Source organism: Nomascus leucogenys, chromosome 3, assembly GCF_006542625.1.
Source record: "Nomascus leucogenys isolate Asia chromosome 3, Asia_NLE_v1, whole genome shotgun sequence".
NCBI lineage: Eukaryota > Metazoa > Chordata > Mammalia > Primates > Hylobatidae > Nomascus > Nomascus leucogenys.
This window is the reverse complement of record NC_044383.1, coordinates 32856564-32998671: the sequence shown is the minus strand read 5'-3', so window position 1 is coordinate 32998671 and position 142108 is coordinate 32856564. Positions and strand designations below refer to the sequence as shown.

Genomic DNA, 142108 nt, shown 5'->3' with positions numbered 1-142108 from the left:
ATCAAAAGCTAAGGCTTATTGAGTACTAACTATATGACAGGACCTGAGCTACAAGCCTGCATATGTGATTACACTTCAACCTTGCAGCAACCCTTTAAAGTAAATTTTGCCACTACTCTCATTTACAGATGATGACCCTGAGGCTTGGAGCCATTAAGTCATTTGCCAAAGGTCACAAAACCATAAGCTGTGGAGCTGGGTTTTGAATCTAGGCAGGCAGGCACTAGAGCCTAAGTTGTTTTTTTTTTTTTTTTTTGAGACGGAGTCTCACCTTGTCGCCCAGGCTGGAGTGGAATGGCCAGATAATTTTTGTATTTTTTAGTAGAGATGGGGTTTATATGTTGGCCAGGCTGGTCTCGAACTCCTGATCTCAGGTAATCCACCCACCTCAGTCTCCCAAAGTGCTGAGCCACCGCACCTGGCCGAGCCTGAGCTTTTTTTTTTTTTTTTTTTCCCAAGATGGAGTCTTGCTCTTTCACCCAGGCTGCAGTACAGTGGCTCGATCTGGGCTCACTGCAACCTCCACCTCCTAGGTTCAAGCAATTCTCCTGCCTCAGCCTCCAGTAGCTGGGACTACAGGCGCCCACCACCACACCCAGCTAATTTTTGTACTTTTAGTAGAGATGAGGTTTCACTGTGTTGGCCAGGCTCGAACTCCTGGCCTTGCAATCTGCCCGCCTCAGCTTCCCAAAGTGCTGGGATTACAGGCGTGAGCCACTGTGTCTGGCCAAGCCTGAGCTTTTTAAAAAGTATTGAGCACTTTCTAGGAAACTGGCACTGCTTTAAGTTCTTTTACAGGTTTCAATTCATGGAATTCTTACAACTGCCATAGCAGGTGCATCCCACGAGACTTGTGCCATATGACTTTGCATAAGAGGTGGAGTCTATTTCCCATCCCTTTGAATCTGGGCTGGCCATGTGATTTTTTGACCAACAGAATTCAACAGAAGTGACACTTTCTGGGCTTAGGCCTTAAGAGAGTTCACAGCTTCCATAGTCACCTCCTTGGAGGCCAGCTACCATGTAAGAAATCTGAACTCTTCAGCTGGAGAAGCCAGTGGAGACAGAAAGGCCCTGCAGGGTGAGAGGTGGCATAAAGGAGTGCCAAGATTTTCCAGCCAGCAGCCACTGCCAGGCATGTCAGTGGGGCCATCTTGGATGTTCCAATCCCAGCTGAGTTTCCACATGAATGCAGCTGTGGGAGGGAACTCAGCCAGCACCACAAAGAGCAGAAGAAATGCCCAGCTGAGCCCAGCCAACCCCCAGACTCATGAAACATTTAAAAAATCAGTTTTAGCTACTGAAATCTGGGGTGCTATGTCATACAACAATCAATAATCAAAACAAATTAGGTGAATCCTATTAGTTTCATATTTTACAAATAAGACAACTAAGGCATAAAGGGGTTGAGATCCTAGGATTAAGCCTGGGTAAGTTATGACCCACCATGATGAGCGCTAGGATCCTAGGATTAGGCCTAGGTAAGTTATTTAACCTCTTTATGTCCTCGTGAATGGGTGAGTTAGTGAATGAGTGACAAAGCCAACGCCTGCACTGAGACATTCTGGCTCCAGAGACCACATGAATAACTACTAGGGTGCGATAGGCTGAAAAATAGCCACTCAAAGATGTCCTTATCCTAGGCTGGGCGCGGTGGCTCATGCCTGTAATCCCAGCACCTTGGGGGGCCGAGGTGGGCGGATCACCTGAGGTCGGGAGTTCGAGACCAGCCTGACCAACATGGAGAAACCCTGTCTCTGCTAAAAATACAAAATTAGCCAGGCATGGTGGCACATGCCTGTAATTCCAGCTACTAGGGAGGCTGAGGCAGGAGAATCACTTGAACCTGGGAGGTGGAGGTTGCGGTGAGCCGAGATCACGCCATTGCACTCCAGCCTGGGCAACAAGAGCGAAACTCCCTCTCAAAAAAAAAAAAAAAAAAAAAAACAGTCCTTATCCTAATCCTAATGCCCAGAACCTGTGAATATTTACCTCACATGATAAAAGAGACTACCGGCCGGGTGCAGTGGCTCACTCCTATAATCCCAGCACTTTGGGCAGCCAAGGCAGGCAGATCACTTGAGGTCAAGTGTTCGAGACCAGCCTGGCCACTATGGTGAAACCATGTCTCTACTAAAAATACAAAAAAAAAAAAAAAAAAGCCGGGCATGGTGGCACACATCTGTAATTCTAGCTACTTGTGTGGCTGAGGGACGAGAATCACTTGAACCCAGGAGGTGGAGGTTGCAGTGAGCCACTGCACTCCAGCCTGGGCAACAGAGTGAAACTCCTTCTGAAAGAAAGAAAAGGAAAGAAAGAAAGAAAGAAAGAGAGAAAGGAAGGAAGGAAGGAAGGAAGGAAGGAAGGAAAGGAAGGAAGGAAAGGAAAGGAAAGGAAAGGAAAGGAAAGGAAGAAAGGAAGGAAAGGAAAGGAAAGGAAAGGAAAGGAAAGGAAAGGAAAGGAAAGGAAAGGAAAAGAAAGCGAGACATGATAAAAGGGATTTTCCAGATGTAACTATGTTAATAATTTTGAGATCATCCTGGATTATCAGAGTGTGCACAATGTAACCACAGGGGAGGCAACAAAGTCGAAGTCAAAGAAAAAGGTGATGTGATTCAGGACCACAAGCCAAGAAATGAGGACGACCTTTAGAAGCTGAAAAAGACAAGTACACAGATTCTCCCCTCCAGCCTGCAGAAGGAACAGGCCCTGTTAACATCCTGACTTTAGCCCAATGAGACTAACTTTGTAGTCTGACCTCCAGAACTGTAAGATAACAAATTTTGTTGTTTTAAGCCACTGCGTTTGTGGTCAATTGTCACTGCAGCAACAGAAAACTAATACATTGGGCCTCTGCTATTTAAAGAGAGCTGGATCCTTCCCTCGGGCTCTGGCCAGGCCAGTCTCCTTATTGCCTCCTGTCACATTTGGTGCCCCAGCCCTTCTCTGGCTCTTAAAAATCTCTATTGTCTCCATCTGTTAATTCATTCCTACCCACCTCTTCCAGTAAGTCTTCTCTGAACATCCTAGATCACACTGCTCTGTCCTGTCTCTAAAAGCACTAGATGTTTTGCACCTTGTTACTCAGTACTTAGTAATATCAAGCTAATGTGCTGGCAGGCAGCCCAGTGACTTTCTTATGAGTGTGACTCATTGAATCCAAGGACATCAAGCCAGAGAGTCTAGCCCTTTGTTTTATGGATGATGAAACTGAGTCCCAGGGAAGAAAAGAAAGCTACATATCCAAGGTCACATAGCCAGGGCTCAAAGACAGACCTTCTGACTTCAAATTCATAAACACATTCCTTTGGCAATTACTTATTGAGCCCTCGCTAAGCTAGCTGCTGGGGAATCACTGACAATCGTGAGCAGATGAGGTTCCTGCTCTCTTGAAAGTCTCTGATAAATGAGAGAGGGAAACACTATGCAGTAATCACACAGATATATAATGACCCACCATTATAAGTGTCAGTAAAGCAGGCTGTGGGAGTGCAAAATATAGGGAACTCTTTCAAGCAGGAAAATCAGAGAAGTCTTCTCTAAGTAGATGATCGTTGACCTGAGATGTGAATAATGGTGGGCATAGTTAACTAGGTCTCTCGAGGGGTAGCAGGGAGAAGAAGAGAGTTTTTGGCAAAAGAAATGATGCATGCAAAGCCCCTGGGGCAGGAGGGAGCAGAACAAGGAGGAAAGAGGCAGCCAGGATGCCTGGAAGTCAGAGTAACAGGGAGAAAGTTAGGGGCCAAAGGCTATAGAAGTTGACACGGGTCAGACCACAAGGGCTGGGGAGGCCGTGGTGAAGTTTTGATCTTAGTTCCAATGGCAATGGAAAGCCCTAAGAGAGTTTTAAGCAGGGCGATGACATGATCATATTTGAATTTTATAGCATTTCCACGAACACCCCCTCTACCCTCTGCCAGGGCCTTCTCTTATCTCTATAAGCATGTTAGAGATCGTTATTACAGGGAGTTTTATGCCACTCTCTATTCCACTCCATCCCTAGCCTTGTACAAAGCAGATGCTCCATAAATATGTGTTGATTAACGTCTCAGCAGCATGTGACACTGTTGATGGCCCCTCCTCTTGAAGAGCTCTCTCTTCTGTTTCTGCGCTGCTGCACACTCCAACTTCCCTCCATCCTCCGATCACCCTGCCCCACTCCCACCCCATACTTAAGCAGTTCTCCCAGTTTCACCTTTACAATCTTTCTACTTTGTCCACACTCTCCCCCGGGTCATCCTGTTGCCTCCAACAGTACTGATCTCTTCCTTCTGGGCAGAACTTCCACGAAGGGTGGGACCTTGTCTGTCTTGTTGCATCTGCAGAGCCTGGCACAATACCTGGCACCCAATAAATTATTAATATTTGATGAGAAGATGCTGTATGGTTCCGTGTATATGAAGCTCAAGCACAGGCCAAACTAATTTATGGCAATCGATAGTGGTCAGAATAGTGGTCACCCATGGGGAACCATGGCTGGGAAGGAGCACAGGGAACTTGGCTGAGGGAGGCTGGAAATCTTGATCTAAGGGTGTTGGGGAGAGCTCATTGAGCTGTACACTCAGATTGGTGTTCTTTCCTGTCTGTGTGGCCTATCTCAATAACTACGTAGAAAAGAATGCAATATCACCACTCTGCTGAGAGGCAATTCTCATTTCTTTTCCTTTTTTTTTTTTTTTGAGACAGAGTCTTTCTCTGTCATCAAGCTGGAGTGCAGCGGCACGATCTTGCCTCACTGCAACCTCTGCCTCCCAGGTTCAAGCAATTCTCCTGCCTCAACCTCCCAGGTAGCTGGGACTACAGGCGCATGCCACAATGCCTGGCTAATTTTTGTATTTTTAGTAGAGACAGGGTTTCACCGTGTTGGCCAGGATGGTCTCAATCTCTCGACCTTGTGACCTGCCTGCCTCAGCCTCCCATAGCGCTGGGATTACAGGCGTGAGCCACCACACCCGTTTGCAATTCCCATTTCTAACTGCTCTATGTTTCCACCTTGAAACCCACCTCATTATCTTTCCAGACTCCCAAACTAACACTTCTAGTTCCCAATTATTCAGTTTCCAAACCTCAGGGCCATCTTGTCCCCATGCCACCCCTTCTGACATCCCTCCCCACCCAGCTTTCCAAGACGTGTAATACAAGTGGTCTTATGGTTACATAGAATTTTAAGATGACCCCATGACTTTCACCTCCTGGTGTTGCTCCCTGATTATGTTACATAGCAAAAGGGAGATAATCTGGGTGGGTCTAGTCTAATCACAGGAGCCCTTTCAGAGCAGAATGTTTTCTCTGGCTGCTGACAGAGGCAACTGGAGGTATTCAAATCACAAAAATAATGCACTGTTGCTGGCTTGGAAGACAGAGGGGCCATATGCAGGCACCAGAGAGTGGTTTTTAGGAGAATGACTCCCACCTGACAGCCAGCAAGGAAACAGGGACCTGAGTCCTATTACAGCAAAGAACTGAGTTCTGCCAACAAGAATGACAGTGGAAGCAGATTCTTTCCCCAGAGCCTCACAGAAGAGCTCAGACAGGCTGACACCTTGATTTTAGCCTTGTGAGACTAAGAGAGAAATCAGTTATGCCTGCCAAGACTTTCAACCTATAGAACTAAGATTTAAAAAAAAAAATAGGTATTGTTTTAAGCCACAAAGTTTGTGGTAGATTTTTACAGCAGCAATAGATAATACACACCTTCAATCCTATCTATAGATAACTAATACACATCTTCAATCCTATCTATTTACAATGGCCTCCACATCCATCTCTTCCTCCCCATTCCTTTGGTCTCACCGTGACCCAGACTCCCTGATCTCACTTCTGCCCAAACCCGTCCATCTTGCTCACTGCCACCAGATTAATTTTCCAAAGTCACAACCCTGCTCACATCCTTTTTCTGCTGAAAAGCTCCCGTGACAGTGTAGCTTGGTGGTTATACTCTGCAACCAGAATGCAGGGTGTAAATCCCAGGTCCACCTCTTAGTGGTGGGTGACCCAGATCAAGTTGCTTAATCCACCCACCAAATGAGAGTAATAGTACCATCCTCATAGGGTAGCCACAAGTATTAAATGAGATAAGCATGCAAAAAATAGTCGTGCATGGTCCAGCAAAGGTAGACACTCTACTCTATGAATGAGGTTGTCAGAATATCACTATCAATGGCTCCAGGTATCTAACTGGTGATTAAACTCTTCAGCTGGGACTTACAGCAATGCCCCGCTATATCTCTTCAGCCTTTTCTCCCACTCCTTTTCTGCTAATCCCATTCTTTTCCTTCCATCTTCATCACCACTACCCTCATTCACATTATCACCCTCCATTCCCAGGGGTCTCCCCACTGATTTACGTTATCTCCACTCTCTGCTGCCAGCAGGGACTGCTCAAAACACAAGCCCGATCATGTCCCTCTGGACTTAAACTCCTCCATGGTCCCCACTGCTCTCATGCCAAAATTCTTACAACCTATGAGGACTTCGACTGCCCAGTCTGCCAATGCCTCTGGACCCTTTCCCTTCGCCCTCTGACCTCATCCCTCTTACTCACCAGGCTTCCTCTGCAACTGGGCCATCCACTTTGCTGTTCCCTCTTCCTGAAACACGCTTACCTTTCTTCTTTGCTTGGTTGACACCTATTTGTCCTTCCAATCTTGGTTTAATGCCCTGAGGACTTCCTCTAGGAATGCTTTCTTCACCTCACTAACTAGGCCACACTCTGCGCGAGGCTCTCAGAAGGCCCAAGCCGCTCCTGTCAACATTTCACAGGAGCGATTTATACTTCTCTGTAAACGTCTCCAATTGTCATAAGGTCCACAAAGCTTCTGTTATGATCACCATAACACGAAACAGCCCCCGGGGCAGAGCACAGTGCCTGGCCAGAATCTGTGCTCAGTAGATGCTTGTGAAAAGAACGAGTGGGTGAAATTAACAAGAGGACTCTGCTGCTGCTAAACTGGACGGCTTTGCCCACTGATGCTTTGTCATCTCCACACTTTTCCTCGCTCATGTCCTCCAGTGATGTGGTCTTTCTAGCCAACTCTATTCTTCTGTAAATCCAACCCATCCCTGCAGTCTCTGCTAAGTAATCTTGACCAAATATTTCAGCCTACGGTGGCTCCTACCTCTACCTCTCCCCCTGCCCCACCAAAATCATCTAGAGTCCATATTATTTCTTTCTGATTGTGAAAATAATGCATGGGTTCTGTAGAAATTTTAGACAACACAGCTAATGCAGATGATATAAAAGAAAAAATAGAACATTTCAGATACTACTATCTAGAGATCATTGCTGCTTTTATTATAGAGTAAGTCCACCTATTTTTCTATATATAATCATGGAAATTATTTTTAAACCTCACAATGAATCAGTGAGGTTCGTATTGTTCTCTCCATTTTACAAACAAAAAAGAGGTTCAGATAAATTCAGTAATTTTCTCAAGGTCACAGAACAAGTAAAGAACACAGGAGTAGTAAAGAACAGAACCAAGACTGGGACACAAGCCTCCAGCCTCCCTAGCTCAGAGCCCCTTGCTGTCTCCACTATGCCCACCATCACCCTGGCCCCTCTGCCCTCTCCATCTCCTCTTACTCCTCTTATGTCGCTGCTCTTTCTCCCTTCAAACCCAAGCCAAAACTCCCTCTTACACATTCTCTTCAACCCAGCCATTTGACTTCAAGGATAGTCACTATAGCAACAGTAGAAGATTGGTAACAACTTAAATGCACATCGGTACTGGTTAAATAAGTGACAGGACATCCTCACAGTGGAATACTACACTGCTGGTAAAAAAGAAAAAGGGAGATTTTAATAATCTCTAAAATAATTTTTTAAATTAAACAAAAATATGCAGAACACTGTCTGCAGTTTGCTATCATTTGTGAATGTAGAGAATATTTCTTTCTTTTTTTTTCTTTCTTTCTTTTTTTTTTTTTTTGATACAGGGTCTGGCTCTGTCACCCAGGCTGGAGTGCAGTGGCACAATCACTGCAACCTCCACCTCCTGGGCTTAAGCTATTCTCCCACCTCAGTCTTCCAAGTAGCTGGGAGTACAGACACTGGCCACCATGCCCAGCTAATTTTGTATTTTTTTGTAGAAACGAGGTTTCACATGACCTCCCAAAGTGCTGGGATTACAGGGGTGAGCCACTGCATCTGGTCCAATGTGGAGAATATTCCTACAAAGATACACACACACAGCTGGGCACAGTGCCTCACACCTCTAACCCCAGCACTTAGGGAGGCTGAGGCGGGTGGATCACCTGAGGTCAGGAGTTCGAGACCATCTTCGCCAACATAGTGAAACCCCATCTCTACTAAAAATGCAAAAGAAGAATTATCCAGGCATGGTGGAGGGCGCCTGTAATCCCAGCGACTCCGGAGGTTGAGGCAGGAAAATCACTTGAACCTGGGAGGCAGAGGTTGCAGTGAGCCAAGGTGGCACCATTGCACTCCAGCCTGGACAACAAGGGTGAAACTCATCTCAAAAAAAAAAAAAAAAGATACATACACACATACATAAATTATACCAGCAGTTGCTTCTGAGAAGGAAAATTAATGGACTGAAGGTGAAGAGTGAGAGGGGACTTAATTTCACTCAATTATAATGTTTAAATTCTTTCTGCCAGGTGTGGTGGCTCACGCCTGTAATCCCAGCACTTTGGGAGGCTGAGGCAGGCGGATCATGAGGTCAGGAGATCGAGACCATCCTGGCTAACACGGTGAAACCCCGTCTCTACTAAAAATACAAAAAAATTAGCCGGGCATGGTGGCGGGCGCCTGTAGTCCCAGCTACTCGGGAGACTGAGGCAGGAGAATGGCATCAACCCGGGAGGTGGAGCTTGCAGTGAGCTGAGATCATGCCACTGGACTCTAGCCTGAGCAACAGAGCTAGACTCCATCTCAAAAAAAAAATAAATAAATAAAAAATAAAAATTCTTTCTTACCAGATACATTTAACAAGTAAAAACAAAAACAGACCAGGCGTGGTGGCTCACACCTGTAATCCCAGCACTTTGGGAGGCCAAGGCGGGCAGATCACCTGAGGTGAAGAGTTCGAGACCAGCCTTACCAACATGGAGAAATCCCGTCTCTACTAAAAATACAAAATTAGCTGGGCGTGGTGATGGGCACCTGTAATCCCAGCTACTGGGGAGGCTGAGGCAGGAGAATCCCTTGAACCTGGGAGGCGGAGGTTGTGGTGAGCTGAGATTGCGCCATTGCACTCCAGCCTGGGCAACAAGAGCGAAATTCCATCTTAAAAAAAAAAAAGGTCCATACTTTATCTGATTATCTCACTGAGGCCATCTTCACTCCATGTATGTGAATGTGTGTGTGTGTTTGTGTGTGCGCGCACACGTGCGTACCTACTGGTACATAAGTGTGCACTGCTTCCCTCTCCTGCTTCCCCAAATGAGGCTCACATATTTACCATGGTCAGAGACTGAAGACCTTGCCTCCTCCATCAGGTTAGTATGATTCTGCAGTAACTTTTAGGCTAAGGACTTTCTTTCTAGTCCTTGCTGTGCCATTCACTAGTTGTATAACCTTGGATGAGTTATTTGACCTCCCTCAGGATAGATTCTGTCTTCTCCATCAGGCTGGTGAAGAGTTCTCCATCAGCTCCTATCACAGTCCTATCGCCCAGGCAGGAATGACTTGCTCAATGTCTGTCCTCCCAGTTAGACTACAAGCTTCGTGAGGACAGACATCATTTGTGTTCATTGCAGTTCCTGGCACGTGGTGCAGGCTCAGTAAATGTTTGCTCTGAGAATAGATGGGTCACAGCTCCCCTGGGTCCAGACTGTCTCCCCGAGGTCCTGCATCCTGGTAGGCATTTGGAGCCTATCCTTGGCCACTCAGAAAAAGAGGTGTCACTGGGGAATAGGCTCCTCCATTCCTGTTCTTTCCCCAAAGTCCCTCAGCCCGGCTGGGGCATCAGAGCCTGAGACTGTCCTTGTCATTCCATCCACAGCCTCCAAAGCGAGCTCCTGTGGGTTCTAGGCCAGTCTAGGCTTCTCTCACAGGGCAAGACACCACCCAGGCCAAGACCAGGCCCCAGATCCATTTCCCCACCCCCAGTCCAGCCTGAGAACACAGTGGCCCAGACCAGCCTGGCAGGCCTGGCCCATCAATCGTGCTCCCAGGGGTACAAGCCAATTTCTCTTGCTTTCCCGAGCCATCTCCCTGGCGGAGCCTGGGGGAGCCTTCAATCGCATTAATCCCAGCCTGGCGGCAGTGACGAAGACGGATTTCTCCACCAAACGATCCATTTGTATCTCTCGTGCACTCACTTGGTTTTTTCTGTGTGGATGTTCAAAATATCATGAAAAAGGCGTTAGTTGGGTAGCTGTGGCGCAGCGAAATAATAGAGTGATCCAACAATGCGCTCCTGACCTTGCAGGACAGCTAATCCATCCGCACATCTATCTTAATTATTCCCAGTTACAAAAAAGAAACTCCACCATCCATTCATTCCAGGCTGGCAATTCCATTTTCCACCCCCACTCACGTCCCATCCTTTCTCCACCATTCCCCTAGCCAGATAGGCCCATTCACCACTGCCACAACAGGCTCTCCCCACACCAGCCCAATCCAGCCAGGCCTGAGCCCACCTCAGTGCAGCCCAGCCCCCAGCCCACCCGCTGCTCCTTAAGATCTAAAGAGATGCACCCAGCTCCCCTTCCCGGAACACCAACTGATGTCCATTGGAGAAAGGCCATCTACATACAGGCTTAAGCCTCAGCAGGGACACACACAATACACACACACTGATAGTATCATACAGGCAGCCAGAGACTAAAAATCTCAGCCAGATCTTAACATTCAGGCCTCCTCTCACACAGACATCCAGACAGGCCCATTTCCATCCTCACCCCAAACCACACCATTTTAACTCTCCTGCTGCCCTGGCACTGACACTGGGACAGATGCCAAGATGGGCATTTTGACTGAGGGCAGACTCCATGGGGGATGTCTTGCTCCGTCTGTCTTCCAGCCCCAAAGCCAAAGACCCCACCCGCTGTCTCCTCTCAGGCCTACTCCTTAACACACCCTGGGCAAGCCAGCACTGGAGGGGAAAGGTGGAAATGTGAGAGAGAAAGAGACCAAAAGAGGAGGAGGAGTGAGGAGAAAGTTTGAGCAGAGATCCTGCAAGGGGGAGAAAAAAGGAGAAGGAAGGGGAGGACGGGGTAGAGTTTGGCAGTGGCGAGAGTGCCAAGAAGGCCACTGAGCCAGTACGTGAAAGAGCCTGCTTGTGTAACACAGTTCCAGCTGTGTCAGATTCACTTTGGGGATGCCTGTGCCAGTCTCTAAAGCCCCTTCTAATTCTATGCTTTAATGTATGACTTCCAGACCCCTCATTCTTATTATTTTAATGCTATCAGCAAAACTAGGCATGTAATTGTCTTGGCTCTGTGCTTGGCCATGATGGCTCCTGGGAACCCTGGCCCCCAGTTCCCAGGCCCTCCTCCACCAACCCTTCCCTCCCTCTTTTCTTACCCTTCACTTCAGCCTCAGTCAACAAGTACACAAGCCCCCAACTCATGCTGGTTTGGCTTATTAATATAATTTTTTTTTTGAGGTGGAGTCTCACTCTTGCTGCCCAGGCTAGAGTGCAATGGTGCCATCCCAGCTCACCACAAACTCTGCCTCCCGGGTTCAAGCAATTCTCTTGCCTCAGCCTCCCGAGTAGCTGGGATTACAGGCATGTGCCACCATGCCCTGCTAACTTTGTATTTTTTAGTAGAGATGGGCTTTCTCCATGTTGGTCAGGCTGGTGTTGAACTCCTGACCTCAGGTGATCTGCCCGCCTCGGCCTCCCAAAGGGCTGGGATTACAGGTGTGAGCCACCTCACCCAGCCAATACAATTTTTTTTACCTTTACCATAATGTGAAAATGATACACATTCAGTAGAAATCATATTTTGAGTACCCATAATACCTTTTTGTTTTTCACTTTGAGTACAATATTCAGTGAATTACATGAGATATTAAGCACTTTATTATAAAATAGGCTTTGTGTTGGATGGCTTTGCCCTTACACTGTAAGCTAATGTAAGTGTTCTGAACGCATTTAAGGCAAGCTAGGTTAAAGTAAGTTTCATACACTAGGCTGGGTGTATTAAAGGCATTTTCAACTTAGGATATTTCCAATTTGTGATTGGTTTATCCGATGTAACACCATTATAGTCAAGGAGCATCTTTATGTAGTTAGACTTCTTTAGCCCTTGGTGCTGTGAGGGAAAAAGAAGGAGATTCCGTCTTGGGGCTCCTGAACCGGAACTGACTGAGGAAAGGATATGGAGTGTCTAGGCACTGGCGACGGAGTGCTGGCCCAGACTGGCTAGATTACTGGGGTTGGGGGAGGAGGAGGCTTCCCGGAGGAAGCTGGTGGGCTCCCTCCCTTCCCAGAAGCAGCAGGCAGCCTAAGCTGGGCCTGGGGGGCGGTGTGCAGGGGAAGGGCCATTTGTCCCGAGACAATGGCAGAGAAGGGGTCTCCAAGTGGCTGTTGAGAGCCAATTTGTAGTGGTGATGGCCGAGGTTGCTCTAAAGGCTGGGAACAGCTGGAGCTCCGGGTGACTGATGGGTGGGCCCAGGAGAGGGGCCATTGGTCTGGCAGACACAAAGGCCCCGATGGTGCGCGGGTGGGGCCCGTCAAAATCATTAAGTGCGGAAGATGGGAGCCGGCAGACTTCAGATGGGACCAGTGGGTTGGGGGAAGAGGTCAGGAGCCTGCCCCTCCCTCCCTGCAGCCCCTCCTCCACCCCATCCCTGCTCTGGAAACTTGGCCACTCACACCCCGATTATCATCTGATTTGCATAAACACCCCCACCCTAGCCTTCCAGGTCCCTCGGTTCTCTCCGTGGGAGTTCAGGCTCCAGTCCTATTTGAGCAGCTCTGGCTTTGGGGGCCGACCGAGGCGAGATGCCTCCCCGTGCCTCTTGAGGGGATTTACCCACCCTCAGGCACTCCATTCTCCAGTCGGTGACCCCATCCACTTCTCAAGGAACAGGGCATTCTCATTTCAGGACCACGGACTTCCCCCTCCCCAATTTCGAAGGGAAGAAACTGAGGCCCAGGGTACTGATTTCTCCTGTCTCTCGGCGCCTTCTCTGTGTGGGAAATGCTTCTCCCGCTTGCCCTTCCCTGGGGGTTGGGGGACAGTGACACCGGGAGAAACCCGCGCCCCGCGCCCCCATCCCCCAGGAGCCCCTCCCTCCGCGGCGCTCCCGGCAGGAGAGAGAAGCAGTGACCCGGCCAGGTGGTGATGATGCGGCCGGCCGCGCTGGTCACTCTTGGCCGCTCCCCGCGCGCAGCCCGACCCCCCTCGTATGGGTCACGGCGCCGGCAAAACTCCCTGACACAGAAACGCCGCGGGGCCTGCGCGTGTCGGGAACAATCCTGCGCCTGATGGGAAGCGACAGCTCCGCCCCGCCTCCCTCCGCTCCTGCCCTCCCGCGGCTCCTCCCGGGCGCAGCGTCCCGCGCGCCAGCTGCCAGCCCAGCCGGCCTGGGGCGCCCTAGACGCTGGTCCTGGCCCAACAAGTAGCCACCGACCCCTCCCGTATGGCCTAGGGCGGGAGGAGCTTCTGCCCGGCCGTTAGGGGTGACAAGGATGGGGTAAAAAGGGGCGCCGGGCAGGCGCAGGGCGGGGTTAAGGGGCAGCCCACAGTTGGCGCTACACGACTCCGCTTGTTTTCTCCCTGTTGACATAGAAATCAGACTGGAAAGAAAGCAACATGTAGAGGGGCTTCCCCGGGTGTGAGGTGACAGGTGGGTTTTCCTGTCTTTTTGCGGATCTGTGTCTCCTGGGCTTGTTTTGTCTTTTCGCGTCCATTTGTAATAAACACCCCCTCTCCCACCCCCATAAAAGCCAAGCTAGAGCAGAAGGGCTGTTTGAAGGAGCGCTGCCACCTCCCACCCGGACTCCACGCCCTGGAGCTGATCCAGCCCGCAGGGAGCAAGGCTAGAGCATGCAGGAAGGGTCCTGGGGGTCAGACCAGGCCAGGAGGTGACCCCTCTCCATCCCGGGACCCTGGCCCTCCTCCCATTTCACCTTGCAGAGGCTGCAGGGGTGTGGGGAGGAGTGTTGGCTGTAGGGGAAAGGCCCACATGTGCACAAGTAGCCCCTCTGCATTTCCTCACACATGGACACTCAGATACCCAGAGGCACACATCCACACACACTCACACGTATGTTCATGCCTGCCAGCATGTCCTTGTAGTGATGGCCACCAGCCCAAGAACACATGAACACTTGTGCCCTCCTGTACATGCACACACACACACCCCCTGTCTTCAAATCCCCAGACAAATACATAGCCCTCTAGTTCTCATCTTCCTCCAGCCCAGCCCCTTCAGACAGCAAGTGCCCCATTCATCTCAGATGCCCTCATTCATTCTACAGCTGGGTTTCTTCTCACCCCGACTCTTCCTCCTCCCAATATCTGCTCTCCTGTCCCTCTTCCCAGCCTCCTACTCCATTTCTTGGTCTTGAGATATAAGGGGAAATTTGCCTGCTCTACCAGCAGCCCTAGAGTTGGTATGAAAAAAGCAGAGCCTATTGGAGAAAATGAGGAGTCCCCCTACTCAGCCCCACCAAATAAGAGGCCTATGTGGGCTCCCTCTGGGTTCCAAGGCTTAAGGGGGCCAGGCAGGCCTCCCCTGCCTTCTGCCTAGGAACCCCTGGCCATGCCCAGCTCCAAAACAGAACTTCCTCCTCCTCTACTCCTACCCTACTCCTACCCATCCTTTGTGGCATAGCCTGGGGCCCAGCTTCTCCAGGCAACCCTCGGCCCCCCACTCCTATCTGTACCCCTCACTTGACTGACATTCCTTTTCTGCCTTCACCATTGATTCTCTCTTCATAGCTGTGAATCCTGTGTGCTCCTACAAAACAGGCAAGTCTCCTCTTCATCTTACATTCCCTACTCCTGTACATCAGCTGACTTCTTCGTGAATGAGTGGATCAGCTGAGGGATATTTATGACTTTGGCTTGTGTCTCGGCTGTTGAGGGTGACTGTGTGTGAGTGAAGAAGTGAGAGCAGGGGTAGCCACATGGGGTAAGTGCCACTGTGAAAGTCCTAACAACCCTTGCACGCTTCCTAACTGCCCTACAAGGGAAGTGTCCATTTGATAAAGAACGAAGGCTCAGAGAGGTCACATTATTTCCCCAAGGTCACGAAGCTTGCCAGACTAGCAGAACCTCAGGCTGAGGATGCTAACAGCTTCTGCCTCCCTCCTCATGGCCTGGTGCAGAGGTGGGGAGAGGCTACCTTCTGATAACCATGCTGCCCCTCCCCACCTCTCCAGAATGAGTGGACCTCTGATCTTCTCTCCAGAAAGGGCCCTAATGGATCTCCCCCTTTCCAACCCCTTTCTGTAGCCCTAATTCTCCTTTCTGCTCTCTCTGTTATATCATCTCTGCCCAAGATCACCATGGCCTCAATGTTCCTTTGGCCTTGAACACCTTGACAGGAAGCAGACCATGATCTTGGTTCTGCCATTGACTAGCTGGTGGTCTTGGGCAAATCACTAGTCACAACTCCTGTCTGGCCTCGATTTCCCCAAGTGTGTGTGGTGGAGTGGGGCTTGAGTAGGTGATGTCTGAGGTTCCCTCTAGCATCAGCATTCTGGACTCCAGTCCCTGGTGAGGGGAGTGCAAGAACAAACCAGCACTTCACCCGGTCCAGTCCACCCCTCCACCAGGCTCCCCAGAGGGGTTCAGGCTCAAAGAGGGCTGGGAAATGCTGTGAATTAATTACCATCAGACCTCCAGCCGCTGTTCATCTCTGTAAACAAACATTTTAATATGCAGTAATTAATTACATCTGCCACAGCGACCCTCCTCTTGCTCACCCTTCTTCAGCTTTTCTTCTGCTCACACTAGACCAATCTCCTCCTCCCCGTTGGAGCCTGAAAGCCAGGCAGAGCCCCCTCTGTCCATCGCCCCAGCCTTCTCCCCCCACCATCAGATGCAGGTGCTCGCATCTGCCATGCTGCTCTGCAGCTTTTTGTTCCTTTTTCTGTGTCTCTAATGCCCGTCTGTCTTTCTGACAGTCCTTTGTCTCCAGTTCTCCCTGCCTGGATTTCCCTCCCCAACAAAGTTCGATGCCAGGGACACATTCTGGGAGGAAGGGGCAAATGAGGAAGCCAGTGGATCTACCCAAGGTGCCTGAGCATGTGTTTCAACTCCTCAGTAGGCCAGGACCACGCTAATTTACAGGGATTATCCAAAGACCAGAACAGGCCCTGTTCCAGGACCCTCCTGCCACAACCACTGGGTGGCGAGCTCCTGGGAGTCCTTCTGACGCTGTTCCTTCTCCTACTCCACCCCCTGCCTCCACAGCAGCTCTGCGTGAAAAACGCAGAGGGGAAACAATTGCCCAGGTGAGCCCACCTGGCTATGCCACAATTACTTTTCGCCATAGCCGGAAATACCACTGTTGGATCCACCTTCTGCGCCCCAGCCCTCCCCAGCCTCCGTACCCAGGAGGCAGCCAGCTTAGCACAGTAGGCATGTGGGTGGCCCCCCAGCTCCTGGAATGGAGCGTACTCCGTTTCTGGGGAGGTTCCCCGCGTCCTGCCTGGAGTCTAGAAGGGAGCAGGGAAGTGACCAACACTAGATTAGAGGCGGGAACTCCGGATGAGAACGAGACGAGGGGGACAGGAGCCCAGGGCTGGCAGCTACAGGAAGGGAGGGAAGAGGTCCGCAGGCCCGACGGGTGCGGGCCAGCCTGGCCGCGCAGGGGGAGCCGGGAGATGGGTGCGCGGGGTGGGGCGGGCGCCGCCAGGCGTGGCGCAGGGAACAGAGCAGAATGAAATGCAGATGCAAAACGTGCTCATAAGAGTTTCCTCTCTCTCCCCATCTGCCAAAGCCGAGATTTTAATCTTTAATCCATGAGCAATCAGCGAGCAGCGGCGAATGGCACATTACAGATGTTTTACTGTCGCGGGCGCTCGCAGCTTCCGCGCTCCGCACAGGCGCGCCGGGCGCCCGCGCCCCGCCCGCCCCCTCTTCTCCCCCTCTGGTTCTTCTTCCTCTCCCCTCCCCAGGTCCCCGTTTAACACTATCCCCCTCACCTGCACGCTCCTGGCCCGCAGCGGAGGTGGGACTGGGAGCAGGGCCTGGGACTCCGCTGGTGGGGGTACACGCAGGGGCACTGGCGGGGGCGGGGGGCGACGGCACTCAGAATTGCGCTGAGGCAAATTCTCCGCCAGGTCCAGATTGGGGGGCGCGAGGACAGGAGCATTGAGTGCTCGGATAGCTGAGCCCTCCCACTCCCCATCCCCTTCCGGGACCCCACGTCTAGGGCCTCTGGCGGCTCCTGCGATTAGCGCTCCAGATGTTTGGCTGCGCTAGGGCTCCGCTTTCCAGATGTTGGGCACCTCTGTTCTCACGTTTGGGATCGCCATCCCTTCAGCATGATGAGGAAGGAGAGTCCTGTAGCTGTCAGATCTGGGAGTTGCTAGGAAAATCTAGTGGCATGGAGTCTTCTAGAGAAGCTGATAAAATCTCACTTCAGTTGGGAAGTTCAGCCCTCTGGAGTCCCTCCCACTTCTTGGGAGCTTGAATATTGGGAGGAAGGTGAGAAACCTAGGAATGTGACCCTGGAACTCATAGCAGGACCTGAGTCCAATATACTACCCCCTCTCCCAGCCCCTGTAGGATCCCTGAAAGCCCCAGAAATATATTCTTCCCCAGTTCAGCAATCCTTAGCAGTGATTCCAGTTTGCAAAAATACATTTGTGTGATTATTTAATGTCTGTCACCTCCACTAGTCCATAAGTTCCATGAGGTCAAGAACTGTATTTTCACTCATCATTGTGTTCCTTGGGTCTAGCACAGGGCCTAGCACATAGTAGATGCTCAATAAATATTTGTTGACTGAATGAAGGCATTTGTGAGGTCTACTGAAATCTTGGAACATGTTTTTCTGTGCTACTATCAATGAAGACAGGCTCTTCACCCCAGCACAAAAGCATGCGTACACCACTCCGTTATACCAACACTCCTCCCCAACTGCAGCCCTCTTTCTAGGCAACAGCCTCCTTCACGCCCCCACCCCACCACTGCCCCGCCCACCTCCACGGTGGATCTTTCCTATTAGGTAGAAGGAATCCCAGGGCAAGAGTGTGTCTGACACTAAACCAGGGCTCCTTTGGCCTGGGCCCCAGAAGCTAGGCCCCCTCTGACTTAACCTTCACCCCAACCCTTGGTCACCACTCCCTCCCCAGCTGACCTCTTCCCTTTGCATGGCCACAGAACCATCACCCTCTCTCATGCTCCCCTGACCTAGCGGTTCCAAACGTACCCCAATCCCAGCCCAGCCACAACCTGGTCCAAAAGCCCATTTCACTCACCAGGGACCATCCCATCACATGGGACTCCCTATTCCCCACCCCAAGTGGCTTAGGGCCTTCTGAGAAGAAAAAAAGGAGGGGAGGATGTAGAGACCGGAAATGTGGAGGATAAAGAGGTGGAAAAAAAGGAAAGCTAGACAGATGAAAAAAGGAGATCCACAACAGAGAGAGGCGTGGAGAAGCGCAGAGACAGAGACCAATGAAGTGGGGTCGGGTAGAAAGAGGCGGATATAAAGGCAGGCCAGAGAGAGTGAATGGCCGCGTCAGCCGCAAAGAGGCCCAGACAGATGGACGCAGGCAGGAAGACGGACAGTAGAGAGAGAAAGAGAGAGAGAGAAAGATAGAGAGAGAGAGAGAGAGAGAGAGAGAGAGAGAGAGAGCGCTTGCGCCCGCCCGAGGCTGAAGAGCTGGGTCAAGAAGAGATTCGGCTTCCGGGAGCAGGGGCGTCCGGGAGGGACTGCCCAGGGCGCCCCGCGGGCCGAAGCCCAACTCCGCCGCAGCCGCCGCCCGCGCCTTCTGTCGGAAGCCGCCCCGGGCCTAGGCCGCAGGGTCCACAGGCGGCCCTGACAGGCGGCGGCGGCGGTGAGGGAAGCCGGAGCGAGACGCAGGGGAGCCGCGTGTGTGTTTTTATTATTATTATTTCTGATTAAAGAGGAATTCATCTCGTATCTGCCTCCTGCCAGGGGCCGAGGCGCCGCCATTGGGGTTAACGGTGCGGAAGAATACAAAAAAATTTCATTGAGGAGGATTATAAAAGTTACTAGCTGGAACATTAACAGAAGAGTAACTTGTAAAAAATGCAATATTACAATATTCACAAGGACGGCAGAGCGTGGTAAAGCTATAAAATTCAACATTAAAATCTTCCACAGCCTAGATAACCTAGTTAACAAACATGGGATTGGAACTACTTTTCTGTGGAGGCTGAGGGATACGTGCCGGGGGCTGGTCACACCTCTTCCGCGGGAGGGGCGGGGTCGGCGGCCGCGGCCTAGCCCCGCCCCCCGCCCGTCTCGGCCTCCTCCCCGGGAAAATGGGCACAACCCGGTCGAGCGCTGGGGAATGCCTGAGGAAGCCTTCAGAACCTCAGACAGGGCTGCTTACTTGCGAGGTTATCTTTCATGGGAAGCGCTGATTAAAGCAGAGAGTTCAACGTGGATTTAGACCTGTCGAATAGGATATACATTTCTATAATTGCGGGATTTGTGTGTGACATCTATTAAAACTTGTGTGTGTACGTGTGCGTGTGCTGGATATGTGTATCCGAGGTCTCTGTATGTGTGTGCATAGTACTTGAGAACATAATGTATGGTTTGTAAAGGTGTATGTTAATAGGCTATGCGGGGCATGGTGTTTTGAAATGAAGGGTGTGTATTCATAATATGTACATATACCAAGCGAGTCTCTATGTGGGATATATGTGCATATGCACAGAATCTCTGTGTGGTTAAGATACGTGTCTAGATAGCATAGACATTTGCTGAATGTATGTGTGTGCGTGGTGTATTCATGTACAGGATATATATGCCATTTCAGGCATATTACATATCTTTTTGCAAGGTGTGTTTATAAAGAGGATATATGTTTGCTTCGTTCTGTGTGTATGTGTGAGTGTGCAAGGTGTATATATTAGAGGGCATTATGTGGTTGTGAACACAGGATGTTTAAATAGTATCAAAATATAATATGGTGGCACATGTTCTCAGGACTTCCTGAGGGCTGTGTCACAGGCCATAATAAAAAAGAAAAAGAAAGAAAAATAAATATATAATACGTTGGCTGTGTCCACAGAGTATGTATTTATGCATGGACTTGTGTGAGATAATATATATAAATGTGTATATGTGTGTGCAGGGCATGTGTATATGTGTACAGTGTGAGTGTATGTGAGCAGAGGGGATGTTTGTGGATATGTGTGTCCAGGTATTTTGTATATATTCATGTGTCTGTAGCACATATGTATTTGAGCAGAATATATCTATATGTGCAAGGCATGTGTATATATGTATAAAAAATACACAGACATTGTGTGAGTTGTCTGAGTATGTAGGGTGTCTGCAGGTGCAGAAACAGAGCATTTGTTTCTATCAGCTTCTGAATACTTGTGGTATGGTGGTTAAGCTCATAGACTTACTTGTAGCTTTGTCATGTGCTAAGCCTGAGACCTTGGGCAAACTACTTAACCTCTGGTTTCTTAGCTTCCCTGTTTGCAAGATGGGGATAGTAATAGTGCCTACTTCATAGAGTTATTGTTAGGATTAGATGAGTTAATGGTTACTGGTAAGCAGAATAATGGCTGCCCCCCCCAAATGTCCACATCCTAATCCCCAAAACCTATGAATATGCTATCTTCATGGCAAAGGGGATTTTGCAGCTGTGATTAATTTTTAAAATCTTGAGATGAGGAGATTATCCTGCATTATCCAGATGGGTCCAATGTCATCACAAAAATTCTTTATAAGGGAAACAAGAATATCCGAGTCAAAGGAGATGTGAGATTGAAAGCAGAGATTGGAATGATGTGGTCATGAGCCAAGGAATGTGGGTAGCTTCTAGACTATGGAAAAGGCAAAGTAACTGTTTCATGGTAGCCAGGTCTATTCAAATCTACCCCCAAATCCAAGGAAGTTGAGAGGACAAGGAGAGAGGCTAACAAATCCAGCTTCTTAGAACAAAACATTTAATAGGGACGTATGAACAGAAGCCATGTGTGTATCTCAGTCAGCAGTGAGAGGAGATGGTGGATCCCTGTGCCTTTATCCCCCAGACCCAGGGTTTATATGCCCATGAGGAAAGCATGATTCAGAAGGGATATATAGGACAACTGAAGTATGATAATATCAAGGTTGTTTGACATAAGGGGAGAATTTGTAGTAAGTACCTGCTTTTACACAAAGAACAATAGATAAACTGGAAATCTTAGCGGGCTTTCCAGAACTGGAGTTAATCAGAAGTCAACATGGCAGATTAGCATCCAAGAAGGAGTTGCTTTAGCCTGCACAAAAACAAATTCTCCACCTGAAGGAACAAAGCCCTGCCAACCCATTTTAGACTTCTGAACTCAAGAAAGGTATGATAACAACTGTGTTGTTTGAAGCCACTAAGTTTTTGGTAACTTATTACAGCAGCAATAGGAAACTAACACACTTGTCTACAGTGCTTAGAACAGTGTCAAGTACATAGCAAGTACCTTATAAGTGTGTGTTAAATAAATTTCTTAGAGGTAATGCTTGAGGCCTTAGGGAAGGCCTGGTTGGTCAGTCTGTTGCCAGATTTGCCATCCACATCTCAGACTGCCTCTGGCTGCCCCCAACCCTCCAAGATTCCAGATCCTGCCAGAGCCTGTGTTTTGTCAACCTAAGCATGAACACATGTAGTGGGTGGGGGAGGGGAATGTCCCCTCAATATCTGCCTGCTTGTCCTTCCTTACTCATGCTTTAGGGTTGGAGCTAGTACCAGGGATCTAGGCCTTTGGCTGAGGGGCTTGGGGGGCAGATTGAGAATCTTTGGGCCTTCATGTTCACTTGCTCTTTTACCAGGTTTGGCCTGAGGACAAAGTTGTTGTGATGGAAGGGAAACTTGTGTAGGAACTTGGTGCCTTGAGAGCCAGTGGTGTATACACATGTCCTCATGCACAGAAAGCTACACCAGACCTTGAGCCACACTGTGTCACAGTCTTAGCCATAGAACCCAAGCCACCAGTGGGATGAGTTCTTGCTCAAAGACCATGGTTCTTCCATTACCTCTTTGCTTCTGTTGCTGTCTCCCTCCATTTCCAGCTTAGGGCCCCTGCGTAAATGATCCCCCATGGTTCCTTCATTGGGACAGGGACTTGGAGGCATTGACATGAGAAAATGAAATGATTCAGTTAATTTTCAACACAACACGTACTTTTTTATTGTAGTTTTGCTCTTTTTATTTTTTTAATTGCCACATAATAGTTGTACATATTTGTGGTATAAATAGTGAGATATACATGCAATGTATGGCGAACAGATCAAGGTAATTAGTATATCTGTCATCTCAAATATATATCTTTTTTTGCATTGGAAGCATTCAATGTCCTCTCTTCTGGCTGCTTGAAAATATATATTATTGTGAATATGGTCATCCTGCAGTACTGTAGAGCACTAGAACTTATTCCTCTTATCTAGCTGGAATTTTGAATCCTTTAACAAATCCCTCCCTTCCAGCTTGTAGTAACCTCTGTTTTACTTTTTACTTCTATAAGATCAACTGTTTTTAGCTTCCACCTGTTAGGGAGAACACGCAATGTTTAACTTTTTGTTCCTGGCTTATTTTACTTAACATAATGTCCTCCAGTTCCATCCATGTTGCCAAGACACAATAGATTTTTATTTCTTACAAGTATGTGTGTGCATGTGTGTTTGTGTTTGTGTGTGATGTGATGTGATGTGTGAGTCACAGTTGCTTCATCCACAAAAGGGGAATACTAATCCTGTCCTTTCCTTACAGGGTGTTAAGATAATCAAAGGAGATTTTTCTCAGCCGGGGCACAGTGGCTCACGCCTGTAATCCCAGCACTTTGGGAGGCCGAGGCAGGTAGATCACCTGAGGTCAGGAGTTCAAGACCAGCCTGGCCAACATGGTGAAACCCCATCTCTACTAAAAATACAAAAAGTAGCCAGGCGTGGTGGTGGGCACCTGTAATCCCAGCTACTTGGGAGGATGAGGCAGGATAATCACTTGAACCCAGGAGGCAGAGGTTGCAGTGAGCCAAGATCGTGCCACTGCACTCCAGCCTGGATGACGAGAGTGGAAAAAAAAAAAGAGAGAGAGAGAGAGATTTTTCTCTACAAACATTTGGTATTGTTAATGCCTGGGGCCCTGGAGCCAAGAACTCTCATTTAACAACTCTGGTTGCTCTTGGACATGCCGCAGCACAAGGGTATAAGTAGGAAGGGAGGGTCACAAGGAATCTGAAGGAGCATTGCTGGGGCTTAGATATCCATTTCTCCTCACTACAGAAGAGGACACAGGAAGGCTGTCCCCCAAGGGCATCTGCTCCGGTGCTGCACATATGTGTTTGGGCAAATACATGTGTACATAGGTCCACACTAGAGAAATCAGTGTACACTCATAGCAGGCCCCAGAGAGGTGTGACAGGGCATTTTGGGCATGAGCTCACAATGGGATACAAAAAAAGGACGTAGAGTTCTCTCTGTGCATTGCAATGGTTAAAGGACCAAGGTAAGTTTGGAGTTATAATACCCAGGTAAGGCTCTCAGCTGTCAACTCTGGGCAGCCTCATTAACCTCTCTGCCTCAGCTTCCTCATCTGTAAAATGGGATAATAATGGTGTCTAACTCATAAGGTTCATAATGTGGCCTGAAATATTTATCTCAGTGCCTGGCAGGTAACAAGTTCTCTATAAATACTGTCGTTGATGGCAGTGATGCTGTTATCATCATGATTCCTCCCCTCTTCCAGGAAGAGGCAGTGTGGTGTTCTGGCCTGTGAGTTAGAGGGACCTGGGTTAAAATCGAAGCTTCACCACTAACCAGTTAGTTAACCAGTTGTATAAACTTGAGCAGCCACACTTTAATCCAAATGAGCTTCGGCTTCCTTGTCTGTATAATGGAGTCTTTAACACCTACTTCAAAGGGACAGCCTGTGAGGATCAGAGTTTATGCACATGTGGCTCAAAAGCCATAGCTGGCCTTTAGCCAGGTTTGCTCAGCCTGCACTGTAAATAGGTAAGTCATGCGGTTGGTGCAAAAGTTAAAACATACCAAAGGGGATACAGGGAAAAACAGTCTTCCTTCCACCTCTGCCTCATTCCTTAAGGCAATCACTTTCCAGAACTAGTCTATGCAGGTACATGTGTGTGTGTTCCCTTTTTCTGTCTAATGAATGGTACCTTACACATTGTTCCATGCATATATATATATATATATGGAAAGAACTCCAAGATAAATAAAGTTGATCTCATAGAGATAAACTTAATTTATCTTGAGCTATTTCCATATCTATATATGAAAAGTCACTTCACTCTTGGTTAAGGCTGCCCAGTATTCCCCTAAATAGATGTATTATAAGTCATTTAACCAGGCTCCTAGCTGTGAACATTTTGATTACTTCTAATTTGCAAATAAAGCTGCAATGACTATCCTTTCACATTTATCATTTGATCATCTGCCCAGTTAGGTTGTTTCTTTTAAAAAAAATTTAAGTACTTTCCAACGGATTGCAAATACAAATCAATATTTTTGGTTGCTCTTTAAAAGTCAGACAACTTGGCATCACTGACTGCCACTCCTGCATGGCAACAGTCTCCAGAGTTAAGGAACTGCATCCTTTAAAGAACCCTTTCCTTTCCAGTTGTTCTAGAACCCCCCTCCCTGTTGTCTTCCCAACTCCTCCTGCCCCTACAGGTGTCCGCATGCATGAGCCCTTGGTAAGACTTAGAACATACGCAAATAGTGCCTGGAATGAAATAAACACTCAGTTAATGCTATTATTACTCTTGCCTGAGAAATCACTAATCTAGAGTTTTGAAAATGAGCCTGTTTTAGGGACACAGATTTATGTGTCATGCATGTGTGGATGGGTTGCATTCTTAGAGTGTTTAGGAAACTGATGATCCAAACAAGAAGTGCCAGTACTCAGAGGCCCCATACGTGCACCTTCCACAGCTCTGGAAGGAAGAGGGAATTCTTTCACATATATCCTGTCTCATTTAACAAAGTGAAGACTAACCTGCCGGCTAGATCTGTGCTGGCCAATACAGTAGCCATTAGCCACAATTATATTACATAAATTAATTTAATACAATCAAAAATCAGTTCCCCAGTCACACTTGCTTCATTTTAAGTGCTCAATAGCCACATGTGGCTAGTGGCTACCATACTGAACAGTGAAGATACAGAGCACTTGCACCATCACAGAAAGTTCTATTGGACAACCTGCTGCAGACTGTAATCTTCATAGAGGTAGGGACTGGGTATCTCTTGTCCATCACTGTAATTCTCATGTCAGGCAAAGAGCTGGCACAGAGAAGGCACTCGGTAATGTTTTTTGAATTAATAACTGATGAATGAATGAATGAACCAACCAATACCTGCAGGAGACACAACTATAGGCTCCTCCACAGTAACCCACTGAGGTGGCCTTTTTGGGGAAACTGGGGGGATGAAGTCGAAGGGGACTTCAGTACAATATTGGAGACTGGCCGGGTACGGTGGCTCAAGCCTGTAATCCCAGCACTTTGGGAGGCTGAGGTGGGTGAATCACGAGGTCAGGAGTTTGAGACCAGCCTGGCCAATATGGTGAAACCCCATCTCTACTAAAAATTAGCCAGGTGTGATGGTGCGTGCCTGTAGTCCCAGCTACTCGGGATGCCGAGGCAGAAGAATCGCTTGAATCCGGGAGATGGAGGTTGCAGTGAGCTGAGATTGCACCATTGCACTCCAGCCTGGGTGACAGAGTGAGACTCGGCTCAAAAATATAAAAATAAAAAATACTGGAGACTGGATGCTCCCAGGCAAGCCAGCAGGGTCACCCCCAGGACTGAGGCTTAGAAAGGAAGCAGTCACTTATGGATGGTTGTTTGAGTCAGAAACCTCTGTTCTGAACATCCCCGTTGTCCCTTTTTGTGAGGTATTCCCTCTTTAGAGTCTGAATAAAAGCCCTTTCTGAAATGTCCTAGTGCCTGCAGGCCTGTCCTAGGGAAGCCTCATTGACCTCTGAAGGTCAGCGCAGAGCAAGGAGGGCTCTTCCAGGAGCTGGATGGGACAGCTGAGATCTTGCTGGTTCCAGGGAAACTCAAGCCACAAGTTGTTCCAGGAGCTGTGGTGCCTGGCATGTTCTCATCTGAAGGGTATGTGTGTGCTGAGAGAGAAAGAGAAATGCAGGAGAAATAAATAGAAAGAAATGGTGGTTGAGGGGAATGGGGTGGATAATCCAGATATGAGGACAGGAGAGGTCGGTTTGTAGATCTGCACACCTGTGTGTTGGGAATGTGTGTGTCTTCCTGCACCTATGTGTGTCTGTACATATTGGGGGGCTATGTGTGTGGTAGGGAACTGTGTACATATTGTGGGTTGTGTGCACTGTTGAGGGGGGCTGTGTGTCTGTGAGGAGGGCCACATGAGTATGATTAGGGAGCTGTGGGGTAACGTGTATCAAGGGCTGTGTGTGTTGGGGGCTGCATGTGTATTAGGGGTTGTGTGTGTGTGCATGTGTGGTGTGAGGTGACTGTGTATATGGGGAGCCTGTGTGGTGTGTTGAGGGCAGTGAGCTGTAGTGTGCGATGGGCACGTACACGTCTCTCCTGTGGCCCCACTTCATTTCCTTAGACTCTTGGACTGGGCCCAAAGTGACCCCTCCAATGATCCTGGGGAGCCGCACTTTGGAACACCTCCCCAGTCCATGAGGGGAGGCTCAAGCTGCTCTGTTCCAAATGGCCCCTCCGGTTTTTTGGTTCTGCCAGGGAAATAGAAGATGAGGCCGTGGGAAGACAGCAAAGACCCAGAGAGACAAGCAGAGCTGGAGACAAAGATAGGGAAGGAAGGGAGACCCAAACCTGGAGAGAGAGAGAGAAAAAACTGAGGGGGAAGGGGGAAGAAGCAAGAGTAGATCAAAGGCGAGGGAGAGATGAGAGGGAGAGAGAAAGAGTGCAGGAGAGAGATTGATGGGAAGTGGGGGGGTGGGGAAGAGCGGAGGGGGAAGCAGAGCCGGTGGATCAAAGGCCAGAGTGGAGGCCCGCGAGGTGGGGGGCGGGGTGGGGAGGAAGGGACAAGGGGAGGGGGCTAGATGGGGGAATTGCCGGGCGGGCGCTCGGGCGCTCCGAGCTGCGCGGCTCCCCGGGGAGACGGCAGACACTTTGCGGAGATGTTACCCCGGAGTTGGAGACGATGATAAATATGATAATTTGTATAAAATCTGAATGGGTCTTGTTTTCAGGGAGAATGCCTTGGATGATGAATGGGCCCGGCTCTCAGATAGATGGCTGATAAAAAGTGTATTGGATTGTTGAGAGCGATTTTAATTCTCATTCTGTACCTGCAGATGCCGCGGCCGCCGCGCCCGGCCTCCTCCTCCCTCCTGCCCACTGCGCGGGGCGGACGCCGGCCCGGCCGGCCTCGGCGGCTCAGGAGGCTTCTGAAATGACTCTAATTACAGAGTTATTAATTTTAAGAGGAGGGTGAGCGGGGGGTTTATGATTATTAATCGAGCGCCCGAGCTCGGCGGGCGGGGCGCGGCGGGCCGCGGGCTAGCGGCGCTCGGAGTGCGGAGGACGCGCGGGGCCCCGGGGCGGCACCAAGCCCGGCGGGCTCCGCGGCGGCGGCGACCAGGCTCGCTTCCCACTCGGGCTGCGGGCAGCAGGGTCCTTCTGCGCCCATCCGGCACTCCCCACCCCTGCCAGCCCCCGACCCGGCCGTCCAACGTCCCTCCCTGGCCCGCTCGCCTGCGCAGCCGAGCATCAGGCTCCGCGCCGGGTTAGGCGAGCAGGTCCACAGCCCCAGGCCCGCAGCTGTAGGCCGGTGAGGAACAGCTCTGCTAGAGAAAGCGCACCCCACCCCCACCCCCAGCTCCCAACTCCCACAGGTGTCGAGGATTGCCGTGAACCCCGAGCCTGGGACTGGCGCAAGTGCGGGCTGCTTGAAAGGCATGTGATCATGACAATGACGCTTATGAGGCCCTTACTGTGTGCCAGGAACTGTGCTGGGAGCTCTGAGGCTTTACATTCTCCATGCAGAAGGGATGAGGCTTCCCACTTCTCAGATGAGGAAACTAAGACTTAGAGAAGCAACTTGTCCTTGGGAAGGTATAAATGTACTTCAAGGGTACCCTGTCCCGCACCTCTCCCCCTCCCCCATACACACAACACTTTTCCTTGACTGGAAGAGCCAGGGAGGGGCGGCAAGACAGAAAGTGCTTCTCTCTGATTTACATGCATCCAGTCACCTCCACCCCCAGTGTCTGCTCTGAATGCCTTGGCCTATGGCCTGACACCCTGTCCGCCTTAGAGGGAGGGTTTTCAAAAGCTTGGACTGCAAGCTAGGAAGGCAGACCTCCAAAAGGAGTGCGTCAATGGTTTGGCTCCATGATACTAGTACTTTGAGAGTAGCATCTGCTGAGCTACGGGGACTATTTTAAAGAATTTAAAGGTCATCTCACGAGGCCATTCAGTCTTACTTGGTGAGGAAATGCTTACACTCCAGTAAAAAATGAGATCCTTCAAAAACAAGCCCTGGCCTCTCCTCCCTCAACACACATATTTTCATTCCTACTCATTCTGGTCTCCACAGAACTGAATCATTTCAGAACTTCAACTTCTATCTTTTGGCAAAGACAACTCCTGCCCAAGGAGAGAAAAGAAAGACCACTGCAGGCCTAGAGAAAGGAAGAACTGGCCAGGTGCAGTGGCTCACACCTCTACTCCCAGTACTTTGGAAGGCTGAGGTGGGCAGATCACTTGAGGTCAGGAGTTCGAGACCAGCCTGGCCAACATGGTGAAACCCCATCTCTACTAAAAATACAAAAATCAGCCAGGTGTGGTGGTGCAGGCCTGTAATCCCAGCTACTCCAGAGGCTGAGGCAGGAGAATCGCTTGAACCAGGGATGTGGAGGTTGCAGTGAGCTGAGATTGTGTCACTGCACTCTAGGCAACAAAGTGAGACTCTGTCTTAAAAAAAAAAAAAATAGGAAGGAGGAATTACAGGGCAGTTCTAGGATATGGGATGGGGGCAGCTCTGGCCACAGTGAGGTCAGTTCTGAGGCTGGCCACAGTGCCTGTTGTGTGGACACAGGAGCCTGTAGACAGGATGGGCTCATGGGCAGGGTCCTCTGTGCTCTGCAGTTCCCAGGGACCTTGGCCAGTCTCATGGAGGATCTGTATGGGACAACCCAGGTCAGGCCTGCATGTGGCCTATCAGGATCTGTCTAGGGAATTCTTGCTGTGGCTGGTGTTGAGGATCAGGGCCCACTTAGGCCTGATCAGAGGCAAGCCCAGCTGGGACAGGGCATGGAGAGGAGACCCCCATCGTGAGGCTGCAGGCCTGGAAGCTGGGAGGGCCTGAGGGCATCTTGGAGAGGGGCAAGGCCTGACTGGGAAAAATCAATCTCTCAACACAAAAAACACTTCTTGGGGTGGGGGCCCTAGAGCTTCCTGAAGGGCCCAGTGAGGGCTGGGAGGCCCTGCAGCCTCACAGTCTTGGCTAGTCTGCCTGGAACAGTCAGATCTGAGTTATCTGATTTAGAGGCCCTGGGCAGAGAAAATAGCAGAGTGTGGAGGGAGTGAAAGAGGACTGGCATGAGGATCTGGAAGGCAGGGGATGGGGGGCTCCTGTGTTTCACCAACTGATGTCCTTAAAGAGTCCTCTCAGCCACAGCCAGAATGGTTTCTTCCCCTCTGACTTCTCTCTGGGGACTAGGATTACCTAATACAGCATACGCTTAAAGAGTGTAGGTTAGGGAGGCAGTAGGTGGCAAAGATAGGATCTGAACCTAACCTTTGCCACCTACTCACTGTGTGATTGTGGGTAAGCTACTGAAGCTCTCTGTGTCTCAGTTTTCCAATCTGTAAAATGGGATTCATGACAGTAGGTGAGGGTTAAAGGAATTACTATATATAAAGCCCTCAGAACAATACCTGACATGTGGTCAGCCCTCAGACATGTTAGTTGTTTTGTTGTTATTATCATTAACCTTGCTTCAATAGAGTACAAGGCCTTTCTTCTTGTTGACAACTTTTCCAGAGTATCACTACATTACTGCTCTTTGTACCCCTGACACCCTGTACCTGTGCAAGAGACAAAGCTCAATCAATGCATGAAGAAGTCCAAGGCTTGGGTGGGGGTAGGGAATGAAATAACATGATGAAATGTGTTATTTAAGGCTGGGCGCGGTGGCTCACGCTTGTAATCCCAGCACTTTGGGAGGCCGAGGCGGGCGGATCACGAGGTCAGGAGATCGAGACCATGGTGAAACCCCATCTCTACTAAAGATACAAAAAATTAGCCGGGCGTGGTGGCGGGCGCCTGTAGTCCCAGCTACTCGGAGAGGCTGAGGCAGGAGAATGGTGTGAACCCGGGAGGCGGAGCTTGCAGTGAGCCGAGATTGCGCCACTGCACTCCAGCCTGGGTGACAGAGCGAGACTCTATCTCAAAAAAAAAAAAGAAAAAAGAAATATGTTATTTAAATGTGCCAGGAATATATAAACTTACTTAACCTGACCAACAATTCTATAAAGTAGAAATTCTTGTCCCCATTTTACAGATGTGAACACTTAGGCAGAGTGAGTTCAAGGGATTTGCCCAAGGTCACATAGCTGGTACATTTCAGATCTGAGAAAGGTGGAGTCCACCTCCAGACTGCTGACTCCATCTTCTACTCTTGGGTGCTGCTTTCTCAGATGTCTTGGGATTTGTGAGAAGTTATCATCTTCTCTAGTGTGCATTGTTCTATGAGACTGCCCAGTAAAGAGTGCATGAGGTTGGGAGAAAAACCATTTGTCAAGTGAGACAGGACGTGGGTTTCCACTTCACAACCACTACAGGTGAGGATTTGCAAGGGAAGAGAGTTGGAAGGTACAGGGGAGGAATCAGAATTGAGATGAAATTCACTCAGAAACCTAGGTTGACCTTAATTTAGCATCTCACCCTACAACACACATACACACACACAAAATCTGTGACCATCTTGTTTCTGCCTCTCTCATCTAATGCTTCTATATCCCTTAGACTTTTTTGAGGCCTCACATCTTCTTTTGCAGACCACTCAGTCTCTGATCCTCTCTCTACCTACAGCTCATTGTCCATAGAGTCCCCCCAGATCAGATCTTTTCATTCCTCTGTTGAGAAAATCTCCCAGGCAAGGCATAGTGGGTCACCCCTATAATCTCAGTGCTTTGGGAGGCCAAGGTGAGAGAATTGCTTGCCTCCAGGAGTTCAAAGCCAGCCTGGGCAACATAGCAAGACCTCATCTCTACAAAAAATAAAAAATTAGCCAGGTGTGGTGGCATGTACCTGTAGTACTAACTACCTGGGAGGCTGAGGTGGGAGGGTTGCTTGAGCCTAGAAGGTTGAGGATGCAAGGAGCTGTGATAGTGCCACAGCACTTGGCCTGGGTGACAAAGTGAGACCCTGTCTCAAAAACAAAAACAAAACAAAGCAAGCAAACAAACAAAAAATCTCTCAATTGCATCCATGACCTAAAGGAGAAAAGCAAATCCTTAGCAAAAGTTCTCCTTGCTCTAGGCCTTGCCAACCCCCCAGCCTTATTTCCCTTACTTCACCCATATATTGGCTTCACAGAATCCTTTTTGCTTCCCCAGCTAGGTAGGCTGTTGCCCCCTCCCCATGCTTTTATCTAGATGCTCCTTCTGCCTAGGAATATTTCACCTGCTTAGCTCCTACATTTAGTGGACATCTACTGATCTTGCAAAAACCCATTCCCTTTATGAAGTGTTCCCTTCATAAAGACACTCCCAATTGCCTTTCTCTGTATCCCAGTCACCTTTATCTTGACACTTTCCTAGAATTTATTGGTTGATAGCTCTCTCTTTCTCTTTGCAACCAGGTAATGTCTTCCTTGAAAACAAGGCCAGTGTGTGATTTACCTCTCTAGCCCCAGTGTCCCAATCCAGGTTTACTGACTGACTGGTGCCCTGATTCTTTGAGTTAGCCCAGCTCCGTCGCTGCCTTCCTACTTCCAAAGAATTCTGGTCTAGGCATCAGTTGCACTCTGTCTCCGTGCAGAGGTAAGAACTGACTGAGCTGCCAGTCTCCTTCCTGGAGATTTTTCTGTTTTATTTTGTTTGTTTTTCCACTCCTCTAGTCCAGCTCTGCAGCTGACCCACCAGCCAATGCCAGAGGAAGGGACAGGAGGAGAGAGGAGGAGCAGAGTGGGTTGGACCAGGTCGACCCAGAAGTCTCAAAAGGCTGGAAAATTTCAGGGCGTTTGTCATCCCAGGGCCGCCTAGTGGGCAGGGAAGTCTTCCACTCTGTGATCTCGGTCTCACTCATACGGGAGCCTCCAGCGGCCCTGCTGCGGTCTCAGTCTTCAGCCCGACGTCCTGGGGGCGCCAAAGCACAGGGGCTCAAAATGGTGAGGCCGAGGAACCGGGCGCTCCCACCTCTGTCTACCCAGAGACCTAGTCAAACCGAAGGGGGAAGCTCACTAGCATCCTTAAGCCCTCCTTTCCATCCGGTCTGCATTTCCACTTTTCATTGCAATCTGCTTCTCTTCTGCACCGTCCCCTCTCCTCCCCCACCCTTCTGCCATCCCTTTTCCTCCCCACCCCACTCCTGCCCCCGCTTCTTTCTCCTCTTCTTTCTTCCTCTCTACCCTCTGGCCTGAGGACACCAGTGCTGGAGCAGACCCTGGGAACGGGCAGAATCTGAGCCGCGTCTCTGGGTCGCAGTGGGAAGGCGGCTCAGGAAATGCGCCCTCCGCTGGCGCCGGGTCGCGGTTCTGGCTGCGTTACTTTTTCCTTGCATCTGTGGCCCGGCGAGACATCCTGGACACTAGATTTGCAAGAAGGGAGTTCTCCCAGGGCCGGCTGAAGAATGAGAAGTCCGAGCTGCGGGGACGTTGGGGGTCTGCGCTTAGCGGCCACAGCCTGCCCACCCCGGGTTCCCGCCTTCCCGCCTCCCCACCTCCCTTCGCGCCAGGGCTGAAAGTCCCAAGCGCCCCACGCGTGCCCAAGAACGAGCCGTGAACCTTTTATCTACCCGTCCCCTTCCCCGCCATGGACCCAGGATGACACCCCACACCCAGACACCACTCTTTCCAGGGGCAGATGCTCCGGCGCGCCCAGCGCCCTGAAGTTCAACTTGGAGTCCAGGTCCGCGCGGGACCCCGCCTAGCGCCCCAAGCGCACAGGCTGAGCGCCCCTTCCGGGCCTCCTGGATCTGCGGCCTCAGCGCGAGAGCCCTGGCCCCCTCCCCGCCGCGGGGCGCAGTCGGGAAAGCGCGCCCTGCAAGGGGGTTTTGTAGATAAACAAAAGCTTTTGCTCTTCTGGTTTTCTTTTATTTTCTTTATTCGCCTGTCCCTTCCTTCTTAATCTCCCTCTTCGCTCTTGTTTCTTTAACTTATTTCCCTTCCTCATTTTCCCTTTCTTTTCGTTCGCTTTTCCTTGTCACTCTCCTTCTGGTTCTCTTCTGTCTCTTTCTGTATCTCCCTCTTCCATTTTGGCCCCTTCTCTGCCTTTGGGTCCCTCTCTTTCTCTGGGTTTCCCTTTCCCGGGCCCCTCACTCTTCCTGGCCTAGGGTTGCGCCGTCTCCCTGCATCATTTTTCCTGGCTCCGCTGCCTCTTTCTCACTTTTTCGTTCTCCCAGCGGCCACCGTCTGGCGGGCTTGGGTCCGGCTCCCCCGCCGCCGCAGTGATTTATTCGCTTCACCCGGCGGAATCAGGTGCTGAACCGAGCCCCGGAACGAGGGAACAGATTTCTCCCAGGAAAGGTTTTGTGAACTAAACGATGCTAATTACGGGGTCGGGGATGCGCCGCCCGGGAAGGGGAGGCGAGCGGGGCCGGGCGCGGCCTGGGAGGGGAGAGACCGGGGCTGGCCGAGGCCCTCCCGGGGCGCCTCCCCTGCACCTCTCGCCCTGGCTTTCGCCTTTCCCTGGGAACTTTCCCGTCTGAGTTAACTATTAACCGCCGGCGAGAGGCAATTTTCTTCGGAATTTCAGCGATTTCCTTTTCGCGGTGGACTCAGATTAGCATGCAAACGGTGAGATGCTCGGCTTGAGTCTAGGCGCGGGCGAAGATGCCTCTGTCGCCTCAAACAGTGTCCTTCGCGACGGCGGAAAACTACAGCCCGCCCCCACTCCCGTGCCTGCTCAGGAAGCCGTGACCAAGCCAGTGCCCGCCGGTGCCCGGAGTGAAGGTGGAAAAAGCCTAGCGCTCCTGCTCGGGGGCGGGGTTGAGAGGGGGAGATTAACCCGGGCAAGCCAAGGGGACCTTAGACTTGCAGCCAGGGCCCGAGGAGCCCGCATGCAGGGACGCTCCCGAAGGCTTAGGCAAACCAGGGGAAATGCCCTCCCCCGCCTGCAGAATCCCCACGCCGTCTCTTACTTCCTCCCTCTTTGCCACTGCCGAGCTTACACGTGCACACACACACACCCCTCTCTGTCTGTGACCGCAACAAACTTTGTGAAACTTGAACCGCTGGGTGCAAACTTCACGCCCTTTTCTCCTTTCCTCTCTTGCCTGGGCCAGCAACTCCTGGAGCAGGGAGGGAAGAGGTTCTTGGCCTCCAGACCTGGGAGAGTTTCCGAAAGTCAGGTCCTCGCCTCGCTGTGACATTAGACCCTTGCCACCCATCAGACCGACGGACACTAAACACATTCCTTGCCGGAAGGCGCTAGTAGTCGCAGCGGCCAGGCTTGGCAGGGCCCCTGGTCGACCACCCCGCCACTGCCCTGGCGGGACTTTCCCAGGGCGTTGGTCTCCTGGTCCCTATTAAGTCGGGGCTGTCCTGGGCTTGGAGCCCAGGTTCAGGGCTGTCAGGCCCTTGCCAGCTGTCTGAGCTCTCTGCCTTTCTAGTTTATTTCCCCCCAGCTCTCGCCCTGGGTTAGCTCTCTCCCAGCCCTCCACTCTGTCTCCGTCTCTGACTCCATCTCTGGCAGGGCTGCCACTATCTCTCTGTTTCTCTCTGTCTCTCCCTGTCTCTCTGTCTCTGTCTCTCTTGTTTGTTTCAAGGCGCGGACACTGATTGCGCCTTATGAAGTTCTAACTGGTTTTGTGTCAGGAAGATCTTTCTCGCCGCTACCCAGCCTGGCGTGACGGATTAAACATCAACTAGTTAAATAAAAATTAATATCAACTGCCTCCTAACTTCTAATGTCATGTTGTTTATAACTAATGAACTGATTAGGGGATAAACACATCACGAAGACATTCGGCTCTCTTGCCTCGGCTCCGCTGCCGCCTGATACCCACTTCCCAGCATGGCCTGCGGGTTGCCAGGCCAGAAGGAGTTGGGGGAGGGGGTTGCTGGAGGCGGGACAGGCTGGAGGGCCTGAGAGCTCCCTGGGGCTTGCTCCTCTTCCTGCCTTGATCTCTTTCCTCCCTTTCTGTCTTGTCTTTCCTTCTCATTTCCTTCCTCTGTACATTTCCTCTTCTCAGTCTCTCTTGTTCCCTTCTTTCCTTATTTCTGTCTCCCTCTCTCCTTTTTTCCTCCTTTCCTCCCATCCATTCCTGTCCTCCTCCTCTGCCCTGTGCTTCTCTGCCTCTGTCTCTGGTAGTGTTTATCTCTCTCTGCCAGTCTGGGCCCTGAACCCTTCCCTCTCTGGTTCTCCTCTCTTCCTCCCTCTATCGGAGTTTGCCTCTCTCTTCCCCCTTCTTCCCCATCATTCGGATTCATTCCTCCCTAGCCAGTGCAAAGCATAATGATGACCAGTCCTTGTGACTAGGCCTCTGCCCTGCTACAAAGCGGGAGGCTGCAACCTCTCCCTCAGCACCTTGGTGGAGACTGATGCTCCTCCCTGCTCCCCAGCTATTTAGGGGAGAAGGGAAGGAACTAGAAGAAGTGAGGGTCCTGTTTTTTATTTCTCCTCTATTTGGTTTGGAACGGGAGTGAGGAAATAAAAAATGATTTTTTGAAAACTTTTGCTTTTCATCTTGTCCCAGAATAAATTAATACAGGCTCAAGTGCTAAATTTAATTTTCAGGAAAAGAAAAACTGCCCTGATACCTCTCCTTCAGGGGCTTCAGCCTTCTCATCAGCCAGCCCCAGCCTGACCTGAGCAGCCTCCTGCAGGGCCCTTTTCCCAAAGATACTTAAACCAAATCACAATTGTCATCACGACAACAATAAGGCAGAGAAGCCTTTAATCACAGACCCAGCCCCAGTGATTATTTTTTCTCCTAAGAAGCCACAACATTTAAACTTGGTTTGCCCTGGACCACAGGGTCTGACAAGACAATAACAACAGAAAAAGCTTTTAAAACCAATTTAGCACACGTGAAAATGTAATTCTAATGAAGAATCAATAGGCTGGCGGATCATTTTTCCTGGGACTCCTTGGAGATCCTGAGAGAGACTTTCAATCAATGGGGCGGGCAATGAGCAAGAGGGCCCAAGAGACAGTGCAGGACAGGGGTGAGGGCCAGGAGACAAAGAGAAGCTGAGCCTGAGGGAGGAGGCCAGAGGGAGGCTGAGGTACAGGGCTGGGCCCTTTGACTGACATCACTTTGCAGGCTTCCGGAGGAAGACTATCAGAGCCAGAGGTAAGAAGTCACCTTCCTCTTCATGGCCCCTCTGGTATGCAACAGGCGACTTTGCACAATAGCCTCAGCTCTCTTCCCCCGAGCCTAGGCCCTGGCCTTGGCACTGCCCCAACTCTGGGCCCTGTGTTCAGATAACTGTGACCAGCGGGCTCAGGAGCAGGCAGGGGACACTGAGTACGTGTGTTTCCAGTTCAAAACACCTGGTTCCCAGTAGGTGCTTCCCTGTGTATGTGTCTGGTACGCTGGGCCTCAGTTCAAGTCTCTGACAGAACAGAAGCAAAAGCACCGGAAGTATGTATGGTCATACTTCACATTTTACAAATCACTTGCGCACACACTATCTCATGAGAAACCTGCTAGTAGGGCAAGGATTATCATCACTATTTCAGAGAAAAGGCCACAAAAGGGCACAAAGAGCTGTGCAGTGAAGGTGAGACTCAGCAGGCCAAAACCCCTGTGTGTGAGTGGGTGTGGTTCTGAATAGGTGACAGCGAGAGGCTAATTACATGTGTGATGATCTCACATGTATGCAACGGAGGGACCACACGACGGTGTGAAATTTTTGTCACGATGGTGTGAGAATTTGTGTATGTAACTAGGGTCTCATGTATACATATTACTCTCCATCCCTGTCCTTGGAAATGCTACTCCGTGGATAACAAAGTGAAAAAAAAATTTTTTTTGCTTCTAAGTAGTTGTGTGCTTGGGTTGGAAAATCACTGTTTGATGAAAAAGAAAAAAAACACCACCATGGTCTGACATTTTAAATCACAAATATTAGTACGATGATAATTTGGCCATAATTTGCCTGAAAGGGTAAAAAAAATTATATTCCTATAGAAAGATATTTAAATTTTAAGTCACAGAACGATGACATAGGTTTTGCCTCTGGGCTCTTGTGCCCCTCCGGCTTCCTGTCCCTAGTTATACAACCTTTCTAGAGGAAGTTCAGCTGAAGTGGTGGGAGTCCCTTTCCAATTCCTGAGGGAAGCTGGCTCAGTGGGCCTGGTGAACCTGCTGCTTGGCTTGCCTTGGTGCCTTCCTGCCTGGGGCTTGGTGGGGTATGCTCAAGATGGGGCCAGCCCCAGCCTCTGCCTGCCCAAGGGGGTTTACCCAGCACTTTCCTTGATAGCCTCTCAGTTTTCCCCCGGGAGTGTGAGCCAGGCTGTGTGGAGTGGGAGGCCCAGGGTATGTGGGTAGGGGTATTAAGTGGAGCAAATGAAGAAGGGGAACCCTGGGGCAAGCAGGAGTGGGAGCTGTGTTGCTTAGAAGGTGTGTGTGTGTGTCAGAAGTAGGAGTACAAGAAGGTGCAGATGAGCAAAGGGGGTGTGAGAGTTTTGAGGGAGAGCTTGTGGCTAAGGTGTGAGTGGTGTAAATTCCAGGTTGGGAGGGAGTGATGTGGGGCAAAGCTAAAGTGGGCCTTTCATCAGGATTGGAAGTATCAGTGTGTTGGGAGAGGAGGGTGTGAGTCTGAGGGTGTAAGAGACTTGGGACCAGAATGCTATGGACGGGCATGGCTCAAGCGGGTGGCCCTGTGCGTGTGGCAGGAGCTTGGAAGGGGTGAGTTCCTCCTCCCTTTCCCCCTGGCCCTCGCCATCTCTTTAAAGGCAAGGAAGCCAGAACTTTTTTCTTTTATTCAGTTTAAAAATAAAAAAGCTCCTGGAGCAGGAGAACCTGTGAGGGATTTAGCGAGCACTTCCACCCTGAACATAGTGGGGACAGGGCCCTTCTGGAACCACTGTGAGGCCTGAGAAAGTTAGGGCACGTCTGTGGAGATCCTGGAAAGGGAGGCTGTGGAGCCTCACGTTCCAGAAAGTGGAATGAGGCGAGAGCTGAGAGTGGTGGGGAAGGGGAACCGCACAAAGTTGGGGAGTAGGCGAGAGCCAGGCTCTGGGTCTGGACGGGGGCGTGTGACAGTGAAGAAGAGGGGGTGGGGTGAGAGGGTGTGCCGGCGTCTAGGCTGGGCTGCGGTCCGTGGGCGCCTCAGGCAGCGAGGGTGGCTGCTTGCCTGCGGCTGGCTGGGGCCTCGGTGCGTGTGCGCGCGTGTGCGCGGGGCGGAGAACCCGGGCTCCTCGGGGTGCCGGAGCCTCTGCGCGGCCGGGAGTGAGAGAGCGGGCGCGGGCGGAGCACGCAGCCGAGGCGGCGGGCGGCGCGGGTTATCTGAGCCGCTTGGTCTTGGGTGGCTGCGCCCAGATCTCCGGGTGGCGGCGGCGAAGGCGAGACGCGTTGTCGGGCCACAGAGGAGCGGGACAGCCAGACCCAGGCCCAGGACGCGGCGGCGGCAGGGAGCCTAGCATGGAAGAGCGCGCGGGTCGGGCAGGTAAGAGCCGGAGAGACCCGTCCGCGCCGCGGGCGAGGACGGGGGGAGAGGGATGGGGGCGGCCAGGGCCGGGGCGGGCTCCTCTCCTCTTTCATTCCTGTGCTCAGTACACGGCGGGCGACTGTGAAGGCTGGGGACTGAGGCTCTGCGGACTCTGGGGCCTCCTGGGCCGTCCCTCCCGGTGTCCTCTAAACCTTCTGAAAACTTTCCACTCAGAATATGTGAGTTCTACAACTTCGCTTGGTCTCTTTGCAGAACTTGGCTTTTTCCTTTCTGTTGTATGTTTAGGACTTTCTCGTTCTACTTTGGGCATACAGATATTTTGCACAACTTCCTCCAAGTTGGGAGCATTAGAAAGGCCTTCGCTTCCAGTAAGGGAGTGTGAGCTGGGCCAGCGCCTATGCCAGTGGGTGGGGAAACCCTGTGTGTACCTGTGTGTAGGGTCTTGTGTATTCGATTACGAACACTAATGTAGATGAGCCTAACCTGTGTAGGGAGAAGGCTCTGTCCCCCCACCCCCAAATCAAGGGCAGCATGGGGACAGGTTGCAGGCCCCAGGGGACCCAGTGGGGAGAGGAATCTGAAAATGTTTACCCAAAGGGCTAAGGGAGTAGAGTGCTGCTCTCTTTTTCTTCATTCCTTCTTTTGTCCCCCAGGGCTGCCAACTCAGCTCTGGACTGCCTTTTAGGTGCCCTGGTGTTGTACAGCGGTGGGAAGCCAGGCACCCAAGTTTAGTTTTGGACTTTGGGGGAGGGAGAGGGTTGGAACAGGTTTCCAGAGTTTTCCAAATAATTCCACAGAGGTCAAGGCCTAATTTGAGGCCTTTTTTTGCCTCACTCCTCACCTTTCCCAAATCTCATTCCTTGCTCTCCCCTCCCCCAGCTCAGGTTCCAGTTGTTTCAGCTGATAACCCAGGTCCCACCCCCAGCCCTACACTTGATCTAGCTTCTTGACCCAATCCCTGGGCTGTACCCAATTCCCCTCCTAGGGCCTTGTCCCCACTGGGAAACCTGAACCCCCGGGAGTGTCAACTGTGGCCACCTGAGCTTTTAGGGCTCTGGGCAGACCCTCTGCACCAGAGGTTTAAGTAGGGAGATCAATAGCAAACAGTTGTAATGATCTAATTAATTATGGCAAAATTAAAAGCGAGTACAAAATCAATCTCTGATGGTGTTGAAGATGGAATTCAATTGAGAGCCCATCTGTGCACCCCCTCGACCGTATAAATATTCAGCCCAAGGACAGACCTAACGTCTGGGCCTTCTTCCTGAGAAGTTATCTCCCCTTTCTTCCTCTCTGCACAGGGCTTCTCTCTTCCAAACTCTTTCTGAATCTATTTTGCCCCTTGATACCTCCTGTCCCCAGCCCTCCTTCTTTCCCTGTCCCATTTGTTCAAGCTCCCGAGACTCCCACTTTTCCATTTTCCCTCCGGGCAGGCGCTCTGCCTGCATTGCAAGCCTGAGGTTTGTGAACCAGGTTCTCAGTCCCAGCAAGTCTCCCAGCAAGGCATCTAGGCCTCCTCCCCCGGACCTCGGGAAGGAGAAGCCAGTGTGATGGGGGGCATCCTTGAGTGCCTGTCAGCGTCCTTATTCCAAATTTCCTGGCCCTCGGGATACTACAGAAGAGACCAGGGCACTCTCCACTTACCCAGGGGCGCCTGCACCTACTTGTGCCTGACGGGTTAGGGCAGCCGCTCCCCCGGCGCGCGTGGCACAGCGGCCAGCGGTCGGACTCCCCACTGCACGTCCTTTCCCTTCCCTCTTTTTCCGCCTTTGCGAGTGCGGGGCTCGTGTTCCAGGCAGCAGCAGCTCCGGGAAAGGCGGGGAGGAGCTGCGGAGCTGGGCAGGAGACAGGGCTGTGTTTGGGAAAAGGAAACCGCACTTCGACCCACCGAGCAGAGCTGCAGAGTCTTCCGCCCTCCCAGCTGCCTTCTCCCTTTGACTCTTTCTCTTTTCACCGCCCCCTCCCTCATCTCTTCGGTAGCCACGTTTGGCTGGGGCACAACTCTCTGGAGGCCCTGCCCCCCTAGGCGGCCCCGAGCCCTTTTGGACCTCATCCGGCTAGTTTAAAATGACAATGACAGACGCGCGTGACCGAACGTGCCTGCCGGACGCCCCGGCGCAACTGCCGCAGCCGGGTTTGCGAAAGATGCGGGTTTTACTTAGTCTCGCTGAGCCTGTTCCGGAGCAGCGAAAACCATCAGGAAAGGGCGAGGGAAGGAGGAAGGGGATTGAATCAGCAACTAGGGCAATTGTGGTCTTCAGCTATTGCTGCCTCTACCCCCAGAACTTAAAAAATAAGCCGTTTATTCTATGCCCTCGCTTTTTCTGCACTGCCCTGTCCCAGCTGGCTCTCTGGCTCCCTGACGCTGGTCCCCTGCCTCTGCCTTCTGGGGCCCTGAGCTCCCTCCTTGGCCTGCACTGAGTTCCCAGGTTTCTTTCTACCTTGGGAGACTTCTCTCCCTCTCCCCATTCGGGCGCCAGGCCTTCAGAGCCTGGGGGAGACACAGACTGATGCCTCCCCGCCCTCTTTTGCCAGGCCTCCTCACCCAGTTATTAACTGCTGTGTTGACCTGCAGGATTGATTGGCGGCCCGGCTGGAAGAGGCTGCGGAGGCCTTGGCCTCGGAGCAGCCTCTGCAGAGGGCAAAGGGGGAGGGGGAGGGGGAGGTGCTGGATATGGGTCCCCAGCTCCCATCTCAGCCCCGCCTGGAACACAGCTGTCTGCCTATACAACCTTCGCCACCCCCTGGCACTTTTTACACACCCTTACAACACTGAAGCGCACTCCTTCGATCCCCTCATCCAGACGCTCAGCCCCCAAAGAGACACATCAGAAATTCTCCTTAATTGATTCAGAAATTGAAAGGGGCTTCCTCCCTCCATCAGTTTCTTCAATGTATTCGTTACCCGCGGGTCTAGACCTCCCAACCCGTCTAGACCTAGCGGAGCAAACTCCTGGAACCTGAGTTTTTTTTTTTTCTTTCCAAGATTTACTTTGCAGCTTTTCTTTTTTAGGAACAGTTACACAAAGTTAAGAAATAATTCTGGATGCAAGTGACCCTTGAGATGCAAGTCTCAAACCAAAGCATTTTTTCCAGAAAGAGACCCTGTCCTGGCTCCTGAGGGATTCGATTCAGCCCTTTTGTTTCAAGTTCGGGGAACGGATGGCTCTGAACCTTGGAGGGCAGAGGCTGGCAGTCGCCTGGGGCAGGGGTCTCACCCTACAGCGAGGGCCCTCCTTCCTCCTTTCCCCGCGGGCCTAATCCGTCGCTCGCGCGCGCGCGGACACACACACACACACACACACACACACACACGGCCCCCATAGCCACCGCAACTCTCAGCAACAGCCCTAGCCCCGACCCGAGGCCCCAAGACGGCGGGCCAGGAACCCCTGGGACGTCCCGGCTCCAGACTGGACGTGGGCGGAGGTGGCAGGAGTGGACAAACCCAGGCAGGTCCCACGACACCCCTTTCCTCGGGTCTCCCCTTGTCTCAGCCAGCCGCTCTCGCCCCTGGTCCCCTCTCCCCTGCGTTCGGGTCCTTTGTCTCCAGCCACCTCGCAGCCTGTCCCCGCCTCGGCTGCCCTGCCCTTTGGGCCTCCCGGTCTCTCTGGCGGGTCCCCCTGCCTTACCGGCTCCCGGCTCTGGCACGCTCTCCGCCTGCTCCTCACATCCACACAGCTGCTGGGAGAGGAGGAAGGAAAGGCGGGCGCGCCGCGGATGGATCCGAGACCGTAGATTTGGTGCCGGCTCGCAACTCCGGGAAACTCAGCCCGGGTCCTCCCGCCCCTCTCCAACTCTGCCCAGCGCGGCCTGGTCGCGCGCGCTCACCCGCGGGGACCCTTCCTTTCCCTGTATCTCGGCTGTGGCTCTTTCGCTCGCTCTGGTCTCCCGGCCTCTGGAGTGTGCTCCCCTGGCCCTGCACTCCGTTCCCTTTCGGCCGCCCCCGGCTGTCGCGTGCCCCCACCCTCCGCAGGTCCCACGGTCGCGGCGGCGATGACAGTGGAGGTAACGCCAGGGACGTCCTGGGTCAGCCTGCACCGTCTCCCTCGACCACAGGCCGATGAGGCCGCGGGCTCCAGGCCGGCTGCTAAGAGAGTTAATCATTACTTCGCCAGCGACACTCAGCCTCCCTCCGACTCTCTCGCCCGGCCTAGGGGAGAAGGGGAGGGGACAGCTGGCCAGGTGGGGACTTCGGCTTCGCACAAACCAGCCTCTTCAGGCCTCCCAGAGACAGGTGGTGGCTTCTCAGTTCCCTCGGCAACTCTGTTAGGTCCTCTTTCTTCCCCTCCTGTCTCTCCCTCCTTCAAGCCTCCTCCCCGCCAGGCCTCTCCCACCGTCTCCTGTCCGCTCTGGCTTTGACTGATTAACTGCAGGTCCTGGGAGGACCAACTTTCTTTGTTTGGAACCGGACCGGACGGGATTTCCTTCCCTAGGTCTCCGCCAATGGGCCAGCTCCTCCCGACGGTTTTGGCGGACTGGCTGAAGAGGACAGCGCCTGAGGCCACAATTAACCCGGCTGTTGGTGATGGTGGTTGGGGGGTGGGCAGTGAGGAATTTAACCGATCGTCTAGCAGCTGCGCTAGTGCAGTTGGGAGGGGGCTGCAGGAAGTGGGAATGGAGGAGTGGCAGGAGGGATAGACAGAGGGAAGAACGATAAACCTGGACAGGTGTGGCATAGCCAATAGAAAGGGAAACAAACAAAATAAAACAGGAAGGCGGCGCGGGGAGGAATCCCCAGTAACCTTTATAGGATTGAAGTTGGGTGGAAAACGCCACCTCCTGCCCTACCTTAGCACTCAGATCCCTCCTTTACCTCTTTGTGGAAGGGTAAGAGTTCAGAAAGCTGGCCATTTACTCCATAATCTACTATAGAAATGTCTGGGTTGCAAAATGCCTATTGATTAGCTCCATGGAGTAGACAAGACAGGCGTAATTATCCCCATTTTACAGGTGAGAAAACGGAGGCTCAAAGAAGCAAAGGGACTGTGTATGTAGTGGCTGTCGCTTTTTCCTGTAGGTTGTGGGGTGAGTGGCCCCTTTAGCTGTGCAGAGGTCCATGGGTATCTAGGGAGGGGGTACAGGCTGTGTCCAGGTCTGAGCCAGAAGTACCAGGGCCTCACGGGGCTCCTAGCCCTTTTAGCTTGTTCTCTGTTGGACAGGACCTTCACTCTTACTCTCTAGATCTGCTGGCTGGGTTTCTCCCAGCTTCACTATTTTTTCAGTTCCCTAGTAGAGTGGCCCATGGGCGGCAGCCACCTGGCTGGCCCGTGCCACTAAGAGGCAGCTTTGGTGGCCAAGTGGCTTGCATTGTTGTTGCTCCTCAAAGGGCCTGTGAAGGGCTGGGCAGGTCGCAAAGACCTCTTGTGAGGGGAAGCTAGATTAAAGGGGGAGGGGTCCTGGAGGATAAAGGCCCAGCACGTGCGCCTGGACTCCACAGGACCAACAGACCGAGCGGGCGGGGCCAGCTGGGAGTCAGGCCCCCCGGGCTTCACGCAGGGAGCCCAAATATTGGGAACAAAAGCAGGAAAAGAAGAGTGAGAGCAGGAGGGAGGGAGGGAGCGAGGAAGCAGAAATTAGGGGGTCTTAGATGAAAAAAAAAGAAAGTAGCTTTAGGGGGAATGTGCTGTGGAGTGTGAAATTGCAGCCCATGGTGCTCCATATTGTACCAGAAGCTCTTCCAAAAAAAAAAAAAAAAAAAAAAAAACCATCCTCCAACGTGACCAGAGGACCAGGCAGGGGGAGGGGCGGGGAGAGAATGGGGAGGAGGAGGGGGAAAGGCCGGGCAGGAGCCGGTCAGGCCTCTCTGCGGAAGGGGCTGGGGTGTAAGTTTCGGCTGCCTGGGATCTGACAGCCGAGGGTATGCGCCCTGGGGTGCGCCGGGACCCAGAGGGCGAGTGAGCCTCGGTGGTCGGCTCTGGAGTTCGGTTGTCAGAAGAACTTTTATTTTTCTTTTTGGTGGTGACTTCTAAAAGTGGGAATAATCCAGAAATGAAGCTCAGCTGCGGAGCTGCAGCTCTGCTCTCCTTCTCTCCCCTCCCTTTTGCTTCTCTTCCCTTCGGACTAGTTTCCTCCCCTTGGTTCTAAACAGCTTTTTCCCCTCTGAACTTTAATGCGTTTAATTTGGTCCGCACTGTGGGGAGCATTTCCTGGGGAGATGCATTTAATTTCGGAATTTCTAATCCCCTCCCTCAGACCCCGGCTCTAGCTCCCCTAGCCGCTCCCCGGGAAGTGGAAGGAGGAAGGCAGTTCCTGGCCACGGGGGAGGGGCGCGGCTGGGATGCTCCCGCGGCCCCTGCCCGTCTCACCAAGGCTCAGCCGCCTGCCCAAGCTGCTGGAGGCCGGGCGCCTGGGCCCCGGGTCAGGGACCTGCAGGAGGAGGAGAGGCAACCACGCCTCTGCCTTTTCTCGCCTGGGCAGAAAACGCTGGGGCCAGGGAACTGGAAACCGGAAAACGGGAGAAAGGGTTTCTCGAAGGGAGCGGGAGCGGGTGGCTGCAGCGGGGCGGTGGACTAGGTCTACACTGGCACTTCACCTTTGCACAACATGCCCAGAAACGCATTTGAGAGCCCTGGAGTCGCGCTCGGCTCGGCTTGGGGCGCCGGTGGGTGGGTACGCTCGAGGTGCGGGGTGCCTATCCGCCACCCCGACACCTACACCCAGGCAGAGCAGGCGCGGCCCAGCCAGACAGCCAGGCCGGCAGTAGCTCGGCCTGGAGGGCGGAGGCAAGGGTGGGGGCCGCCAGGCGCCTGGGCAAGCCTGGCAGGGAAGGGAGCCGAGAAGGCAAAGGAGCCGAGATCCACAAGGAAGATTTATTGGGCAGATCAGATGCACAGAGGCGGCTAATGAAGCAAATCCCGAGATGGGTATCAGAGCAACTCCCCAAAAGTTTATTTGCCTTTAAATTTCCGCAGGGAGGCGGGCTCCTTGTTTGAAGTGTAAATGCCCCTAGGTTGGGGGGTGGAAGGGCCGCTTTGAAAACACCAGAGAGAAAAGGTTCATTTAGAGGCGGACGGGAAAAGCAACCAACCCTGACAGGTCGGAGCCTCGGAGCCCGGGTAGTGTTTGGGGTTGGGTTGTTTTCTTTCTTTCTCTTTCTTTTCCCCTTTCCTCTTTCCTCTTCTTTCTTTCCTTTTTTTTTTCTTTCTTGCTTCCCCCACCCCTCTACTAGACTCTATAGAAGAAAGAGAACAGAAAAGGGGGAGTCAGAGGAGGGGCCAGTGACTGGATGAAGGCCAGCCCTTCATCCTGGAGCCCTAGGAGAAGGCAGAGCTTTGGAGAAAAGGGGTTCCTAATCACTAGGGAGCATTACTCTTTGACTCTCTAGACCCAGGAATGGGCTGGAGCTAATGGGGAAGCGGCCAGGAGCCGGCCTGGCGGAAGAGTGAGTGTCCAGCTAGTGCAGTGCTGGGGGGAGGATCCTAGTAGCAGGGGGGGACTCTCAGGGGCTACCTGGGAATGGGACTATCAGAAGGGTCTTCACTCCTCAGAAGGTGCATGTGAAGGACAGGTGTGTGAGGACAACTTCCAGCACAGTTGGTGCATTAAGTCCCCTTCTCTACAAAATGGAAAATCCTTCTCGCCCAACATGTGAAAATGCTTGTTGTGGGCACCCACATTTCATGGTACTTGTAACATAGGAACATGTCTGGCTGGTTCTAGAAAAATCTGTGTCTGTGTGGAAGGGGGGGTTCTACTCACAGCTTTGTTCCTCCAATAGTTCACATGCCCCGAGACAAATTCCTGGATGACCAACTTGGAGAGACCTGGGGCAAAGACTACTTTAGTTCTGAGCTCCTCTAAATAAGGACCCTTTCTCAACGTTCCTTTCACCCCAGTTCTGGGTTAATTACTCCCCAGAGGGGAAAGCCAAGGCTGTGCTAGCTAATATCACCTGAGATCCCTTGCACTCTGGCCTGGGAGCTGTTACTTTTCGGCTGCCCGAACTGTTTTCCTTCTTCGCTCCCAACACGAAGTTAGTGCGTGTTCGTGGGGTTGTGAGGCCAAAGCAAACCCGGGAGCGCCATCTGCAGGCCTCGAGAGGAAGAGACTGACCTTAGGGGCTGGGCCCTGCGCCTTCAACCTCTAGCCCAAGAGAACCAACCTGCCTAGCCACCCAAGGGAAGTGGGGTAGGGGCTGGGAGGGGCAGGCGGGGAGGAGTGTTTTCCTCCCAGACTTTGCCTCGCAGGTGGATTAAGCTTATTGGGCTCTGGAGGATACAGGAGGGAGGGCAAATGCCAGGATCCCAGCGGACCCAGGCCCCACAGGAGTGAGAGGCTCAGAACCCCGTCCCGCTGAGCCTGGCCTGAGCTCCTCCTGAGGAATAAGGGCACCCCGAAAACCCGGGTACAAGACGCCCAGTAGTAGTAGTCAGGCTGAGTCAGGCAGGTGCATCTCTCCCCATGCTATCTGCCGCCCAGGCTCCCGGCCAGAGGGAGGGGAGGGCGAGTCCGCCGCGCTTCCGCGGGGCGCCCGGAGCTGCAGACAGCGGCTGGAGAAACCTCGGATCCGGGCTGCCAGAGCGCTGCGCAGGCTTCGCCGAGCCGCCCTTTCGCAGACCCAGGGAAGCGGGGGGAGGGAGCGAAGGAGGGAGAGAGAGTTAAAACATCAGCTGAAGTGCCAAGATGATTTATGAGACGAGGGAAAATATTTCATAAAGATATCCCGGATATTCTGTACTTAACCAGTTAGGAGACAAAGGGCTTCTTTTGCCTGGTGCGTGCGAGCGGTCCCCAGTGAGCAAGGGAGCGAGTGCCAGAGAGAGCTGCGGAGGCTCCGGCAGGAGTGGGGACGTCCCCGTGCGTTGCGCCTCCTGCGTTCGCCCCGGATCCACCGAGCTAGCAGCGGGCGGAGCTCAGCCGTGTCCGCAGCCTCCTCTTCTCCCCAGCCGGGGAGAGCCAGCCTCGTCTCTCACATCCTCTGCCGCCAGCGACCTGCAGCTTGCAGCTCCGCACTGTCTCCCTCCCCTGCCCCCCTTCCCAGTCACCCGAGGGTTCAGATACCAAGTCCCCCGGCTCTCCCGCCATCCGCTGGGTCCCACCGAGACAGGTGGGTACTCGCCGGAGGTCTTCAGCTCGATTCTTAACCAAGCGTTCTGGACTGCCCAGACCCGGTGGGCAAGGGGACTGGGGAGGCCTTGCGCGCAGTCGCGTGGAACGGGAGGGGACAAGACAAACTGCTGGACACTTTTCCGTGGAATGAGAAGTGGGGGGTGCGTGGGTGGGAAGGTACCTCGGGAGGGAAAGGCCAAAGGGAAGGACCAGAAAGAGAGGAAGGAAGAGCCGGGAAGGAACGGAAGGGAACTCAGAGCCGAGGGTGGTGGGGTTGGGGCTAGGGATGCGCACTGGGCCCGGGGCCGCGCGGCCCAGGAGGGCACTGGCCAGTGGATGGCAGAGCTGGGAGAGTTAGAACTGAGAGCCCGGCTTCAGAGCGCAGCGCGCTACGAGGCCCTCTGTCGTTACCTGAATATTCATTAGACTGGCCGCTCTTTATCCTTATCTAACGTTTATCTTATCGGCGAGTTTCGTTTCTCAGTGTAGTTTTAATCCCGGGCTCCCATTCCCCCTCCCCCGGTCCGCTCCCCTCCCTCCTTCTTCCTTCGCCGGCTGCTCCCTCCCTCCCTCCTTCCCTCCCATTTCCCCCTCCCCTGCCCTCCCCTTGCCGGCACCGGAGTGACAGGCGCGGGGCCCTCCTCGCCGAAGCTCGGGGCTCCGGCGCTGGCGAATCACAGAGTGGTGGAATCTATTGCCTTTGTCTGACAAGTCATCCATCTCCCGGCGCGGGGAGGGGGAGGGGGTCTGGAGGGGGCTTTGCAGCTTTTAGAGAGACACACACCAGGAGCCGAGGCTCCAGTCTCCGGCCGAGTCTTCTAGCAGCCGCAACCCACCTGGGGCCAGCCCAGCGCGGCCAGCGCCGCTCGGCTCCCTCCCTCTCTCCGGCCCTTTGGCCGCGGCGGCGTGCGCCTGCCTTTTCCGGGGGCGGGGGCCCGGCCCGCGCCCTCCCCTCCCGCAGGCGCCAGCTCGGACATCCTCGGGATTGCTACTTCTCTGCCAACTTCGCCAACTCGCCAGCACTTGGAGAGGCCCGGCTCCCCTCCCGGCGCCCTCTGGCCGCCCCCGCCCCGCGCGCTCTCCGACCACTGCCTCTCGGATGACCAGGTTCCAGGGCAGCTGAGCGAGTCGCCTCCCCAGCCCGGCTTCAGCCCTGGCTGCAGCTGCCGCGCGAGCCATGCACCCCCAGTACACCCCGGCCCGGCCCACCGCCCCGGGTCCACTCTGCTGACCGCCCAGCCCCGAGCCCCGACAGTGGCAAGTTGCGGCTACTGCGGTTGCAAGCTCCGGCCAACCCGGAGGAGCCCCCGCGCGCCCCGCAGCAGCCGGGCATTCACTCATCCTCCCTCCCCCACCGTCCCTCCCTTTTCTCCTCAAGTCCTGAAGTTGAGTTTGCGAGGCGACACGGCGGCGGCGGCCGCGCTGCTCCCGCTCCTCTGCCTCCCCATGGATATGCACTGCAAAGCAGACCCCTTCTCCGCGATGCACCGTGAGTACCGGCGCCCGGCTCCTGTCCCGGCTCGGGGCTCTCCGTCCCAACCCTGTCCAGTCCCAGCGTGGCCCCGGCCCCTCGCGCTCAGGTCCCATCTTGGAGGCCTCCCTGGCTTCTCCTGGTCCCTCTTTTCGTTCTTTCTCTTTCCCTCGCCCGGTGTTTCTAATGCCTCCAGCTTCTCTCCTGCCTTCTGTCACCCATACTTACCTCTCTGTCTGCCTGCCTTCCTACATTCCCTGGTGCCTATCACCTGCCTTTGCTCTTTCCATCCGCTCCTTCTTAGGTCATGGGATCCACGGCCTCGGAGCCCTGATTCCAGCCACCCTCTCCCTAGTGAGCCTCTTGCCCTGGGCTGGGGGGCAAATTAGCAGGCAGTTTTCAGGGTGTTGTTTTGTTGTTTTCTCTGTCTTTTCTCTCTTCCTCTCTTCCTCTGTTTGCCTCCCTCTCCTGTCTCCCCATATCTTTATCTTTCTCAAACTTAAGAGTCGTGGGGTCCAGGAGACTCCAAGAATGTTCAGCCTCAGTGTCAGGACAATTGGGCAGAAGAGTGTGGGGGTGGGGTGCCCCCTTCTGACCCTCATCTCTCAGCATCTCCAGGCCCTTCCAGCCCAGCATAGGCTTCTTGTTGGCTGGTTTGAAATATTTTCTTCCTCTTCCTTTCTTTCCCACCCCCCTTCCCTTGTCTTCCCCTTCCCTTCACGTTGGGAATCCCAGGTTGTCAAGACACGATGGTCATCTTTCCCTGCCTCTGCCTGGGGGATGCTCTAAAAACAAAGAGGGGTTCCGAGAAGAAATCGAAGTCAGGGAGAGAGCCAGCAGCGCAGCCTTCCAGGTGGGCCCCCGGCAGAGTGCAGCTCTGCTCTCAGCTCTGGAGGCTCCTTGCCTAGACTCCCGACTCCCTACTGAGGATCAGGCAGCCAGCAACCTGGCCAGGGGGTCAGCAAAGAGCAAAAAATGAGGGGGAAAGAACAAAAGGAAAGCAAATGCCAAAGCTGAGAAGAAAGGAAAAGAGAAATCCAAACACGGGAAAGGAAATAAAAGAAAGAAAGTTGAAATGATGTTGCAGAAGAAAAGGGAGAAGAGGAGAAAAAAAATAGAGAGAAGAGGGGATTATTTTAATAAAATTTGAATTTAATTTATGCCATGTCTTTAGCTTGAAAAACTATTCTGAGATTTTTTTGTAGGCTTTTTTTAAAAGATAAAATTCCAAATAGAAAACTCCCTATCTGCAGATTAATAATTAAGGATAATTTGTAACTTTTCACAAGGAAACTTTAGACCTGGCTTGGACCTGTGTTTAGGACAACAGAGCCGAGGAGGGACAGCTGTGTTTTTCGCTAAGCCTGTATTTAGCGTTGCGGGCGGTTGGGGGTGGGGGGTTAAAAATACTCCTGGGTTAAAATATATTTTCCTAAGTAATTTCCAAGCGCAGGAAAGCCGCGCCGAGGGCATCAGGCCTCCGCGGGTCTCGGCGAGCGGGCCGGAAAGCCTCGGTCCTTTTCCGGAGGAGTGGAACCGGGTCCACACGCCGTCTTCGCCCAGCCAGCCTGCCTCGCGGCCCGCTGCCACAGCTCTCGTTCTCCTTTTTTGCGGATTCCGCCGGGGTTCCGCCGAGTCCTGGCTGCCCGCGGGCAGCCACTTTGAAACCCAAAGGTTTCTGCACGGCCAAGCAGAAGTCGGAGGGAGAGAGCCGCAGCGCGGGCCCGCGGGCCGGTGGACTGGTGGGTGAGACACCGCAGCCCGAGTCGGTGCCGGCGGCAGTGGCGCATTCCAGGCCCGACTCAGCGCCGGCTCGCTGCAGTCCCCTAGCCCTGGACTCCCGCCGTGTCCCCTTCCTATCCCCACCCCTTAGATTGGGGCTGAGGGGCTGGGCCCTGAGCCCGGGGAGGCTGAATTATTCATCTTTAATCTGCCCGCAGCTGCCGCCTTTTCATACCGGTAACGCGAGTTCTCCCGGGGCCTAAATTATTGATGGTCGGGGTTCGGAGGGAGGGGAGGGTGAGGAGTGGGGCTAGAGATAGGGAGATTAACGGGGTGGGCAAGGGGGTAAAAAAAGAGGTGTCAGTCTCTCCCAGCAACCCGATCAGAGGTCTTTCCCCAGGGTTTCACCCGAGCTTGCTCTAGGTACCCCCCGAGAAAGGGACAGGAGAGAAATGAGGGGGGCACAGATGTCCCCGCTTTCTCCGAAACTCGCGTGAGGCTAGCGGGGCAGGGGCTGCAGGTTGCCAGTCCGGGCCGACCCGACTCGGCCGCTAGAAGTCTCTGCGCTTGGATTGCCCAGTAACTGCGCTGCGGGTTGATCGCTCTGGGTGCAGGATTTCTAGACTGCTGTAGGCCAGGGAGAATGGGGCACGAGGAAGCACCCTCAGGCCTGGCACCCAGTGGCCGCCTCGGCTCCGAGATCGGGAGCCCGCGCTGGAGCCGGGTTGGAAACCCCGTGCCCTTCTCTTGGTCGAAAGAGCAAACGCCCGAGCCGCTCGGTTTCCTGGGGGAGCTGCCGAGGTCTGAGGGGTCAAAGGGACGCGAGCCGGGTTTGGATCGGCTACACAGGGCGCCCCGAGAGTTATTAACTCGCCGGCGCGGCCTATGCCGTGCCACCTGGGCGAGACGGTGGGCCCCAACCAGGCTCTGCGCGGCGCGGCAGGCAGGCGAGCCCAAGCAGCCGGCATTCTCCGCCTGCTGCCTGGAGCCGCTTTCCGCTGCCTCCCTGTCTCTGAGCGCAGCAGACCCCGGGCCCCTGCTTCATCCGCCTTCCTTGCTCCACTTCAGATACTAAGGAGGTGAAAGAGAGATACGGTCCCCCTACAGATAAATAACATTAGAAAAACTTCCCATCAAAACCAAACACAGGAAAGAGGTAGAAAAATTCCGATTACAATTTAATACTTTTTAGAGAAGAGGCAGAGAGCAAAGGGGTGTGTATGTGTCAGGCACTTATCCCCTCTCTGTGCTAGGAGCTCGGATAAACAGCCGAGCCCCGACGCCCCCAAATCGTCCGCCTCCAAGCCCCTCACGCGCGGACAGCTCCCTGGTTGCCTGCGGCGCAGGCGGGATGCTGCTTCGCACTAGTCCAGTCCTCTGCCAGGCCCTTCCTTCTCCTCGCTTTCTTACGCCCTTTCTGCTGGCATGAATTCCCCTTTGGCATTTTCTCCCCTCTCCCCTCTTTTCTGTCATCTGGTTTCTCTCCAGTCCCCTCTTCGCTTTCTACCTTGCATCGCACGGCCTGAGTCGCCCTCTCGCCCAGCCCCCAGTCTTCAGCCCAGCGTCCGTGCTTCCAGTCCCCACTCCTCCGCGTGGTCGTGGGGGTCCACCACCTTTCTTCTCAAGTTCGGGAACATGCCCTTCCGCCCTGCCTGCTTCCTTCGCCGGTCCCGGGCCGCGGACCCTGACTAATGGCCGGTCCCTGCTGTGTGTGGGGTGTTGTGTTTTTTTCTTGTCTCTCCCCAGCAGGGCACGGGGGTGTGAACCAGCTCGGGGGGGTGTTTGTGAACGGCCGGCCCCTACCCGACGTGGTGAGGCAGCGCATCGTGGAGCTGGCCCACCAGGGTGTGCGGCCCTGTGACATCTCCCGGCAGCTGCGGGTCAGCCACGGCTGTGTCAGCAAAATCCTGGGCAGGTGAGGGCTTCGCAGCTGTCCCGGGAGACATCTTGCCTACCTCCCCGGCCAGCCCTGGGTCTCCAGCTGGAAGAGGTGGCTAAAAGTCCAGCACGCCAAGCCGGAGAGGGAGCTCCCCAAAGGGGTCTGGAGAGGTGCTCCTTTTGGAAAGAGTGTTCAGATGGTGGCCGAAGACCCAGGAGCGAGGGTGGAGCAGTGTCACCCAGTGCCTGCCCTGCCCTTGGTCCCTGGTGAGAAGGCAGCCCGTTTCTGGCTTCAGAAAGGGAAGGATGACTTTCCTAATGGAGTTAAGGCAGATATGGGGTGGGGGACATTAGAGGAATGGGGTGGGAGTGAAAATGGGTCCCCGAGAGGAGAAGCAGCAGCATTTGGGAGGCAGAAGGAGGGTCCTGTTCCCATAGATGCTCTGTGCCCAGTAGGAAAGGGCCCGAGGTGGTGCCTCAACCCTGGCCTCCCGGAGACTTTGCAGCGCTGTTCCTTTTGCTCTTCCCAAATGAAAGGCTGGGCTTTCACTCCCACCGGTGCCTATTTGGGCTGGTGCGCACCCAGCCCCTGGTGTGGCCGTCTCCCCGGAGGGGTGGTACCCCTTGTCCTCCTACTCCGCGGCACTCCTCGTCCTAGCCAAGCACCCTCAGGAAGTCAGCTCAGCCACACTGGGCCTTTTCCCTCCACTCTGCTGCCTCGGCGGGCCGGGCGGGAGAGTGGCTCAGCAGCTCTGGAACCTGCAGCCCCCCTGCCATGCCACCGTCCGCTTCTGGCTGACCCGCCGGCTTTCCCGGCGCAGGTACTACGAGACCGGCAGCATCAAGCCGGGTGTGATCGGTGGCTCCAAGCCCAAAGTGGCGACGCCCAAAGTGGTGGACAAGATTGCTGAATACAAACGACAGAACCCGACTATGTTCGCCTGGGAGATCCGAGACCGGCTCCTGGCTGAGGGCATCTGTGACAATGACACAGTGCCCAGCGTCTCTTCCATCAACAGGTGAGCAAGCCACCCGGGTTTTCAGGGCTGGACTCCAGCTCCTGGCTCCTGCCTGCAGGGGTGTCCCACGCCCAGTCTCTGCTCTTTGTCCAGCCTCTGCCCTTTCTCCCTGCTCCCAGCCCCAAATCCTTCCATCAGAGAAAGGGAACCTGTGAGGCAGAGAGACAGACAGACAGGGCTGTCTGCAGTTCAGGGCTGGGTATTCCCTGCCAGGCTTCTCCCGCCGGCGTCCTGGAAATGAATCCAAGTGTTTGTGGTAATTAAGACTCCGAGATTACGAGCATCCAGCCTTGGGATCTAGAGACAATCACAGCCTGCAGCCAGAGCCTTTAAAATGACCAGTGTCTATTCATCCCTCCAAACAGACTGCCCTTTCTAAAGGCTGCTCCTTCCCCAGGGGCAGCCGCTTGTCCTGGCTCCCTCACCCTCCCTGCCAGCTCCCACAAAGCTCACCTCCCAGGAGTCTGGTCTTGCTAGCCAGCTCCACACAAATTTCTGGCCTGTAAGCACTGGGATCCGGGCTTGCAGAACAAATGCCAACCACCAGCCAGCAACTGGCAGGGAGTAGAGGAGCTGGACAAGGAGGGAGTGCCAAGCAGGAAGGGAGAACTCCAGACTTTGAGACTGAACCTTGGGTGATACCCTCAACTACCTAAGGTGCCTGTCTCTAGGCTGAAGTCTTTGCACTGATGACAGGCTCACACACGTGAGGACAACACAGGGCTGAGTCAGCTTGACATACAGGATATTTAGGTCTCCTGGTCTGCAAACCCCTCCAGTGTGCTCTCAGGGAGAACACATGTGCACACTCCATGCATGCCCACCCTAGCCGGTGTGCCAATATGCCTATCTGTGGTACCTACAGAACATACAAGCAGCACTGGGCTCAGGAACCCAGGCTGGTTTCAAGATCACAGAACTGTACAAACTGACAGTTGTTCACAGAGTCCCTGCACAAGTCACACACCAGCCTTGGCCCCCCATTTTAAGACACCCCAAAATGAAAAGAGGGCTAAGCAGCTCATACCTTTGTTATTTTTTGCATTCTTCATAAGCTCATTATCGGACAACTAATAATTCACATGGTGCCTTATTCTGAAATTGGCATCACATATCAAGGATTTTTAAAATATTTTACAAATTATATGGAATTATCCCAAATCATCCTGAAAACAGCAGGTAAAATTAGCTGGTAGAATGTACCTTGGCTAAAGAAGATTCCCTCTGCCACACTCGTGCTGTAATGTACTGCGAGGCGACCCCAGAAATTATCCCAGTGTGTGCCATCTGTATTAAAATGGTTATTCAGTTATGAACAGGGTAACATAATACTGATCAGCTAATTATACACCCTCCGAAAACCCTCCAGCTCCCTCAGCCTGGCTCAGCCAGGTATTGAAAGCATAGCGATTTGACATTCAGATACCTTCCAAAGGAGCTGGAGAAAGACGCTGGGTGGTTTGGGAGAGGAATAAGCCCTTTGCTTTAAAAGCCAGGAGAGGAGGCTGGGGCAGCTTTGGGCTGAGGCAAGAGTGGCACTTCGGGAGGGGAAGGGGACAAAGCACTGTTTTATGAGCCATGTAGAGACTCAGTCTCTTGGCTGACTGCTGGTCCTGGGAGTGAGTTGGAACTGAGATCTCAAGAGAAGAACAGCCAAGGGCCAAGAGTGGCCCTGCTGTGTGCAGTGTTGCTGGGACTGAGTAGTGGTCTTCTGCAGAACATTTAAGAGAAATACTTGTTGTCAGTAATAGAATTTTCAAGCCTTTGGAGAAACCTGAGTCATGTAGGATTTAGGTAATTTGTTTCTCTTGAATGGGATAGAGGAGTGGTGCAACAAGTCAGTTGTGGTGGCCCCGTCCGACACCCCGTGCCCCTCCCCTGACAACATGCACCCCTCATTGGCTGAGATGATTTTGGAAGCTGGCTTAGGCATAAGTTTGGAAATGCTTCTATCCTGAAAAGCCATGGAGAGCAAGGGCCAGGTAACCCTAGGATCAAGCTCCAGAGGTCTTGAGGTGCACCCACCAGAATTAGGACAAAGTAGACAAGTGAGCCACAAGTGAGGTGAGGGTGGGGAAAGAGTAGCCTCAGCTTGACAGCTGTGACAGCTGCAGAACCTGCCCAGCACAGAGCCCTATCACCTGAGGGGCACACAGGCTTCCTCTGGGTGTGGAGAAATAGCCATCTGTGGGCAGGTGTTGCTGGAGATGGAGAGGGAGTAGGAGAGGAACAGATAAGCCACCAACAACACGGGCAGCCCACCCTGGGTCTGCAGTTAGGCTTCATGGCTGGCTTTGTCTACAAGGAGCAGGAAACTATTCCAAATTTTGCTTTTGGCCAGAATCCTCTCACGGTTCATATTTTGGAAAGAATTCTGGGGGCTTCCCAGTGTGCTGCTGAATTGGGGCTGGAGAAATCCACCTGGGGAACCATGATCTCATCTTCATCCCTGTAGGTGCTTTTTGCTCTGAAGAGGGAAGGTTTATCTGAGATGTATTGTTTCACCCAAAAGCCTGATAAAAACAGGATGTTTCTGCTAGTGCTGGTTATATCAGAAACTTTGCCTTTTATCAGTTTTGGGAATTTTCACTTACTGTAGGAAGAGCCTGGAGATTTTCCTGTGTGCAGAAAGTGTGGTGCACTGGGGAATGGGTGGTTCTCGAGTTTAGAGCTTTGTTGGTAATGACCTGCCCACTTGTGTTAGGTACTTCATAACAGTTATGAGTAAGGTTGTGCCTGAGCTGGTGGTTGGCAAGAAAAGAAGTCCACACATGCTCACCCACCTGAGCCAATGGTTTTTCGTCTTCTCCTCCCCAAAACAGATGCTGTCGCCACACTTGAAATATGCTGTTATGGTTATAAACTAAATTGCTTTTTTCACTCTTTAAAAATGGTTTTGGCATTCTCTGATTCTGTTGCAATAAAGGCGTGGCCATCCAGCCTGTATTCTGCACTAGCAAATCCTCAGAAATGCCTCTCTGAACCAGAGGACTGGGTCAGGAAGGCCTCCCCACTCCCACAGACCACTGTGAAAAATCTCAAGGCTTGACTGGGCTCCTTAGCATGTGGAATTTATCTGAATCTTGCTAAACATTGGGTTACCAATGGCTGAGCATGGAGTTGCCAGCTTTTGGTTTGTACACCGCTGCTGTAAAGAGCAGGTGTTTATAAACAGGGGACTTTAGATTGAAACCTGGTGTGGAAAATGGCCTGAAGAGGGGAGAGGTGGAGGAAGATCCATGCTACTGAAAAAGGAAAAAGTCACCTAGTTACATCGCTGAGCAATTGTCTAAGCAGGAGGGATTTTCCTGATTATATGCCAAAGTCTTCTGGTTTGGCTGTTACTCTGGGCAGAGAATACAGCTCCTTTGAAAGAACAGGCACAGACCCCAAGTAGAGTCTGGGGTTACTGACAATCCCCTGAGGGTGCTCTTTTGGGAAGAGCTGACAATAAGGGTGTCACCTTCTAACTTTTTTAGCTTGCCTAACACTCTTTGGAGTCAGGGCACTCTCTGCCCCTAGATCTTTGGAGTGGACCCTGCCAGAATCAACTTCTCATGGATGTCCCACTATCCACACTCTCTCTTAGCCTGTTAGGCTCTAGGTGAGTACATTCATTCTCCTAGCAGTGGCAACCCAGGGCTGTGTTAAGGAATTCCATCCTATGTCATTTGGGTGTCCCTCTTCTGTCATTCTCAGGTCTTTGAGTCATTCTCAGGTCATTGTTCCCCTTGGGTCAGGAAGTGGGATGACAATGGTCTACCAGTTGTTCGTTCAAAGACCTTTCCAAATAAGCTGGGAGCTATTCATCCTAGCCCAGGGAATGTTGAAGATATGTTCTGGGCTAGGGACTGTTTCTCCCTTTCTGAAACTCAGGCTCCAGAACATTGCCTATTCAACTCTTGGACCTGGCTTGGCATGAAGCTTGGCCAGAGGGGCGGTACTGCCTACCACATCTCCAAACCTTTGCAGCTGTTTGGTGTTCAGGGCTGTTGGTCTTGTGGCAAAGAGACAGGACAAGTTGGAGAGTTCAGAAAAAGACTTCTATCCACAGAGGAATGGGAGAAACAAGGACAGGGAACTCGCCTTCTGTGGCCTGAGCCTAGCAGATTGAGCCCACAAATAGCAGACCAATGCACCAATTTCTGTCACAGAGGCCTCACTCACCTGTCCTTTCCCAGAGACAGTCCCCTACTGTGACGTTGCCCATCATCGGAATAACATTTGAAACAGGCATGATGATTGAAATTCTCATTCCTTAAAATGAGCTGGAGTTGTCCTCCTGAAAAGCCCCTTTTTGTTTTTGTAGTTGTTTTAGCCTGGGCTTCCTGGCCCTCAGTCCTGTTGGTCTGAATGTCTCCCTGTTGGCTGGTTCTGTGGGTGTTCAGGCTACAAAAGGGGTTTCTGGTGAGAGCAATGGCTGCTTGCCCTGCCTTCCTACCTCAGCTGGCGACTCTCGAGAAGAGGCAGACGGGAGGCGTTGGGCCTGACAACAGCTCCAGGTGCATTTCAGAAGGTGATGCAAAGAAGAAAAGAGAGGGAAAACCCAAAATAAATAAATAAATAGTGTCCCAACTGTTCTGAGAACTCAATAAAACAATCACATCAAATATGAAGAGGCATAAATCTTGTGTCTGCACAGGTAACCTACTCAATTGCTTTTATTATCGCTCAGGCTGCCTCCATTTATTACCGTTCATGGCCCAGGCAAAGGAGGCTGCGTGGAGGGTGGTCTCCAGTGCAATCCTACACCCTGAGAGGCAACAATCAGCCCATACAGCCAGAGATTTCGATGGGAGCCCGGGAAGGGCCCATCTGTCTGCATGAAAACCAATCAATAACTCTGTAACCAGAGCCCTTGTCACAGGGAAATGGACAGCACAACAGTTCAATAGAGGGGCCACAGGGGGAATTAGCCAAGTGGAGATGGGGCCAAACAGGAGCAGCCCCTAGAGAAGGGAAACAGGGGTGCCTGGAGTAGGGGAGATTAGGGAGTGGGTGGGGATGTGGCAGGGGAGAGCAATAGCTTCACATGCATGTTGGTATTAGATGGGGAGTATTGTGCAAAATAGACCCAGGGAATGAGAGGCAAAGTTGGAAGTTGAGGTGGTAGGAAACATGTGTTTTGGAGAGCATTTGGGAAATGGGCTTGTTCTGGTGCACAGGGGATAGTGTGACTATGCATGATGGCATGGGCTTGTGGATTAGAATGTTACAGCTTCTACAGAAAGAGGAACAATAGTAGTAACTGGTGTGGAAGATTAATCACACTCCACACCCCCTAAAACCCCTCTGAAAAGGGAGTTCCTATGAGCCCACATGGGATAGGGGTCCTGCTTCCCAGTCTTCTTAGCAGGACTGATGAAGGAGCCCCATCGTCCGCTCCCAGCTTCTTAGGTGTCCAACAATAGCTACTCCGCGGGTTGCCTCTTAATACTCAAGTCTATCTTCACCCCCTCCTTGTGTCTACCTGGAATTGGAGTTTCTGTATTAAGAGGAAAACAATGGTGTAAAGGTGACATGCATCCAGTAGAAATTATACTTCAAGTACCCAAACAACCATTCTGTTTCTCACTTTCAGTACAGTATTCAATAAATTGCATGAGATATCCAACACTTTGGTATAAAATAGTCTTTGTGTTAGATGACTTTGGCCATCTGTAAATGTTTTGAGCATGTTTAAGGTAGGCTAGGCTGACCTATGATGTTCCATAGATTAGATGTATTCAATGCATTTTCAACTTACAATATTTTCAACTTATCGAGCCATTACCCTATTGTAAGTTAAGGAGCATCTGTACACTGAAGAGAATTTCTTTTTCACTTCCTGTCCTTTAAAAGAATGCTCATCCGACCTGCCAATTCTCTGCATCCCTGCTGTTTCTTCTCACACTTCCCTCGCCCCTCCAGGCCAGATGTCCAGAGCTCAGATTCTTGCAGGGGAAGCAGCTTCAGGTGCAGCTATCCCCAGTGCAGCTCCCCAGCCATGCAGGTGAGTCTAGAGAAGGGGAAAGGGCTCCTGAAACTGAGAACTGGGAAATAGAGTCTCACAACCGATGCCCAAATAGCAAGTGAAATATTAGACAGCTGAAAAATTAAATCACGTTTGGTTTTTCTATCTACCACTGAACTACTAGGTTGAGATGGTTTTCTCTTGTGGAACAGGCTATTTGTTTTGGGGCTAGCAAGGCATGGCTTGAATATATTCATGATGGTTTGCAGTGTAGAAGTTGATATCTTCTGTGTGTGTGGATTTGTGTGTGTCTGTGGATGCCCACCTATGTCTGCTTTGAGGTGAAAATGCTCTGAGGCCAAGAGGAGAAAAGGGAGAAAGCCTCAAAGGACATGACCTGCAGTCACAGGCAAGGCTGGACACCTTGTACTTGGGCCATCAGATCAATTGGCGAGTAGTCATTGGGCCATTGGACGAGGTGGCAGCAGCAATAAGGCTAGGCTGAAGATTCCTCATTTCATAATCTAGGCAAATTGGAGCCACATTTTCCTTCAGTTATTTGCATTGTAACACCCTGTAGTCCAGTTAACCCCAGATAAGAGGGGCTTTGCTACGATGATGCCACCTTTGTGATGAAGAGCTGTGTGACCAGCTGTCCATCCTTACTTTGATACTTGGGTCCAAGCCCCATTGGCAGGATTAGTTAGGGACCAATTGCATAAGCAGCCAAGAAGACGCTCTTCCCAACACAATCCTTCCTCCAAAGCTGTGGTCCCACAGTGGGAGGCATGGCAGCAGCACTGGGACACAATGGTGGGCAGAGCTCACCCCAGGGCCAGCCTGCAAGTCTTTCCTCAATAACCCAGGTGCGAGGGGCATAGGAAGAGGCTTACTGTTTGTGAGAAATGCAGAGCTGGCCACTGCAGAAGACTTGGGGTGTAGATGAGGCATGATGGCAGAGGCAGCCTCGGGTCTCCTGTAGAGGGCTGGGCACAGGGGAGCTGTTGAGGGTATGGGAAGCTAAAGAAGAATGATCTGGTCCTGCAGGAGAGGGAGCAGCCTCTTTTAGGCTGGGAACTCTCAGGTAAGAGAGGAAGTGTGCAGGAAAGAGGTAGACAGGCGAGGCTGTAGAGCCAGGGTCCCCTCATGGCACATCCGCGACAACCGTGGGAGAAATGAGGCCCCTTCTTTTGCTTTCTGAGAGATAATGTAATGAGAACAGATTTTGTGTTTTCCAAGAGAGAAGGAAAGAGACAGAAAGAGCAGGGCAGGGGGAGCGAGTCAGGTGCCATTCTATTCTAGAAAAGTTCAGGTTTGTTGTAGGGATGTTGGGGGAAGGAAAGCAGTGCCCAGAAGTCCAGACTGGGGTTTGCCAAAAGCAATGATGGAGACGCACTATGGCTCTAGGAGTCATGAGCATAAAAGACTCCCCAGCCCCAGCAGGAAGAGGCTCCAGAATATGAGATGAAAAGTGGCGAGAACTGGACAAACAGCTGGAGCACATGGGCCCTGCCTACAGGCAGTGATTCAGGAAGACCGGATTTTTAAAAACTCTGTGCAGATCAAATAAAACTCAACTTTGGGCCTGATTCCGTCCATTGGCCAGCACTCAGTAGCCTTTGGTTGACCTGACTGGATGGACTTACCTCTCTGCCTTAGACCAGGGCAGTAACATCCATGCAGGTGGAAGGGGATGGGACATTTCCCGGGTCCCTTGGTCCAGAAGCTCCTGGGGAAGGGAGTGGAGGAGAGATTATGACTCCCTATAGCCAGAGGAGGAGAGGTGGGGTGTGGGTATGGAGGGGCAGAAAGTGAGGATGAGGACTGGGAGAGTGAGGCAGGAAGCGATGAAGCTGAGAGGTGGAAGGAAGGGTGCTGCCTTGGGCTGGACAGTGTTGTTCAGGATTGGAGAACATGGCTGAGCAGGATGTGGCACGGCAGAGCCTGCAAAGGGAGCTTGGATTTGCTCATCCGAGCTGGAGCCTTTGGTGGCCCTGCAAGGTCTTGGGGGTGGTGGGAGGAAGCCTGAGCTCCAGGCAGCTGGTAGTACAGGCTGATGGGCCCTGAGGAGAGGCCCAGAGGTGATGAAGGAGAAAGGGGAAGAGGAAGGTAAGCAGGTTTCTGAGAAGAGTATGGAGCGAAGGAAGTGGCATGGGAGGGATAGCGGCCTGGCTGGAGCTATGCAGCCCTTTCTGAGAGGGAACCTCATGAGAGTGCTGCAATGGCCTGGCTGTGGCCCCTCTCGGCAGGCTGTGAGGCAGGCCAGCAGTGGCTCCAGCCTGGTCCCTGGCAGGCTGGAGAGGGAGAGTAGGAGAGCAGCCAAAAGGGAGGGAGGGAGGCCCCTGCCTGCTGGGGGTACCAGATTTGAGAGCCATCTCCACCCAGAGCCTTTGGCCGGGTTGCTCTGGACTTCCTCCTCTGCCTGCCCTCAGTCCTGCCTGAACCACAGATTTCTCTCTGCTGCCACCTGGGAACAGAGCAAGCCAGGGACAGGACCAGTGGCTCCTGGCAGGGCTAAGGCAGGGCAGCAGGCTGGGAGGAGAACTGTGTTCACCCTGCAGGCACAGTAGAGTCAAGAAATCAGAGAGGAAGGATTGGAGAGGACTGGGAGAGAGGGGAGCAGGCAGAAAGGGAGAACAAAAGTGGCCCCTGAGCATGAGCAAATGGGAGTGAGCACTGGGGGCTGCTCTCCCTGGTCTTGGTGCTCCCTCTTGGCCCGGGGGTCTTTGCCGGGCCCAACTGCCCAGCCCATACCTGGCAGGCAGGCGATAGAAGCTGAAGGGCATGAGGAGTCTGCAGGCAGCTTCTGGCCTGCCGGACATGGAGGTGGTCAGGAAGGAGACACTCATTCTGCCTGTTAGTCCAGAAGCTCTGATCCTAATTTTGGAGGGCAAGCAGTGGTGCCTGCCTTAGTGTGTTGTCCCAAGAGAAGCTGGTGATGTGTTGGGAGCCTCTGTGCACGGCTCTGCTTTGGAAAGACTATGTGTGCTGGTGGTATCCAGCTAGGCCTGGCTTCTATGCCCTGGGAAGCTGTCTAAATGGCCCTGGCTCCCAGGGAGCTCTCGAAAGGAGTCTGTCTTGTCAAACTGGGAGTTAGTGGTTTGCTATTCAGAAGGCTTCCGGCTAAAGGGATTGTTTGGTCCCAGAATGAAAGTCCCTGTTATCACTTGGATGGCCTGCCTGTTTCGGATGTTAATTAATGTTCCCTGGAGAGCACGTGGTTGAATGGACAGTAGACATCCCGATGGGTCAATGAGCGGGGGTTCTGAAAAGTACACACAGGGTCCCTACACATCTGGTCTGTGTACATGCACAAGTTTGGGGATGTGAATGCTTGTGAGTAGTGTGCATTTGCTCTGCTGGATGAGTGAACCAAGCCATGTGTGATGGCCAGGGTGGAGGGTGTGTTTAGTATTGCCCTAGGAGAACTGGAAGCAGTTGTTTCTTGTGTGTCTGCTGACGTCCTCAAAGGGAGCATGTATTTAGGTAGAGACAAAGGTCAAGATAGTCACCTCCTTTTATCATTTGCAGAGTGGATACCACTCTCCCTTCCCCTAGTCCCTTACTTTTCTTCTTCTTTCGCCTCCTCCTCGTTCCTCGGGTTAGCTGGTTTGGGTTAGGGGGCCAATCTCAGAAGACTCTAATTAAAGAGTGAGGAGAATCTGATAAGATAAGGAAGGCCATCCTTCCTCTAGGGACCAATGGAGGTTTCATGTTCCCCACTCCCCGCTGCTTCTCTGAGGAGCTGACACTAGGGCAGGCAGCCTTCCGACTGTGACTGTCTGGAGTCTGGGAGAGCCAGAGAGAAGGAGGTAGGACTGGGGTTGGGACTTGAGTTCCTACCCATTTGCAATGGTCCTGGAAGGGAAACCCTAGCAGACTCCAGATGAGAGCGAGGGGAGGGTAGAAGAGAGACAGCAGAAGACAGGAAGAGAGAAGTGGGAGCCAGATGTGATCAACACAGACATGCCTCGCTAAGTCCTAGTTTTTGGCCACAGAAATGGACTGTACGGGGTGGGGTGTGGTATCTTTTTTTTTTTTTTTAATTAGGGAAGGGGCTATGAAGTCGTTTAGCCCATCTTTGGGGCTGAACACTTAGCTCCTGCGGAGAGTATAGCCCTGGTTAGGGTTCAGCTCCTCGTAGAAACAGTGCTCACCTGCACTCTCGACCCTCCGCCCTCCCACCCAGCATATACACTTTCCTTCTTCCCCCACCCTCGTTTCCTCTGAACTTGGTTCTGTGGATCAGGTCACTCCTGGCCCCATGGAGACAGCCAGGAAGGCCACGCAGACTCCCTTAGGAGATGACCTTCCAGGGTGGGTACAAAAAAAGTTTAGAGAAATTCATTTCATGGCCAGTGGCTGCTTAGAAAAGGCGATTCCAGCATCTGAATGTGATAAATGTTAACTGAGCATTAATCGCATTAAAGAGGGCCCTATAAACTTTTCATTTCTAATTAAATTCGTCCAGTGATGCTGCCCAAGCGAGTACTCTGGGCCTTTGTTTATGTGGAAAATTAAAATGCAAATACAATGGGATTTATTTCCAGGAGTGGAGTGATGGGCTGGCCCTTCTGGCTACTGGTCTCCAGGCCTGTCAGGTCAGGTGACTGCTTCTTTGGAGGTGCTGTCCCCCTTGTGACAGATTCTTGTGTGAAAGGAGAGGCCAGAGTTCAAGGTCAAATAGAGTTAGTAAATGGGGAGAAGATGTAGAAAGAATTGAAGAGAAGGAGAAAAAGGCAATAGATTACCAGGAATATAGGGAGACATTATTCTGGTTTCCCACCCTCCTTCCCTACCAACTCACATCTCTAGGAGTATAGACCCCCAAAATCTTACTCGTGAATATCACAAGCCTCCTCTGAAGCTATGAGATGAAGGAGTACATAGGAGAGATAATTTGGAGGAAGCAGCCCTGCCAGGCTCGGCATGGCGGCTCATACCTGTAATCCTAGCACTCTGAGAGGCTGAAGCAGGAGGATTGCTTGAGCCCAGGAGTTTGAGACCAGACTGGGCAACATAGTGAGGCTCATCTCTATTAAAAAAAAAAAAGAAAAAAAAAAGAACTAAGTGGCCATCAGGAAGGTTCAAGGGCCTGGATTTATCTCCAGCAGTTTGAGGGTCATCTGCTCTCCATACTGGGGTTTCGCTGGGCTCTTCCTGCCAGTGCCAAGTGGCATTGACATGGGGCAGTGAAGCATAGAGGCACAAACCGAGGAGGACATTGTGCATGCACGCCTGCACGCACGCAGCCTTCCTGCACATAAGGAGAGCCGGTTTCTCATAAGAATAAACAAATGTCCCTTGCAAGGAGTCCTTTAGTGCCATGATCCCTTGATAAAAGTGGTAATCCTAAATGCTACTGAATGGAACAATCTACATTTCCTAAAAACATAAATTAAGTCGAGGGGAGAGAAAACCTGAACAAGAAAAATTAGTTGGGTATATCAGTTAGAGACACTGAAAGATAGCTATGCTGCTCTCTAGATAAGGAAGTTGTAAATAGCATTAAAAAGTCAAACAGGAAAGGAAATGGAGGTAGGAGAAATGATAGAAGACAGAGCACTAAATCACAAATAGGGGTACATGTACAAAGTCACAAACCGGCTTTATGCCAAGCTTTGCAGAATCCACAGCTTGGACTGACAATACGTAGAGATGCTAAACGCACAGGCACGCAGACTTCCAGAGAGTGTCAGTATGCAGAGGGTGGATTGGTCGCACCATGGGCAAGCTGTTGTCTATGCTGGACTCTGGGATTGATCCATCAGTTCCTCCTTGCAGGGATCTGATTGGGTACAGTTCGGTAGGCAGTCGAGGATACAGCTGTATGAGGTTTTTAAAGGTCTTTAAACACATGAGTCTCTTGTGAGCTGGATCCACCTTCTAATGGATCTCTAAGGTAGCAACCCATTCCCAGAACACTGCCTGCTTGACTGGTTTTGTCAAATAGCTGCTACCCCTGTCCTCCTTTTTCTGTTTTATTCTGGGCTACTCTTTTCCTTTTTAGTGTTCACTTATGCCTCTTGGAAATGCATGAGCACTTGCTGACAAACAGGTTAATGACTGTGGCAACTCCCAAACATCTGGATGGAAACCAAAACTTCAGTCAATCATCTATAAAGGTTGTCGATATGATGCCAAAGATCTGGTGATTTAGAAATGTCCACATAATTGATTGAATTTCTCAGTTTTTTATCCAGGCACAGAATCAACACATTGGGAAACACCTGTTTTCAGAGAAAAATATTCCAGGAAACAAAGTATTGTCATCAGAAAGCATCTTTGATGTGTTTGCGTTTGATTTCTGGCTTGAAAGGAGGCTGGGCTAGGCTCTAAGTCAGGTGGAGATCTGGTGGTTAGAGTAGTTAGTATTGGAACAAGCACAGCTGGTGAGAGTTTTCCTTCACCCAAAAGTTGGCCAGGGGGGCAGATCACTTTGTCCAAATAAGCTTAGGCTGCCTGTTAGACCTGGTTTCTCTAAGGGAGTCCACTTTGCCATTTTAAGGGAGACTGTCAGGTTCTTAATACATGTGGCTTTTTCTTCATTTATCTTTTCATTCATCCATTCAGAAGCAAGTAGGTGCTTAGCATATGTGCTAGGCAATTCACATAAAGCTATGTGGCATAGTGTTAGAAAGCAGGCTCTGGGGAGAAACTGCCAGAGTTTGAAGCTGGCTTCCCTACTCACTGGCTACAGGGTACTGGGTCCACCTTATATCCTCTCTGGGCCCCAGTTTCTTCACTCATAAAATGTGGGAGATAATTGTGTAGGTCTCTCATAAGTTCTCATGAGGGTTAAATGAGTGAGTCCACATAAACCTGCTTAGAATTGCACCTGGCAGGTATTAAGTGCTCAATAAATGCTAGTTATTATTATTGCAGTAGTAATAAGCAAGTCTGTATTTCTTGTTATGTGTCTATTTCAGTGTGTATGCTATGCATTCTGCTTTGTGTATGCACAAACATTGAAATTTTTTTTTTTTTTTTTTGAGACGGAGTCTCACTCGCTCTGTCGCCCAGGCTGGAGTGCAGTGGCACCATCTCGGCTCACTGCAACCTCCGCCTCCCGGGTTCACGCCATTCTCCTGCCTCAGCCTCCCGAGTAGCTGGGACCACAGGCGCCTGCCACCACGCCCAGCTAATTTTTTGTATTTTTAGTAGAGACAGTGTTTCACCTGTTAGCCAGGATGGTCTCGATCTCCTGACCTTGTGATCCGCCCGCCTCGGCCTCCCAAAGTGCTGGGATTACAGACGTGAGCCACCGTGCCCGGCCTGAAATATTTTTAAATAAAAAAGTTTGAAGAGCCAAAAGGATATTCTGTGAACAGAATTGTGTATCATGAATGCCAGTGAGAATCATGGTCCCTCGTGAGCCCAGATGGATTTAGGAAGAGGGCCCACTCAGTGTATTTCCAGGAAAAAAGACCCTCTATGCTTCAGTAATCTGACCATTGAGCAGAATTAGTCAGATAATTGCCCTTTGTCGACTTTGAGAGCCCAGCCCTTGTGGCTGTGTGTGTGTGTGTACTTTGTATAACTGCACACTCCTCTTGGATGAGCCTGCTATTGCTTGAGGAATTGAAGGTTGGCATTTTCTGGGCTTCATGGCATCTTCGTAGGTTGTGGTGCTTTGCATTTTGTAGTTTTTTTAAAAGATAAAATGAAATGGTAGTGGGCAAAAAGTCCTTACTTGATGCATTTGAAGGGTTCCACGGATTCTTAAATGTCATACAGGGAGAGGAAAGGGAGGTAAACAGGAAGAGGAGGGGAAGAGAGGAGAGAAAATGGAGATAAGACGAAGAAGAAAGAGGAAAGGGAGAAGTGAGCAAATACTTAACAAATTCAAATGAAATCTGTCTATTCTTGTCTGGCATGTCTGGATATTCTAAGGAAGCATGGGAGTTTGACAATCATTGCAGTTATTTCCATTACTAAGGAGTAAAAGTTTTCAAGAAAAAAATTTCAGGAAAAAATTACTTTGGGCTTAGTCTATTTGATGCAATGGCCCCAACTAACTGGACAACTGCAAATTCTATTTATTCTTTGCCTGACAAGAGCAAATATGAAAACCAGTTTCCCAAACTCATGACAATGTGTTTCTCATCCTTACGGGAACTTCTGTGGAAAAAGACTGAGGTGCAATCCCATTCTTGCCTCAACTTCTCCCTGCCCCTTTGGCTTAGTTAGGTGACCAAGTTCAGCTCAATGGATGGCCGTAAGACCCACACCCAAATTCTTAAACAGTCACTTATCTGATACATTTTATACCTTTTTCATCGTTCTCAAATTCCTAGATTTCATTATTCATCATTTATGCCTATTAGCTGGTACAGGTTCTGATTTTCAAATTAGAAGGTAAATGTTTTTAATGAGCAAAATTAGAATCCTGAAAGCTCAATCATCCTTACATTTTTCTTGTAGTATGAAACAAATCAAGGGCTGCCTATTCATTACCGGATGCAGGGCCAGATGCTGCCCTCTGTGTGGGCATAGGCAGTGGTGAGCTCTGTCAACCCCCAGCCCCTGCCACTGCCCAGGTGGCAGGGAGAGAACTACCCTCTGCCCCTGTGCTACCTGGCTGCAATTTTTGCACTTCTCTGCTTAAAACACACACACACACATACACCTCTTAATTTGTCTTAGGATTTTATGTACACTAGCACAGATGTGTACATGTTTATACACATACACAGGCCAATCTTATGGCTGCTTTACTCAGAAAGCCTTTATATTTATCATCATCATCATCATCATCATAGTGGTTAACAAGTGCTTACTACAGTAGGAACTGTTATAAGCATGTTTCATGCATTAATTGATTTAAGCGTCCTAAATAACCCCATAGGGCTTTATAGGATTGTTATAGACGAGGTAGCTGGAGTACAGAGAAGTTAAATAACTTGCTCAAGGTCACAGACTAAGTAGCAGAAGTAGGATTTGAACCCATGCAGTCCTGGCTCTAAAACCCACATGCCTATCCCCTATGCCATACTTCATATCTACTTTGGATCAAGGGAAGTGCAGGCACAGGCAATCTCTTGGGGAACTCTGTATATTTTGCAGTCTCTTACAAGCTCAAAACAGGAACGCTGCACCCTAGCAGATGGTCACACCTCTGTGTATCTCTGTACTCTTCCATGGTGTGTGTTCCTCAGTGCAGGCCACTGCTGAGCCACATCATCTAGAGATACTGGGAAGGAAGAAGATGCTAATAGCCAGAGCCACAGAGTAGAGTGGAATGGGGATTCTTGGAACTAGAGTTTATGTTGCTGTTCCCGTTGGGATTGGGAAGTTTACTCCCGTCCATCCTCCTCTAGCTACAGCAGGGATCTAGACTCTCAATTGGCATAAGGTTTGGTCTAGGGGCTTAACTCTCCAAATCAGGCAGACCTGTTCTCATTTGGTAAAGTCGTAACTGTTCAGCAGAGCAGGGACATTTGCTTCCAAGAAGAATAGAATCGTATTTTTGGTTATCAAGAAGAGATTTGTCTTGCATCTCTAGAATCTTCCTTCTGAAAAGCAGCAGTGCAAATGACCAGGCCAGAGTAAGCTAAAAAAGCTAAAGGATGGATCCTGTCACCCACAACCACACCAAGAAGGCAATTAAAGCAATTACCGAATCATACACCACCACCCAGATCCAGCATCATTACTCAACCCACATCACCAAGGAGACACCCATTAACCTAATCTCTGAGACATACATTAGGGAAAAAAGATGCTGATATGATCAATGAACGCAATAATTCAAAGCAGAAACACAGACACTGCCACCAAACAATACTCAAATTCCTCCAACTCAGTGTTACACAAAGTGCAACCACCTCAATACAATACCACAAAACACCAAGTAACAAACATTAAGCTAGCTGCCGGAATGCGTCAACACAATGCAATAATACACGGTAATGCACAACACAGTTCGAACTCTGCATCCCATAGGCACACCCATACCCACAGGCTGAAACCATGTGGCCACTTCAGCCACATGGGCAGACACATACAGAGACAGAGCCAGTAGCGCAGCACCCAATTCTCCTGCACACCCAGCAGAAAACATCACAGCTGCAGTCCTCCCAAGCACGACGCAGCCTGCCAGAAAGCAGCAGCACCATGCCGTTTCTCCAGCAGGTGGACGTGTCCAGACCATCACCTCTAATAAGGCCTCTGGGCTCTCATTGCTAGTAAGAGAGTAAACTGTCCCCTGAGCCTGCTTCCCGAGACAGGACAATTCAGTTCTATCCTGGTTGGGGTTTAATAAGACTTCGCTGTTAGTGAAAATGACAGAGCTCCAGGGATAAAGGGAAAGGTGGTGGTGGGAGGGGAGCTCACTAAGCTGGGTGCAGGAATTCCCCTTCCTCTACCCAGCCCTACCTTCTGTGGCCATTCAGGAGCCAAAGCCCTCTTGCTGGGTGTTCACGGAGTATTGATTCAGTCTGCAAGCAATTTTAATATTTCTTCAGGGACTTTCCAGCAACAGCACAAGTCATTAATTCACCCTCCCAAATTGCTTATTCAATAGCAGGAACATGGCTCCTGAATAAAGTCCCAGAATTTATGTGACTCGCATGAGTCAGGAGGTCAAACAACTGTTATGGAGCGAAGTTAAAAATCCAAATAAAATATTGACACTTTTTTGGGGCGGGGGAGGGGGGAAGCAAAGGTATTTAAAACAGGTTTTTGTTGCAATGCCCCCAGGATAAAGAATGGAAGGAGACTGAAGACAAGTTGGAGTTTATAAAATCAATGGAATTTATTGCACAGCTACTTGGCATTTAATAATTCTCTCATTTCCACATCCCACTCCCCCACCCCATCTTGTCCATAGACAGAGAGATACACAGGTATACAAATGCACATTTATGTACATCAATACTGGTGCATGGACCAATATAAAAACATGATTGTGATGTGAAAATCTCAAACACCTCAGGAAGGGAACAATGATGGTGTAGAGTCTCGCTGTAGTTTACATATTTGACAGAAATGGGCATAACATGGCAGATATTCATGAAGCAGGTTTTGATAAATATATCCACTATTAAAAATCTTAGATCAATGCATTGGAGCAGACCTGAATATAAAGATACACTAATCATAGAAATAGATCCTCAAAACAGAAATTGAGAAACACATCTATATGTAGTATAATCATGCAACCATGTACATGATTTGGAAACTAGATAGATGAAAATAATTTGGAAAATTTCCCCCCCAAACCTACCGGTGCATATAAAATTCACTGAAGCCTATAGCCACTTAATCTAAAATTGTGATTTGTTAGTAACACAGACGTGATGCTTATCAAATGGCACATGCATGGGAGAGGATAAGCATGTTTAAAATCACAGCTACATGTGCTCTCTGTTAATTGTCTACATATGTAATTGCTCAATTTTCCAAAATCATGGATATGAAAAGGCTGAAGGAAAAATTTGTTCATGTCCAAATAGTTAATAAATAAATATATATATAAATTTCCCAGAGAGATCAAATTGTTCAGCCTACAGATATTGAAGTCACAAGCCTGGATCCAATGTCTGGCTCTTACCCAATGAATATGTATAATTATACGTCAATTGAAAAAAATAAACACCAACCAAACAAAAAATTTCTGGCTCCAATGCTATTAAGCATGTGACTTTGGGCAAGTTGCTTGGCCTTTCTGTTGTTTCTTAGGCAAAATAGAGAGCATGGCTATTTTATAGAGTTATAGTTGAATTCGAATGAAAAAATACATTCATTATAATGCCTTTCATACAGTGAATATGAAATAAATGATAGTTATTGCTTTTACTATTATTAGATTCAACTCTTCTATTCAGGCCTAGCCTCTCATAGAGTCTACCATCTGTTCTTGATATGACTGACTTCTTCTACTCAATGGTTAGTTCTGGAGTGAGACACTCAGGTTTAAATTCTGGCTCTGTTGCTTAACAGCTGTGTGACCTTCCGTAAGTTACCTAACCTCTCTGAGTCTCAGCTTCCACATCTGTAGATTATGGACAATAATCTTCATAGGTACTCGTGAGAATTAAGTTAAATAATCCATATAAAGTGCTTTGCACAGTGCCTGGTACATAGCAAGTGTATATTGGCCCACTATGTCCTTTAAGATTATGTCATTGTTATTATTGGCCAGGCGCGGTGGCTCATGCCTGTAATCTCAGCAATTTGAGAGGCCAAGGTGGGAGGACCACTTGAGGTCAGGAGTTTGAGACCAGCCTGGCCAACATGGTAAAACCCTGTCTCTACTAAAAATACAAAAACGAACTGGGCGTGGTGGTGTGCACCTATAATCCTAGCCACTCAGGAGGCTGAGGCAGGAGAATTGCTTGAACCTGGGAGGCAGAGGTTGCAGTGAGCTGAGATCGTGCCATTTTACTCCAGCCTGGGCAACAGTGTGAGATTCCATCTCAAAAAATAAAAAAATTAAAAATAAAAAACAAAAAACAAGAGTATATTATTGTTATTATTATTAATAATAATATTCATTTGTTATTGAACAAATAGCTATCAAGTACTTACATTATACCAGACACCATTGCTAGGTGCTGGGGAAAGACAGTCGTGAGAAAAATAGCAGTGACATCTGCCTTCGCAGAGCTCAGAGGAGTGGACTCTGTGTGAACTGGGTAAGCAAGAAAACAAGGTTTCAGCTCTGTGTTAGACCCTGAGAGGAAGAGGGAAACAGAGAGAAATATACGGGAAAGCTAGGATAGAGCCAGATTAGGGAAGATTTTGAAGGCCAGGCTGAAGAATTCTGAATTTATCCTATAGGTGATAGGAAGTGATTGTAGGGTTTAGCCATATCACATTCTTTCAGGAGGAGACAGAGAAAGACTGACAGACTGTTTTTGAATGCCTGAGTAGGTGACAGGTAGGAAAGGCTAGAGGTAGGGAGGCCAGGCAGTCACTAGCAGGCCCTATATCTGCTGCTGCTCAGGTGACTGCAGAGGGAGGTGAGCATGCCTGTGGTGGGACGGGGTTGGGGGATGGACAGGTGCAGAGTGACAGACTTTATCCCAGCAATGAATCTATAGCAGTACCTTGTTCACCTTATATCAAGCAGTCTTCAAGCCTCTGGAGCTTCCCAAACAGGATCATGGGGGTGGACAGCTGGTAGATTCCAGCTCTAGCCAGAAGCTCTGACAGATGAGGGCAGGGCCAGTGGTGAGAGGCACTAGTCTAATCACGCTCTGGGCTTGGCATGCACCACAGACTGGTTTCCTAACGGTTAGTTAAACACATTGCCCCTTAATTTTTAAACCTACGCATATCTTGAAGTTAAATCAATCCATATGCTTACCATTCATCATATAAACCATCACTATTGCCCCCTTGGGCCAGCCCCATGGCCCATCTAGACTGGTAAATTGTCTCTGGCCTGGGCTCTCAGGGGCACGTAGTGGAAAGATTATCACCCTCAATGCCAGTCTTAGAAGGCTAAGTTGATGCAGAATATATGCCTGGTATCTAAGTAACCCACTGGGAATTTATCATCCTGGAATGTACCAAAAACCATTTTGAAATTATTTCAATTTTTAACCTATGGTTTTGTTTCCACAGAGCAACTGATAGCTTATTGAATTTTGGTGACTATGTCAGCTGGAGTCAGGGTTAATAGATGGAGAGAAATGTGGATTGATAGAGTATGAGAAAGGAACTTTCTTAACTCACTAAGACTTCTTCCCAACTCTCCCAAGGATCCTCTTGAGAAACCAACCAGAAGGATTGTTTCTTCACCCCCTGGCTTAAGCTAGTCTTCTCAAATAGAGTTCAGAAACTCTAATTCAGGTCTGAGGTGGGACCCGGTGATTTGCATTTTAGCAAGCACCCCAGGGGATTCTAATGCAGGCAGTTCAAGGGCAGTAGTTTGAGGAAACCCTTCTGCCAGCTTTTTGGTAGGACTTTCATTTCTTAGAGCTCAGCTATGACTTCTGAGAGTCAACAAGAGTTGACACATTTGGGAAGAACCCTGGTAACCTGGAACCTGTGTATTCCAGCAACATCCTGCCACAGCCAGAATGGAAGGTCCTGCCCACAGTTCTGAAGAATGGCCTGGACCTTATCAGTGGCCGTGTTCAGAACCCTGCCTGACATATGGTCAGTTATCCAGACTGAAACCTGCAGGGCATGTGAGTGAGCATGGGCAAAAAAACCTCTAAACTCAGCCCAAACTGCAGCCAGAGGCTACAAAAACAGTGTGTTGATTCAGGCCTGCCTTAAAGGAAGCCACGTGCGGGAGAGATGCTGTTTCCTTTGTGTTTCTGTGGAGAGGAGGAAGTAAATTTCAATTTTTCAGTTCCTGGGGTATACAAAGGGGGAGATTCTAGTTCCTTAGAGTTCTCAGGAGTAGGGACCATTTCCAGGAGATGTAAACATTTCCTGGGTGATCTATGACATCTCACTCAAGGTTCTGCTGTGAAAAGTCTCCCGCTGTTAGTGTTGCTGACTTGCCTCAGGGCCAAACCATGGATACATGCCTGATACAGGCAGCTCTCAAAGACTTGCGTTGAAGCAATAACCACCTGCATTAGCTGGGCAAAATATCCTTTGCTGAAGCAAATATCTTCTTTTTTTTTTTTTTTTTTTTTTTTTTTGAGACAGAGTCTTGCTCTGTTGCCGAGGCTGGAGTGCAGTGGCGCAATCTCTGCTCACTGCAACTTTCACCTCCTGGGTTCAAGCAGTTCGCTGCCTCAGCCTCCCCAGTAGCAGGGATTACAGGCACCCACCACCATGCCCGGCTAATTTTTGTATTTTTAGTAGAGACAGGGTTTCACCATCTTGGCCAGCTGGTCTTGAACTTCCAACCTCATGATTCACTTGCCTCGGCCTCCCAAAGTATTGTGATTACAGGCGTGAGCCACTGCGCCCAGCCACAAATATCCTTTTTAACATCTTTTTTTTTTTTTTTTTTTTTTTGAGACAGAGTCTCACTCTGCAGCCCAGGCTGGAGTGCAATGGCACCATCTCAGCTCACTGTAACCTCCACCGACTCCAATCGTGGGTTCCACTTCACCACTGCAATCATGGGTTTGAGAGATTCTCCCACCTCAGCCTCCCGAGTAGCTGGAACCACAAGCATGTGACACCCTGCCCGGCTAATTTTTGTATTTTCAGTAGAAATGGGATTTCACCGTGTTGGCCAGGGTGGTCTCAAACTCCTGACCTCAAGTGATCCACCTGCCTCAGCCTCCCAAAGTGCTGGGATTATAGGCATGAGCCACCACGCCCGGCTGCAAATATCATTTTGTTCTCTGGGATGATTGAGTTTATAATGCTCAGGCAGTCTGAGTCCACTGGCAGAGGCCCCCATTACCACTTGTCTGGCTTAGTGGGCAGTGGGGCCAGCTAGTCTGGCACATTCTCTACCCTGGAGTGCCTCTGATTTACCGAATCAGGTAAGACCCTCCCCATACCAGGGATTAAATATTTTCTGCAAAGACTCTAAAGTGGGCAGTTTACTCCAGGACAATTTAAGCTGATTTATACATGTATATAACACGTATATCCAGATACTTGACATCTTGCTCCTAAGAGCAGCCTGCCCCAAGCCTGGTCATGTCACTGGTTTGTTCAAGCTCTGCTAGGAAGTAATTTTGTTCCTCTAGGGAATAATTCTAAAATTGGGAAGGAAGTCTGTTCTAGACAGCAGGAAAGGATTTCACGTCAACACACTTGGAGATCCAATGTACAGGGGTTGTCAGAAGTTGGGTCCAGCAGGTGTTATTACTCCCATTTTCTAGTGAGGAAAACTGAGGTTCAGGGAAACCCTTCACCCTTCATTTCTCAGAAGGGACTGAAAATAGAAGTTTCAATTTGGTGCCTTTGGGTGTCTCTCCCCTGGAGGCAGTATAATTTAGCAGGTAAGGGATTAGTCCCTGGGATTAGTCTATCTGAATTCAAACCCCAGATTTGCTGTTTCTTAAATGGGTGACTTTGGGCAAGTTGTAATAAGCCTTATGTGCAAAGCGCATTGTCGTAAGGATTGAGTGAACTATTTATTTGAAGTACATAGAACATTGCCTAGCACATAGTAGATACTCAGTAGACAGCTTTTTGTTTTTGTTTTTAAACTGGAGCCTCTCCTGAGGAAGCATTGCTCCTAGAAATCCTGCCCAGCCTAGTCCTGTAAATGCTGCCACCTCACTCCTCCCAAGGTGAGCTGTCTGAGGTCACCTCAATGCTAATAGGACCTCTTCTTGTCTCCACCTCAGGGTGTTTTTGCACACCATTTATTATCATAGAATATAATGCAATATAATATCATACATAACATAACATAATATGATGGGTAGGTTAACTTGGAAACCCTGAGGCAGACCGTGGATGGATGGATAGATGAATAGATACATTTGTACTAAGTATACATACATTATATCATTCTATTGATTTATAAAAAGTTCCCGGTCTGCCTGGCTGTAATGAGATTTTTGAACTTTGCGTGGCGATCAATGAGAGGAATATTATTGGCCTGGAGAATTGATATACCTGCTCTCAGTGGCTTGTTCTGCTCCCAGGCTGCCCCGGCCCCCCAGGTGTATGATTCCAGCAGACACTTAACCTTTTTTACAGTGTCATCAGGCTAAAAGGAATCTAATAGTGACACAGGACTTGTGCTCAGCACTCTGCCACTATTGCTTTCCTGTCACAAATAATTTATAGCCTTCTATTTCCATCCCTGAGCCTGCACCCCAGCCTTGCCTCCTGCTTTCCCCCAGCTCCCAGGAATCAATAAACTCACATAGCCACGGTGGGACTTCAGGGTGCAAGGAGACAGACAGACAGACAAAGAGAGGGGAAGTGGAGAGAGGAACAGAGAAAGAGAAGAAGAGAGAGACAGAGAGTGAAACACAGAGAAAAGAATGGGGAAGGAGGAGGAACAGAGAGAGCCGAACTAGAAGATGAGTAAGAATGCCTGGTGCTCTCTGAAAAGGTGGAGGGCGTCTCTCTTTCTTCTTGAGTTTAACACAGTGTTAATAGGAGTCTCATACAGGGCTTTCATTCTTACTCACAGAGCCTGAGACTGTGTTGATATCCAAGTTGGTGAGAGGTGGGGGCCTTCCAGGAATTTAACCAATGAGGGAGTGGCCTCCCCACCTGCCCTGTCATCCTTTGCCTGAAGTCCTGCCACGACCCCCTGCCATCCCTTGGGTCTCCTGTGGATCCTTGCCAGTGACCCCAGTGGAGCTTGGTCCAGTCCCCAGTCTGTCTTCTTGAGAGTCTGACACAACCTCCTTTTGGGTCAGATGTCGCTGCCGCCACTGCTGCTGTTTTTTGTCTTCTCAATGCTCTTCCCAGGGTCTCAGTGGCACCTGCATTGACCACGCTGGGGCATACTGGGTAGGGAGGTCTCCTGCCTGCACCTGCCTAAATTGAAAGCAGCTGGGCCTAGGGGTCACCCATAGGAATAATAATACCGGTCATCATTGTTATTATAGATAGCATTTATAGAACCAACCATCATACTAATCACGTTACATGGAGTGTCCCTATTTAGTCCTCACCACAGTCCTATGAAGTGTATGGTAGTATTATCTTATTTTACAGAGAAGGGAATAAGAAACTGCCAAGGGTTTCACAGGCAACAAGTAACAAAGTTGGGATTCCGACTAAGGCAGGCTGAGCCCAGAACCCATACCCTTCTTCCTTTTGCTGCTCTCACTCCCTTGGAAGTGTGGGAGACTCTAAGTGCCTGGAAGTCCCCATGTGGGGCCCAGGCCAAAGCCCTGGAGGTCCCCAGGAAAGGGCGAGCTCTCATCAGAAATGGTGGAGGAGAAAGAGCATCCTGTGAAGGAAAGAGAAGTGGGGAGCAGGCACCCTGGCAGCCAGTCGCTCTGTGGAAATGGAAAAATGACACCTCCCAGCTTCTGAGCAGAGCTGTGTCCTCCAGGGTCCCGGCTGCACCCTCCAGGGATCTATATCCAGAACTTGACCTTCCAGGCCAAACCTGCCCGGGGCCGTGGAGGTTTGGTGTGTGTCTGGCTGTCTTGTGAGGCCAAGTATGAAAAAGAATTGGAGAAGGAAGAGAAAGAACATGGGGAAATGGTATCAGGCCGTCATCATCAAAAACTGCTTTACTTCATTCATCCTTTAGCCCTGAGTGAAATTGCCATGAGTTGTTGGGTTGTTGTATGGGAGACAGGAGGACAATGGATGACCATCAGATTTCCATGATCCCAGTTCTTAAATTCTCCAAGATCAGCTCTAGGGACTGGCAAGTGCCCACTGCCTGAGGTCATGGGTGGACACCAAGAGCATTAGTAACTCACAGCAGGCACTCTGCCCAGCTCCTCCCCCACGCACCACCAAGCCGCTGTCAGGGAGTAGTGATTTTCCATCACTTGCTGCCTCAGCTAAATTTGCGCCAGTGCCCTAGGGGTCAGAGGCTCTGGGTAACAAAGACAGAAACTCCTCAAACCCTTCCAGTTATCTCTCTCAGCCAGCCCCACCCCTGGGGTTCCCTTAGTCAAGAGCCCATCAGCCCTCAAGCCAGAGTCACCCACAGGCCCAGTGAGCTCACAGAAGCTGTTGCTGCAGTAAACTAGGAGCAGCTGCTCTGAGCTGCTCAGCATCTTTCTAGACTTTTCTTGTAGATGATTGTACACTGCCTCTCAGCTACTACCCAATCTTTTCCATTGTGATCAAACTCCAAATCTTCCCTCCAACTCTTGGGAGATGACCTTGCCTTCTGCTTTGCTGAGAGATAAAAGCCATAAAAGCTCCTTTTCAAAGCTTTGGCCACCTGAAAATACGCCATTTCTGGCTAACACCTCCCTGGAGTCTGCACTCCATTTTTCCTTGTTCTCCCTTGCTCTGTTAATCATCCACAGTCCCTTAGGCAACTTCAGTCTCTTCCTCTTCACTGATTCTTCCTCCTCAGTCTATAAGCTTATCCAGGTCTTCCCTACCCAAGAAGGCCTTCCCTCCACTTAGCTGCCCGTTCCATCCTCCACCTTCCATACTTTCCTCTCCTTTCGTTTTCCAAAAACTTCTGAGGCAATAGTCTCCATTTACCGCCCTGCCTCCTTTTCCTCCCTATGCATTCCCTAACCTTGTTCTGTCTGGCTCCTGCTCCAGTCGCTTTGCTGAGACTCCTCCTCAAGGTCACTAATGGCTATCAGAATCCCAAATCTGTGCTGCTGCTTGTTCCCAAGTCCCTTCGGTCTCCATGTTGCTGTTGGCACTGCAGGTTGTGTTTTTCTTGAAACATTCTTCTCCATTGACTTCGGTGAAACTGATCTATCTTGGTTCTGCCATTTCCTGTGCAATTAATTCTCTGAATCCTTTGCAAGGTCAGTTTCTTTTCCCAGTCCCTGGAAATAAATGTCCTCCAGTATCCACTCCTTAGGCCTCTTGTCTTTTAAACACTCCTTTCCCTGGTCCCTGACAGTCTCCTAAATCCATACCTCTGTGTGTCTGGTGATGCAGGGGCATTGCACCTGGATGCTCCTCTTTCACCTCAAATGATGCACATCTAGGACAAACATCAGCACTTCCCTCCAAAACCAGTCACCTCCCTACAGCCTTATTCCTGACCTGCTGATGTAAATTCCACCAAGCTTCTAGTTACACAAATCTGAGGTTATAAAACCATGGTTGACTCTAGCTGGTTGCCAAACTCAGGCCATTCTGCCTTCCTCTTGTCTTGCAAATTCTTCCCTTTCTTTCCTGAGACCAGCTCCCTATTGCCACATGCCTCATGTGTATGTATGTTGCTTTACTGGGATCCATTTGTAGAGATCCCCCCTAGTTTAGAAATCACTCATGGCTGCGAAAACGGGATGTGGGGTGGGGGGATGGGGGAGGGATAGCATTAGGAGATATACCTAATGCTAAATGACGAGTTAATGGGTGCAGCACACCAAAATGGCACATGTATACATATGTAACAAACCTGCACATTGTGCACATGTACCCTAAAACTTAAAGTATAAAAAAAAAGAAAAAAAAAGAAATCACTCATGGCTTAAGACTCCCTAAACCTGGTTCCTACAGGTTGGGGGCAGGATGACAAAGTAACAAAAAGCATAGATTTTAGAGGCTGCATTCTGAGTCTTCCCTAATTGGTACTGTGATTTTTTTTTTTTTTTTTTTTTTTTTTTTTGAGACGGAGTCTTACTCGTCGCCTAGGCCAGAGTGCAGAGGCACAATCTCAGCTCACTGCAACCTCCGCCTCCCTGAGTAGCTGGGATTATAGGTGCATACCACCACGCCTGGCTAATTTTGTATTTTTAGTAGAGATGGGGTTTCACCATGCTGTTCAGGTTGGTCTCAAACTCCTGACCTCATGATCTGCCCACCTTGGCCTCCCAAAGTGCTGGGATTACAGGTGCGAGCCACTGCATCCAGCTTTTTTTTTTTTTTTTTTTTGAGATGGAGTCTCTATTGCCCAGACTGGAGTACAGAGGCGTGATCTCGGCTCACGGCAACCTCCCCCTCCTGGGTTCAAGCAATTCTCCTGCCTCAGCCACCTGAATAGCTAAGATTACAGGTGTCTGCCACCATGCCTGGCTAATTTTTGTACTTTTAGTACAGTCGAGGTTTCACGATGTTGGCTAGGCTGGTCTCAAACTCCTGACCTCAGGTGATCCACCTGCCTTGGCCTCCCAAAGTGCTGGGATTACAGGCATGAGCCACCGCACCCAGCCGATAGTGTGATCTTGAGTGAGCTACTTAAACTTGTCTCAGCTTTGGTTTTCAATTTGCAAAATGAGGATAATAGTCTCTACTTTGGAGGTGGTTGTGCGAATTAACAGTAATACATATGTCATATAAATTGTGTATAATATTAGCACATAGTAGATGTTCAGTAAGTGGAAAATGGTGATGGTTCTCATCACATCCAAGTTTTCACCCTTGTTTCCTCTTAGTCCCTTGCCTGCCTCCACTCATTCTGGCTGACCGCTGTGGGCATTAACCCAGAAGGCAGCAGGCTCGCATGGCTTCCGCTTCCACTGGCTTGTGATGCCCTCCCCTCTACTTCTTTGTTCATCTGAGGATCAAGTTATTTTTTACTGGAGAAAGAGACAGTGGAGATCCTGTAGTCCAACCCCTTCATTTACAGCTGAAGAAACTGAGGCCCAGAGAAGTTGAAAGATGAGACCAAGGCTATGTGGCTTCTTAAAGGCAAAATCAGAAGCAGGACTCAGGGCCCCTGCCATGCAGCCCAGTGTCCTTTTCGCCATCCTCTGTGCCTCTGATTTCAGCCCTACTCGGCTTTGAAGATCTACGTCAATTTCCCTCTGTTCAGCGACTTCTTCCGCCGTTCCCTCTCCTGCAAGGGGAATGGTTCCTCTGCTCCAGCTTCCCAGCACTAACGACCTGATTCCCTCTCATAACTTAGCTTTCTCGGGGGTTAAGTCTCCCCTCCCCACCTTCATATCCAGCACTGTGAGCTAGGGGCCTTATCCCAACTGCCTGCAAGTGTTCAGGAAAAGCTTTTAGAGCTGACTTGGCTCATGGCTTGTGACTCACCTGTCTGGTTGAGGTGAGCTTGGCTCACATGCCTCTCTGTGGGGACGAGCAAGGCTATCAGAAAAGTGGCTTCCAAAGGCCCCTCATTTGACCAGTGGGTAGGGGGAGCATTCTTCAGTCTTGGCCCTGGGACTGGTCTTTGGCATCATTGAGCCCTGGGTTTTTCAGATCCCTGAAAAGCAGGCTCCTGGAATGTTTGATTTGACCCCTTCTCCCCAGGATGTACAGGGAGGGCACCAGACCTCTCAACCAGGCTGGCAAAGAAGCTGCAATCCAAGTAAGAACCTCAGAAAAGGAGGCCAGCAAACCAGCCAGCCATATAGGAACAGGGTTCTGACTTGTTTGAGGGCAGTAAGTGGGCTCAAGAAGAGGTTGTTCAGCCTGACATCTGGCAAAGGGACTGTGTGCTGTGTTGGAGTCCTGGGGACAAAAGGGTCACAGCCCCTCCCTGGCTACTTCTCATTCTTTCAGGATATGGGGAAATCTCATCCTCTCGACTCTGAAGGACTGTGATACAGTCCCAAGTAGGAAAGCCGGCTCCAAAATGATCTCAAAACCCAGGAGGTCCTGGTACCAGGAAGAGCTGTGTGTGTGGTTGAGGAGAGAAAGGTGGACAACAAGCCACTAGGGCAGTCCTCACCCTGCAGAAAGAGAAAGAATGCTGTGCTCACTGGGTCTCTGCCCTGATCCTTGCTACCAAAAATCAAACAATAATTTGGGTGACGCACATAGCAGGACATAAGGCAGGCTGCATTCACCCAGAGCTGCATTAGGTTGGAGCTGCAGAGCCAACAGAAGGAAAACCCTGTGCCTTGCAGCAGTTAGCGAGGGCAGGGACGCAGGGAGCAGATGGATGAGGAAATCGCTGAAGAACTTGGGAGAGAGCCCCTTTGCAGGGCTGGGCTGGAATTGGCCGGGGTAAGAGTGGGCATTTGATGTGTGATGCTGTTGTGACGCTGTTGCAGAATCATCCGGACCAAAGTTCAGCAGCCTTTCCACCCAACGCCGGATGGGGCTGGGACAGGAGTGACCGCCCCTGGCCACACCATTGGTAAGAGGGCTCAGGGAAGGGGAGGAAACCAGATCCCACCTAGAGAAAGGCAGGAAACGCAGCTCCATCCCTGGGAACTGCCTGCCCAGTTGAGGTCCAGGGCCCATCCTATTTGCCAACTCCTCTCACCTGAGCTCATGTTCACATAGGGTCTCCCTGAGAGATACTGGTTCACCAGGATTGTTCTCTGCCTCCCACCTGTGTCACCTCCCTCTGCCCTGCTTTAGTCAGTCCCTATCCTCTCCCCTCCTCTCCTCTCTCTGTTTTTCTTCTAGCATTTCTTCTTCTTTTTCTTCTTCTCCTCCTGCTTCCCTCTCCCTCCTTCTCCATCATCTTTTGTTTTTATCTGATTCTGTCTCCCTACCTGTGCCCTTTTATATCAACTTTCTTATTCCATCTTTAACATTCCATCTTTGTTTAACATTAAACATCAATGTTTACCATTGTCCTCTGTCTTCTCCCCTTGCCTCCTCTTCTTTTCTCCCTCTGCCGTTCCCTGTCTTCTCTCTTCTTCTTAGGTGTAGCTCTGGCTCTGTTCTGTCTCCCTCCTTCCTCATGGCCTCTTTCCTCTTGGCCTTTCTCTCTTGATTGCTCAGCCTCTGTCTCACCCACTCTGCATCTCTCTTCCTCTCTCCATCCTCCTCATTCTTTGAGCCATGCTTAGGGACTCTCAAAGGCATGACCCAGGCCTACTAGAACACCTGCTAACACTCCTCCTCTGTCCCCAACACACACAGACTAGCTTCCTTTTGGCCCAAGGAGAAACTTGGTGCTACTGTAGCCATAGATGAGGCCCTCCAGGAGTTGGCAGGAGCTGTTGTTTACTAGGCCAGTGTTACAGTGTGTGCTGGGAGGGAGGGTTTGGCCGGGCTGTACCTGAGTTGATCACCATGGAGTGAATGGGTTCACTAATCTGTGCCCTAAGGGGGAAATTAGGAGTTTCTCAAGTGATTTCAAGACCAAAAGCAGCTGAGAAAGAGAAATGCACACTCCTGGGGGACATTAGGACCAGTCTTGTGTCTCCTAGAGAATCAGAGACAGATCTTAGGAAGCCACAGACTCTAAATCAGGATTGGTAAAGACTCAGCCCAGGAGACTGAGAACAATGAGCTGGGGCTTCATTAGAAGGGTTTGCCCAGCCCCAGGGATTGGATGAGCTGTGCAAGGCGGTATCCAAGGAGCTGTGCTCTCTAGAGGACCACGGAGGTGTTGCCTAGATGGAGACAGCTTTGCTGTTTCCTGGGCCTGTACTCCATCCGTCTTTAGGATATTGAGTTTGAGAACCCCAGTGAAATCCACAGGTCTGCAGAGAAGGCCTGGGGTTGACTGGGCACCACTTACCTCGGGGCTGGAAAGAAGTGAATAATAGCCTGTATATGGCAATGCAGTCCCCTCTTAAATAGACCCCAGAGGAAGTAGAGGAATGAGAAGAACGTGGGCTCCTCATCCCCCCTTATGTCCTCTGCTTCTCTCTGCCCCCCAGCCTTGGGGCTTTGGCCTACGATCACGACTGCTATCCTGATGCCATTTCCTCCTTCCTCTCATCCAGTTCCCAGCACGGCCTCCCCTCCTGTTTCCAGCGCCTCCAATGACCCAGTGGGATCCTACTCCATCAATGGGATCCTGGGGATTCCTCGCTCCAATGGTGAGAAGAGGAAACGTGATGAAGGTAGGGAGGAGGGAAGAGGTGTGGCTTCCCCTTCGCATGCTTTGTCCTTGGACTCCAAGCTCCGGTTTCGGCCTGGCCTTGCAGCTGCTCTGCTGTGAGATCAATTTTAGTAGCAAAGCCCAGGTCCCCCCACTGCCCTGCTGGCTCCTGGAGAGAGGGAGGGTGGCTGCTGGTGGGGCCATCAGCTTCACCATCTGCTCAGCAGCCCCGGCTGCCTCACCTGCCACTAGGGCTCACCCTATCGATCCCTGTGGGATGCCAGGAGGAGAAGCAAGAACCGTTTACCTTGGGAAGGTTTTGGAGTTGGGGGAACAGCTGGTCTCTGACCTGAGGATGAAAGGCCAACCTACCTTGTCCTTACCTGATCCCAATCTGTCTGGAGGTGAGGGAGTGATGTCATGTGCAGCCGACCCTGGTGTCCTTTCTCTTTAACACCTGCACACTACCCCCAGTTCAAACCTCACAGGGAGCTGGACATGGGACCCCTCTCTCCTCTTCTCCATGAGTAGAGATGCCACTCCAAATCCCCTGGCCCTCTCCCTCACCTCCCTGGAATGCCTCAAGGTGCAGCCAGGCTATTAGGAAGGGTGTCAAAGGGAATGGGGAAGGAAGAGGAGGAGGAGAGAAGAAAAGAAATAAGTGGGAGAGTGTTGGGGATGAGCCTGGGACAAAGTGTTTTTCTTTTTTTTTTTTTTTGAGACGGAGTCTCGCTTTGTTGCCCAGGCTGGAGTGCAGTGGTGCAATCTGGGCTCACTGCAAGCTCCGCCTCCCGGGTTCACGCCATTCTCCTGCCTCAGCCTCTCCGAGTAGCTGGGACTACAGGCGCCCGCCACCACGCCCGGCTAATTTTTTTTTTTTGTATTTTTAGTAGAGACGGGGTTTCACTGTGGTCTTGATCTCCTGACCTCGTGATCCGCCTGCCTCGGCCTCCCAAAGTGCTGGGATTACAAGCGTGAGCCACCGCACCCGGCCTAAAGTGTTTTTCAAATGTCGTGACATTGGGGGTCCCTTGGTGACCATCTGGTTCTCTTCTGATGCATGAAGCTGGGGCACAGGGCTGGCAGACCCAGACCAACAGAGACACTGGTGTCTCCGGCCAGCTTCCTGCCCCCATTTTCTCATGGTTCCTGCTGGAGAAGTGGTAACCTCCTGGCCTTCAGAGGATTTTAAAGACGTCTCCCAGGAAAGAGGCAGAATCCTCAAACAATGAGCGTAAAGGGGTGACCATCTATCCCATTAGCCCAGGACAGTCCCAGTTTATGCCTGTTGTCTCTGCATCTTGGCCAGTCAGCATCTCAGCATCTCCCTTTTCTCTCAGAAATGTCCTGTTTGGACAATAAATTATGTGGTCATTCCACACACAGACAAACCCTCGGTAGGGGAAGCCTAATGGAGTGAGGAGCAGAGAAAAGGGACAACACTGAGCTTGCCTGGGCCCATGGTCCAAGATCCCCCGGCCTAGGCTGAGGGAAGAGGGTGGGAGAGGCCTGGCTCCCAGCGGAAGGGACAGCGTGGAGGGGAGGCCTAGGCCTGGCAAGACAGTGATGACCTGGTGCTGGCCTCCTTCCAGAAGCCCTAATGGCCTCGTTTCACAGGGAAACAGCTTGTCTGGCTCTATTTCTCCTTCTTCCAAAACATCCAAACCGATTTGGCTGCCACGGCCTTTGCCATTCACTAAATTTCATTGTGGTTGTTTTGGCGGCAGCCCCTGATGGGCAGGGGGAGGTTGTGGGAAAGGCCCTGAGTCCCAATTCTCCCTGAGGCTCCCCATGCTCAGGCCTTGGCCAAGCTCCTTGGCGCCCCAAGTGCTTTGGTAGAATCTGCCTCAAACCCTAAAGGCCTCTCCCTTAACCAGCAGCCCCTGTGTTTTTTAGGGGTGAGAGGCCCAGCAGCCCATGGGAGGCCACAGATGCCCCTCTGTACTATCCTTTTCCAGTCTGAGGCTGTGGCCAAGTATGCCAACCTCGTGGCCAAGTATGCCCTCTGCTGCATGGGCTCCTGTGGGGCAAGAAAGGCTGGGGGTAGGGAGGCACTGGCATGAGGCTGTGGCCACCCAGGGCTGCGCCTGGCTGGCCCAGAACAGGGTGTTCTCCTGAGCGGTTGATTGCCTTCATTGTTTCTAATCAATTCAGTTCAGTGAACCTTTCCTGGACATCAGTTTCAAGAAAGGCTTGGTAGTATAGGATCCCAAAGCAGAACAAGATATGATTCTTGTCCTTAAGGAGCTTACATTCTAGTGGGGCATGTTAAACATGTGAGCCCAAAGAGCAGATAGGCCCATCAGATATCCTGTTGCGATGGAGGTCTGGACGGCGGGCCACAGGAACTGGGCTGGGGAGGGAGTACATGGCCAGGAAGGGCTGCTCTTTGAGGAGGGGCTTGAGGGATGAAGAGGAGAATGTTCAGAGACAGTGGTAGCCTGAAATTCTGTCTGATAGACTGAGCCTTGTGACCAGAGGCCCTTTCGCCAGCAGCTGCAGGGCAGCTTTGGCAGGGATAGAAGGCACAAAGAGATGTGGTGGACAGTAAGGCTGAGGAGACAGGTTAGGGCCACAGGATAGCAGGCCAGGTCTAGATCATAGAAGGAGTTTGGGCTTTTTTTTTTTTTTGTCTGAAGGCAGTAGAAGGGACAGGAGCAGGGCTGGCTTTGGGAAGCTCATGCTCCAGCAGTGTGACAGTGATGCACCAGGGCCATGTTGCAGCAAGCAGTCAAAGTCTTCAAAGCAAGAGATTACGGGGCCCCCAAGTTTCCTCTGAAACATTTACCTGCTGGGCCTATCTGGGTGGCAAGACGTATCAGAGGCCTCACTCTTTTTTGAGAGACGGTTCTCCTCCTCTTACCAACTCCTCTTGACCAACCCCAGGCCAAATGGAGATGTATTTTCCCTGGTGGAGGCCAGGCCTATGAGGGAGACCAGTTCTCCCTGACCTCCCCCTCCAATCCTGATCCACCAGCCTCTGGTGGGAAGGGAGAGGAGAGAGCAAAGGTAGAGCTGTGGCAGCCCCTCCTCCCCTTTCCCCCATTCTGGATGCTTCTAAGCAGCCAGGCCCAGTTTGCATTAGGGAGCAGCTCAGATGATTAAGAATAGGGGAGATAATTATATGTCAAGATGATGTAGCCCAATGCTGCAGTCAGGCCAAGGTAGCAAAGCAGCTGGCAGGCCAGTCACAGAAGGCAGCCTCAGGCATGGGCTGCAGACACCCAGGTGTGTCCTTCAGTGACTGGGCCGGGACTGCAGCAAAAGAGAATACTGACTGGGGGACTGAGGGGTGTTGGGATGGGACTGAGCATGCACATTAAAGGGCTAGATCCTAGAGGGAATGGAGGGGCTCATCTCCCTCCAGGAGGACCCTTAAAGACCCTGCCAGACTGGCCCTCCTTTGGTTCCAAGCACTGTGGCATCTTCCTAGGAGTGTCATACCCCAAGGGCAAGCTGTGAACCTCTTTGTCCTCCAGGAAGCTGCTCCTCTTTTGCTCTGGGTACAGTTCGGCCTATTCTTCAGCTCTAACAATGTCACGGTGATGGGCATTAGTGAGGACAATCACTGCAGTGCGTGCTGGCATTATTGGAGACAATCTCAGCAGTAGTTATTGGTGTTCACAGTGATAATGCCCAGAACATTATTGGCATTGGCACTCGGAATATGGACAGTGTTATTAGTATCTGCAGCAATCATTTCCCTGGGGATATCAGGAAAGGACTGCTCAGCTGTGACTCTGGGGAAAAACTGGCAGTGACTGTGAGCCTGTCTGAGACCCCTTCCCATGCCTTGGCCTTTGAGAGTACGGAAAACACCCCCTGACTTTCCCTTGAGAAATGTGCTGGTCAAGAGGCTTGACCCTCCTCCCAAGAGCCCAGGAGCTCCCAGAATGAGACAGGTAGACAGGCCAGATAGATGAGGAAGTTATATTCTGAAGCACCCAGAAGACAGGCTGTCCGTCAATCTGAGAAGGTAGAATCCCCATTCATATTATGCAAAAATCCTCACTCCTTAGCTGTAATTATGGGTGGGCATGTTGGTGCTGGATTCTCTGGGCCCTTTGAAGGGACGCCAATTCCCTGAACACTGTGTGAGCTGGTTTATGTGGCTGGAGGAGAGAGATTCTTGTATTTCCCTATCTACAATCAGGCTGAAAACTGGAAGTCCTTCGCCTTTACCCAGTTCCTTTCGGCTGGGGCCCAAAACGTTGCTGTTCATTGGTGATGGTGTTGAAGCACAGGGCAGTTACATAACTTGTCCAAGAATCCAAATGAAGTCATATGGTGAGAGTCTGCTGGTCTGTGTCAGGGAGGTGTGTTGGGATCGTCCTTTGAGGTGTGAGATTGCAGGGGGCCATGATTTTGCATTCCATTAATTAGGTGTACAATGAATTGTGCTGTTGAGTGGTGCCAAGCTGGTGCAGTTGTGCGTCTGCAGGCAGGGCAGGTTGCATGGCTGCAAATGGCCGAGTCCTGTCACTGCCTTTAATAGCTCCCTTCTGCTTTGGATGAAGCCATAACTGGAAGAAGCAGTTTATTTCCTTAGTTAGCTACCATCCTAGAGGTCCCCAAGAGTGTTGCTCAGGTTAGACTTGGAGCAAATGAGGGGATTAAGCCGTGGAAATGAGAAGCACCTGCCCTTGTCTACGAGCCTGCTTGAGGCAACAGAAGGTTGTAGAGACTCCCACCAGGAAGGAAGGCACAGGGTAGGAGCGTGCATGCCATCCCTAGAGCAGGGCATGGATGGGCAGCAGGGCTCAGTGGGAATGAATGTGGCCTCTGGAGTGAGTACAGCAGGGTCTGAATCCTGGTGCCCCTCACTAGTTGGGCAAGTCACCTAACCTTCATCAGCTCAATCTTCTCCTCTGTAAAATGAAGATGGTAATGGCACTTCCTTCCTGGGGACTGTGGAGAGGATTCCATGAGATCATGAATTTAGAGTTGAGCTGACTTCATCTTGGAAGATGCATCCTTGTGTATCTGGGAAAGAAAGCCTAATTGGCAGGTTTATGTTTCATGAGGAAATGAAGTTGTATTAGAAAGAAATTTATCTGGGCACAGGTGCCCTAACCTTGGTAAAGCTCCTTGTAACTAGGGCAGCCTTTAGTGGATGCTGGGATTAGCTAACCCGGATGGGACCAGCACAGTGGAGGAAAGGTGTCGTCCTCACACCGGGGATTGGGAGAACGTTTGTCCATTTCTATCTGTTCATTTACTCTGTGGTTACCCACTTGGGCCACATGTCATCTTTCAGCCTCCACAGGCATTTTAGGTGTGTATAAATAAATAAATATAAGATCTCCTTCTTTTTCTAACATGTGGGCATCTCTCCCTCTATTCATCTGTGTACATTTCTGCTCCCACATGCAAGTTTGTTTATTTACCTTGGAAAATGTATATTTGTTTTATAAACCCAAGTGTAATTTTTTACACAGTTTATGCAAGTGTGAGTATGCATGTGTTCTACCGCTCTGAGATCTTTGGGCGTAAGGGGATGGGAATGTCATGCGCTGGGAAGGTGTGCAGTTACCTGGGTAGCTTGCGTGCTTGGAGAGAGTGCCAGGTGTGACTGTGTGAGCGGGGAGAGCTCTAAGCCAGGCCTGAGTGTGTTGAGCGCCCATGGTCCTGGGCACAGGCATCACCCTACCTTCTGCTGATAAATGGAGGCGCTGTCCTGAGCCTGCCTCCAGGGGTGGCCTAAGGCCCAAGACTAGGGAGACTGAGGCCCTTACAGCCAGGCTGTGTGGGAATTGCAGCTCAGAACCCTTGTAGCCCTTAGAAGGGGAGTCTGGTCTCCCGATCTTGGGGTCCTACCCTCAATCTTCTGCCTGCCTGTCTTTCGGGATCTCTCAGTGTTTGTCTGTCTCTTATTTGCTCTAGTTGAGGTATACACTGATCCTGCCCACATTAGAGGAGGTGGAGGTTTGCATCTGGTCTGGACTTTAAGAGGTATGAGGGCCAGAGGGAACATGGTGTGGGGGTCAAGGGAAATAGCTTGGGGGTGGCGGTTAGAGAACATTCAGAGAGTGGGTTCCTAAGGGCCAGAGCATGGAAAAGGAGGAGTTGGCTCAGGCTTCCACTGGGAGACCAGGAGGCTAATAGAGTCTCAGGGCCTGGATTACTTCGGCCATGGGCCACTGATGGGGTTTAGGGGCTGAGGCCCCAGTGGCCTGGAGTGTCAGGCACCCAGTGGTTGGGGGGCACTTTTTCTAGCCCTTGGAAAAACAAAGAGCAGATCGGGTAGTAAAACAAAAGCAAAGGAGACCTGGAAGCACCTGACAGCCCTAATTCATCACGGCCCAAGTTTTTTCCTGTGTTCCCATTATATTTGTTTGTAAAAGTGGAAATCAATTTTGAAGGTAATTTTCTGGAAAGAATGGAAGGGAGGTGGGAGGGCCGGATAAGGCAGAGATGGTAAAAGGAAAAATTTAGGCCAGGCACAGCCCAGGGGCAGCTCTTGGCAAGGTGAAAGAAAATTGCATATTCAATCTCCATCCATGAATCTCCCTCACTGCTGCCCGCCTCCTGCTTGAAAACAATGAAGGCTTTTTCCCAACGCTGGGCAGGGCCTCGGTATCAGCCTCACTTTAACTTCAGGGTCATTAATTCCCTGATTATTGAAGGTGAAGAGAGGGTTGCAGCATCGTCAATTCCAAAGGCACCCCCCCATGTGATCGGGCACTGGCTAGGGTGGAGTGGGGGGCACCCAGGGCAAAGTGAGGTGTTGTTTGAGAAAGGTGTGAGGAGAGAGGAAATGGGGGAGCCACTGGACTATGGGGGAAGGAAGCCAGGAGGGTGGAAGAAGGCAGTCATTACTGCATACCTCTGTTGTGTTGTTATTGCAAATTAAAAGTAGCATGTTCCACTCCACAGCTATCTTTGGGGAGGGAGGGGCACCGAGGGAGGTGGGGGATCTTATCATTGCTTCTTCAGCAGACCAGCCATGGTGTCACCGTGTGAGGTGACATTTGAATTTACAATTCCGCTGAGAAAAGCCATTAATTCACAAATTAACATTTCTCCCTCTCCCTCTCTCTTTAACACTCTCTCCCTCTCTCACATGGATGTGCAAGCAATTGAAAAGACAAAGGAAATAGCCTTAAGGAAGAGACTTTACTGCTAGTCTGTCTGTGCTGAGATTGCTCCCCCTGCTTCCAGATAGATAAACCAATTACCTGAGCAGCTCTGCTCCTGGCCGCCCGCGATCGCCTCCTTTTGTAAGCTGCCTCCACGGCTGGATTACACTCGGTGTATCTCATTAATGTAAACCAGGCGTGCCCTGGTCACCAAGCTCTCTTCCCAGCTCTCCTTCTGGAGGGGCAGTGGGAGGAGGGCTGGGGTCAGTAAAGGCAGGCAAGGAGGACCCTGAGGAAGACCAGAGGCTGCCACTGCCCGGCTTCCCAGGCCCTGGGCACTGGGGTGCAGCCTGCCGTGTTGGCCGAGGCTGATGGGGGAAGTCAGTGGGTGAGCACTCCTTGGTGGGCTTGCTCTGAACTGAGTGAGGGCTGGGTATGGCTGGGGGCAGATGCAGGAGCCAGAGCCTGACTCTCTCAGCGGCATTTTGGTCTGGATGCAGGGAGCTGGCAGAACCAGAGAGGGATCTGAGTGCTCCCTGTGTGGGAAGAGCTTGGGGAAGTTTTGCTGAGTACACACTATTTTAGTGGGATGGGAGTCAGCATGAGGGAGCTTGGAGAGAGGCTGAGGAGGGCCCAGAAGACATGGCGAGGCTGCACCATATTGGGTAAACAAAAACCCAGCACTTGGGTACGATTATGTCTGTTTACCACCTAATTCTTGCACGCACACACACACACACACACCGACACACATACACGCACACCAACACACACACATGCACACCCTGCCATCCGACTCTTTTCCTAGAGAAGACAGGGGAGGAGTGTGCTCCCAGGGTTCTAAAGTGAGCTTACCTCCTGGGTAGGGAATTGCAGGGCCTCTCTCTGCTTTTGCTCTCCTCCCAGACCCTGGTTCAGCACTGTAAGAAGACGTTTATGTTGGCAGAGGGCAGCTGAGCAGAGTTTTTGCTTCTCTCTTTTTTTTTTTTTTTGATGAAGTTTCACTCTTGTTGCTCAGGCTGGAGAGCAATGGCACGATCTCAGCTCACTGCAACCTCTGCCTCCCAGTTCAAGCAATTCTCCTGTCTCAGCCTCCTGAGTAGCTGAGGTTACAGGCACCTGCCACCACACCCGGCTAATTTTTGTATTCTTAGTAGAGACGGGGTTTCACCATGTTGGCCAGGCTGGTCTTGAACTTCTGACCTCAGGTGATCCACCCACCTCAGCCTCCCAAAGTGCTGGGATTACAGGCATGAGCGACTGTGCCCAGCCTGAGTTTGTGCTTCTCTAAGGAGAGGTGCTCTGTGGATTATTGGCGGGATTCTATGATTTCACACACTGTACTATCTAGCACATCACAGACTCTCCCCTCCCTAGGAGATAGGCCATATGAAAGTCCAGAAACCAAATCTATATGATGGTAACCGTCTGTTAGACAAGTGCCTGACTTTAACTGCATTGGCTTAACCTATGTTCATTTTCCAACTCATACTCAAAACCTGGCTAAGGTCCACTCAGTCCAAGAAACAGCTGAGGTTCAAAGGTCAGCACTCACCAAACACAGGGAAAAAAAAAACTCATTTATGAACACACATTCATTGCTACGATTATATCTTACTAGTAACCAAGGAAATTAAACTGTTCATACCTGAGGGGGGAGGTTTTCTGTCTTAGCTGGATCACATATTTTAGCCAAACTCTCTGGGTAGAATTGGCCGTGATCCTGTTGAATACTGACTATGTCATTATCCAGAGGTAGGTGTAGGTTCTGTCGATGTTTTAGAAGGACCTTTATCTTGGGCCCTGTGCATAGGTGATTTGTACTTTTTTGTGGGGAAGTACAGGGGTTTAGCCCTGGCTGTGTGGATCAACATAGGTGCATGCATCTGCATATAAGTCCTTGCCTTTATATCAGAGACAGCAGCCAAATCACCAACTACCTTTGCTTCCTAACTAGTTAATGCTGTTGTGGATGAAGAATTCCATCTGGTTGTTTGGGGAAGTATTTTGAGATTTAGCACAAAAGAGTATATATTTTTTCATAAAATGCCAGAAATTCAGAATAGAGGGGTCAATTCCACCCTACCAGGAGAGAATATACAGAATTGCCCTAGAGGAGGCTATATGTGTCCATCCACCACTGGAAACTGGGGTGGGTGGGTGTAGGTATACCACTGTCTCAGCGAAGGCTGTCTGGTACTCCTGCCCAGCTCCACGTTTGCACCCTTGTGGACGAGCACCCATCTTGTCAGAATACATCTTCAACTTCCTAGTCTTTCACTTGGCAACTACCTTCCAGCCCTGCAGGTAGGCATTGTTCTCCTTTCCCCACCCAGCAAGGGCACCAAGCAGGAAATCCGCTGCCTCAGCTCTGCCCTTGTTCCCCAAGCACAGGCTATGGAAGCAGGAAGGAGGAGATGGGCGCCGAATCTATCCCCGGGCCCTGCTACTCCTGAGTTCACCTCCCTGGGCGCCTCTTCCTCTGCAGCCAAGCAGGAAGCTGGGAAGCGCAGGCAGCTGGAAAAAGGGTTTGGAGAGGATGTAGGCTGGGGAGACCCGAGATCCCTGCCTGCCAGTGGAATGGTCCTGGCAGCCTCCTTGACCATTGCTGCCCGCCCTGGAGCCCAGAAAAGGACCCCTCCTGCCCTGCCTTCCTCAGAGCCATGGTGGCCTTAGGGGTCTCTGGGACCCTCTCCATTTTGCCCCATTGGGGTGGAAAGGCATAGAGGGCTGGGGGAGGGCTGGGCCTGGCTCAGGGACTGCGAGACAGATCACGAGCCTCAGAGCCGAGTTGCAGCCTCAGAGCCGAGTTGCAGCGGAGCCAGTAATTCAAACCATCCTGACCCTTCGGTGAACCCGAACCTGCTGACCTTGACAGCACTAGACAACAGAGGCCTCACAAACCTCAACCTGCACGGAGGCCTGGCCTTCCCTCCCTCCCATTCTTGGAGCCCTGTGGCCCATCCTCCAGGTGGCTCCTAATTTGGCTGCCCCCATGAAATGTCAGCATCCCCTCCCTCCCTGAGGCTCCGCCTGCCTGCTTCAAAGCACCCTTTGTGCTCATCTCTACTGGAGACAAGTGTGTGGGCATCTCCTGGGGGCCTTTCCAGGACTGGGGCTGGGGCTTTATCCTGCAGGCAGAGCTTTTACACCTTGCGCTTCTCTTTCTGCCCCAGGCTTCACCTTTTTCAGGAGGACTGGCTAGAGTGTGTGTGCATGTGTATGTGTGTACATGTGTACATGTGTATGTGTGTGCATGTGTGTAAGGTTGCGGTACACACAGGGGCAGCGGTAGAATGTGATCCAGACAGCAGACAAGGGGAGGGAAGAGAAGCCAGAGGAAAGCAGCTCCAGGAACCTGCATTAAAGTAAATGCAGTTTATGAAGTTTATGCTTTCCTCCTAGGGAGAGCTGGATTCCATCCAACAGCCTCCCAGAGCCTGCCAAACAGCTCCTGAAGCAGAAAGTGCGAGCAGGAGAGCAAGCAAGCCAGTGACAGAGGGAGAGATGCACGGACACACTCACACACACTTGCTGGCTCACACAGATCTCCCTCGGCCCAGGCAGCCTGGGAAGCCTGGGATGGAGGGATGGAGGGATGGAGATAGTAGGTTTGGTAGGAGTGACTCCAGGAGCCGTTCTTTCCTCCTTTCTTCCCTCCTCACCTGCCATCTCCATCTCTTTAGGCAGAGTGCCCAGCATGAGCACTTGGGTAGTGTGGGCACCTGGGTGGCCTGGTGGTATGGGGAGCCGAGGGCACTGTGGGCCACCTGGGGCAGCCAGCTTGTAGGAGCTGCCTGGGTGAGGGACGGTGTGGGTGGTCTTGGGCAGTGGGTATGTGGTTTAGGCAGCAACAGGGACCAGAATGCTATACAAAGGAACCTCTAGGGACTTGCTTTTTCTTCGGATGCTGGGGATCCATTTTTCTCTGGCATTTTGGTCTGAACCATGTGGGTGCCTTACAGCTACTGAAGATAGTTATTGGAGTCTTTTAAGGAGAAATAGAGACCGTATTTTTTTCCTGGTAATTCAAAGGAAATAAGTGGTTGACAATGTTAAAGTATGAAAGCTCACGGAGGGACTTAAAAGCAAGTTGGAGTATTGGAGTATCTGTTCTTCTGGACTCTTCTTCACGTGCACAAGCACATGGGTTCATGCGTGTGTGCACTAATAATGTGTAAGTGGGCCAGGACCCTTGACTTTAGATGAACGGGGAGTGTGGGGGAGAAAATGCCTGGAGAGGAAGTCCGCAGCATAGGCCTTTGCTCTGGCCTGTGGGCTTGGCACCATCATGTTGCTTGCCCCTGTGGCTTCTGCGACATACCTCAGCTGGGGACAGACAGTGAGAAGTCTATCTCCCTTCTTTTTCTGGGAACTCCATGTCTGCTCTATTCAGGTTCTACCAGGAACTGAGACAGAAGAGGATGACAGAGGTAGAACCATCCAGAAGCAGAGGATGGGGAGAAGAGGGCAGAAGGATAGCAAAGGATGCTCAGAAATTGCTCACTGTGGAGGACGCCTTGGGAAGCCAGGAGGTGCTAGGCACAGGAGGCAGAAACTGGCCAAGGATGGCGTTGGTCCTTTCTACCCCCCGCTCTCTCCCTCCCCCTCCCTCCCCTCTTCCCTCCACACATCTTTATTGGTTCTGGTAATAGCGTTGATTTGCATGTCAGGCAAAGCCTTGCTACACACACAAAAAGAAAACCCCAGCCGTGGCGGTGTGGCAGTGTCAGCTCTCGCTGTTGTTCGACAGTGTAAAATTAAATTAATAAAGCCCCCAACACAGGAAAACATAACAGGAAATTAATGGCCTTTACTGTCGCTCTGATGCAGTCATTTGCAACCCTGCTTTCCGCACCAAAGACTTCATAAATGCAAGCAGTTTCTCTAAACAAGCATACTTAGGGCGGCCTGGTATGTAATTTTTCGCCTTGCTTGTGTCCTTTGAGCTAACAAAGCCCCCGTTCCTCTTGGTTCCAGAGATTTCTAACTGGTTCTGGCCCCTGCTGGAGCCAAATGGGGACCGCACCAGGCAGAGGGCCCCACCCCCTCCCTGACAGCCCAGAGAAGGCTGAGGAAGGGCTAGGGTCCCAGGAGCTAGACGCTCAGTGAGCCCTCCTTCCCCACCAGCGCCTGCAGCAGGCCAGCAGGACTGCATACCAGTGGTTCCAGGCAGGAAAGTTGATCTCCTCAGGGAATTCCCCTAAACCCACTCAAGGCTCACCCCTCTCCTTCCTCCCCTGGGTCTGTCCTCCCTCTCCCACAACATGTGTGTTCCCTTCCTGAGGCCTCTGGCCTTCACCTCCCTCCTCCTTGTCGGTACCCACTCTCCACCGTTCCACTTCTTCATACATGGGTCGCACACATCTAGGCTGGCTGTGACTTGGCAGTGGGTGCCATGCTCTTCTTCTCCACAGGTAACCTGGGGGCTCTTTTTCGGGGGAGCTCAGTTATTCAAAGTGAGGAAAGTAAATGTGCTGGTACAATTGCCTGGGGTTCTAGGTTTCCTCCATATCTCCCTCTTCTCTACGGGTTGGTTAGGAAATGCCAGGGCCCTAAGGGGCCCCTCAGACCATCCCTCTGTCCTCGGCAGTTTTCAGTGAGCTAAGAGTCCTTGACTGCTTTCGTGTGTAAATCAGTAGGATATTGAGGAAACTGACACCTTCCTCTCTGGCCTCTCTGGGGATCTTTGTATCAGTGTGGGCTCAGGTGCCCAGTGTGTTGGGAGGTATGAGAGGAGCAGAGAACCAGGATGTGGCTCTCAGGAGCTTACAGCCTGCTGGGGAAGGCAAGGCTGTTGCACTCAAACAATTGGCTGTTCATTAAATGCCCAGACGCATGGCTGTGTGTTCCATAGGAATCTGGGGAAATAGACTAGAAGGGCAAGCAGGAAATGGGGCTTGAGCCTGGGAGCCTGGGAGTGGCTGAGATTGAGAGAGGCCTTGGCTGGGCTGGATGGTGACAAGGCAGAGTGTCAGATTCTTAAGGGTCATCCTGTCTTATCTGCCACTCACCATAGAACTCTTTCCTCCAACAGTTCTGCCTAAAAGGCCACAGCCCTGCCTGGACATATGTCACAGATGGACAGTGGCCATTGTTTGTTTGCAGCATCACTTTATACCAAGTCATGCGGGTTGAGGGAAGAGCACAGGATGTGGGATCCAAATGTCCGGATTTGGGTCCATCTCCACTCCCTACTTGCTCTGGGACCTTTGACTCATTACATAATATCTCGGAATCTCAGTTTCGTCATCTTTAAAATAGAGGTAATGGCATTTGCCACAGAGAATGGTGGTGGTGGTAAAGCTCTCCACTTGACACCCTTCCTTTGCTTCCCTCCCTCCCTTTCATCCACTCTACCTTATTTACTGAGCTCTTGGCAAATGCTGGGCTGGGTCCTGGGTGGATTTCAGATTCTCACACGATATGGTTTGTGCCCTTGGAGTTCCCTCACCATCCTGGTTGCCCATCTCAGAATTCGTTACTGAAGGTTAAAGTTCCTCTGAAATGAACACTGAACTCCAGAGACAATCTAACCAATGCCAGGCACAGTAGAGCACTGCCACTCTCCCATCTGGAGACTCTACATCCATAATATAGCCTAAGATTACATTCGATTTTTTAGCAGCCATGTCAGACTCAAGCTCATATTGAGTTCGTGGTCAACTAAAACCTCGAGATCTTTTTCACATCAGTTGTTATCAAGCCAGGTCTGCCCCATTCTGCACTTGTGTAATTGATTTTTTTTAACCTAAACATAGGGCATTCCATTTATCCCTGCTGAGTTTCATCTTGTTGGTTTGGGTTCTTAATTCTACCCGATTAAGGTCGTAAGGATGTCTTCTATATCATCATCCAACTAGTTTTTTGCAAAAGAGTTATTTTCCTTGAAAACACAGGAAAGCCACATGGCCCACAAATGGAGACCTCCTCCTACCTGCTGTAAGTGAATGAATGCTTTGGGAACTACTGAGCCCAACAGCCATCAATCATTTTACTTGTTTTCATCTTGTCCATTATGCTAGGAAGGAGATTCTTTGTCAAATGTTAACACTCACTACTTCCACATAATTCCCTTAATAAATTATTTTTAAAAATCTAGTTTACATTGATGAGCAAATTGAGTGCCTGGTATGTACAATGTATGGCAGGACTGATTTACAAAGGTAAACAGGACACAGTCCTTGACCTCAAGAAACTTACAATCTAGCAGGGCGGTAGACATACACATCATTATATAAGCAGAATGTGATGAATGCCGTGATCAAGGCATGGAGTCATATGATGAACGAAAAAAACAAAGGAGCAGTTGCTTCCAGTCAGGGCAACTAGGAAAGTGTTTATGAGGGAGGTATTTGATGTAAGTGTTGATATGGAGTAAATATGCCACAACTTATTTTTGTGAGTGCGTGCAAGCTCTGGGGTGTCACCATTTTCTTTTCTGTTGCCCGTAAATTAACTGTATGATAATTTCTTTTAAAGGATTTCCAGAGCCTGATCCTGAGTTTATGATTTTGAGTGTCATTTGCATATGTGTACCTCTTCCCCCTTCTCTGACAGGCAGGATGGCATTGATTGGCCTTGTCACCGCCTCACCCTTTCTTTGTGACATCTCAGGGATCATCAACAGCAGTTTTAGGGTCCTGTCTGGACCTGGGAAAGTTCATTGAAATGGCCAGAGGTTACCTGCCTGGCCCCTCCCTGACCAGAGCACCAGTGCCCTCCTACTGGGCTCAGTTTGAAGATTCTTTCCTTTGGAGAAGACAAAAGCAAGCTAAGGGTTGAGAAGTTCTGCCTTCTCTCTCAATATTACATCCTCTTCCCTAGGACTGAGCCAAAACCTGCCTTTCTTTTCTTTCTTTCTCCAAGGCCCTTTTTTGTTGTCTCAGCTTGTTCTGAGCTTTTGTCTTCCTGACAGGCTCATGCCACCCTCATATCCATCGTTGGTTATGGTCCCCCCCTTCCATCTGTCATGTATGCTGTATAAGAGGAAAAAAAGTGACTTCTATGATCCTAAGTGCAATACATGCTCATTGGGAAATACCTGGAAGAGATAGTAAATTTTTAAAAATTCACTCACAGTGTCATTGCCAGTAGACAACCACTGTTGAATTTGGTATATTTTCCCATTCTCTTTCGTTTTTGTGTATATATAATTTTTTAATCAAAAATTGAGCAATACCATATAAACAGCTTCATGTCTTGCTATTTTCACCTAACATTACTTAATATAGGACCATTTTCACATATCATTAAATATTCTTTGAAAACACTATTTTTTAATGGCTGCATAATCTTCCACTGTTAGATGTACATGTCCTTTTAAAATCTGGGATCATCATATTTTAAAGCTTATCTGTGTGCAACAACAGTGATTTTCCTTAAATGTCCTTCTCTTTTCACCCCTCCCCCACTCCCACTCCCTTTATGCTGTCAGGTTGATTATTTGAGCTTATAGAGGCAGAATTTCATTTTTAGAGCATCCCGTCCTCGTGGAATTATGGTCTCTTTTAGAATCTCTTGCCATGGAATCCCTGGCCATGTCTTTCACCCAGCATGGAGCATTTTGCTTTCTTCAATTCAGATTCTGCCCACCACCTCCTTCCTGAGCTACTGTCAACTCTAGACATGCTTGCTTTCTCCCTGCATCCCCATCATTTCCCTTTCATCAGTTTTTCTTTCTTGGTCAGAATTAAGTGGCCTGCAATAGTGGAAAGGGATCTGAGCTAGGAACCTCAGTTCCCATTCTTATGACAACCAGCTATGTGACATGGGAATATTACCTAACTTCTCTGAGCCTGGCTTTTGGTTTTTGTCTTAATTTTAAATATCTAAGAGGGAATCCAATTAAATTCTTTTCATGATATCTTCCAGCTGTAGAATGTGAGTGACACTGAATTCAGAGTAGCAGTCTCCTTTGTTGCTTCTTTTTCCTTCTAAAAGGTAAAATGTTGAGCATAGCAAGTTAAGAGCAGATCAATCTTTGCTTTTGGAATTCTTGTCAACAAATCAGCCAACATTCGTGATCACCTTCTCTATATGAAGTTTATAAAGTTGAAAACTATGGGACCCCTGCCTTCAAAATTCACAGGTCAGAGGAGAAAACAAACATTAAATAATAACTGTGACATGAAGAGATTCTAAATTTGGCTCTGCCACTTATTGGCTATCATAAGTTGTTCTGTGTAAATTACCTAATCTCTCTATCCCTCAGTTTCCCCAGGAGAGGAGCTTAGCTGCTAGAGGCATGTTGCCAGGGTTGACTTCTGGCTCCTCTGCCATCCGTGAGGCGTGTAACCTTGGGAAAGTTCCTTAATCTCTGCACTTTCATTTCCCCATCTACAAAATGGGGACAATAATGTTTAAGTTCTTGTGAAAATTAAGTGAGTTAATATATGTAAGATTATCAGAGGAGTGCCTGATATATACTAAGCACTTAATAAATGTTAGTTGCTGTTATTGTAAGGATTAAATCAGTGCATGCATGTTAAGCATAGTGTCTGGTATCCAAGTAGAAACCGGATCTGTTTTAATTATTATTAGTACTATTTCTACAATAGAGGTTTGGATAGATGGCTGTTAGAATGCAGAGAAAGGAGAAATTAATGGTGAGGGAGGAGCTAACAGCCCTCTTGTATATGTCTGAGGAAACTCAATCCAGAAAAGCTCAGGAGATTTATAGCAAGTGAGCAACAAAACTAGGATTTCAACCCAGGAGATGTTACTTCTGGTCCAGCATTGTGTTAGGGTCACTAGTACAGTTAGTGTCCCTAGAGGCTGGTAGAAGTGAATGGGCATAGCAAGCCTGAGGTCAGGCAGGCCCACAGCCACCCCAGCCTCTCCCCGTTCATGAACTCACTGAGTGTTTAGAAGCTGGGCTTGGTCAAGTACAGCAGGTAGTTTCCCAGGGCTAGAAGGCTGGGCAGAACCTGGTCTTGCCCCGAGCCAAGGTTTGGGCCAGATTTCCAAAGCCTTCTTCATGTCCACCTCTTTTTTTTTTTTTTTTTTTTTGGACAGGGTCTCACTGTGTCTCCCAGGCTGGAGTGCAGTGGCATGATCTCAGCTCACTGCAGCCTCCACCCCCAGGGTTCAAGTGGTCCTCCAATCTCAGCCTCCCAAGTAGCCTGGACCACAGGCACATGCTACCACACCCATCTAATTTTTGTATTTTTAGTAGAGACGGGGTTTCACCATGTTGGCCAGGCTGGTCTTGACCTCCTGAGCTCAAGCAATCTGCCCACCTCGGCCTCCCAAAGTGCTGGGATTACAGGAGTGAGCCACTGCACCTGGCCCACTTTATACCCACCTCTTGAGCTTGGCTTGGGAACTGTGGCCAGGCCAAACTCACTGAATGTCCAGTTTAAAGATGGGAAGCAATGGGGCATATCATCCATCTCCCTGGGCAAGCAGTGTCACCATAGCTCCTTTCCCAGCCCGGCCCTCTGGAGCCCCTTCCCTCCTCTCTCCTTTTTCCTATCTATTCCTCCCTCACTCCCGGAATCCCACTTCCCCCTCATCCTCTCTTCCTCCTTCCCTTCTCCTATCTCCCTTACCTCTCTCTTCATTCCGGAACACTCCTTCCTTTTCTATCCTCCTCCACTCTCCCTTGTGACTGACCCCGCCCCCCCCCCCCCCCCGCTGCCCGAATCCATCAATCTTCCCTCCTCTCCCAGTCTGGACAGCACCTGACCTCTGGGGAGCCACCCCATTCCTCAGCTCCCAAACCTCACTCCCTGTTCCCAGTTGGACCTCCACCTCCCTGGTCCTGCTGTGCCGCCATGGGGGTGGGGCTGGGGCCGCACAGGCGAGCTGCCCTGAATGACAAGCGGGGATATTGATCGCGTTCTGAACTCAGCCCAGCCGATAGAAGGTAATTAATGACTCCATTTGCCTCACTACCGAGGAGAACAATTGAGTTTGAAACTGCAACAACTGGCAGCTGGGAAGACTGGGGGGCAGCCTGGGGGTGAACCCCTCAGAGGTGGAAGTAATGTGTGGAGTAGCTAGGGAGAGAGAGCACCCTCTGAGCAGAGGCCACCATCAGAACGGGCAGAGCCCCCATCCCCAGCACAGCTGGCCCCTGAGCCCCACTGCTCCCCCAGCCCTTGAGGCCTGAGGCCCATCACCCACTGTTCCCCCTGCCTCCACGCTTTTCTCTTTTCTTCCCATATCACTTTTTGAGGTCATTTTCTGCCTGCGGATGAAGACTCAGTTTCCCCAAGACTGCTTCTTGCCAGCTGTGCAATCTTGTACATATTTTGAACTCTCCCTGAGTCTGTTTCCTCGTTTGTAAAATTGAACTAACAGTATCACTTTTGCAAGTGTTCTGTGAAGACTGTGGATAATGTGTATAAAGTACCTTGAGCCTGCCCAGAACACAGTAAGTGCTCAGTAAATGATGATGGATCCTTGACAGAGAAGGCAAACGTGGTAGAGTGGAGAGAGCTTCAGAGTCTGACATCCCTGAGTTCACATCCAGGCTCTGCTGCTTCCTAGCTGTGCAGTGTTGAACAAATAATTTTGCCTCTCTAAGACTATTTCCTTTTCTAGAAAATGAGAGTAATAATAAGTACCTCATAAAGTTTGAAGAGGTTGATGAGTGTAGGTGAAAGCCCTAATATCGTTACTTTCTCCATAGACAGATAGACGTTTGTATTTGAGCTTAGAAAACTGAAGTTAGTATAATTCTTTTTTTTTTTTTTTTTTTTTTTTTTTTTTTTTTTTTGAGACAGAGTCTCACTCTGTCACCCAGGCTGGCATGATCTCAGCTCACTGCAACCTCCACCTCCCGGGTTCAAGCGATTCTCCTGCCTCAGGCCTCCCGAGTAACTGAGATTACAGGTGCCCGCCACTACGCCCAGCTAATTTTTTGTAGTTTTAGTAGAGATGGGGTTTTACCATGTTGGCCAGGCTGGTCTCGAATGACCTTGTGGTTCACCCACCTCAAGCCTCCCAAGGTGCTGGGATTATAGGCGTGAGCCACCGTGCCCGGCCAAAGTCAGTGTAATTCTTTGCTATACTTAAATTCTTCTCAAATACCTCATCTTGCTTCCTGGGATTTGATGGGCAACCTCATTCATCCCACCCTGATTTTGTAGACTTTGATGAGCCTTGGTGCTTTCTGACCAAGGAAATGACATCATTTCATTTTCATTTTCTTTATTTTTCTTTTCTTTTCTTTCTTTTTTTTCTTTTTTCTTTTCTTTTCTTTTCTTTTTTATTTGAGACAGGGTCTCACTCTGTTGTCCAGGCTGAATGCAGTGGCACTATCTTAGCTCACTGCAGCCTTGACCTCCCAGGCTTAAGCAATACTCCCGCCTCAGCCTCCTGAGTAGCTGAGCCACAGGTGCATACAACTATGCCCAGCTAATTTTTTATTTTTTGTAAAGATGAGGTCTCGCTATGTTGCCCAGGCTGGTCTCACACTCCTGGACACAAGCAATCCTCCAGCCTCAGCCTCCCAAAATGTTGAGATTACAGGCATAAGCCACTATGCCTGGCCCATTAGTTCACTTTATCTATCACCACCACCCCCAATTGTCTCTTGTCCCTTGCAGTGACCCTTCTGCCCCTAGCCCTGTTCCCAAGACAGTGTTCAGGGGGTGTCCCCCTCCCCAAGCTGCTGAGACCCCACTGGACAACTCCATTCATGACTGGCCAGTGCCAGGGCCCTGACCTGGGGTGAGAGGTGTGAGATAGGGCCCAGCTCCAGGGCCACCCAGGAATAGATGAGGAGTGAGCATAGGGCTGAATGAATGAGGAGATGAGATCTTTTGGTTGAGGAGTAAAGACAGTTTTATTAGTGATTTTAGGAGTAGCACATACTAATAGCACAAAGCCTGGATGATATGGAAAAACTTAGATGAAAAGAAAATAAAAATTGCTTGTGATCGGAAAGTAACCACTGTCACCATGCCGGCAGCTCTCCTTCCAGTCAAGTTGATCTTTGGTTTTGGAGTTCTCTTCATTTGCCTGGAGACTAGGGTCCTGCTGCCAGTAGCCCCACACTCTGGGCTCTGGCTGGGCAGGCAGCCACTCTGTCCGTCCATTTAGTCCACAGCTGTTGGGGCACCTGCCCTGTGCCAGGATCCCCAGCAAATGTCCCCTTGAGCCAGTCACTTGCCCTCGCTTCACCTGCACCTCATTTACTCTGAGCCTCAGTTTCCTCCCCAGTAAAAAGGGATTAAAATCCCTACCTACCTTGGAGAGTGGTTGGGAAGCCCATATAACCTAAGATCTGTGAAGACCTTTTGTTAAATACTAAGCAAATATGAAACAGTCAGAGAAGAAGAAAATATGAGCTTTGTTATCCTCGAAAGAATAATCTATGTCAAAGTTTTGACTCAGCAGTTTGTTTAATTGAATTAGTTTATTTACATACTATCCGTGTTCCAAAAAGACCTGTGGTAGCTCACCCCCTTGAGAGTGCTCATGCCACAGTGGACAGAGCACCTGGAATGGCCCAGTCCTGGGAGTCCCATTCCCCAGTTGTGAGACCTTGGAGAAGTCACTGCCCACCCCCGCTAGTTATAGTAACATGAAACATTTGGACCAGACGTCCCTTAATCATCTGGGCATAGTCTGCACTCAGCCAGCACCTGTGCCACAGGCTGTAGCCTCCATCTGGGGAGGGTGCCAGGCAAAGAACAAGGGATGCTGAGAGGAAGGCTGTGCCCTGGATGGAGCCAAGTGGCCTTCAACTGGGCCCACTGTGTTTGGCACCCAGGCTGCAGAGTGGAGCGATTTAGAGGGCAGGCTCTGTACTCAGACAGACCCGGATTCAAATCTGGCTGTCATTTACTAGCTGCATGGCCTTTGACAAGCTACTTAACCTCTCTTTGCTTCAGCTTCCTTATCTTTAAAATGGGCATCATAGTACTTCCCTCACAGGGTTGTCAGAAGGATTAAATGAGCTCTGTAAATAACAGCAATGGCATGTAATGAGTTCTTGATACTTGTGAGCTGCTGCAGAATGGGAGCTGGGCAGGGGGCAGACAGAGAATGAGGCTGAACCCTCCCTCTATGGAGACTGACTAGCACAGGGTCCCTTCCTTGCTCTGTTTGGTCTTATTAAACCCGCAGCCACCGTATTTTCCAGCCCCAGTCTAAAAATGTGGCCAGAGAATGGGGAAGAATACTGGAAATCAGAATTCCTCCTGAAAGCCCAGGACACATGACCAGCAGCCTCCAGCCCTCTTGGTGCAGGGAGTTCAAATGTAGATGTGTTCTCCAGGCCCCAGTCTCAAGCAGCCTCTGCCACCTGCTTTGGATGGCAGCTCAGCAGCCCTGGGGTTAAGTTCTGCTGCTCACCAGGAACACGGTGTTCTCTGTCTATTGGTAGAGGCACCAGAGATGGGCAGGATGGTGTTGCTGAGAGTGGGAAAGGCCTGTGCGTCAGAGCTGATGCTGTTAGAGGCTAACAAGCAGTGGGGATAGCACATCTTTTGCTAGCCAGGGATGTGTGGGGCTTACCTGATGAGAGACTGGGTGTCCTGGGGTGCCAGGCCAGTCAGGTGGCCAGTCCCAAAACCTTCTGCCAGAGGTACGGCTTTGAATGCCACCCAGGAGAGTCTGAGTACTCGGGGCCATTCCTGATGCTGGCGCCGCAGAAATGCATTAGTCATGGTCCCAGCCACAAGGTGCTCTTTGACTGGCTGCTGGGCATGGGGGTAAAGGGGCTGTTGGGTAGGGGATCTTCTTGGAAATGGATGGTGTCTAATCACTCACGCGCTTTCCTTCCCTGCTCACTAGATTACATCCTAGAAACCTAGATTAAGATCGGCTTCTGCTTCCACCTCTGTTTCAGCCCAGCTCTGCCAGACAGCCCTTCAACAGCTGCACCTAACAGTGGTCTCTTTATTCCTCCTTGCCGTCCCGTTCCGACTGAGACTTTGCCCTTGGCAAGTCCCATGCTGAGCTCGCTGCCCATCTTCCCAGGAGAACCCTCTAGGTGGTCAGCACTGACAGCTGTCTTCCTTCTTTCCTTTTTGACTCCTCCTCCTTTACTCTCTTCTTCTTTTCCTCCTCCTCTCCTTCCCCTGCAAAGCCACCCTCATCCAGGCCTTGGGCACCAGGTATCAGGACACCCAGGCTTCAGCAAAAGCAGAGCCAGCTGGTTTTATTCCTGCAGTAAGTGTCCTCACCCCAGCCAGTGCTTCCAGCTTCTGGTGTGGAAGGCTTCTTCCCTTTCTTCCTCTCCTTCTTTCTGCCCTTCCATGCATCTGGGCTTCCTCCTTCCCTGAGCTTATCCTCCTTGGACCTTCTGATCCAGGGCTTCTCCCAACCTCCTTCCCTCATTCCCTTCCTGCCCTCTCTGCTTGCCTTCATTCCTCCCTTCCTTCCCTAGCTGATGGAAGGATGCCACCCCCTCCTCTGGAAAGAGCACGTGAGAGCCTATGGTACGTGTGGTGGATTTGGAGGGCTGGCTGGCTGTCCCCCACCAGTAACGCCGCTGCCCTCTCCTGGGCCCTGCATCTCACCTCCCTGCTCCCCATAAGTTTCTTTGTGCTCCTTCACCATTCATCATGACTGCTGCCTTCCCTCTCCTACAGGAGCTCCTGCAAGCCTCCTCCAGCCTCTCTGGGGGGCGGGGGTTCTCTGCATGCTTTCAGCACACCACTTTGTTTTCCTTCTCCTCTAGCACCTCCTTTCGCCTCCCCACTACCCTCTCCTCTGCTTCCCCGCCTCCCACTGCCATCTCTTCCAGTAGCAGGCTTCCTTAGCCTTTGCCTCCTTTCTCTCCCCCTTCCCCTCCTTTGCTGCCTCTGTAACCTGTCTTACCACCAGGGTCTGAGTATACAAAAAAAATAAATAAATAAATAAAAAGGTCAGTGGGTGGAGGGAGCAGCAATAACCCCTAAAACAGTACTATCAGTGGAACATGATTGATCAATTGAATTCCATAGCAGCTGAAAAATGTGGGATTAAGTAGTGTATTATACGCACAATGAGTTGAGGCATGATGTTCATTTCAAGTTCATTTCGCCGGCCTCTGCCACCAGATCAGGCAATCAATAGGGGCAGCAGATATCATATATCACCTCTCTGCGGGCCGGGGAGAGAGCACCATAATCTCTCGCAAATTTAGAGTGACAGATTTGTCAAGATCTGAAGGGCCCCTGAATAAATGAAGGCAAAGAGACTCCTCCAGCCAGTGACCTGAGGACAAAGCTTCAGTTCAGCCCCTACACACACACATACACACACACACACACACACACACACAGTGAGCCAAGCCACACACAGACAGGCATATACATAAATCTACACAGAGGCATGAGGGGAGTCCTGCCACACATGCACACACATAATGTGTGAACACACGCTCACAAATACACCCTCTCTGCCCCTGCAATAACCATATATGAAGATACTTGATGCCTTCCTCAGCCCTGAGAGTCCGGCTTCCCCAAAAGGTAGGAGGGCTCCAGGAAGGGAGAATCAAACACAATAGTACGTGCAAATAGATACCGGGAGTGAAATGAGGATGATGGCACATCCTGAAAAAAGAAGTAGGCACAGGAGAAATGGGGCATGTGGCCTCACAGTCCTCATGCAATCACACACAGACACATACATCCTTTCAGGAAGCTTCTCATTCTATTTCCACACACACAGAACCTTGTTTATCTGGATGTTTATTTATGTACAAGTGCATAGACATGCAATACTCACACAAAAGGGAAAATAAATTTACCACACTTCAACTTTCAACTCATATGTTGATGCATACATCCCATAAGACTGAAATGATTCCCGAGCCTTATGCTGAAAAAACCACAACCACCAAGTTTTGTGTCCATGGGAACAAATACCATTGAAGGTGCTTCTGTCTGTCTTCTTCATATGTGGTCCTGGTCTTGATCTCTGTCTCTCTCTCCCTCTCTTTCTCTCTCTCCTTCTCTCTCTCTCTCTCCCTCTCTCTATCCCCCCCCACCCCCCAACACACACACACACACACACTTTCTTTGCTTTCCCACCCCCTCCAGAATAGATATGGAGGGAAGATGGGTGGTCACATTAGGAAAGCAGACCCCACGCTTGGTCTGGGAGGCCAGCAAGAGAGGATGGCTGCAGGTTGAGTTAATCAATATGTAATATTTTCTATGGTCTCCTGAATGATACTGTATGGTGTTACTGTATATAATGCAATATTGATTATATCATATCATATAATCACCTATAAACTGATATATATAACAGTCCCAGAGGAACACCCTGGGGCCTCCGGCATGGGCTGGCCCCAGGCCCAAGGCTCCTCAGCTGGTCTTGGGCTGAGGGAAGCCTGGAGTGACCAAACTGGTATGGGGTTTGGGGGGAACCCCACTTTGGGGAGCTGCAAGATGTGGGTTCAGAGAGAGGCCACAGAGCAAGCACATTGCCTACTGTACACCTTGAAAACTCCAGGGAACCGACGCTGGGAGGCAAGGATAGGGGAGGGCTGAGAACGCCTGAGGAAAGGGGACATGGAGACAGGATTGGCCTGTAGCCTCGGGGGAGCAGGCACCAGTGTGACAAGTCTCTGCTCCCTCTGGAGACTTGCAGGACGAACCAGGTGACCAAGAAACTGGCTCCTGTAGGGGGCTTGAGCCTGGGTCCAGGTTGGAGACAGAGGCCAAGAAGGTGGCCAGGGCATAGAGGCATCCACGGGGGCCCTTCTGTGGGCTCTGCCCAAGTGGGAGCTTTGCTGCTCTAGCGATACCTCTTTCCTCCGCTTGGCTTCCCTCTGGCCTCAGTCCTGGCCCAACCCAAGCAGAGTGCCTCAGCTCTGCCTCAGAGCCCCTCCTCCCTCGGGGCGAAGTTGATTACTTCACCCAGTCTCCAGGTTACACTCGGCCTCGGAAATTTGATGGTTTTCAACCCTTGGAATTAGTGGAACTGAAATTCATCTCGGAGCCGAGTTCAATTCTCCACAGGCTCAGTAATGCCAGTCTGAGACACCCAGCTTCTTTCTTCCCCAGGCTGGCCCTGGCTTGGGGGCAGGGGGTGGTTCAGGGAGACATGCCCCAGGGAGCTGGCTCCCGGGAGCCCCCTGGCTCCACCTCTGCCTAATCCTTCCTGACCCCGCAGTGTGACCGCTCCATCTCTTACCAGGTCCTCAGGTCCTTCTCTTCCCTGGGCTTCCTCAGCCAGATCTCTGAGGCGGGGCCACCCTCTGGTGTCAGCCCCGCTGGCCCAGGGGCTGAGAGTAAGGGGTCCCATAGGGGTGCAGAGCTTCAGGGCCCAGAACCAGATGCCCACCTCTTTGCCCTGCACTGTTCCTGTGCCTCTGCTGGCCTGGCGCTAACGCCCCAAGTGTCCATGTGTTCTCCAGATGTGTCCGAGGGCTCGGTCCCCAATGGAGATTCCCAGAGTGGTGTGGACAGTTTGCGGAAGCACTTGCGAGCTGACACCTTCACCCAGCAGCAGCTGGAAGCTTTGGATCGGGTCTTTGAGCGTCCTTCCTACCCTGACGTCTTCCAGGCATCAGAGCACATCAAATCAGAACAGGTGAGGAGGGAGCTTTCTGCTTGCAGAAGTAGAAAGGAGCCGGCAGAACAAGGCCTCTCAAAAACTTGTTCACCAAACACCACGTGCATAGCCAGCATTGTATGTGTTACACACATGTGTTCTGTGTGTGTGCAGTGTGAACAGGCTCACACAAAACAGTATGGTATCGTTAAGACAAATCATTATGGTCTGTATATAGTAATTGGAAATGAGTTCTGGGTGCAAGAGTATGGCCTTGGGTAAATCATCTCTGTTCAGAGCCTCAGTTTCCCCATCTATAGAATGAAGGGCTTGGATGTAGGATTTGTCAAGTCCCTTCTAGCTCCACTTTTCTGTGGTCCTTGCATGGAGTACTCAGGAACATCCTCTTGCTGTGTCCCTTGCCCACACCCCCTCAGGGTCCTACAGAAAGTCTATGCTAGACTGGGGAGCTCTCCTTGCCCAGTGTTAGGAGAGCCTGCCTGTGCCTGCCTCCTGCTCCCCAAGCCAGCAATTCAATGGAAGCCTAGGTAGGCTGGCAGCTTACCACTTACACCCAACACTTTCTGCAGACACTGAGCAGCCCAGGACACACAGCATGGGGCACAGCACGCAACACACCAGCAAAACACACAATGCAGAAACCACCTCCGAACTTTTCTATGTGCTAGTGTGCATGTGCTCACACTCCACCGTCCACCTGCTCCCTCACCCACAGCCCACGGTACTGTGCTCACACACCACTGTCCACCTGCTCCCTCACCCACAGCCCACGGTACTCACAGCTAACCCCGGCGACCGCATGGACCCAGTGGGTGTGTGCTGTCCCCAGATCACCAGCTCAGCATACCCCTAGCATATGCCTCCACCCACATATGCTGGGTGGAGCCCCCAGCACACCCGCTAACACACAGGGGCACACTCCCATCCCTGCTACACATGCGGCCCAGGCCAGGCCCACAGTCGCAGCACAAAACAGCATTGCTGTGCTTGCACGCATGCACACATGCACCCACACATGCACGTCAGTGCAGCCCCACAGTGTCGCATGCTACAGTTCCACTGTAAGACTCCAACAGCTTCCAGCCACTCGCCTTTCTCCCCGCCCGTCCTTTTATCCCATAAGCTGTTTGTCTTCATAAAACAAAAATCAAAAGTCTTTTTAAGGTGCCCTGAGCCATAAACCAACAAAGGAGGAGCTGGCCGAGGCGGGCGGCTCAGTGCACCCTCCCTGAGTCCCCGGCTGTATTACAATGAATAACCTTTATTTACTTTCATTAGACTATTAAACGCCAGCACAGTCATTTTTCCCCCTGAAACTCGGAGCAGGGCCCATAAAGCAAATCCGAAGCCTAATTGAGTTCATTTTAATTTCTCTCCGATCACAGCGAATTACTCTGGTGATAAATCAGGGGGCAGCTTCACCCCCAGTAGAAGGCCTAATTTGCAGCTAATTACAAAACTGATTTCTACAGGAAGATCAATACGAGAAGGAATTGGAAATGACGAGGCAATCCCGTCCAGCCATGGAGGGGAGGGGGTACTCTGGGGGGGCCAGGAAGTGGAAGGGGAAAAAACAGACCCGAAAGAGCAGAAAATCAGTTTTAATTTAACGTAATATTAATCAGAGCAACTTTTCCTGCTTTGTGCAGGCTCCTGGTCTGCCCAGCTCTGGGGTCTGGCTTGGCCGTGGCTGCAATAAAAAGGCAATTACTCGAGTGTTTCGGGCAGGACACCCTTTCAGAGTCAATGACTGGCCCCCTCCTACCCTTCTGTTAGCCATGTGGACTCTCCCTCTCCCCAATTTCATACCCCAGTGCACAGGCAGAGAGCAAGGGGCCCATGGGGCTGTCATTGTTTGTTTTTAAAAAAGGGGCGCCCATACCCGATCAGCCAGCAGTGCCAGGCTGAAGTCCCCACTAGGCCCTTCCCCCAGCTACTGGCTCTGCCAGTCATGTCATGGTCCCCCCTCCTCCCCAAGGCTCCTCGACATCCCATGCCTCTCAACAAGGGTATCCCCACTACTACACCCTACCCTCAGTGGTGCTTAGGCAGGAGATGCTACAGAAACATAAAGGGTGCTGGCATAAGTGCCCAAAATGTGTAAAGGGTGCTGTGCCTCCAATTTCACCAAGTCAGGTCTACTCGTACCCGCACAAAACTTGCCATCATCTGCCAAGTGCCCCCCTGCCGCATCTCCCCTCTGCCCCACCATCTCTTTCTGCCCCATCTGGGCGGGTTCCCCTGTTCCTCCTCCCCATCTGCACACCGAGCCCTTTCTCTGTGCGTGCATCAATAGAGAGCTGTCACTTTTCTCTCTCCTCCCAGGGGAACGAGTACTCCCTCCCAGCCCTGACCCCTGGGCTTGATGAAGTCAAGTCGAGTCTATCTGCATCCACCAACCCTGAGCTGGGCAGCAACGTGTCAGGCACACAGACATACCCCGTTGTGACTGGTAAGGGGGCTTCCAGGAGGGCGGGGGCACTGTGTTCAGTGGAAGGTGCCTCAGCCCATGCCATCTGAGGCCCAGTGTGATGAGCAGGTCCCCTGCCATGATATTTACAGAGAGAACGAGGCTTCTAAAACCAGAGTGCTTCCTGAACAGGGGTGTGCAGATGTGGGGAGAAAAAAACTGGGGTCAGGGCGTCTGTGGGCTTCAACCTGGAAAGGCTGATGCTAGGAGGGGCTGTTGCTAGTTCTTCCTCCTGTCCTTCACCTCTCCCTCTGTCTGTTTCTCTTCCCTCTCTCAAGTTGCCCAGAATCATGAGCCTCTTGTTAGGACATCTGCAGAAGGCAAATAAGCCAGGCTGGTGAGAGTGGAGCATGGGTACCCAGTGTCCAGCCTCCACACTTGTGTCTCCAAGGTTCCTGGGGGACCCGCTTACCACTCCTTCCAGGCAGCATGGGTGACCATGGCTTTGGGCTTGAGGGCATGGCACCCAGCTCTGTGGAGTTTGAGATGAGTATAATTATTCCAGCCTTCCTCTTGCTTCCCAGAGAAGTCACTGACACCAAGGCTTGATTTCAAGGCCAGGTAGGATCAGGCTTGGCCCACAATCAAATGCAGAGCTAGGGGCACCATGGCCAGGAGCCCCTACAGATGAAGAGCAGCAGGGCCAGTTAGTTTGCAAGGGGAGGTGGAGTCCAGGGAAGGCCGCAGAGCTCCAGGCTGTGGAAGGCGCATGCCACTGCAGAAGGGTTTCCAGGCCAGGAGACTGCCCAAGTGGGAGACACACACATTGAGGTGTTATTAAAATTCACCTAATTATTCTGGAGACACTAAAGCCAATGTGCCGTTTGTTCCTTGGGAGACAGGATGATTGAGAAGGGTCTCGGTGGGGATTGGGAGACACTGAGGCGTTACCTGCAGAGCGAGGCAAGTGGAGGTGGCCTGGGGACCCGGCAGCAGGGCTGCAGAGCCAGCGGCAAAGGCAGGGAACAGGCACAGCCCTCTCTAGGACTGGGCCCTGGTTCTGCCTGGGAGCGGGTCTGAGTGTGGCTGCATTTGAGTCTGAGCTGGGCTCAGTGGCCACCCATCCTCCACCTGGGGGCTTAGGAGAGCGCTGTCAGCTTTCCCAGCCTCTGCCTAAGGGGCTGTACTGGTACAACTGTTTCCAGCCTAGATCTTTGACTAGGGAGTCAGAGGTTGAGTTCTGGAAGTGTTGGAGACCTGGACTGGGCTTTCAGGAGTGACGACCTTAGCTGGGTTAGCTGGGCCAGGACATAGCCCATGACCGCGTGGCCCTCAGCATGAGCCATCCTTTGCCCAGCTGGGAAGCTCTCTGACCTGCTAGGTATTCTGACCCAAGGCAGAGAGATGGCCCAGGCCAGGCCACCTTTCTCCTGACCTGCTCAGAGGTACAGTGGTCACTTCCCAAACATGGCCACTCCAGGCACTGTTCAAAGAGAAGCCGGGAGACTTCTCTAACCCTGTCTGCTGCCCAGTGCTCAGGCCATAGTCCAGAAGGCAAGGACTTCCTGGGGTGGAGGTATGAATCTTCAGGGTAGGGCTCCTGCCATAGGAGACCCAGGGGCTGCTGCAGAGAAGTGTCTCCACCTTGAGCAGCCCCCACCAGCCTCCCCCCCATGGCCCTGGAACAGTCCCAGCTCAGCCTGGGAACATCTCCGGCTGATCCATCTGGATCCAAGTGTGAGAAAAGTTCATTTCAGACCCAGCTTGACATTCCCAGGTGGCAAGTTAGCACTAACATCTCAATCTGTATGCGACATTTCAATCAAGCGAGGAGTAACAAAAGCAGAACCATTAACATTCGGAGCTGTTCACCAGTGGTAATGACGGGGAAACTCGCTCAGAAACTGGAAATTACCAAAAAGAGAGAAGTGTGTGGAGAGGTGGGGGAGGGAAGATGGGGATAGGGGTAGGGAATGATTTTTCCACACTTAGGCCAAGATCCAGTGTTTGGATTAATAGTGCCATTACCCAAGAAAGAGCTGCAGATTATGCTCATTCTTAAAATGTTTTTGCTGGCAATTAAACTGCTGCAGTTATTGATCTTTGTTGATTTTATGTCCTCCTAATTTGCATAATCTATTAAAGATGAATGATTTATGATGTGTTTATTATGGGGACAAACAGAATTTGCTAGAGGTACTGTCAAGGTGAGCAATGGGGCATTGCTCAGAGACTCCATGGGCCATCTCAGCAGTGGGTCCAGCATGTTGGCCTTGAGGCCAGGATATTGTGGGTAGTAGTGAGCAGTGATGCAATGAGAACAGAAACAGGAGAGTGGACTTTGGGTGAGTTCTTCTAGAAAGATGTTGGCATCTGTGAGAACTGGGCTCCAGGCAGAGCTGGAGTGTGGGAGAGGCCCTTAGTATATTTGTGGACATTGCCCTCAAAGAGTCTTTAAAAGCTTATTTTGTTGGCAAATATTAAGGGCTTTGGTGGGAGAAGAGAAAAGGAGGCTCTTTCAGGTGGGTAGGTGATTCTGGGGAGGTGTGTGCTAAAGGTAGGGGAGCTGTTAGGTCACCCAGTGCCCATAGCCTGGCTTAGGAGTGCCAAGGTGTTCAAGGAGCCCTCTTTATCCTCCACGTCTCAGGCACCCTGCTCATCTTCTTCCCCAGGACTGGCAGCTGCGGCTGCAAACCTTAGGGGATGAGGGAATGCCCTAGCCCAACCTAAAAAGCCAGACCTTATTGAGATTCCTGCCACCTCCTGGCACTGGAGGCTGATTTCAAACTTCACCAGCCACTTGATGCAGCTATTCCACAAGGTCAGGACTGAGAGGAGAGAGGAACCTGGACTATTGTGTGGAGGGGATAGTGGGGCCCAGTGGGCCAGGACAGCTAATCACATTGCAAGCAAGGGTGGCTGCCAGAGGCTAGGGCTCAGCCCCATAGCCTCCCCTCCCCACCTTCCATCAGGGAACCAAGGAGAGAGACTGATTTTGCTGGGTAGTGTTTGCAAGTTCTGCCGAGATTTTAATTTCACTGCATCACAACTCAGCAAGCTGCCAAGTCAAGCTGGTTATTTAAATTTATCACCCACTTTCCCTTCTGCCGCTGGGCTGCTCTAGCTCAGCGGCATCTCTTCTCTCCAGCCCACGGCTCTAGGCTGCTGGTCTGGAACGGAGCCGAGTCTCTCCTAAGTGATAAAGAGGGACCAGCTACATGAGAGAATGGGTCATGGGCATTCTGGCCCCAGGCTTTTTCAGGTTGGCTGGCTGTGGCTGGTACCTTTCATCACCTTCTTGACCCTCCAAAGGAGCCCAGGGGGGCTGCCATCCACTTCTCAGTAGTCCCAGGGCCCTCTGGGTCAGGGCATCTGCAGTGAGGACTCTGGCTCCAACTTCATGCTGAAGCCTTCATTCCTTAAAATCTCCCATCCCTGGTAGAAAAGATAGCCCATGTTCCCCATAGCTTTCTCACCTTGACCCCCCCCTTCCCCATGTCTGGCCGAGGCTGCAGTGACAAAGGAGCATGCAGAGACACTGGCAGTGATGTTGATCTGGGAGGAGAAGACGAGAACTTACTCCAGGATTCCCAAAGTCACTGGGGATGTTTCTGAGCATTAGAGAGTCCCTTGACACAGTGCAAGTCCACCCCGAAGGAGAGAGCCCAGATGCAAGGAATGGTGCTGGAGAAGCCAGAGACTGTACAGTTCCACACTCTCTAGAAAAGGGTTGGCCAATCTTTGGCTTCCCTGGGCCACTTTGGAAGGAGAAGAAATGACTTGAGTCACACATAAAATACACTAACACTAAGATAGCTGATGAGCTAAAAACAAAAACAAAAATAAAAAACCTCATAATGTTTGATGAAAGTTTACGAATTTGTGTTGGACCACATTCAAAGCTGTCCTAAGCAGCATGTGGCCTGTGGGCTGTGGATTGGACAAGCTCACTCTAGAAGCTAGGGAAAGCACCAGTCCCTGGAGCCACTGCACCCACAGGCTTCACTGGCCTCTAGTGGGCATTGCTGCCACGCACTGGCAGAGCCTTGAGCAAGTACAGCTCTCACCGCCCTTGCTTTAGTCACAGAGAGGTAAAGGATGAATGAGATTGATGTCTGGGACCCAGGCAGGCTACCTCACCAAAACATAACTGAATAAAATATAACAACAAAAATGTTAATATGCAGCAAATCTCACTCTTTGGTGCCAGAAATAGAGGGGAACTCAAAGCCAGATCAGTATTGGAGAGGCCGCTGGCATCACACTGGAGGGAGACGCTGACTGGGAGAGGATGGGGTTGTAACACACCAGTCAGGGAATGTGACTTTGGGAATCAGGAAGCTAGAACTGAGTATCATCCTGCATAAAGTGAGGAACAGAACGGGGACCACACTATCTGTGAAAGGCAAACACATACACTCGTCCAAGTAGCCCAGGGAAACAAGGAAGGGGGCAGCAGGGAAGGTCACCATGAGACATGGAGACCCCAAGCCTGATGCCAGATCAGAGTACAAATTTATACGTCTGTTGCAGGAAACCCAAACCAGGAACTTACATAAACATTTGTACAGGATAGTAACCCATTTTGAAACCTCACCAGGAGCAATGACAAACCTTCTTTGTAGAGACATTCTACAATCCAGGGCACATGGGACTCCCACAGGGTGAAGAAAAAAACCCCACCACTATTGATGAGCTTACTGTAAAAAAAAGTACACATCTCATGTGAATACAAACTTTCAAAAGGGAAAGTTAGTAGAAGAAATAAATAGAACATTTAACATCCCCCCAAGAACTGGAAACAATAGAATAATCCAAAAGCGCTATAAACTCAGCATGTTTAATATTCCAAAAAAGATCAAAGGGGCCGGGCGCAGTGGCTCACGCCTGTTATCCCAGCACTTCGGGAGGCCGAGGCGGGCAGATCATGAGGTCAGGAGATCGAGACCATCCTGGCTAACATGGTGAAACCCTGTCTCCACTAAAAAAAAATACAAAAAATTAGCCGGGCGTGGTGGTGAGCGCCTGTAGTCCCAGCTACTTGGGAGGCTGAGGCAGGAATATCACTTGAACCGAGGAGGCAGAGCTTGCAGTGAGCTGAGATCACGCCACTGCACTCCAGCCTGGGCAACAGAGTGAGACTCCATCTCAAAAAAAAAAAAAAAGATCAAAGGAAGTATCAGTTGTATCTTTATCACAGATCCAGATCCCCCAGTCCCTTCCCACCACTGCTCACCAAATTGTCAGATAATGGAGATCAAAAAGGGCAAAGAATGAGGACCACACCTATAGATTATTGCTTTGGGGTCCAGGAGGCATAGAAAGAGCTGAGCCTCAGGCAACTCTGAAAGTAGAGCCTGTTCCAGGCTTGTCCAGGCTCCCACACTGCTCAGCCTCAGCAGAAAACCTTATATTTTCTTTGGGGAAATGTCTGAACATTAGAGAGCTAGAGACGGGGACAGTACCTTTCTCCCCAGTGGGGTGGGGGCAGGTGGGAAGCCTCCATAGCTTCCCCATCCTGGTTGGGGGAAGGTGGTTTTATTCAAGAGCTTGGGAGAAATGTATCTTAATTCCTGAAGACTGCAGTTTTGAAGGAAGCTATAACTAAGATCCAGGAAGAGATGTGGATGCTGCCCAAGAGGGAAGTGCCCAAGGCAGGAAGAGGGAGCAGAAGAGGCTGGTCTCCCAGAAGCTGGCTGATTTGAGCAGAGGTGGGGGAGGCCAGAGAGGCAAAGTTCACAGCTGGACAGCAGCAGGGACCAGTGTGAGCAGTGTGGATGTAGCTTCTGAGAAAGTGTTGCCAACTCTCAGAAGCTCGGCCTCCTGGCCCACATCTGAGATGGTCAGCAAAGTGGCCTTTTAGCAGATAGAGGTGTGGACCCTGGGAAGCATCCTCCTCCTACTCAGGGCATCCTGAGGACCTCCAGGAACTGCCTCTTTCCTGTAGTTAACAACCCCCTTCCAATGCAACTGCATTTCCCTCCATAAAACAAACAGCTTAGCCCTTGGCCAGCCCCTGGGGGAGGAGAGGGCAATAAAGACTGAGAAATGTTTCTGAAGGAGGCTGAGAGTCTCCTAGTCTTGTCTGTCAGCTCAAAGCCCCTGATTAGCTAGAGGAATTTAGGGCACAGACATCACGGTTCCTCTCCTTGAAAGGAGAGGGCTAGGACAACTTCAGACATGTGGCAAGTCAGAGAGCCCTTTACTGTGGAGGCCAAAGCAAGCCAGAGGGCTGCTCCTCAGTGCTCACATGCCCTAGACCCTTCCTTTAGGCTGTGAGAGTCCCAAGAAAAGAGGCTAGCCTCCTTCAAACATCCCTGAGTCTGCTAGCCACATCCCCAAGGACCTCCAGCCCCCAACCTCAGCTCTGATTTAATTACGGGGGCATTTCCATAGCAATGAGACATTGACAGATATGCGGCTGCTCTGGGCCTGCAGCCTAGGGAGTCATTGGATCAGGCCTCTTTCCCTTCCTCCTTTATCCAGTCCACTGCTAGAGGTAAAGGATATGGAAAAGAAGAGGCACTAATCCACTGTCGGGATCAGAGTCAGGCCATATTTGGCCAGAATAAAAGCTGTGCCACCTCAGTCTCAGGTCCCAATCCCATGTCCTTGTCTGTGCCTACTGGCCACGCTGTGCTGCTGGGCTGCCCTCCCCAGGAGGGTGCCATGGCAGAAGTACCCAGGCTGAGAATGGGGCTGCAGAGGGAGGAGCATTGTAGGGAGGGCGACAAAGGTAGGAAGGGTGACAAAGGTAGGAAGGGTTTGGTGTGTCTTAGCAAAGATGTAGTTCTGGTGTTTTCTACGCTGAGCTCAAATTTGGCCCTTAACCTTGGGCCTTTCTTCTTACCTCCTCCCTTAATCTCTTCCCTCTGTCCGTGAGGCCCAAAAGGCTGAACATGCCAAATGGAGTGCTTATCCCTCCAAGGATGGCCTCACTTGTTCATCAGAGATCAGAGAGAGAGAGAAAGGGGCCAGTCTGAATTTGAATCAAAATATTTTCTAAGAAATCAATGATCTTGCTATCAAGTGCGTAACAATAGCCAACTCAGGCCAATAAAGGATTGCCCAGTTGAGAATACTGGCCACTGCTTTCATGATTCGTCAGGTTACGGGGACCCTTTCAGTTTCTGTAGATGTCATGTAGATGCTTGATGTGTCCCACAGGGGAATTCTCCAAAAAAGGGATCTCCCAGCACTAAGCTTTTTAGTCCATTATTTGGTACTTTTTAAGAAGAAAATGTTGGCTAAGTAAAAGTAAGGTTAGTCAACCCAACATTTTTTGAATGACCGGAAATCCTAAAGACTGCTGTCCCAATGAAACAGGTATGTATTGGTACCAAGGGCTAAGAAATGTCCCAGTGGCCTCTAAGGCACCTAGGCAAGGCCTGAAAACCTGTTTCCCCCAGAGGGCTGGCCACCTCCAAGGTGACAGGAAGACCCCCAACTCCTTTCCCAGGGTAGCCAGAATCCCTTCCACCTCCACAATTAGCTGTAGCCTCAGGACAAACAAGCCAGTGCTTTTGCAACCCTGAGCTTTGGGAGACAAGCTCCGCCACTATTGCCACTTCTGAGAGGGCTTTGCATGCCTTCAGCCTGAATCCTCCCCTCTTCTCCCCAGTGGTGGTGGCGGCTGGGCTGGCAGGCAGGGAAGGAGGAAATCCTGCAGGGCTCGGAGAACAGCCTAATGCTGCAGAGGCTTAAGTGGCCGTTTTCCTTGGGATTAGGGTTTCACTTACACAGAGCGCCTGAAAAACACTGCGCTTTCGGAAGGATTAGAGCTGACAATTCAGTGCTCTCAGAGAACAAAATAAAGCCAGAGAGGAACTGGGAGGCCTGGAGTATCAGAAGACTGTGCAAACAGGCTTAACCTCTGCCCACCCAGCATGAGGGTCTCTCATGCTCTGAGCCCATCTTTGAGCCTGGGCCCAACCTCTTGAGTGCCAGCACCTGCCCAACTCCAATCTTCATTTGTGATTTGCTCATGGAGCCAGAGAAGGCAACACAGAGACGTTGCCTTCTGGGAAAAGGACTGGGAAGTTGCCAACTGGGAAGAGGACTGGAAATGTCTTCCCCTCTCTCTGAGCCTCAGTTTCCTCCTCCATAAAACGAGGGAGTTGGACTAGAAGATAGCCAAGTTCCTTCTCAGCCCTTTGAAAATGTGATTCTCCCCAGCACTCCCTAGTGTTATCCTGGGATGCTGAAGCTGCATTTCCATCCATGGTCCAGCTGAATTAGAAGGAAACCACCTCCTGTGAGGCCCTGAGCCAAAAGGCTACACAGCCCAGAGGAGGGCGGGGTACTGGGAGAAGGGATGGAAACAGCATGACTTGTTGTGTCCAGCCGGTTGGCCGTCAAGGTGTAGACCTCACTAAGCCCCTGCAGATCTGGGTAACATCCCTGCCTAGGACACACCAGGGATTCAAGTTGTCAGTGGGAGCTGAGATCAGCTGGAAGAGCAGCCACCCTGAGTTGCAGGCACAGCCCCCTCTGCTGGAACCTGGAGCAGGCAAGCCTCAGGTGGGGTATGGGGCTGAGGCAGAGCCTGGGGCTGTGGGCCGTCCCATAGTCCCTTCTGCCCTAGAGGACAAATCAAATCCTGGGAGGATTTGGAAGCTTGGAAAATAAGAAATGAAAGGAAATATGTAGATAGTTATTTTCCTCTCCTTTTAAAACATCTTGTGTGGATTTAAAGTTTGTTACTTTAGTGTAAGTTGAATTGGTCATAAGGTGCTCATAATTGTTATAGTAAATACCAATTATGCATTTATGTATTTAGGCAGCAATTACAAATTTAATAACTGTGTATTCTTGTAAGTATTATAAATGCCTATGTCAAATGCAGGCACAGACTGCCAGCCTTGAAGAAATCTAATGTCTTCATTTTTGCTACCTTATGAGAAACAGACAGAACTTGAGGATAGGGTAGTAAAACAAGAGTTATGTTTTCTGGCCTTAGGGTCCTCCACAGTGTCAAGTGGGTAGCAAAAGTGCTCATTTTCAGAGAAAGATGCTGAGGAAAAGCATCTCTAAACTCCTTGATAGAACTTTTGCTGTATAAATCTATGTCTAATAAGTCTCATCTGAGCCATCATGAGCAGCAGTTTCTGCTTCTTTCATGGCTTCCTTTTTATTTCCTTGATCTTCTGAATGCTGACATTTTCCTTGACTTGAGATAAACCTCCCTGCTACTTCACATGTTATTTTGCTGTGCTTTGTATCATCTTGTTTATTGATACAATTCAAGTAGTTGCAAACAAATCAGTGTCTTATGCCAAAGAACAGGGCTTTTTTGCTTTTTTAAAAACAGTGCTTATTAATCTTTAAGCCATATTTTTTGAGAATATGATAAAAGTCATGTACCATCTACACAGAAAGATACAGATATATAATGTCCATAACATTTTATGTATAGATTTATATAGACCCCTTGAAGTGATCTATGGGTTCTTGAGGGATCAGTTAACCCCAATTTAAAACCCCCACTGTAAAAAAGTGGAAGAAACTGAAACACATAAGAAACAAGAAGTGACAAGATGTTCTGTTACAGGAAGGATTCACTTAGCATGATCCCATATTACTTTCCTGGACCAAACACCTATCTATTTTCTGGGTCTGCACTATTTGAGAATAATATCATTCCAGGATCAATTCCCAAGTATACAGCCTGTTCTGCAATCCAGTTTCTGCCATCTACTGGCATACATTTCACTATATGCAGTGAAATCTCAGACGTAATACTTGGCCCCTCTGAGTTTATTTCTTATCTATAGAATGGGGATTAAAGGCCGGGCATGGTGGCTCACCCTGTTATCCCAGCACTTTGGGAGGCTGAGGCGGGTGCATCACCTCAGGTCAGGAGTTCGAGACCAGCCTGGTCAACATGGCAAAACCCTGTCTCTACTAAAAAATACAAAAGTTAGCTGGGCACAGTGGCAGCTACTCGTGAGGCTGAGGCAGGAGAATCACTTGAACCTGGAAGGCAGAGGTTGCAGTGAGCGGAGATTGCACCACTGCACTCCAGCCTGGGAGACAGAGCAAGACTCTGTCTCAAAAAAAAAAAAAAAATGGGATTTAAAAACATATCAATGGCTGGGCCCGGTGGCTTACGCCTGTAATCCCAGCACTTTGGGAGGCTGAGACAGGCGGAGCACCTGAGGTCAGGAGTTGGAGACCAGCCTGGACAACATAGTGAAACCCCATCTCTACTAAAAAATACAAAAATTAGCCAGCCGTGGTGACAGGTGCCTGTAATCTCTGCTACTTGGGAGGCTGAAGCAGGATAATCACCTGAACCCGGGAAGCGGAGGTTGCAGTGAGCCGAGATCGTGCCACTGCTCTCCAGCCTGGGTGACAAGAGCGAGACTCCAGCTCAATAAAAATAAAAATAAAACATCAACATCATAGGGTTGATATGAAGATTAAATGAGATAATACATCATGTAAAATGTTAAGGCCACTGCCCAGCATATAGTAGGTGCTCAATGAATGCTAGGTAGTCCTGGCGCAAGTAGAAACACAGCTCCGACCTTAAATCTTAGACCTGATGGCGAAAGTAGCACAAATTACCTGATGACTACAATTTTTCAACTTTCTTAATAAAGTCTTTCACTTTGCTTTTCTCTGTACTTGTAAGAGGAGCTGCACTTAGATTCTCCAAAACAGTTTGATCTGGCCCATTTGGTAAGGAATGTCTGACGAAAGTGCACTGTCTGATGCAGTTGTAGTGATTGCTGTAGAAATTGGCTTTAGAATCTTCAGGGACTTCTGCAGTTGAACTGAGAAGACATCCTCATCAAGTACAGTGCTTTGAACACTTCTGGGGACTTTAAGATTCTCCACTACCACTGTTTCTTGAAGACCCTCTTTGTTTTTCAGAAAACTCTCGCAGGAGATTAATACTCCACCCCATGGAGTTTTATTATAGACTTTTGGCATCGGGATTTTATTTTCTGAGCCCTTTTTATCCACAGCCATGACGATATGAGACTTTTTTTGTCAGATGACTTCTTTTCCTTTTCTTTGGCTCTTTTGGGGAGTATCTGACTTCATGTTATTAAAAGGCAGTGTGGTATAAACATGGCTTCAAATTTTGGCTGTATCATTTACTAGCTCTGTAGTCATGGGAAAATTGTGATGCATCTTTGTGCCTTCATTGTCTCACCCTTGAAACAAGGAAGTTACCTCATCATCTGGAAGGCTCTTCATCTTTAAAAACTTTGTAACGTTGGCCAGGCGCAGTGGCTTACGCCTGTAATCCCAGCACTTTGGGAGGCCAAGGCAGGCAGATCACTTGAGGTCAGGAGTTTGACGCCAGCCTGGCCAACATGGTGAAACCCTGTCTCTACTAAAAATACAAAAATTAGACGGGCACGGTGGCACACATCTATAGTCCCAGCTACAGGCTGAGGCATGAGAATCACTTGAACCCAGGAGGTGGAGGTTGCAGTGAGCCGAGATCGCACCACTGCACTCCAGCCTGGGCGATAGAACGAGACTTCATCTCAAAAAATGAAAAACAAAAAACAACTTTGTAACCTTGGAAAGCAAGCGTCCAACATGAAATGCCCATCTTCTTGTAATAATATGTGGGGTTTTGTCCATTTGTAATTTCTGATGCTGTTTTTATGTTACTGGCCATTGTCAGTGAGCAACAAAAATCCTCTACTGCATTCTGTTGGGTGGCACATATTTTATAACTGATGTATTCTGCCACATAGCTGTTTTCTCCTTTTTCTGTGCTTTTGCTTGTTTGTATAAAGGAGGTAATGTGCTGTTGTACAGTTTTAGAGTCTGTCTGCACTCCTATTTTTCCATCCATCTATAGTACAGCAAGGCCCAGTGCTCTGTCGATTCTTGCTTGCACAGATTCCATTACCCATTCATATTCTTTCACTAAAAGAGGCTTGCTCAAAGAATGCTGCTGGGCAAATGGTATGACAGTCTTAGTAATTTGAAAACTTCCTGCAGTATGTGTTTTCCATTATTGACAATGGTGTTCCAGAAGAATATATGGCTCTGGCAAGAGTTTGGTCAATTTTTTCTGCTCTTTAGGTGTCACCTGTGTGCTAATGAAGCAATTGAAAGTGCTTTGTATGCAGTGGCCAGCACCTTTGTTGGCTCAGGGGTCCTGAACAGGGTACCCCTTTGTGGAGATACCGGTGTTATAGACTCCGCAGCAGCAGGTGCACAGCTGTATGCAGAACACGAGGAAGCTTGTGTGCTTTTTCCTCGTCTTGGGACTCTTCTTTCACGTTTTAAAAATTTCTACATGGCACTGCCCAGCTTCAGTTTTCTAAATAGAATTTGGCAATGTGCCTTTCAATCAACTGCTCAGTGGGTGACTTTCAGCATGCGAAAGTTCCTACCTGAAGGAAGTTGCCATTTTGCAAGAGAGAAAGCCAGTAGAAATAAAACTTTCCAATAGGACTGCATCCAGATTAGCTGGAAACATCTTTCTAGTCATCCAGCCTTTCTTCCTTCCTCCTGAAGTGAGGTAGGAGATTCTGTGGCAAAACTTTAGATTATAAGGAATTCATGGTGACAGGTTGTGGGAATCATGCAACTGAAAGCCAGAATTCAGATGCATTTAAATTCCTGTTTATTAAGAAAGAGGCACACCCCTTTTCCTGCTGCTTTGCAGACTTTATGATGACAGGGAAGGAGGAATTAGGTTTCTATATCTGTTTAGCTTCAAAACTTCTGCATCTTCCCTAACTCGATCCTGTCCTGGGCCTTTTTTTTTTTTTTGACCAATAAGTGCCATATTATTAATCTCTCTAGGAATTGATTTTGATATTGCTGTCATTGTCTACTTCAGGTCCACTCCACTGAGAGACAGTCAGGAGGAGTGTAGCTTTCATTGACAACAGAAGTCAATAAAAGAAAACCCACATCAAAGCAAACACAAATCCTTTCTTCTGTCTCTCTAGGAGTCAAAAGTGATCTCTTGTTTGGCAGTTCTACTCTGCTTGTTCTCGAGTTTTAGGAAATGAAAGATATTGGCTATATTAGACAGGTATAGAGGAAAGTCATTCTATTGCATCATGAAGTCACAATATATGAGTCCCTCACTGTAAACCTCTTATCAGCCTATAAAAAAACCATAATCTATTGTTTAAATTGTTTTTTAAAGAAAAAGCATATTCTAATATTTACATTTTATCCCAGCCTTTACTTCTTTAATGAGACCAGTCTATATGAAACAATAAAAAAATTATAACCCATCAGGAATTGGCTGTTAAGTGCAATAGATTGATGGAGGATTAATCAACAAGTGTTTATTGAGCATCTACCATGTTCTCAACCACGCAGGATAAAGCAGAAGACAGGGTCCTGCCCTCAGGTTGCTTATGATCTGTTTGAAGAAGGAAGCTATGATATGAAACATCAGGGCTGATATATTATGAAATATAATGGCATGGTAAACCATGCAGCACAGATGCTGTGGAAGTTTGGAAGAGAGAAACTTCCCTGGTGGGTAGAATGGTAGGGATTTTAAGGCTTCAGTGGGGAAGGAGAGGAAAACCATAAGGAAGAAGAAAAGGTCATGGCAAAAGCATAGGGGGTTCACATCACACAAGCCACTGAAAACAGTCAAACTAAACCAGGAGAGGTGAGAATCTTAAATTGGGTGGAGAGAGTACTTTAGCAGCTTTAAAAGCCACAGAGTTTCATTTCAAACTATAGACTACAGGGAATCAGTAATGGTTTTTACAAAGGAAGTGGTGTGATGAAAGCAAAGTTTCATGAGGACTAGCCAAGCAGCCACATTTAGGATAGACAGGAGGGGAAGAATGTGGAGGCAGGGAATGCAAGCAAAAATATTCTGTGGCAAAAAAAGGTGCTTAGAAGCTGAGCTAGGAAGGTAGTGGAAGAAATGGAAATTGAGCAGATGTAACAGACATTGCCAAGGAGAATTGACAATACTTGGTGACTGACTTCATCTAGAATGGGAGGAAGAAGGCTATGTCAAGAAGGACTCCGAAGTTCTTGGTCTTGTGATCTTCAAGATCATAAGAACCGACAGAGGGAAGATGAATCTGTTTTTATTCCAGTTAGGTTTGAGGTGACAGAGGGACAGCTAAGGAAAATGTTCAGCAGGGTGCTAGAAATGCAAAAACCTGAGCTGTAGCTCTGTATAGCTAGGGAAGGACGAATCACTCAGATGTGTCAAGGCAGGGGTGAGGAAACTCATATAGCTCTGGAATGCAGGGAGGCGAGGCCATCTTCAAAGGGAGAGTAGCAAAGAGAGAGAGAGATGCTTTGGAATAGCCATTGGGAGAATAATGACTATGGCCCAGCTGATGAAAAGAAAGTGAATGGTCCCAGGTATGCATAGTTCTGTTACTTTCTCCAGCCATGCCTTGCCTTCCCAAGGATAGACAGAGGCATTAGAGTAGTAGAGTGGCATTGGCTAGTGAGAAGGATAAGGGGAATCTGGAGGGGCTAAGGGGGTTCCAGGAGGTCCAGGAGAGGATAAAGAGATAATGGCAGAGGGGAGAAAGCAAATTATTATTAGAGATCAGAGCATGCTAAATTGCAAAGGGAGGTGGTGACCTCTTCATAGCAATGGAGGGTGCAGGCAAGGAAGGGAGCCCAGTCATGTGCAGCTGTGTCCCGGAGAACATGTCTGTGGACCAGGGGTAGCACCCTCATCTTGACTTGCTTTGTCTCCCACTCTCCAGGCTCTAGCTGATAGAGCCCTCCAGGGACAGAAGTCCAGCAGCTGGTGGGGGAGCAGATTTTGCTCATTGGAACTTTATCTGGTCCACTTGCACTGTTGGCTCAAAGCTCCTGATTCACTTCAGGGTGGTTTTCTATCATGTAAATGCCATAAACACTAACAGCAAAATAGCCCACTGGCTGGCCCCCTGCTCTCCACACCTGCCAGGCCCAGCACCTGCAGCTCCACTTGGAGAGGGCAAGGAATAGCCATCAGTCCCTGTAGGGGTGATGGTGGGGTGTCCTCCAAGCCTGAAGGAAAGATGGGGTGTTAGGGAGAGGAAAGATAAGCAAGATGATAGAGGTCCATTTGGCTGCTGGAGATACCACAGCTGAATATCTTGCTGAGAAGGAGGAGTAAAACCAGGTCATCTCCCTCCCATCTCCATCTGGGTTTGGAATGCACAGAGACACAGGCAAAGGCAGATACACACACACACACACACACACACACACACACAAATGCACAGAGACACAAAGAGATACACAAAACAGAGATGCGTACACACAGCTGATCATAGACATTTAGCTTAGACACATGCAAAGGCACACTCAGACGGTGCATTCAGGTGCACAGCGGCACACATACCCCTGCATGTCTGCACGGAGCTCTTTCCTCTCCAAGAGTTTCCTCTCCATGCAGTACCCTGGTGTGAGTAGAGGCAGGCCCCTTTCTTCCAGGCCTTACCCCTTCCCCTTTGTGTTTTTCCAGGTCGTGACATGGCGAGCACCACCCTGCCTGGTTACCCCCCTCACGTGCCCCCCACTGGCCAGGGAAGCTACCCCACCTCCACCCTGGCAGGAATGGTGCCTGGTAGGTGACAATGCTGCAGCTGCCTAATCTAGGTGGGGGGAACTAAATTGTGGGTGAGCTGCTGAATGGTCTGTAGTCTGAGGCTGGGGTGGGGGGAGACCCAACGTCCCCTCCCTGCAAACCACTGCTATTCTGTCCCTCTCTCTCCTTAGAGGCTGCAGTTGGTCCCTCATCCTCCCTCATGAGCAAGCCGGGGAGGAAGCTTGCAGAAGTGCCCCCTTGTGTGCAACCCACTGTATGTCATGGCCCCTCCACAGCGCCCACCCACCCAAGTCTGTGCCCGAGGAGCACTCAGCCTCAGCTCCACCCTCAGTGCCCAGCCCACCCCAGCCAGCTGACACTGCTTGGAAGAGCCTGCCCTGGTTTCCATGGAAACTTGGAGCCAAGAACCATTTCCAGGGGCATGTCAGTCACTCAGACAAAGCCACCCTGGTCCACACCAAGACACAAGGGAAGACCAGTGTTGAGAACCAACCCCAACCCCAACCCAGAGAGAGGAGGGAGCTAGTCCCTAAGAGGAATGGAGGTCAGGCTGCGGCGGGAACCAGGGAGACTCGCTGCAGTGAGACAGGCTAGAACACCCCTATACCTCTTCAGAGGCACCCAGCCTTCCATTGCTCCCCTGGGGCTCTGACCTATCCCTGATCAGAGGAGTTGGGTTTGGGTTGTTTGGATCAGAGAGGCAGAGGCTGTATTTAAGGTCTGGTGACTGCAGCTGGAGGTTGTACTATACCTAACCGCTAACCCCAGATTGGGAGCAGGGGCTTGAAGCCAAAGAGAGCTGAAGTTCCTATGTGCACAAACACCAAAACACTCTTGTCTTAAGGAGGGTTAGACTCACTCAGCCAGCAACTCACTCCCTCTGGCCGCCCTCTATATGGCCTTTCCCTGAAGTTCAACTCTCATTGGTATGGGGAATGGGGAGGATAGAAGAGAGTGGTTGGCCCCATCCATCCAGGGACATTTTGGGATAACCCTGGGTAAGCAGAGCTTGGGGTGGGGGCAGCGGCAAAGAGGGAGATTGCTGCTGGGTCTTATGGACTAGGGGCTGAAGGGAGTTAGAGGTGTGGGTAAAGGGATTCCTGGGCAGATTTAGGGGAAGGGAAGTAGCAGCCTTGTTGGGAGGAAAGGAGATTTTAGGGAGAAGCTCCCAGCAGTGAGCAGGTGGGGGCTGGAGGAGGTTTTAAAGAGGTGGGGTGAGGGAAGAGTGGGGAGGTGGGGGCAGGGAGTCTGCAGGGAGGTGGGGAAGAGGGGAGCCGCAGAGAGCTCGTGGTGGCGAGGGGGGAGTCGTTAAACAGAATCTAGTGCTGATGAGGAAATTACACTTGTTTCATTAGCGATGGGGAAGGAGATAGCTCAGTTCCTCTTGGTCACAGTTGAGCTCAGAAGCTCATTATCCTGCTGCACGCATGCTTTCCCTCCTCGTCAATAAACAGGCTTTCCAGTGGCTGCATCCCCCACCCCCACCCCAGCTCCCTCTCAGAGAGGGGCCCCTTCTCCTCTACTTAACCCGCGGTTAGGGATCACTGTAAACAGTCTGGGGTCATCACACAGGAGAAAGGACGAGGGGGAAACCTGGAGGCCTGGCCTTTCTCCTGCAGAGGGAGGGAGGCAGCTTCCGACGGCTCCCAACCCACGGGCCCTCCGCTCACCGCTAGCGGACCAGCGGGCAGTCCACCTGCGCCGCCTCCATCCCCTGCCGCGTAGCCCACCCATCCAACCTCTTGAGGGAAAGGCGGGAGGGCGGTGTCTCCCAACAGAGCTCCCACCTCTTGTGTTGGCACCGCGCATTGATGCCATTCTTAGGACTTTCTGGGAGAAAAGTGTCCCGAAGGCCTTTCTTCGCCACCGCCCCCCACCCCCATTTCCATCCATTAGGGGCCATGCCTCCCAGAACCGGAGTGGCCTCTATAAAGGCCCTGGCCCCCAGCGCGACAGGGCGGACGCGCCCCAATACCAACCCTTCGTGGGTGGCCGCTAGCGCCTCCGCTGGGAAGCCCTGGGCGGGCACCGGCCCACAGGTTCCGCCCGTGGGTGTGCGAGCGCGTCGGTGCCTCCCGCCTCCCCGGGATCTCCCCACGCGGACGCGGTGATCGCCCCATCTCCGCCCGGCCCGCTCGCCACGGCCATTACCCTGCCCGCGACACCTGCGCCTGAGACCCGGAGGGAGGAGCGGGCGGAGAAGCCACCGGCCGGACTCGTGGGTTCCGCCCCGGCGTGCGGGCGTCTGATCCCCACTCCCCCACCCTCCCGCAGGGAGCGAGTTCTCCGGCAACCCGTACAGCCACCCCCAGTACACGGCCTACAACGAGGCTTGGAGATTCAGCAACCCCGCCTTACTAAGTGAGTACGCCACCTGGCTGGCCGGCGGCTCAGCGCGGCCGCGCGGCTTCTGGGCACGGTCCCACTCCCGGCGACCCGACCTTTGGGGACCCGGCCGGGCCAGGGGGACAGGCTTGTTAGTGCAGCACTGAGGCCCGGGGACCCCTCGAGGACGCCCGCGCCTCCTGCCCTCCCGTGCCCTCCCGTGCCCTCCCTGGTCGCTCGAAGGCTCTGCGCCGCCCTCGCCCTCGGATCCCCTGGAGGGTGCGCAGCCGGGCGTCACCGGATCGGGTCCCTCTCATGCCCCGTGAACGCAACTATTCTCCGGGGCAACTGGCTCCACTGCCCAGCCAAGGTCTCCCAGTCCGGATCCCGCTGGACCCCAGCCAGGGGAGGTCTTTTCTTTGCTTTTCTTTCCTTTTTTGTTCTCCTGTTTGTCCTCTCACCCAGCCCATTCTTCTCCTGTGTTAACTTCCAGGTTCCCCTTATTATTATAGTGCCGCCCCCCGGGGCTCCGCCCCTGCCGCTGCTGCCGCTGCCTATGACCGCCACTAGTTACCGCGGGGACCACATCAAGCTTCAGGCCGACAGCTTCGGCCTCCACATCGTCCCCGTCTGACCCCACCCCGGAGGGAGGGAGGACCGACGCGACGCGATGCCTCCCGGCCACCGCCCCAGCCTCACCCCATCCCAGGACCCCCGCAACCCTTCCCATCACCCCCCTCGAAGATCGGACAGGATGGGTGGAGCCGCGGGCGGGACCCTCAGGCCCGGGCCCGCCAACCCCAGCCCCGCCCGCCGCCCCTCCCCGCCTGCCTGGACTGCGCGGCGCCGCGAGGGGGACTCGGCCCAGCTCGTCCCGGCCTCCACCGAGCCAGCCCCGAAGCCCGCCAGCCACCCCGCCGGACTCGGGCGCGACCTGCTGGCGCGCGCCGGATGTTTCTGTGACACACAATCAGCGCGGACCGCAGCGCGGTCCAGCCCCGGGCACCCGCCGCGGACGCTCGGGCGCCGGGAGGCTTCGCTGGAGGGGCTGAGCCAAGGAGATTAAGAAGAAAACGACTTTCTGCAGAAGGAGGAAGAGCCCGCTGCCGAATCCCTGGGAAAAATGATTTACCCCCAGTGCCAGCCGGACTGCCCTCGCCTTCCGGGTGTGCCCTGTCGCAGAAGGTGGAAGGGTGCGTGGGGGTCCGGCTCTAGGAACGGGCTTTGGGGGTGTCAGGTCTTTCCAAGGTTGGGACCCAAGGACCGGGGGGCCCAACAGCCCGCACCGACCGAGCCGGACTCTCGGCTCTTCACTACTCCGCCTGGCCTGCCTAGTTCCCCAGGGCCCGGCACCTCCTGCTGCGAGACCCGGCTCGCAGCCCTGCCTTGCCCCTACCTCAGCGTCTCTTCCACCTGCTGGCCTCCCAGTTTCCCCTCCTGCCCGTCCTTCGCCCGTCCCTCGACGCCCTGCTTCCTCCTCCCTGACTCGCAGCCCCATCGGACGCTCTCCCGGGACCGCCACAGGACCAGTTTCCATAGGCTGCGGACTGGGGTCTTCCTCCAGCAGTTACTTAATGCCCCCTCCCCAGACACAGACTCTCAATCTGCCGGTGATAAGAACCGGTTCTGAGCTGGCGTCTGAGCTGCTGCGGGGTGGAAGTGGGGGGCTGCCCACTCCACTCCTCCCACCCCCTCCCAGCCTCCTCCTCCGGCAGGAACTGAACGGAACCACAAAAAGTCTACATTTATTTAATATGATGGTCTTTGCAAAAAGGAACAAAACAACACAAAAGCCCACCAGGCTGCTGCTTTGTGGAAAGATGGTGTGTGTCGTGTGAAGGCGAACCCCGGTGTACATAACCCCTCCCCCTCAGCCCCACCCCGCCCGGCCCCATAGAGTCCCTGTCGCCCGCCGGCCCTGCCTGTAGATACGCCCCGCTGTCTGTGCTGTGAGAGTCGCCGCTCGCTGGGGGGGAGGGGGGGACACAGCTACACGCCCATTAAAGCACAGCACGTCCTGGGGGAGGGGGGCATTTTTTATGTTACAAAAAAAATTACGAAACAAAAGAAATCTCTATGCAAAATGACGAACATGGTCCTGTGGACTCCTCTGGCCTGTTTTGTTGGCTCTTTCTCTGTAATTCCGTGTTTTCGCTTTTTCCTCCCTGCCCCTCTCTCCCTCTGCCCCTCTCTCCTCTCCGCTTCTCTCCCCCTCTGTCTCTGTCTCTCTCCGTCTCTGTCGCTCTTGTCTGTCTGTCTCTGCTCTTTCCTCGGCCTCTCTCCCCAGACCTGGCCCGGCCGCCCTATCTCCGCGGGCTAGATCCGAGGTGGCAGCTCCAGCCCCCGGGCTCGCCCCCTCGCGGCCATGCCCCGCGCGCCCCGGGTGGCCGAAGGCCGGGCCGCCCCGCCCCGCCCCGTAGTTGCTCTTTCGGTAGTGGCGATGCGCCCTGCATGTCTTCTCACCCGTGGATCGTGACGACTCGAAATAACAGAAACAAAGTCAATAAAAGTGAAAATAAATAAAAATCCTTGAACAAATCCGAAAAGGCTTGGAGTCCTCGCCCAGATCTCTCTCCCATTCGAGCCTTTTTTATTTGAAAAGGAAAAAGAGAAAAGAGAATCGTTTAAGGGAACCCGGCGCCCAGCCAGGCTCCAGTGGCCCGAACGGGGTGGCGAGGGCGCCGAGGTCCGGCCCATCCCAGTCCTGTGGGGCTGGCCGGGCAGAGGCCCCGGACCCAGGCCCAGGCCTAACCTGCTAAAGGTCCCCGGATGGTTCTGGTCTCCTCGGCCACTTTCAGCGCGTCGGTTCGTTTTGATTCTTTTTCTTTTGTGCATATAAGAAATAAATAATAATAATAATAAATAAAGAATAAAATTTTGTATGTCACTCCCCATGGCTCCAAGTTTGTCTCTCCCTGTCTCTGAGATGGGCCTCCCCTCCATTGGTCGATCCCCAAAAGCCCCTTCAATGATCCTCCCAACTACACTCCCACTGCGACCTCCAACTCCTTTGCCGAGACCCCCTTGGCGGCAGCTGAACCACGGCGAAGGCCGAGACTAGCCTGCCCTTTAGTAGCCACCCTCCCCATGCACCCCGGCCCTGGGGACAGGAAGTTCTTACTCTCTGAAACTTTAGAATAACTCTGAGTTAGCCCCTACACTAGGCCAACTCTGCGGTCCTACCAGTACACCCGCACCCAGATTTAGGGTGCTGGCTCTCAGAACCCGAAGTCTGAGGCCTTCTCCACGTGGGTGGAGCGGTGGTCGTCTGTCCTATCTCCTCCCTCCGTTCCCCATCCAGTGCAGTTGGGCGTGGGCGAAGCAGCAATTTTATCCCGGAGTCTGCAATGAAACCCGAAGACCGCAGATGCTTGCCGCAAGTTTCCTCGCTCTGCGTTTACTTCTGGGCCCGAAGAATGCCCCTCAGAGGCCCCGGGAGCTGGTTCATGGGACTTCACGCACCTCCAGTGTCTTGCGGAGCCCCGGGCCCCAGCAAGCAGCGGCTGAAATTGGTGCCCCTTGTGCTGTGGTCTGGGTGTGTCCCGGAGAGGGCGCGCAGGCGCCTATGTCTGTCGCGGGGCGGTCGGTGGCTTCCTGCATCCGTATGGCTTTCTGTTCATCTATGTGTTCGTCTATATGTCCCTGGATGGGTCTGGGGGTGTGGTAGTAGGAGAATTGTTTTTTTAGCCATCCTTGCTGTTCTTGTGTCCAGGTGTCCAGGTGGATCTCTATGTCTCCACCTCTCTGTTCTCTGTTTGGGAGGGGTTGTAGGGGAAAGGGGGATGTGATGACTGTCCAGGATTGTTCTGCTGCATCAGAGATGCTTGTGAGGTTCTCCTTTCCATCCCTTCAACAGCTTTCCAGCTTTGGCCCTCCCACACTCTTACCAACACAAAGGGCCCAGCTTCTACCTGGAAACTTTCCTTCTGTGTCCCTGGGACACCTTCCCAGTCCAGCTTCTATCACAGCTTCCTCCTTGAAAGGCTCTTGAATCTCTGAGCTGCCAGGGATGCAAGCGGGACATTGGGGCAGACTAAGAAGTGACCTTCCCCTTTGGCTTGGGACAGTGTCTCCTAGACACCTCCTTTACATCAGAATCCCAGAGACCTTTCTTTCAAGCCAATCTGCCCAGGCTCACCCATATCATGGCACCTCTAGGGGATGTACAGGACCCCCAACAAATCAGCAAACCCTCAATCAAGTCCATTCCTTTCCCCCTCCCTCTGCACCTGTGTCTCCTCCCTATTCTTCATCTCAAAAAATGGCAGTTGCACCCTTCACCCTGCCTGGTGTTGGCTGTCTTGACCACCAGCCTCCTAGAAGAGTGGCCTTCGAACTTCTTTGGTCATACACCCTCTCAGCCAAAAGAATTCTGAATGTGTACTCCCAATATAAGTATATTTACTGATTTACAAATTCCATAAATATACTACTGGACTAACATATTATGAATTGTGTAAAAGATAAAATATTAAAAAAATGAGTTTGGAATATGTAAAAATAGAAGTTCTAATGTTCTCATACCCAAATGGATTATCTTGCACTCCCTGGAAGATGTGCACCCCACTTTGGAGATCCTGGTCATAACCCATGAAAACTCAGCATGGCAGAACTCCTGACTATTGCCTGGTGCCCAGTGAGTACGTTTCTGGAAGTTGTGAGGGCACTGGCTTGGGCCAGGGCAGCCCAGTGAACACTGCCCTCATCATATATAGCAGGTACCAGACTCCCAGTGCCTGGCTTTGCCTCCAGGTCCACCCCAGACAGGGAGCCTTGCCCTGCCCACTCCATCGATTTGGGAGCCACGGCCTCTTATGTGGGTCTCACTGGAACCTCTTCTGTTCTATTTCTGGTCTTTCTCAGACTGAACTGGACAGCAAACATTCCACTGCTTACAGTAAGCACCTCTGCCCAGAAGCTTCATGTGGTGTCCCTCCTAGAATACTGATTTCAGCTTGGAATCAGCCTGAGGGCCCCAAAACATGATCTATCATCCTTGGCCAGTTGCAGCCCCATTCACCCACCCCAGACACAAAGAGGGCCTGTTCTGCTTCAGTTTGTTTTCTCCAGAAGTCATTTTGACTCTGCTGGCTCTGTCCCCATCTTACCCCTACAGAGTTCCCAGCTGAGGCACACCAAGTATGACAGTTAGAAACAAATGAACAGAAGTGTCCTGGGTTGAGGGAAGAGCAGGAGCAAAGACAGGAAGTCATGAAAATACACCAGATACAATGTGGCTGGAGTATCAGGTGCTGGGGGAGGGGTGGGGGTGGAGGGAGGTGGCAGGAGATGAAGCTACAAAGGTAATCAGAACACTGTCATGGGCATGCCAAAATGGTACCTGTCACACACACAGCTCCTTTAAGGAAGCTGCCCTACCCACAGCCACTTCCTGCCCATGTAGACAATGTATTTGTACCAGTGACTCTGTTACTGGTACAGAATTGGACTGGAACACAAATCCACACTGAACCAATCAATCCTCCTCTTTCAGAAAACAAAACTAGGAAGTATGGAAAGAAAGAGGCCATTAACCATGAAAAGAAAAGCCCAAAGGAGGCCCTGAGGGCATCCCCTAGTCCTCCTCACCTCAGTAAAGGATAGCTCCATTTGTATCCCTCAAGCCCAAAAACCGACATCTTCCCTGACTCCTCCTGTCTTTTGCATACCACGTTTGATTCATCAGCAAAACCAGACAATTCTACCTTTAAAATCTATCCAGAGCATGATCTCTTCCAACTACCTGTACTGGACTATCCAGGATCAAGCCACTGTGGTCCTTCACCTGAGCTCAGGAACAGAAAGTTCTAATTGGCCTTCCTGCTTCCATCTTTGCTTCCCTCCAGCAGCCAGAATGGTCCCCCAAAGTATACGGCAATTCATGTCCCTCCTCTGCCCAGAAACCTTCAGTGGCTCCCCATCTCTCTCAGAGTCAAAGTCAAAATCCCTCCCCATCCCCACCACCACCTTAACTCACCTCCCATCACCTCCCTCGGCTCACTGTGCTCTCTGAGCCTGATGGTAGGAGCCCTCAATCATGTGAAGAGGAGGATGACCCACAGAGAGAGTAGCTGAGTCGCTAATGAAGAGGACTGAGAGGGCAGATGTTCCTGCCTCTCCTGCAGCGCAGAGGATTGAGACTCAAACTGCACTGAATGCCTCAAATAACTCCCACCATTCCTTGGGGTGACTCTCTGTTCCTTACAACCCAAAGCACCTCCCACAGTCCCCATGGGGGGCATCAAGACTGCACCCCTCCTTCCACTGGGAAGCTGCCCCTCTACCATCCTGTGTAGTTATCGTGGGACTGCCAATCACAGTGCCCCATCAGCTCCTACCACATATTTGGGCTTGTGACACTCCTCTGGCCAATGAGGACCCCATGTCCCTGGCCACAGCACAGAGATAAAAAGTTAGAAACAATGGGAGTTCTCTCAGGAGCGTTGTTATGGAGTCCTGGAAGAGAGGAGGGGTTTTTGGCCTGTGAGCTGCAATGATGAGGGCTTGGGACTCCACGTGGAGAATGTCTGCCCAAGGGTGAAGTCATGCTCAGAGTCAAGCAGAGACCAGCAGAGCTGAGAGGTAGAGGAAAAAAACAAAACAGAACAAAACACTGGTACTATCATTCAAACCTCTGGAGCCAGCTAGGCCCGAAGCAAGCCCCATTTTTGGATTTCCAGGGTCAAAATTCAATACCTTCTCCTTGTTTTGCTTAAGCAAATTTGTTGGGTCTGTCATTTGCAACCAAAAAAGTTCTGATTTAAGCAGTTCTGGAAGACACACATGCTCTGTTAAGAGCGTTGGATTTTTTTTTTTTTTTTTCCCTAGAGGCAACGAGAGCTATGGAAAGTTTTGAGCAAGAGAGAATAGCTTAATAAGTCACATTTTTGGAAGAGTGCTCTATCCATAACGAATAATTGGAATACAAGGAGAGACAGTGGGTGCAGGGAGAACTGTATGAGACCACTACCATGTTCCAGGCAAGAGATAATGGGAATCTATGCTAATGATTAGACTAGCTCCTGAAGGAAACTGACAAGGAAACATGACCTGGTTTTATTTTTAAGTAAAAAAGAAAGACAAGTGCAGATCAGAAGACCTGCTGTATGAGAAAGAGAAAATAAGAATCTTTCTTGCATTTGCTTATATACACATAAGCAGAAAGATAAAACGGTGTCTCTGAGCTGGGAACAATGTGGACGGGGACAGGGCAAGTATAGTCATTTATGTGACTATAATTTTTTAAAACCTAATTTTGACTTTAATGAAAAATAAAATTTCAATTAAGGAAGGTAAAGAGACAACCAGGTCCTTGACACATATAAGCATAATGAATAAGCCAAATTTGACTTTTCTTGATGTTCTATGCCTGAGGGAAAGGCCATTTGATTTGGAGAATAGCAGATACCTGGTGACCTCCAAGCTAGTGTTTTCTGCAGATGGAAGTGGGGGGTGGCTAAAATGTAAGGATGTAGAAAGGGGCAGAGTGTAACCGATTCTTTTCAAATATTTGGAAAGGAGGAGAACAGGAGAGGGGCCTGGGGATGGTATAGTCTGTGAGCTCAAGAGAAGGTTCTTTTTGGCCAAGGGCTATGTGGACAAGCCTGTGGCTGAGGCAGAGGGTGGAAGGCAGGGATATGAAGAGAAGCTGCTCATGATGGGCATGAGGGGCCTGAAAGAATGGGGTGGAGGCCTGTGGAGAGGGGTGGAGAGGAACCAGAGAATTCTGCTTGGGAGAGGAAGGTCTTGAAGGGACAGGGTCCACTAGATTTGCTCAGAAAGATTGTAGGAGCCACAGCTGCTGTCTGCTGAGAGTGAGGGGAGCAGTACTAGATCCTGCCTTGAGCAGGTAGAGAATGTTGGAAGAATCTCTTCTGGGGATTCAGAAGGAAGTTGTGAGGGCAGCAGGAGCACATGGCCAACAGCAGCAGGGAGAGCTCACACTGTGGGGAGGTCCTGGGCTCCATCCTTCAAGACACTGAAGCCAGACCCCCAAGATCACACTGCCCCCACTCCCAAACTCCATCCACATCTCCCTTCTCCAAGGGGCCTCCCTAGCTGACTGAACCGCGGCAGCACCTTGAGCCCATGCTCACAGTCTGATCTCTGCGACTGTTCATCCTCAAGTGCTCAGGCGTAGCTTCAGCTGCCTTACGTGGGAAAGCCACCACCTGCCCCCCGAGGAATTCCCAGCATGCAACCTAGAGGCAGCAGAAAAACCATGTGTGTATGGAGGCATCTCCACACTGAGGGCAACAGGGACCCACAAGAGAGTCACAAGGCTGGCTCACAAGGTCACTATGTGACCTTCAACAGACCTCAATCTCTCTCTGTGCCTCAGTTTCCTTGTGTGTAAAACCAGATGACCACTAGGGCTCCTTCCCACTTGGACATTCTAGGCTTCCGTAGTTCCAGACTGTAGGTGCTCAGGCAATCTCTGTGGCCAGAAGGAGTTCGCGTAAGCTCTGTAGAGGCGAGGTGGGTGCACTCAGATGGGGAAGGGGATGGGGGAAAGCTCTTTAATCTACAGAAGGAGGAGGCATGGATTTATTTATTGTTGCCATCTTCCCCATCTGAGAGTTAGGACTGCCTTTTCCTATCTCTCTTCCCACTCTCTGCCCAGAGGTCTCTGGGGTGGGTCTCTGTAAGCATTGGGGCAGATGAATGGTGATCTGAGGGTGCCCGTGAGGGTGCAGGGTAGGGCACTAGGGGAGGGAGACAAAGGAAGCTGCTCTTCGGGGCCAAGAACATTTCCAGCCTCCCCCCCACACCTCTGCATGACCAAACCATTCCAATACCCTAATTAGCCAGTCCCTTAGGCCCCTGTTAGCCAGGCCGGCTGAGCGCCCAACTCCCTGGGGACCAGCCTCTTTACCCCGCAGACTAATCAGTTCTTCAGTCTTTGAGTGCATGAGCGTCCTCATCACACACGCATGTGCACACACACACATAGCCTCCCTTATTCTCACCCAGAACCCCAGGCCCCATTCCAGCCTTACGAGTGTTAATGTAGGGTGGTGCTGAATTTCCCCAGTGACCATATCCCCATGTGGGTTCATTGAAGAGTTGGAAAGAGACCAGACAAAGTTTGGGGGCTCCTCTCCAATTTGGGGTTTGTTCTCAAACTTGCGGGGTCAGGATGTGTAGCCAAGGATGAAGCCACAATCGGGGTGCTCTATGGTACCCCAAACCCTTGCACTGGTACCATCTAGGGTCAATATTCAGCCCAACTCAAACCCCCTCCTCCCCCCATCCCGTCCCCCTCAGTCCATATCCCCACCCCCTACCCCCGACACCCGCACTGTCAGCCCAAACACATGATAAATTGCCCTGTCAACAGAATTCATTCAGGGACCAATTAATTCCACAGAAATGAACCAGGAGCCATCAGTTGCTGAAAAACTCAGAGTGCAGGGAGCGGAGGGAGGGGGTACAGGCGGGGTGTGGGCAGCAGGGGAGGGGATGGGGAGGCTGGGGAAGTTAGTCTGACAGAAATTGGTCATTTAATGCTTAAGTGCACGCTAGACAGCCCTGTCATCGCCCGCGGCCCCCGCACGGGATTAATTATCGGAGGAGGAGAGGGCAGCCCAGCCCAACCTAGCCGTCTGTCACCAACCAATGCTGGAGTCACCCAAGCCTTGGGCCACCATGGGTCCCCTTCCAAGCCTCCAGGCCTCCTGCTCCTCTGACTTCCAGGTCCCCCCAGATCCCAGTCCTAGGCCCAACCTCCTATCTTGGCCCCTCAGCCACATTTAGTCATGGCCTTGCCATCAGCTAGTCCAACCAGAAAGACTTCTTCAACCCCTTGACTGGGTGAGGCCCAAGCTCCCCACACTCCCCTGTCATTATTCTCAAACATCCTAGGTGAATACGTGTGCAGAACCCAAGGCACAATTTTGTCCCATCCATTGATCCTAATCTGAGAGAACAGCACCATCATCCACTCCATGGCTCAAGCCAGAATCCCATCATTATCCTTGACTCCTCCCTCTCCCTCATCTCTCCCATCCAATCAGAATCCAAGTCTTGAGAGTTCAGCCTCCTGTAAATACATCACATCTGGTCCACTTGCTTCTAGCTCTCTGCCACCACTCAAGGCTGAGCCATCATCTGCTCTGCCTGCTCTCCTGATTCTGGCTCTTGCTTGTGGCTAACGTTATTTTTTTTAATGCAAATAACATCCTGCTGCACCGCCTCCCTCCCTGATACTAACATCCAGCTTAACACTCTTCTGGGGATCATCGTGGGCCTGCAAGAGATCAAGTTCAAATTCTTAATTTGACTTACAAGCCATGAAGCTTCAGCCTGTGGCCTGGCCTTGCCTCTAGCATGCTCCTTTGCTCTCTCTGCTCCAGCCCCACTGCCCCTCCCTTCTGACCTTTGCACAGGCTTTCTCTCAGCATGAAGTACTCCTACCCTGCAACCCCCATGTTCACTTGACTAACTCCTGAGGATCCTTAAGATCGCAGATTAAATGTCACCTCCACCAGGAAGTCCTCCCTGACTGCTTGATATGCTTTTACAGCTCCTCAAACTTTTTCATTCATCAACATGTCATCTGGCAAGTACTTGTGCATTATCTGTCTTTCCACCAAAATGTTAAGTTTCACAAGAGTGGAGTCAATGTCTTTTTTCTCAGACCCTGGCGTTTAATGGATATCAGAATAAATGTATTGAATGAAGAATTGCCTAGCCCTGTCTTGGCTCTCCCCCTTGTCTGAGGCCAAGTTCCCCAATGTCAGAACTCTCTTGATAGCCCAAGACAAGCTGGGTTGGCTAGAGAGCTGAGAAACCCTCAGAGAATACTTGTGAGCCCATCAAACTGACCCAAATCAGCTGTGCCTTGTGGGCTCAGACCAGGGAGAGGCTGCTGAGGGCTGGAGAGTAGAATGGCAGAGAGAATGGTTAGGAGGACTTCCCAGAAGAGTAGGGAAGTGGGGTCTGAAAGAAGTAGGCTCTGCGCAAACATGGGCTGGCTGAAGCATGGGGTTGTTCAAGGGAGAAGTAATAGTTGGAAATATTGGGTAATAGTTGGAAAGGGAACTTTCCAAAACTGATATTCATATGTTTACTGGAGGCTGAACTGACAAGACTTGGGTACTGACTGGATGAGAGAGATGAGGGCCAGGGAGACCAGTTTGTGAAGAGCAATGAATGCCAGACTGTTTGACCATTTTCCTATCCTTAATTGGGGGGAGGGCACTGACTACTTCTAAGGTGACCTGATGCAAAGTTTTATTTACAAGTTAATTCTAGCTGCCAGAAAAGGTGGTTGAAGGGAAAGTTTGAGGCAGGGAGACTACTAGAAGGCTAGTGCAATGATGAGATAGGGGGATGGAGATGGAGTGAGAGCAAGAGAGAGAGAGAGATGCAGGTTGACCTGTGGAAGGAAGGTCTGTGATAGGGAAGTCTTCCTGAGGGACAGAGGGGGACAGGTAAGCTGGGTGGGCTCCATCTCCAAGAGTCTGACCCAAGAAGGCCTGGTGGTAGCCTCACTGAGGTAGCATGTCTGGACTTGGCTGCCAATTGGTTATGAAGATGAGGAGGAGAGATAGGGCAAAGATGATTGCCTCCAAGGGTGTTCCAAGAGCCTGGTGGCTGATGGGCCACCAGCAGAGATAAGAAGAGACGCTAACTTGGGGCTAGAGATCATGACATGCCTTTGTGTACTGAGTATTTGTGCCTGAGTTTGACATGCCAGGGCATGATGGCCAATAGACAGAATTACAGGGAAGTAGCTCAGGGGAGTAAATTGGCCTCTGGATGTAGAATCAGGAGATACACCCTCCTGCCCCACTCTCCTAGTCTCCAGTTTTGCATTGCAGTTTGGATGGGCCAATTTAATTCTGTAACAAAGTAACAGTATAGTATTAACCCAAAATAATCCTATAATACCATAGCACAGTAAAGATGATGTATCACCACCAAGATACAAGTCATAGTGTAGGGCTGTAACGATGTAATCCAAAAACAGTATAACCATATGGCAATGTGCTACTATCAACCAGGAAATGATGGGTCAGTGTACTATAGGTTCACAGTACTGGGCTGTAATGAGGTAACCATGTAATCAGTGATATTGTAGTGTTGAAATGACTGTAACAAGGCACACAACCCAGCAACGAAATGACAATCTGATAGTGTAA

At 50.9% G+C, this 142108-nt stretch overlaps 1 protein-coding gene across 5 annotated transcripts; it reads left to right on the top strand.

Moving 5' to 3' along the window:
* Positions 1 to 49263: 49263 nt before the first annotated feature.
* Positions 49264 to 132849, top strand: PAX2 (paired box 2). 5 transcript variants are annotated; one of them, XM_030808385.1, is made up of 11 exons: positions 49264 to 49422; positions 52873 to 53041; positions 53826 to 54023; positions 82425 to 82510; positions 84060 to 84179; positions 90041 to 90109; positions 109550 to 109725; positions 112033 to 112159; positions 127554 to 127655; positions 129912 to 129998; positions 130475 to 132849. In XM_030808385.1, the coding sequence occupies exons 1-11, from the start codon at positions 49380 to 49382 to the stop codon at positions 130594 to 130596; spliced, it is 1299 nt and encodes a 432-aa protein (XP_030664245.1). In that variant the 5' UTR covers positions 49264 to 49379; the 3' UTR covers positions 130597 to 132849. The 5 variants fall into 5 exon arrangements, with proteins under 5 accessions (XP_030664245.1, XP_030664246.1, XP_030664248.1 ...); XM_030808386.1 differs by having other exon boundaries at positions 130456 to 132849; XM_030808388.1 differs by lacking the exon at positions 90041 to 90109.
* The last annotated feature ends 9259 nt before the right edge of the window (positions 132850 to 142108 follow it).

Coding starts and splice junctions, on each gene's coding strand:
- PAX2 (XM_030808385.1), top strand. CDS start 49,380: ATGGATATGCACTGCAAAGCAGACCCCTTCTCCGCGATGCACC. Junction 82,511..84,059: donor CGCCCCTGGCCACACCATTG/GTAAGAGGGCTC, acceptor CCTCTCATCCAG/TTCCCAGCACGGCCTCCCCT. Junction 127,656..129,911: donor CCTGGCAGGAATGGTGCCTG/GTAGGTGACAAT, acceptor ACCCTCCCGCAG/GGAGCGAGTTCTCCGGCAAC.